Genomic DNA, 144179 nt, shown 5'->3' on the forward strand with positions numbered 1-144179 from the left:
ATGTATGGTTGAGCACTTGAATTGAGATTGCTATTCAGTTGAAAAGCCTGGGAGAATTTGGTCAAATATGTAAGTGATATTGTGGTAGTTAAGATAACTTGTAACCAATGGTACTTATAAATTTGTTATATTTACAAAAGTAATTTAAGTATGGGTAGGCTTTGTCAGACAAATGACAGAAAAATTGAACATTACATTTATAAATATAATTATAAATGTCTAAGGAAATTTAATTAAGTTTTCAAATGGCATGAAAAATTAATCAAAAGCTTTAAAGTGACTATAAATTTTGATATAGAGCAATTGGTAGATTTGTATATGGAGTAATAAGATTTTTTGGTAGAACTTTAAAAATGTAAAGTTTTGCAATTTGTAACCTTAATCAAATACTAATTATATAGGCAAAATCAGCATAAATTGTGTTTTCTGTGTACAGAGGCTGTTCTCATAAGGAAAAGATATCAGCAAAAGACAGCATTGTGATAGTTGACACTGATGGAATGTTTTAATTGGGAGGAAGGGGAGCCTGGAAATTTAGTGTCCACTCTGAATGAAGAAGTCAGCCCATTCCTACCTAAGGAGGAAAAGGGCTCTTGCCATAGCCCTCCCTGGCTCACCCAGGCATGGACTGGGGAAACACCACGTGGCCCGGGCTAGCTTGTTTCAGCCCTCACATCCCTTGCTTAAATGTGGTTTACCCTCCCCAAAATTCATGTTGAGGCATCACCGTTACTAACTGTGCTGTGCCGCATGCAGGACGTGCTGCGAAGTGTTTCAGCCTTCGTGGTTGGAGGGATGCTTGTCTCTTGCTAGCAAGTTCTTGTTCAAGTGGGACTGGATTCCTTATCACAAGAGCATCTGAAGCTATGAAGCAAAACAAGTAGGTGGTCTCAGTTATTTTACCATAGTCAAGGAATCTAACATGAGGGTACAGGCACAGGTTCCTCCTGATGTACCATGGTGATACTCAGAGTCTAAGTAAGAGACCCCAAACAGGGCATCCAAGTCTGTATGGAACTGCACGGCCATTTCTTTACATCTTCCATGTCTGCATATGGGAGAACGTTTCTGTAGTCTGGGGAGAAAAGCCTCCTTTTTCTCTTGCTTTTAACCAAGAAATGTTGTCTGTCCCCAGTCTCGCACACACTTCCTTTATGGGCTTAGCTTTGGGTCCCTGAGAGTCAGGACAGCTTGCAGTCTGGCCATTCCCACCACAACCTGGCTAAGGTGAGAAGCTTGCAGCTCACGCCGTGAATAGGAAGGAAGGAGGTATCGGGCTTGAGGCACTGGCCTACCACATCCGAATGACCCTAGATGGTGGGCTTTTTTGAGTATAAAAACTGTTCTCATAGGAAAAAGGAAATACCAACAAAAACACAATTCTGAGTATCTGGATTCCACCTTAAAAAAAAAAAAACACCACACCTGGGATACTGCTTAGAAGTCAGATGCATCAATACATGAAAGCTGAAGTGATCAAGATGCAGGGGAAGGCGAGAAAAGGATTCCCTGGGGGGCTGGGGGCACAGATGCTGTAGGATATAGAATGGCCATGTCCGTCCCAATCCCACATGGCCTGAGAGCCTGCCAAGAACAGGCTCTTGATGGGGCAACTTGAGTGACTGTAAGCTGGATGCTTAGTTCACACCCAGGGAACAGAGCTGAGGGTCCCAGAGAGTCAACTACCCAAGCCTAACTTGATGGCAATGGTTTGACAGTGTGTGCCCCTGTGTGATGGAGGGCCAGACCCTCCCCCACCTCAGAACCAAAGAGCTGTGGTGGTAGCAGTGTTATATAGGTGTAAATTATCCAAGGAGTCACAGATTGAAGGACCCAATCTTGGCGTTTTTATTAGAGCATTAGCAGTCTGCAGGCACAGTTGTTACAAAGGCCTGCAGCCCACACGTACTGTTAACACCATCAGGAAACAGGCCAGAGAGGGAACAAAGAACTAAAACCATACCAATAAACCAATTCAGCTCCAATGGAGAGCTGACTTGGGAAGCCATGGTGACCCGAGACGAGCCAGAAGACAGGACATAGGATATGAAGACAGAGACATGCGGCATGGTATAATGGCGCCTGAGCTGGCCTGACCCTAAATAGGGTCAGGTCAGGGGGCAGGGTCACAGGAAGCTCCAGTCCCAGGTACTTGACTGACAGGTTCAGTCACCTATAGGCCAAGGGCCCACCTCTGTCTCCAGGGATTCAGGAACACCCATCACCTGGAGATGGGACTTCCCTTCCTCTAGGAACCCAGGCACGCCCATGAAGACAAGATGCCAGGTAGCACAACTCGCCGTGTAGCCAGTGATGGCGCTGGCCAGATCTGACCTCTGTATTACAGCAGACAGGCTCCCAAATTCCTGCAAAGAATAGTTGGGTCGAGAAAGGAGCCCCAGTAAGGACTGACATTAGATATGTTCAGGGTGAGAGGATGGAGGGGCATATTGTAAGCAGGGATTTTCCCTATCAAAGGGGAACAGGGGGCAGAAGATTGAAGAGAAAGGATGTGAAGGATAGCTCCCTGGGGCTCTACACTCAGGCAAATGCAACTCAGGGACAGCCAGGGCCACCTCTAGGCCTCACACTTCCATTTCCAAAATGTGTTTCCAATGACCTGTCCGTCCAACCTTTCCTTACCAGAGGCAGAAGCAGAAAGCAGAAAGCCTCAGCCCCAACACAGCGATGAGTGGTTAGGAATGCCCACAAATGGATTTCAAATAACATTCTTCCACATGTGTGCTTTCTACAAGAAGAAAAGGAGTAGCATAGCTGGGTGCTGGTGGCTCATGCTTGAATTCCCAGCTATGTAGGAGGCTGAGGTCTGAGGTTCAGAGTTCAAGGCCAGCTGGAGCAGTCTGTGAGACTTTCATGCAATTAACCACCAGAAAACCAGAAGTCAGAAGTGGAGCTCAAGTAGTAGAACACTAGTCTCGAGCAAGAAAACTTAGGGCCAGCACCTGGGCCCTGAGTTCAAGCCCCATGATGGACAGAAAAATGAAGAAGAAAGGAAGGAAGAAAGGAAGGAAGGAAGGAAGGAAGGAAGGAAGGAAGAAAGAAAGAAAGAAAGGGAGGGAGGGAGGGAGGGAAGGAGGGAGGGAGGGAGAGAGAAATAAAGGAGGGAGGGAGGGAGGAAAAGAAGGAAGGAAGGAGAAAGGAAGAAAGAGAACAAACAAGTCAAGTACAAAGTCAAGTGCTAAAGAAACCAGTAAACACTTGGTTTGCAGAATAAGGGAAATAGTAAATGTAATAAGTAAATATTAAATGTAATAAGTAGATAAAAAATTAAAACAGAAATAAAAGAAACACCTTTCAATTCACACCAATAAAGCAGACTCCAACTCAATCTAAGTTCTCTTTCATGAGCTACTACAATTAAACCTAGATTACGCTGCCTGCTCTGGCTGTTTGGCTTTGTTCTTACATGTGCCAATGTTTAGGCCAGGCTACTTTCTTTACCCTAGAAATTCCACGAACAGTCTCAGAGCTGTTATAAGAGATGACCCAGCTCAGATCTCATCCTTACCCTGGCTAAGATTTTTTAAATCACAACTTTGGTCTGGAGTTATCTGGAAAAAAAAAAAAAAGATTTACTTCAATCCGTTATCCAAGCTGAGATCTAGCACACAAGTCTTCCTTGTGTGAAGCTTCACTTGGTGCATAACAGTAAATGTGTATGCCATAGAACACAATAGAGCAAATACATCCACCAAAACAGCATTTCCTATGTGTGAATATCAGTCTCTATATTGTTTCTTTTAGCTGCTTATTAGTTACTTATTTTATATCACCCAATAGAATAGCAAGTAACACATATACAATGTCTAAGAAAAATTTATGAAAGAATCATTTTAATTGAAAAAGTTCTGCACCCATTTTTTATTTTATTTTTTAACAGAAACTTGCTAGGTCCCATGGGCTGGCCTGGACCTCACTATTTTCCTGAGGGCTAGGGTTTTAAGGAACTGTTACTGAAGTGAAGATAATTAATCGGTTGCCATGCTAGCTTTCAACAACAAAGTATTGCTAATACTGTTCTGTATTGCTCCATGTAAAACTTTTCTGAAGCTGGCCCCTGCTGTGAAGTTATGTAGCTGTATTTACCCAACTTGCTTTAAAAGTTTTGCTCTGTATCGATCACACCTGTAACCCCGCCCTGGAGAGCTTCATCCTGTTTTACCACGTGGAGATTAAGCTGGCCATGACCTGTTGTGACTGAGCCCTCTCGGAAGGAACAAGCCCCTATTGTTCAGCTAAAGGGAAAATTCCTGTAGTTTGGGAGTATATAAGCAGCCTTCTGAGATGGCCCAGGACTGCATCTTGAGATCCTGAACTGCAGTCCTGGCTCAATAAAATATTTTTTTAATTTGAGTCTGCGTCTCATTGCCTGTCCATCCGTGGACCCCACAACAGTACCACGCCTTGCTTTCAATCAGCTTTGCTTTGTAGTAAATCTCTCAAGCCACTTCACCCCCTCACAAACTTCTCACAAATTCTGATGATCAGGATTGGAAACAAGCTTTTGAAAAGCCCATTTAGCCCTATGATTTATTGAGGGCCCTTAGCCATATTGATCTCTCTATGGTTCCTGTTTGTAGACTTTAAAACGTCATCAAGTCACAGCAAGAGGCTTCCCAATGCATATAATCCACTAGAGGGCAGAAACCTTCAAGAAATAATCCTCCTCCCAACCAGCGACTCTTTAAGGTGACTTCAATTTCATTACAGGTAGAATAACAATTCTGCTCCCAGCACTGTGCTAAGTGCAAATTGTTCCATTCTATTGATTTATTTCTAAAGAGCTCTACTTCTCAATCCAAATAATTGAACAAAGAGCAACAAGTTCATAGGAAACAATCCCCTGGATTTAAATGACTGGAAAATAGGCTCCAAATGAACTCTGAAGCTTCACTTTCTTTCAGAAATTGCCTACAATCTCTACATTGTCCTACACTAAATTGAAAGATAGGGTCATCTCCATGAAAGAAGCAAAGAGCCATCCATCTTCCCATTCATCATTCATTCATTCATTCTTCAAACTTCCATTGAATAATTATATATATACACCAGGCACTGTGCTATGCACTGTGGTGGATACAAAAAAAAGTCCACAATGCCAGTCTGCTTTTGTCCAAGCCTCTGTGAGTGAGAGCTGTCTTCATTCTAATACTGAATTATTTTCTAACTACATGTGTTTTATGATGGTTTGGATATGAAATGTACCCATAGAATCATGTGTATTGAACACTTGATCCCTATCTAGTGATGCTACTTTGAGAGGCTCTGAAACTTCAAGGGTGTTGTGGAAAGAAGTAGGCTACTGAGGGCCAACCTTTAAAGCTGATACCTAGCTCCTGGTCCTGGCTCTTTTGTTTTTCTGTCTTTGGTGATGTGAACGGGACCCTTCCTTATTTTTCTCAGGCACCAGCACCTGCACTTCTGCATTTCTGGTCTTCCTGTGTACAGAAGCCACTGTCTCCACCCAAGTAGCAGGCTGGAGGGCAGGTGAATCACAACACCTAGGAATGGCCTCCAGAGGGACTGAAGGGAACCGATGCTTTGGAGGTGGGAAGAGGAGGAAGGGGAGGGGACTGTCTGAGGACATCATAATCATATCTTGTTGCCCTGAGTGGAATTGCCTTACTCCCTATCCACTTTCTAGTGTGTATTTTCCTCCCAAATAAAGAAGGTCCATGTAAATCCTTATATCCCAGGATCAGAAGCAACTGACCCAGTCATATTTTACTTAATCCAGTGTTAGGGAATCTGAGATTTGAAAGGGTGTCCTGTGTATACACCACGCGTGTACACACACACACACACACACACACACACACACACAGCCTCGTGTATAGAAAATTACCAAGTTTTCTCCCAGCCAACTTTCTTCAGCTGTCTCCAGCTACACTTTCCTGCCTCTGCAAGAAAAGACTGGAGGACAATAAGTACAATGGAAACTAGAGGGAGTATGAGTACTGGTTGTCACTCATCTTTCTGACCCCACCCACCAATCACATCTGTGGTATTGAAGTGCCAGACTTTGAAGTCAGGCCCCACTTTACCATGTGAACCCCACTTTACCACGTGAACCTGAGATAAGCAGGCCCTGTGAGCAGACCCAGGATAAGCCCATTAGGGCCCAGTCGGTCTAGAACTCTAACCGCTGGGAATGCTTAACTCTGACCACCCCTGGGGTGCCTTGAACCCTGAGCCAATCAGATTTGTACCTGTGTCCTAATCTTGCTTGCTTGCTTGCTTGCAGTCTTCATTTTCCCTGTTCTGTGTGACAGAAAGTTCAAGCTCCCCAGAAATCAAAGATTTTTTTTTTATCTTTTATCACTAGTTTAAACATAATGTGATTAAGATATTTTTCCTTCTATCACTATTTAAACAATAAGGTGATTCAAGTGCTCTCTTGTTCACTTTCTTTGTTCTTGACACAGGAAACTGGTGAAATGCCTACAAACTTTTTACCTGATTGTTGTAACTTTGTTTTTTGGCCTTTATAAGCTCTGTATAATCACAGCTCGGGGCTTTTCCTCCTAACCTCCGCTGTGTCGGTGGGTAGGACAAGGCCCGGGCCACGGTCCTGCTTGAATAAAGTCTTGCCTTGCTATAGCATTTCGGAATGTCTGCGTCTCGGTGGTCTTCTTGGTGGTGGTCTTGCGACTTGGCACACCAGTATGTGCTCCGGGAACATCTGTTCTTCCACAAATAAGTGGCAGCAGGCAGCTCGTCCCTGCTCTGCACACCCTGCGTGACTTTCATAGGTACCCAGGAAGATGACCCCCCTCCCGCCTTCTGCACTTGGCAGCAAGGAAATGACACCTGGTTTCTTCTAACCTATTCTTCTGTGGGCTCAGGGGAATGTGCCAGGGACAGACTCTGGCAGCAGCCAGCCTGTGGAGAAGCACATTTCCATTTAGCAAGCGCAGATGTCACTCCTGCTGGAGGCTGGCTGGCTTAGCTAGGACTGCTAGTCTCACCATGTGCCACCTGCCCAGAGGGAAAATGTAATTTGCAGGAGCTTGGCTGCCCAATCCAACCTTTCTCTAAGGTCAATGAGCCTCCAAAGCCTCCCTGAGGATTATCATCTGCTTCATGGATCCTTCAAGAGATAGGGAATTCCATACACCAGAGGCAGGCAGACGGTCCTATTGTATATGTGTAGGGTAGGGGTGGCTTTAATTATTAGCTTATTATTCACAGTAAACATCACTCACTAAACCTCCTTGTGTGCCTGGCACACATTTAGACAGGAGAAAAACCTCATGAAATGGCTGCTCTCCTTATCACCCTTAGGCAGGAAGGGAAACTTAAGCACAGAGACGTTAATTACTAGCTCCCCAGGTCACACAGCTTCAAACCGAGGAGATCGCCCTCCTGAATCTTCAACCTCTGGAGGCAGACATCCTCCATTCCAAGAACTAACCCTGTGCACTGTGATGAGAACACAAGATCCTCTCCTTACTAATGTGCTCATGAATACACACATTGTGTATAAGTTCAGGGAACCCATCCACTCCAGCCTGTGAACCCCAGGTTAAGAATCATGGCTACCACAGAATAGCCTTGCTTTTGTATGTATCTGAAAGGTTTGAAAACATCTTTTTATAAATTTCCAGTCTTCATTTTCCCTGTTCTGTGTGACAGAAAGTTCAAGCTCCCCAGAAATCAAAGATTTTTTTTTATCTTTTATCACTAGTTTAAACATAATGTGATTAAGATATTTTTCCTTCTATCACTATTTAAACAATAAGGTGATTGAAGTGTTCTCTTGTTCACTTTCTTTGTTCTTGACACAGGAAACTGGTGAAATGCCTACAAACTTTTGACCTGAATTCCACTTCCAGAATTTACTCCAAAAAATGATTTAGATGAGACTAAAAATTATGGGTAGAAAGCCACAAATAGCACACATATCTTTAAGAGTTAAAACCAAACAAACAAAAAGTACATAAAAGTCCCACAAAACAATTGAAAGAGTAAAACTCCATTAACTTAATGGCGCTTATTGAAGGATGGAAAAGTCAGGGAGTGGGTTAGAACAAGGAAATTAACATCTTGATTGCTGTCAGTTGTGAGGAAATTAACATCTTGATTGCTGTCCTTTGTGAGGCCTTTGGGCTGGGAATGCCCCTGAGCTTTCAATTTGCTGGCTTTTTAGTGCTGCCCTCTCAAAGGCCAAGGATAATCAAAATGAAAGGAGCAACTCAGAGGAGGGAGAGAGGGAGAAATAATGACAGAGAGAGAAGACACACACACACACACACACACACACACACACACACACACACACATCATCATCCTCTGTGAAACAGGAAGAGATAATGCATCCATCCAAATATAAACAGAATAATCAGCAAAATAGTTCTTGCAGTTAGAATTACAAGAGCTGCAATAATAATTCTACAGAAACTCTGTAAAATAAAATAAAGGGGCTGGGAATAGGCCTAGTGGTAGAGTGCTTGCCTTGCATACATGAAGCCTGGGTTAGATCCCTCAGTACCACATATACAGAAAAGACAGGAAGTGGCACTGTGGCTCAAGTGGTAGAGTGCTAGCGTTGAGCAAAAAGAAGCTAGGGACAGTGCTCAGGCCCTGAGTTCAAGCCCCAGGACTGGCAAAAATAAATAAATAAATAAATAAATAAATAAATAAATAAATAAATAAAGGAAAGGAAATATCCAGAAAGTGGATCAAAACTTAAGAGAGGAAAACAACGGGAGAAAAGATGAGCAATCAAGTTTCATACCTACCAGGAGACATTCTCCAGGGTTTCACTGGAAAGGCATATTTCAAAGCCCTGGCTTGGTAAGGATCTTTAGTATCTTTGGTCATACAGGTATCACTTACCCCCTGTGGTCACTTACTTTGTACCCTATACAACTGTCACTATACCATCCAAAGTCTATATAGTTTATTATCACTGGTGTAACAAATTACCATTGATAGATTATTTGTACCTCACAGCTTCTGTTGGTCAGAAGTCCAATGTAGATCTCATGCTAAAATTAGGTGCTGGCTAAGCTGAGGTTGGTGTGGTGACTCAAGAAAGAAAACTCCCAGGTTCCTTCAGGTTGTTGGTAAGTTTTGTTCTTTGTGATGGAGCAACTGACGTCCCTATTTCCTTGCTGGATGTCAGCCATGGTCACACTTAGCTCCTTTGAGGCCTTTCTGGGGTTCTTGCTCTTCAGTCAATTGATTAGTATTCTTAATTCTACCTGTAAAGCCTCTGCCCAGTTAGGTTCTCTAACTTCCTGTTTGATTGTCCAACCAGGCAACAAGGAGAATTAGTAAGGAATTGTAATTCCACCTTTTCCTAGTACACAAGCCATAGTGTGAATACACCCACTGGAGCTGTGCAGTGCAGGTGTTCTGTGTGTGGAGGGAGACGTTGCTCTGCAGCTTGTAGTCACTGGACAGAAGATGTCCTTTCAAGGCCCTTGTCCCTCCCAAGTTGAAGCTTTGAAGTGCTGCTGGTATGGCTGTCCTGGAAAGGAGCTCATTCTGGTCTGAATCGTGACAGGTTGAGAATCTCTAGAGGGCAAGGTCTACCTGCCAGAATACACTGCCTTAGCCATTTCTTCTTTGGAATCCTGGGCTCTTTCTAGTTCACAGGTCCAGCCCCACTCACCTCAGGAACCTCCATCTCCACACTGACATGCCTTTCCTTCTTCCCTCCAAGGAGTCTATCTGTGTCTCCATAGAAAAGGCCCCTCTCCTCACAACCTCTGTCCAGACCCCAAGCACTTAAAGCTGGATATGAAGTCCCAATCATTGTGGATGTGGAGGGCAGCCCTCTCCTGGTCCTGCGTTCCATGCAAAGTCAGCAGTTTGGAAGCTGGAGGTGGGTCAGAGAGCTAAAGGTGCAGGTTTCAGACACATTTCCCTGCTACTCTCCTGATCTAGCAGGGTGTTTTATACACTCGGCATTGGGTCTCTCACAGGCTTTTATGCTTGGTGACTAAGTTGGAAAATAAGGGAGCTCTTAATGAGGCTAAATCTCCAATTTACGGGCAGCAGCTTAGGTGCGAGACAAAAAATCACAAATAACTGTGAGTTTTGCTCTATCTTGTCAATCTTGTTCAGAGCTACACTCAAATCCTCATCCTTCCCACACATATATATACACAGCACTGTGAGTGGTGTAGGGATAAGCTCCCCAGATTAGAGTCTGTCATACTCAAAATTCAGATTGGATTTCTTCTGAGAAGGAGCTTCAGGGAAAGCCAAGGTGCTCAGAGACTCCAAGGTGAGCTGTGCTTCTGTGATATCTCAAGCCTCAGGACAGAAAGGCAGTTTCCAGGAAGGCAGCCAGAAGGACCCCTGTTCCACAGTCCCATTCCTCCCTCCCCCCAAACTCAGAGAGGCCTTGGGATGCCCTCTCTGGAGTCTGATTGCTTCTGGGGATTCCTACATTTGCACTTTATTGTCACCTCTCCCCTTACCCCCAAGAGAGAAAGAGGGAAAGAGAAGCCCAGGTTTCTTTTCACTTCTGAGAAGCCACAAGGTAGGGTGTCTGCTATGATGAGAAAATCTAGCAGCTCAACTCCTGGCACCTGTCCAGGGACCTGGAGTAGTGTGTGCCTGGGCACAGTTTCCATGGCTGGCCTGACAACCAGCTGGCACGGCTAGAGCAAGGAGGGTCCTGAATCTGCTCAGTCTGCTGGCAACATCCCAGCTTCCTCCCACCCCCCTCTGCTCCATAAAACCATCTGGAAAAGGATAATAAGTCCTTCTGCTTCCTACCAAGCTCCAGGGACAGCGTGAGGGGCAGGGCCCCCCACATTCCTAGAGGAGGTTGTCCTGGAACAGGCCATTGTCTTGTTTCTTTAGCTCCAAATAGCAGAAGTAAGTCACTAATCAGTGCTCCATCCAGCTGCCCATGTCTGTCCTCCTCTCCCCCTCCCCTGAGTCCTGGGGCTTGAACGCTTGGTCTGGACTTTGTCCCTGCGCTTCTTTTGCCCAAAGCTAGCACTCTACCCCTTGAGCCACAACAGTACCACTTTTTTGAGTAGTTTACTGGAGTTTATTTGGTTGGCTTCAAACCACAATCCTCAGATCTCAGCCTCCTGAGTAGCTAGGATTATAGGCATGAACCATCAGTGCCCAGCTTGCCCTTGGGTTTCAGGAGCTGCTTCTGCCTCCTTCCTATTTGTCTGAGGGGAGGCTTCCCCAAGGGCTCCCAGCCCCTCTCTCCTGCCCAACCCATCTGGAATCAACCTCAAAGAAATGAGTTCTACCTTCAGCCATGCTGCACATTCAGTGGCTCTTGAAGCCCCGAATGTGTTAAAAAGCACACTGTGATTCCCCGGGTACAGGAGGTGATGTGGAGATTTGACATGCCTAACCTGCTCCCCAGATGGAAACATGCTAGATAAGATAGCATGAGGAAAACAGAGCCTTCAGTGCATTTGAGTAAAAACCTGCACTCCTGACCCTAGCAGTACAATGTTCTCCTAGGCTGCTCAGAACTTCCCCGAGTAGGATGAGGAAACCTGGTTGCACTGCAAGGTAGCACTGGGCATATGGCCCCAAAGTCAAGGTGGCATTTGACTGGGCTTTCAAGACACCAAGGAGACCATAGCAGAGGACAGCTCAATTTTGGAATGTACCTGAAAAGCAACACTCTGTGATGGGCTTTTCTGCACCTTCTTTCTCTCCAGCAGGGCCTGGCCAGGCCCCAGGATGAATTCCTTCTGGTTCGTTGCAATTTTCCTGGCAAGTCCTCCGGGCTCATGAATTCTATCTCTTGCCAGAGGCTAAGGGCCAGCTGGTTGCAGAGTCCAGACTACAACTAATGGGGTGCAAACATTTTTCAATGACATCTTTTTCCCCCTAATTATCTAAATTATACAATCCATATTAGGATATTTAGAAGGTGTTGAAAAGTATAACGAGAGAACTAATCCCACCAGTTAAAAATCAGTTTTAGCATTTTGGAAAAGGTCTTTCGAATCTTTTATGTGAACCATTGTGATTTGCATTCCACATTGGGGTCCTCAAGCCCAAAGTTAACATTAGAAATATTTGTCTGTGTTAATTCTTTGACAGCATGTTTTGAATAGTTTCATAACAGACCTATGGACTTAGCATAATTTACTTAACAACTGCCCTATTTGAAGGTATTTTTTCCTACTAGAAAAAATTTCATTGTAGCCTTCTTTCTATTGAAATCTCTACCCCCATGATTTCTCCCTACAGTAAATTTCTAGAATTGGAATATTGAAGCAAAGAATTAAAATACTCTGAAAATCCCTGATATTGTTTAAACTGATGCCAGAAAGCCTTAATGAATCTGACCCTCTGGAAAAATATGCACCCATATCAAAAAATGATCTGAATTTTGCATTATCTTTTTATTCTTTCCCAACTTGGTAAGTTCCGAATTGTCTTATCCAGTCTGTACTGATGAGCCCCAAGAGGGACCAATTTTTTTTCTCCTGATTTTAGTAGCAGTTCAGGTACCTTCTGAGAACAATCTACATGCAGCCTCAGTGGGTCTATTTTATGGAGAGAATGAGAGTCACCTTCTATCTATTGACATTATTACCCACGTCAGTTACCTTAATTGCCAGACTGCGAACTTCCATCCATACATATGCATCTCTCTGGGTAACTATGAGATAATGCACTGTTTCTAGTGTATTTTCTTCATTAACAATAAATTACTTGTCTTGGGTCCCATGTCCTCAGCCACCTCCTCTATATCAAGGTAAAGGAGTAGTAGACTCAAGCACATAAACGAAGTAAAACATTTTCACTTAATCAAAATGTTGTCCATGTAACTTACTGGGATCATGACTTGTACACAAACTTTTTCCAATGAGTGCAGTAGACACAAACATCAGTGCCATTTGTAGAAAAGAAAACTGTCTCTTGAAACTTGCGACTCTCCATAAACCAGGGGGAAGCAGAGGCAGAGTCCTTTGTCCCTCTCTTTGGTACTTACGAGGAAGGATGAAGCCACTACTCCTATGTTCAATTTTTCTCATATCCAATGTCCTTAAAAATGGCTCCCCACCCCAATGTGAGAATTTAACTGACCTAATTTTCAGCATTTGTCTTTTTTTTTTTTTTTCCTGTTCCTGGGGCTTAAACTCAGGGCCTGGACATTGTCCCTGAGCTTGTGCGCTCAAGGCTAGCATTCTATCCCTTTGAGCCACACCTCCATTTCTGTTTTGGTTTTGTTTTATAAGACTTTCACAGACTTTTCTACTTGTACCAGCTTTGAACTATGATCCCCAAATCTCAGCCTATTGGATTACAGGTGTGAACCACCAATGCCCGGCTTTCAACAGATATCTTATCATTAAAAGGGAGAGAAGACATTACTTGTTACACACATTAACAATGAGCAACTGGGCCTCACAGGAACCCCATGCTGAGGAAGGCTGTGACTGATGCATGCTGGCAGGGCGGAGTGGGACAGGAAGGCCCCAACTTGCTCTCCCAGTGTAGGCCTTTGGCCTCTAAGGCTCTCTCTCCCTCCTCCTTGGGTGAGATGCAGCCCATCTTCTCGCCACTGTAAAGCTAGTCATTCCTGGCAATTAGAGCCAGTGACATTCTCTTGCAATGAGGATGTTTTACTGAACCCAAACCTATAGTTTGGGGGTAAGGCATAGAAATTAAACTCTTGCCAGGCACCGGTGGCTCACACCTGCAATCCTAGCTACTTGGGAGGCTGAGATCTGAGGACTGCAGTTTAAAGCTAGCACAGGCAAGGAAGTCCCCATGTTATTCTTACCACCAATTAACTGCTGAAAAACTGGAAGCAGAGTTATGGCTCAAGAGGTAGAGTACTAGCCTTGAGCACAAAAAGGCTCAGGGACAGGACCCAGGCCTTGGGTTCAAGCCCCACAACTGACAAAAGAAAGAAATTAAAATCTAGCCTTGTATTCCTGCATTCAGGTAGTAGCAGAAACCCAGAAGATTTTGATATGGTGCTATACATAGAAATTATGAAGACAGTAGTGGAATTTTGCAAGTAAAAATGGATTGGGAAACTTCATTAATACTTCTCCAGTCCCTCTCCTCTATCTTTAAGCAATGTATAGAATTGTAACAGGACTTTGAATTACTAGAAAGTACTTAGTTGTCTTGTTGCTGATACTGTTATGATTTTATTTTGTTGTTACTCTATTTATGTGGAAGAAGAAAAGCTTGAGTTATATACAAATAAAATCCCTATATTATCAAAAAAAAATCTAGCCTGTGTCTCTTTCCTCTTACTGGAGTGAGACAGGCGTATCAGTCCAAATCACTATTAACCTTACCAGAGGCTTCAGTCCAAATTTCCTTCTCTGTGAAATGCAACGACACGTATCTCCATGCCTCTCCATGCCCATTCACCAGGGGTCTGTGGGTGAGGCAGAGAGTAGGAGCCAGTGCCCACCTGTGTTCGCCACTACAGGGGCAGAGGCTGAGCCAAAGAGCTTGAAGCTAGTAGCTTCCTGTGAAGAGAATGACCTAAATTTCTCCACTGGCCCTAAGATGGCCAGCGCTCATCTGACATCCCATCCCACACAGCCATGCGACAGGCTAGCTTTCTTCTGCAGGCTGATGTTGTGTACTAGAGGACTCAGACTCGTGGAGGCAATGGCTCCTCTGCAATGGTCCTCTGCAACTGTGGTGCTCTTCTGCACAATGGCTAAGCTTGTTCAGGAGAGCTCATAAGAGAAGACTATGGAATAAGACAGACCTGACTTCCAGTCCTTACTTGATCACTCATACAACTACAGATATGTGCATTATCTCCTTGAGCCTCAGTGTCCTCATTTGTAAAATAGATAAATTCTAATATCTCCCCCACAGAACTGGTGCTTCGGGTGAACAGTTAACCTAGGATTTCACATGTACTAAGTGCTCAATAGTGAGTGATGATGAGGATTTAAGTCTCACACAAAAAAGAGTAAGGGATATATACTGATAATTACCTAGGGCCCTCTGACTCCCCAAATTCAATGAGTCTCATGTTTTTTTTTGTTGTTTTTTTTTCCAGAGCTGAGGACCGAACTCTGGGCCTTGCACTTGCCAGGCAGGCACTTTTCCGCTGAGCTAAATCCCCAGCCCCATGTTTTTGTTTTTGAACAGTTTGTCAATATATCACATTTTGGCTTTGAAATACATGATTCCCTGGAGAGCATGTATTTGTTTCTTAATTATGTAAGGATAAGGATTGAACCCATGGCCTTGCTCATGTTAGGCAAGTACTCTACTGCTGAGCTAATGCTATATTTTATTTTTTTATTTTTTTGTGATGTGGGAAATAATTTTTCTGTTATAAATAAGCATAATTTTCCTGATGCTAGGATTAAAAATAATTAAAACATGTGGCTTATACTCCTTGCATTTACGTGTGTGTGTGTGTGTGTGTGTGTGTGTGTGTGTGTCTGTGTGTGTTGAGGCCATAAGCCTGAAATAAAGTATTGTCAGGGTAGTGATTTGAAAACAATCTATTTCTTGTCTTTCAGAGCTTTTAGTGGATGTTGGCGTCACTTCTCATGAGACTTCATCTCCTTAGTCTCTGTGTTCTCCTCTGTGTCTGTTTACACACACACACACACACACACACACACACACACACACACACACAGTGGGGGGGGTTAGAAAGATACTTATCACCCATTAGATAATACAGGATAATCTCCTCTCTTCAGGATCCTTAACTTCATTATACCTACAGAGTTGACACCTATAGGTTTAAGCCTTCCGATTATGGACATGTAACTGGCTGGCTTTCTCATTGCTGTGACAGAGAGAATACCTGACATGATCATGTAAGGGAGGAAGGATTTATTTTGGCTCATGGTTTTACTTCAGGGCGTCTGACATGATAGAAAACATGGCAGTGCAAGCATGTTCCAGAGGCTGTGCACCTCATGGTGGACAGGAAGTAGAAACACGGGAAAGTGACAAACACATGGTACCATCCAAAACCCACCCCCAGTGACCTACTTTTTTCCAGCTAAATCCCACTTCCTAAAATTTCCAGAACCTCTCAAAATAGCAGCACTGGCTGGGGAGCAAGGCCTTATCATATGAACTTTCAGAGGATACTTCATACCCAAAATGTGTCAGGATATATTCTGGGTTAGGGAAACAACTTGTCTTGGCCTGATCAGGCATCTAAAACAAAATACTAGAGAGTTATAAATAACAGAAATCAGCTGAGCACTGATTGTTTATATCCGTAGGCCTAGCTATTCAGGAGGTTGAGATATGAGGATTAAGGTTTGGAGCTAGCCCAGACTAACGAATCTGGGAGATGCTCATCTCCACTTAACTAGCAAAAAAGCTGAAAGTAGAGCCATGGCTTAAGTGGTAAAATGTGAGCCTTGAGCAAAAAGCTAAAGAAGGGGCTGGGACTGTGGCTTACTGGTAGAGTGCTTTTCTATCATGTATGAAGCCCTGGGTTCAATTCCTCAGCACCACATAATCAGAAAAAACTGAAGAGGAGCTGTGGCTCTAGTGGTAGAGTGCTAGCCTTGAGCAAAAAGCAGCTCAGGGACAGTGCCCAGGCACTGAGTTCAAGGCCCAAGCCTGGAAGAAAGCAAAAAAAAAAAAAAAAAAAAAAAAAGCTAAGGAAGAGTGTGAAGCCCTGTGTTCATGTTCCAGTACTGGCATGCATGGATCCTAGCTAGCTAGCTAGCTAGCAAATAGAAATCCATTGCTGACAAATTCTGGAGGCTGACAAGCAAAGATCATTGGACTGGTGGCAGATTCAGTATCTGGAGAAAGCCTACTTTCTATTTAATAAATTGTTATCTTTTCAGTGTGTACTGTCAAAAGGGTCAGGGATCTCCCTGGGGGTCTCTTTCATCAGAGCACTAATATCATTCATGAGCATGCCACCCTCATGACCTAAGCAGCTCATATATACCATTACTTTGGGAACTAGATCTGTTTCTTTTTCTTCCTTTCTTTTTTTCTTTCTTTCCCTTCCTCCCATCTTTTCTTTTCTTTCGTTTCAGTCTTGGGGCTTTAATTCCAGCCTGGGTGCTGTCCCTGAGCTTTTTTTGCTCAAGGATAACACTACCACTTGCGCTGTAGCTCCACTTCTGGCTTTCTGATAGTTAATTGAAGATAAAGAGTCTCAAGGACTTTCCTTCCCAGACTGGCTTAAAAACACTGCTATTCAGGGGCTGGGGATATAGCCTAATGGCAAGAGTGCTTGCCTCGTATACATGAGGCCCTGGGTTCAATTCCCCAGCACCACATATACAGAAAATGGCCAGAAGTGGCGCTGTGGCTCAAGTGGTAGAGTGCTAGCCTTGAGCGGGAAGAAGCCAGGGACAGTGCTCAGGCCCTGAGTCCAAGCCCCAGGAGTGGCCAAAAACAAACAAACAAACAAAAAAAAACACTGCTATTCAAAGATCTCAGGCTCCTGAGTAGCTAGGAGCACAGGCAAAAACTACTGAACCCCATTGGGAGTTAGACTCTCAATGTAAGAATTTGGAGGAGAGACAAATATTCAGATCATTGCTTCAGCAGAACATGGACTTGAGAACCAAAATAATCTAGATTCAAAACCTGCTCCACATACATACTCACGACACTAGTTGGGCCACTTTGATTATTTAACAGCTTTGAACCTCAGCTTCTAGAAAAAAGATCAGTAATGCTTAGTCCTCAATACTGCTTGTGAGAATATGTAAAAGGAACTCGATAAGCTATACTTATTACTACCGGTAGGTTTACTCTGCTAGGCTGCAAGATCCTATGAGCAAGCACCATTTCTCTTTGCTTCTCTACAACTACAATTCTCTGGTGTCTATCTTCAGTGAATACGGGATAATAAACTGGCTGAGTAATTGGCCTAAAACAGCTGCTATCACTTAGGGCATAAATTGTACCCTTCCTAGAAATTCCTCCCTGTGACATCATTCCTGGAGAAGGCAGGGTAGCTGCTCTGGATAAGAATTCTACTCTGATTTAATATATTTGTGTTGTTTTTGCTGGTTTGTGGGGCTTGAACTCAGAGCCCGTGTTCTGTCCCTAGGCCTCTTTATGCACTCTACCACTTGAGCCACAGTGCCACTTCTGGTTTTTGAGTAGTTCATTGGAGGTAAGTCTCATGGGGACTTTCTTGCCTAGGCTGGCTTCAAACCATGATCCTCAAATCTCAGCTCCTGAATAGCTAGGATTACAGGTGTGAGCCATCAGTAGCTGGCTTCTGATTTAATCTTGATAACTGTCTGAAGTAGAATTGGGATGGCAACATAAAAAGCTAGTTCATCAGTAAGACTGATACTGACCATAAAATCAGAAGTAAATGAAGAGTCAAACACAAAAATTTTACTATGACAATATCCAGTAACTTTCCTGCCAGTAAGAAATATAATCTTCTCTGGTGGCATAAGTCAGAATTTTATGATGTCAACTAAGTAACCACGAAAGAATGTATCTTGTAATGTAATGCAAGATGCCACTAAGCCTTTCCCTATCAATCCACTAAAATCCATCTTTTTTTGTACTTTTTTTCCCCATCCTAGGGCTTGAACTCTGGTTCTGGGCACTGTCCCTGAGCTCCTTTTGCTCAAGCCTAGCACTCTACCACTTTAGCCACAGTGCCACTTCCAGCTTTTCGAGATACTTTATTGGAGATAAGGAGTATCATGGACTTTCCTGCCTGGGCTGGCTTTGAATCTGGGTCCTTAGATCTCAGCCTCCTCAATAGCTAGGGTTAGAAGCATGAACCACTGTGGGTACCCAGTATCCTTGAAAGTATTTTTATTTCCTGGTAATAACAAGATATTCCAGTCCCATTTTGGTACGCCCTGCCTTTAAACAGGCAATGTGTTTTTCTTCCTGAGTCCAGCTCCTATCCCAGACATGAGCTGGAACTCAGGTGAGATATCTGCAAAAGAGCCCCTGGGGACAAGTGAGGGCAAAGCCAGAAATCCACAGTAATCTTTGACCTGAATTCCCTGAGCTGCGAAACCAACATTCTAAGAGTTTCACCTTTGTCACAACTGTTAGTCAACTACAATTACTTTTGGACACTGGATGTACAAATGCATAGGGAAAGAGGAAGCAATACATAGAGAAGGAAAGACCTGGGGGAAGGTCTGAGCAGGAGTAGAAAGAGTAGGCAGAGGTAGAAGAGGGGACTGGGAAATAAAGTTCCACAGCTAAGCAAATGTACTTGGCAAGAATTTTAGGCAAAATTTGCCTTTTATCCTCCTGTGTAAAATGGGATTAGAAAAGTAACATTCATAGGATTATTTGAGAATTATACCAGTTACACGTTTAAGTGTTCAACTAATAGCATCTATTATCATGACTTTATAAAGCTGGACCTTCAGAATGGACTATGAGAGGACATTATAGATCAATGATCATTATAGATCAATCCTTCCCTCTTTCACAATTGCTCTTCTGCATGTTTTCTGTTCTCTTCCTGTAGATTGGCTTCTAGGTCCCTGATGCCTAACACAATCACTAACACCTTTTAGGTTTCTCAATTCCTCTGTTCAAGGCAGCAGCCAGCCTAAATCTGTAGTCCCTGAGTTCCAAGCTCAAGTTTCCAGGGAGAGACCGAATTGCCCAGCTAAGATGCAATGCCTACTGCTGAGTTAATTAACTATCTGCAGGGATTACAGGAGAGTGAGGTGGTAAGGTCATGGGTGCTCTGCTAGAACCAAGGTGAGAGGCAGAACAAATAAATGAGAAGACAGAGAAATTAGACCATTTTTATTATTTTGAAAAAGTATCAAAAGGGCTAGATTCAGAAATCAGCGTCTGAAATGTCAGTTAAGTTCCCATCCCAACATGCCTCCTTTTAGATGTTAAGTTACAAGAAAAAGAGACATAGAAGCTCTGTTCATCTGACTTCTCCTTTGAAATAGTAAAAGGTTACAATTTGCAAGAATGGGTGAAGACAGAAAGAATGAGACAGGTCTGGCAAAAGCAAGTCCTGACAGTTTCTTCGATTCTGAATGAATCTCATCTATCTTAGCCACTAAGAACCATGACTTAAGAATTAGGAATTGATAGGCTGGCTAACCACATATAACCTCCCATATCAAAAGTATAAAGATCATAGGTAAGAACCATCATTTCTAGTCTCTAACTCCTATTTCCTGAGGAGTAAGAATTATTTCTGTCCTCCATTTCTCCCTACATTATCCTGTTGGACTAAAATCCTTGCTAAAGCTTTCACCTTGTGAAAATTCATTTTAATAAGATACCTGAAATGCTTTTCATGAGTTGATCTTAAAAGACCTGTGGCTTGGGCTGGGGATATGGCCTCGTGGTAGAGTGCTTGCCTTGCATACATGAAGCCTTGGGTTTGATTCCTCAGCACCACATATATAGAAAAGGCCAGAAGGGGTATTGTGGCTCAAGAGGTAGAGTGTTAGCCTTGAGCAAAAAGAAGCCAGGGACAGTGCTCAGGCCCTGAGTCCAAGGCCCAGGACTGACAACAAAACAAAACAAAAGACCTGTGGCTTTTTTTTGGAAATCAGAAAGCTGAGGGAAGCCCTCATCCATCCTCAGAAAACACTGGGACAGCTCCCAAATACAGAGGGAGGGAAGGCGGGGGGGGGGGGTACTTTGTGAAGACTGAAGATGGAGAGGGAATTCTCAGACTTTTTGGCCTGGGCTGTTTTCAAATTGTTTTTTGCAGATCTCAGCCTCCTACGTAGCTGGGATTAGAGGTGCAAGCCACCATTGCCCTGCTCGAAACTGTTTCATTAACTATGGATAATTTCTATGTAGGGATGTTCTAGATGGAATTTAATTATTTTTCTTTTATAAACACTGTAGGATAGTCTTATAAATAGTTGTAGTTATCTAGTATTAATTTCTTAGAGAAAAGTGTGCTATGTAAGAGACACACTCACACATTTAAAAAACAAAACAGGATCCTGACTCTTCCAGGCTGGCCTCTAATTCTCCAACCTCAGCTTCCTGAGTGCCGGGATTATGTAAGTGTATATCATCATGTCTGGCTGGTATGCTACTGTTTGTGCACCGGTCCTAGTACTTGAACTCTGTACTGGGCCTGAGCACTGTCCCTGAGCTTTTATGCTCAAGGCTAGCACTCTGCCATAAGCCACAGTTCCACTTCTGGCTTTTTTGGGTTGCTAATTAGAGCTAAGAGTCTCATGGACTTTCTTACCTGTGCTGGCTTCATACTGAGATTCTCAGATTTCAGCCCCCTGAATAGCTAGGATTACAATGCCCAGCTTGGTATGCTATTTTTAAGAAATCTCTGATATTGAACTACCGCAAAGGAAAACACCAGTTTCCTCAAAATCATCTTCAACATTTAGAAATTACTTAATAATTTGGTGAAATAAATCTTGATAACTAGTAAGGTGAACATTACTTTCATGCTAATCAATTGCATTTTCCAAGTAGAGGTTTTTAAAATTTATTTGTAAGGGCATATTGATTAGACATTATTAACCCACAGTAATATTGCTTATATTTTCCTGGCCTGTGATATAGTAAGTATAAGCATGTGCTTTTCCTATTGTACTATAGTTCCAAATCTTGATACACCTGAAGTTCAGACACTTAAATTCCTTCTTTCCAGCACTAAGTTTACATATGTCGTAAACATGCCATCCATTACATTAAGTATCACCCCATACCACATACCACTGCCAAATGAATAGCTTGGACACTCGATCAATATTGACAGCGCATCAAATCTCTTTAGCTTTGTCTTCCATGACTGCCACTATCATTCTCACTCATTTATTTATTCACTTATTCACTCCCTATTTGTTGGCACCTCTGCTATCTCTGACATGAAGAAGAGTTAATAGAAAAGCAGGCAGTCAGGGAATGTGGCCTATCGAACTTGCAGACAGCAGGATAAGCAGACCAGTCCAAATTTGCTTAACAATACTATGGGTGCAGAGGACTACAAAGGAATAATAAGGCCTAAAACTTTAGGACACTAAATCTTTGGTGTCAGAACCTCATAGGAAACAGAAGGAAGACCTACCAATCACAAAGCCATTTTCAAGGATTCTAATTCTATTTAACCCACAGCTAATCTTTGTGAGGAGGAAGACCATGTAAGAAGGCTGAGATAGGCCCTGCCCTCAGGGAGCTTGTGTTCTGCTGTGAGGAAAAACAAAGTGAATTAATAATAATAATGAGTGAGTATTTGAATATTACTGGAAACAATAAAGCCGGGAAGTAGAGCAGGAATCCTGAGAGGAGGAAATCCTAGAGTGACAGAAGAAGCCCATGGCAATCCAAGAGAGAAGCATTCCAATAAACAAAGAACACTGGGAAGATTCTAAGAGGGGACACATTTCATGAACTTGAACATCAATAAGGAAGCTCCTAATGCTGGAACAGAGCATGCAAGAGAGGAGATGAATAAAGGTGCAGAGATCATTGAGACAGGGATAGGCAATGGACCACGTAGGATTTTACTAGCCCCTGTAAAAATTATGACTTCTTGCCCAGGCCCTGAGTTCAAGCTCCAGGACTGGCAAAAATAAAAAAAGAATCTCACTTCTTTAAATGAGATAGGAAGCTATTCAGAGAGTAATTATGTTTCCCAACATAGGTGCTAAAATATATCTCACAAGATTTTACAAGATGACCTTAACACTCTCCTATGAAAAAGGCAGAATGGATAAAGGAAACATAACATATACACAATGGAATACTATCCAGCCTTTATAAAGTAGGACTCTACAATATGTAACAACTTTTATAGGAACCTAGAGGACAAGTAAATAAAATAAACCAAGCAGGCGTAGGTGGACAAATACTATGTAATCACACTTATATATGGAATCTTAAAAGTCAAAGTGGGGGTATGATTCAATGATACTGAACTTGCCTAGCATGCATGAAGCTCTAAATTCAATCCAGGAGGGAGGGAGGGAGCAAGCAAGAGTAGCTGTGGTTACTGGGTCTCCAAGATTTGGCTGATAAAAAGAAAAGAACACAAACATTCAGTTAGTTCAAGAGACCTACAGTAACACGTATGTGTGTGTGTGCATGCGTGTGTCCGTGTGTGTATATGTGTATGTATATGTGCAGGTCCTAGGACTTGAACTGTCGCCAAACTTTATTGCTCAAGGCTAGCTCTCTTCCACTTGAGCCATGACACCACATTTGGCTTGTTGGTACTAATTGGAGATATGAGTTGCCCAGTCTGGCTTCGAATCACTATACTCAGATCTCAGCCTCCCTAGCAGATAGGATTGAAGGTGTCAGCCACCTGTGCCCAGCTTAATAAAACATATTTAGAATTGCTGAGAGGGTAGATTTTAAGTGTTCTTCCCACCCATAAAAAGACAACATGCTATTTAGTTTGACTTAATCATTCTAAAATGTATACTATTTCAAGCCACCATAAAGATATATAATATTTATTTGTCAGTTAAAAAAATCAGCACAGACACTGCGATGCTTAAAAGAGACCCGATTAACATTTAAAGGCAAAATCTAGAAAACAGTAACTGGAGAGCACTGTATGTAACATAAAGGACAAAACATCATGGTTTTCAATTTTACATTTTATTAAAGTACAGAGTTAACAAGCTTTGAGTTTTCTACATAGGAAAAGACTGGTCAAGTTCAGGTGCTTATAGAAAATCTAGAATTCAAAAAAGAAATACGAATTCATAACTGGCTCTGTGGCTAAAGGAGGAAAAACTATTATAACAGTTAGCAAAATCTAACCATATCAGACACCTTTATAAACTTCTAGCAGTAGGTTTACCACACATACTACATCATCAAATTCTAATATAGCAAAATGTAACCATGAAATTTGGCTACAGCTAATTGTTTCTGAAAAAAAAATTAACAAAGTATGCTTATAAAATTTTGGTAGTTTTTCTTGAAAAGTAAAAAAAAATCTTAAATCTTTACTAAAGGAAAACAAAACAATCCGCTTAAATTTCTTATAAATAGCTCTCAAGACATATATTATGTATCTGCTGTAAGCTTTCTTTACCTGAGAGAACTTCCCGGAATCCCTTATCCCACAGGACCGTTGGGAAGACTTCTTCCATCATTCTACTCACACCAACACAATCCAATTTCTAGGGAAGTGGGTTGGGATATATGCATTATATATGCATTATGCTTTCCCCAATTAAGTTGTATCTGAAAAGATTTTGCCTTAAAACAAAAACCCAAATTACATCTTTGGTAAAAGTCAAGTGTTTCAAAATATTTCAAAATGAAGGGTTCTGTGAATGAATACAAAGGGGGAGGGGATCTAAGGTCTGTGAGCAACTCTACTTTCTTGTGAAGTCACAGGTCCAAAATTCGGCAACTCCTTATCAGCTGAATACAAAACTCAGTTAACTAGCAAGTTACAGGGAAATCCCACAGAGAGCTCTGCACTGGCCCTGATAGAAGACATTCGGGGTCTCAGTTCAAGGTGAGATCCCCTTCTTGACCATAGGCAAAATCCTCTATCCTTTCCAAGAGGTGTAGAAGATGAGGAGACACCAGAATGAGATACTATTTAGAAAGGCAATAAACGAAGGAAAAGAGCCCAGGAAATTTAAATACAGGCTCAGGAATTCCCTTTTCAGGGTTACGTGAAGCACCAATGGTGGTAAATCGTCTGGCAAACATAAAATACATACATCACTTTAAAAAGGCAGAGGGTAACAGTACGGGAGGCAGGGGAATGAACACTACGCTGAGGTCACTCATCATGAGGCCTCAGAGGAAGTAGAAGTACATGATTCCGGAAGTGGGGACCCCTCTGCAGGGAACAGAACCCCAAAGACCCAATACATCAACCTCTCCTTGTCAAGTCTACCTACTCTATTAAAAAGTTTCAAACACTTCTGGCAAACATATCCTTAGAGGATTTCCCGAGAAACGGTGAGGCTAAAACCAAAGCTAACCATCTATTATTACAAAAGCTTGACCCAGAAAGGGTGTGGTAGGTTTTCTGATGGATTATGATAGAAAATAGTGTCTAGTCTGGAGTCGGTAATGTTTCTAAGCACAACTATGCCCCTTTAGGATTCCCCTATCCCAGGTTTAAGTGTTATACTCATGAAAATGAGGGAAGAACTTCCCACAAACACAGAAAAAACATAACATACACATTTTTTTTTCTTAACTTCAGCTTCCATGGCTTAGGGAGTCTGACCAGCAGCTTTGGGGAATGCACTTTACAATTAGATACAAAGACTTGTGGAAAGCAAAGGTGTGTTATTAAAACACAAAAAAGGAGGGGAGTATGAGTGAGTTAATCATATTAACACTGTTGTCAGTCATCAAAACTCAAGGCAATTGGCACAAATTTTCCAGTTAAAGTTGCAAAAGCACAAAAGGTAGGTTTCTTAAACTTATGAATGCCGACTTATCACCTGAGTAGTGTTTCTTATGATTATAATCACCTTATGTACGTACTCTCAGCTCTCAGAGTAGACCTTGCCAGTGTTGTAGCGTGGAGTGACATGGAGAGCAAGTGTAACTCCTCCTCTTGTGCCTGATATTAGAAGGCACATAGGCCACAGACCAGAATTAAGTAGCTAGAAACCAAGGGTGGGCCGGCTGGCTGAGGAAAGGTAACAACGAGGAAAGGCAACTGTCTCGTTACTATTTCTCTGAACTTCTTTCTGCAGAGGAAAATGTGTGGCTTGGTCAGCTGGGCCTTGACCTGGACCAAGGGCCAGGCCTAAAGTTATCTCAGCTGGATGCCAGACAGCAAATCAGGGTTCTACCGCCCACACCACCCCCTGGGCTCTCCATCTGCTTCTTCTCATGGTGTTTCCTAAAGGTGACCTCAGCCCCCTCAACCTCCCCCCCAATCATTGCCCCAGGCCCCCCCAGGCCAGAGGGTAGCACACAGAGCCCCCATGTTCTGAATCTTGAGGAACTCACTCCCCGCCCGCTGCTTTCACCAGGGCTTCTCAGGGTTGGCAGGAGGCTACTCCTTTGAACTGTTGAGTACACAATTTTCCTTTGAACTTCTGGTCTATAAAAAGAACTTCGGTAAAGTGGACAAACAAAGCTTTCTTATGTGCACATGTAATCATACACACCTTTTTACAGAGTGAATCTCAAATACTGGCAAATAAGGCAAATTCCCAAAGGAATTTCCCCCAATTTCATTCCCTCTCACCTTTGGTATTCTTGGCAAGGAGAGCAAAGAAGTAGGAGGGAAGAATTTAACTAATTTTCCTCACCAGCATTTTTTGGCACATAGAAGCTAGGCTTAGGTGTGGCCCCATTCTGCCCAATGTGTACAGAAGAACACAGGAAAAATATCTGAGCCTGCCTCATCGCTCAGAAAGAATGTTTCCACCCTATACGTAACAGTAACATAAATGTCTCCAATCAACTTCCCATAGAACAAATCTCCTGCCTCACTGAAAGCATCAATACTAAAGATACATATCTTGTCTGTAGATGTGTATGGCTTAATTAAATGCCTTTGATCAGCTACCTTTTCTTCTAAGTATGCGTGGTCATGTCCACAGCCTGACTGACAGTGTATCTGACCAGTCCTATTGAGGAGCAGCCCCGGGATACGCCTCTCCACTCATCTACTCCAAGGAAAGCATGAGGACATCAATGCTAATATTGCAAGGTATTCTGCTCATTCAATTCCAACCAAGGCCTTGAGGTGGAAGAGAAAATGAGAGGCTGACCTTAACACCTGAAAAGAAGGTAGCAGGCTTCTGCCAAGGAGTAACTTCTTTTTCTTAAGGTCCTTCAAGTGTTATTAATAGCACAAACAAGCAAGAAGATAGCCCTCCACTGCTGAGGCAAAGATACCATGAGTATTGTTCCACAAGTGGGAACAACAGCATGAATAAGCACTTTGCTTATTGCAGTAATGGTGATCATGTAGTGATGATATGGTGAGAACCCCAAGAGAGTTGATGGTAAATTGTGCTTTTCGCATTATTTCAAAAAATGCTGAAACCCAAAAGGATGAGGGGACTTCTGGGTCCAATGAAGCAAGGAGTAAGGCTGTGATTCCCAGCATCACAACCGTAAACAGAAATGCTGGTGGGGGTGGGGGAGGGATACACACACAGGAAGTGGCACTGAGGGTGGATTTGAAGGCAGGTGCTTCCTCTTGTACCCTATAAATACCAGGAAGCTGTGGGCTGGGGTCCTCTGGAGACCAGGCTCCAGGAGGCAGAATAGAATAAAGGGGCAAGGGGGCCTGGATTCTCTCAGGGGATGCATATATTTTAATAATAAGGGTAAAAGTAATACAGTAATTTTTATCCCTAGGAAGACATGTTGTGTTCTAAGCTCTGTTTGGTATAAAACATATCCATGGAAAATACTAGTACAACTACTGCCTAATAACTAGGGAAAAGACATAAGAATGCATATACTACCCATAAATTTGAAATTTTCAAGTTCTTTAGGTCGTTTCATTTTGAATGCCAGAAAAATTAATCAAATTAATGAATCTCTTGTTTGAAAAAAAGTGAATCCAGAGACATTTCTTTTTCTGTTGTTTGTTTCCTGAAACCTTTTCAGACCCACTTTAGACAGCCAGGGAATTTCAGCTTCTCATCGGGCACCAGCTGGTGCTCAAACCCTAGTTACATTTGGTCACAGGACAGGGCTGTAGAGTGCAAGCCCACTGAACCACAGGCCTGCTGATGTCCTCACACAGAGAACTGGCGTGAAGGACAGCAGAGGGGAGCCACCAGTGTCCACAGGTACAGCAGAACACACATCCAGCAGGAGGCCATCTTGACCCAGAAGATGGACCAGCTCCCACTGAAGAAGGTCTCAATGCTGGCACTTTCATAGCTGTTGGAAACAAGACACACAACTGTGGTCAGAGCAGGAGGAGAAGGTAGAATGGGGGAACGTTCTCTCTGCCACCAATTGCCTCCCGGTCTCCTGCTCCTGCGCTCCTCCTTTCTTCTCTTTTCAACAACTCAATGGGGAGATAATTCATACTCTTCAAAAATGCAACTTGATGGCTTTTTAATATATGAATGGACTTGTGCAACCATCACCATCAATTTTAGAGTACTCTAATCTCCCCAGTCCTCTTGCATCCCTTGGCTGCCCTCCCATCCCCACCCCCACACTCTGCACTCATTAACCTACTTCCTGTCTGTGTGGATCTGCCTTTGTAGCAGGTTCATATGCATCCAATCGTGTGGCCTCTTATGACTGGCTTTTCTACTCAGCATTGTTTCCAAGTCTCTTCTATGTTGCCGGCAGAGTATCCCTTAACTGAAATGCTAGGGATAAGATGTAGTCCAGATTTTGACGTTTTTCTCATTTTAGAATATTTACATAGATGTTAAGAGCCAAGCAAGTCTAAAATCTGAAGTGCTCCGAAATTAGGAAAATTTTTGACTGCCATGTCAAGATTTCAGAGCAGTTTATATTTCCTTTATTCCATCTTATTGCTAAATATTATTTCATTGTGTAAGTATAGCATACCTCAGTTAGCCATTTATCAGCTGAAGAACATTTTTGGCTGTTAAGACTTATGCTGCCATAAGCATTTGCATACAATTTTTCTATGGACATATTTTTCTTTCTGTCTTGGGTATGTACTGGGACATACTGCAACCCTATGTTTAAATATTTAAGAGACTGCCAAACTTTTCCAAAATGGCATTCCTACCAGCAAAGTAAGAGAGTTCCAATTTCTATACATTTTTTACTGTCTGCTTTTAGAGTTACAGCTCCCTCCATCCTTTCTTATGAGCCAAAATTGCCTAGGAATTCTCGTCCTTCAGGAAGATGTAACATCTGCATTCCACACTGACACACTGCAATCAATTTGGATCCTACTCTGTCCCCCCGCTGGATTATCAACACTGTGTGGCACACAGAAGCCACCTACTGAATAAAAGCAATCCAATGAGCAGAACAATTGATGCTAAATTATTAATCTAACAACTGTGAAATAACTGAAACTTAGGATCTATACCAAAGTATGAACTTCCACAGAGAGATAAGGAAAGTCAGATTAACTATATACTTAAAACATGGGGAGGGGGGAAAATATACAACATCTGTAGTAGAAACAAAAAGGAATTTTTGCTCTTTCCCAAAAAAGGAGGGACTTTTTTCTTCAAATTTTCAGACTGCCATATGTAGTTAAGCTTTCCTTACCTATTTTATTTTGTTCCTAGGGTCTTTTTGTTTCTGGGTGTTTTATTTTATTCTGGGATTCAACACAGGGGATAGATCTTGAGTTCTTCACAACCAAGAATATGCTCTGCCACTGAGCTATACCACCAGCAATCGTCTGCTTTTTTAAAGCTGCAGTGAGCATCATTAATATTCAGGGTATGAAGGATGTCAATCCAGTGGTAAGAACTCTGAACTGTTTGTGAAGAAGGCTGCACATACAGTAAGGCCTGGAGAAGCGCTTAGCTGACTCTTAGGAAGATGGGCACAGTGGCTTGACTGTAATCCAAGCTATTCTGGCGGTAGAGTGTAGAAGAACTCTAGTTTGAGTTCAGCCAGAGGAATAAAGTTCACAAGATTCAGTTTCAAGTAATGAAAGCTGAGCACGGTGGTGAATGCCTGTCATTCCATCTACACAGAAATGTAAATGGGAGGATCGTGGCCCAGGTCACCTATTTGAAAACTAAAGCAAAAAGGGATGGGGACATGGCTCAAGGGGTAGAGCACCTGCCTAGCCAGTCAAGGTCCTAAGTTCAAGCCTCAGTATTGCAACAAGAGCAACAAAAAAAACTCCTGATTCCCCTTCCCAAACAGCACCTAATTTAATTCTTAAAATAATTAAATAGGCTACTCACTGGAACCAGTTGGTAACGGTCATCATTACATAGAGGGAAGCCAACAAGAACACGAAGTGGAAATAGGCATAGCTGTAGACAGTGCCTTTCTTCTCATCATAAATGACCCGAGGTCCCTCTTTCACATTCTGCTGCTCTTCAGTTTCTGCAAATCCAAGGAAAGCCAAGTGCAATGAGTGAACACACACACCTTTCCATTTTAACAATGACACACTTACCCACTGCAGTCCCAGGAGCTGCAGAGTAGACATCTATACCCTTGGGCAACCTCTATCTGTGTCCTGAGCACAAGACTGCTATGCCACCCCAGGACTCCTTAACCAGATGAATTACCAAGCACATTCATTTTAGCAGAGCAGAAGAAAGCAAGCCCTTAAGAACATAAGCACATTAGAAGCTTGGCAGAAGGTGGGAGTTCCCATAGAGTGTTCTCAAGTCCCCAATAGCTCTCTTCCAGGAAGAAAAGTTGAAGGAAAGGGACCTCAAAATGAGCCATTGGGACTACTTGGCCTTTTCTAAACCATTCCGTTAAAAGTATATAGATTTTTCACCGTATAATTTAATTTCAATATGAATACAGAGTGATTTTCCTGCCAGAAACCAACAAACCCAGCCACCTCTTGAAGAAGAATGTGAAAAGAATATAAAAAATAAGCCAGATTTAGAATGCCCCTTCCAGTCAAACTATTTATGTGTCAGAATTGCAACTGCCTACAGTGAGAAATACTAGTCTGCAAGGCCATGGAAAGATCTAGAATGAAAGTGCTCCACTTACCTTCTCCATAGGGACCGAAGCAAAAACAACACCGAGCTACCTGTGAGATCAAAGACAACTGAGTTAGATGCCTGGTTTTCTGTTTCCTGTCACCCTACTAGTAGAGTTTTTTGTTTTTTTTTTTTTTTTTTTTTATCGGAATGGAGAGCAATGAAACTGGAGCCCTAACCACAGATCTCCTGTCCCCTCAAAAGGTTTGTCTAAGCATTTGTTCTTTTTCTGGTATGCCGAGTACTAGTGACAGGGCAAGAGGATGTGCCACTCAAGCACCCGTCAAAGGGACGGGCACTCACTCCAGCTACTGTGATTGCTGGGAGCGGAGCCTCCAGGTGCAGGCTCCTTTAGGCCTCTTCCGCTACAGAGCTGCTCTAATCTACAGCAAGCCCTTCCTGGGCCTCCACTATCACATAATGAAGATGGCAGGTGTAAAAAGGCTCAGGCCTCAGGCTCTTTTTTTTTTTTGGTGGGGGGGGGGGCATTCCTGGGGCTTGGACTCAAGGCCTGAGCACTGTCCCTGGCTTCCTTTTGCTCAAGGCTAGCACTCCACCACTTGAGCCACAGCGCCACTTCTGGCCATTTTCTATATATGTGGTGCTGGGGAATTGAACCCAGGGCTTCATGTATATGAGGCAAGTGCTCTTGCCACTAGGCCATATCCCCAGCCCCTCAGGATCTCTTGGGAGATCACTATGCCTAATACAACCCCTGGGATTAGTGAGGCTTTGGTCAGCCTGAACCGCCCTTTCTGTTCACCCTCTCTGCCTTATCTTCCTCCTTCCACGGATATGCATCCTTCCTGATGCACTCTGCCTCAATTTCTACTTCTGCAAGATTCAACCTAAAATGCACAGTGGCAAGTACAAGGACCTGCTTTCTTCACACTTCCTTTTAGTACACTGCTTACCAGGCTGCTTCGAGGCTGGAATTAGTATCCAGTTCGCAATCCGAAAAATTGAGATCTCATGGGGTTAAAAAGCTCACCTGCAGTTCCCAAATCAGCCCAGTGACAGAGCGGGGACACCATATAGAATGGAGACCCTGAAGCCCATGACTCATGGTGAGTGACGTGACAACAGCAGGGAGGCAGGGAGTGCGGCAGAGTTTGGAAGCGCAGGCCTCCCACGTTTCCTAGACAGTCAGGCTGCTGGACTGGCTGCGGGCATGGCTGGATGGGACTGCTCGCCTCTGAAACATCTTTAGTGCCTTTTAAATTTCCTATCTTCTTTTTTACTTATTCAAAACAATACACTTAATGAAAAGAAATGAAGTTGTGAAAAACAACTACATGATTACATAAAGACTGATAGTCCAAGAAGCACTGGGTTCTTACTACTTAATAGTAGAAGATATTTGAATTACAAAAAAATGGAGCCAAGGCAGAGGATGTGGGATCCTGAGCCTTTGTTCCATTTGTGCCATTCAAGGCAAAGCCCTGGTTTCCTTCCTGCACAGCAAGGAAACTTGATTTAATAGAGGCATCGGCCTTGACAAAGTCTGGATCATGTGATGTGAATCAAGTGGGCTGAGGCCTTAGTTCTAAAACTTGAATTGCCACAAGAAAATATCAGCTCCCTCTTTTAAAGGAGTATCCTGTGAAATGTAAGAGCAGGAGAGCAAACCACTTGCTCAGAGGGAAACACTGGGTTTCCCTTCCAAATGAGAACAATATCCTCTCTTAAATCTAACCTACAGACTAGCTGTTCTTTGAGCTTGAACTCTGTATACAACAGAGACATTGAAACCATAATGGCCCAACCTCAGCAGGTGGCCATCTAGTCAGTGGGGAGAACAAACGCCTGCCTTCTAGAGCCCATTCTCTTCTGTATACAGGCCAGTGACCTATTCAAACCCATCCTTTAAGGGACTGAGTAAGCTGGTGAATGATGCTGGCAGAGACAAACCTTAATAATGGCCCACTATATCTGGGTCAGGTGCAGGAAAGACCATCCCCAGACATCCAGCTGCAGAATAAAGTCTGTCCTTTATCTGGACAGACACCAGGGTTCTTCCATCAGACAAAGCCATTAGAGTATAGCCAGTGGCTGGATGCCAGGCAAAGACTACAGCAAAGACCAGAGGATAGCAGTTGAGCCCCTGGGCGTCATGGTCAAGAACAGACTCTGGGGGCACACACACCCTGGCAAAAGGAAGCTGCAAGTATAAATCACGTGTCATTTTCAGTTGTCTCCTCTGTGCAGTGGATATTACAGCAACCATGATTCCATGAGGATTAAATGAAACCGCACATGTAATGCTGAGAATATACAATGCCTGGCACCTGGCTAGTGCTATACATGATAGTCTTCATGAGGATCCCTCAGACCTTGCCATTCTTGGGGTTGACTCTTTTTTCTAACTGCCTTCACCTGACTAGATCCTTCTGACTATGGTGTGTATCCATCAAGAACCGCAGAAAAAGACTTCTGTACAAAAAGAATATAACAGATACCCTGTCAACCGTAGGCAGCTGTGGACTACTCTGACTGCTTTGGACATTTGGGTAAATGGCTCACCAAGGTGCTTCTTGTTCTTAATGGCATGTGTGCCTGATGGAATTGATAGGAGTTAAGGGAGTCAGCAGCATCTGCACAGAGCACACACAGTGCCTTCCTCTTTCTGTCTCTCATCCTTCAGAACTGCTATTACAAAACATCCTAGACATGCTGCAGATGGAGGGCAAACCAAAAACTCTACTCATACTTTATGTCAGCCGAAGACAAGACCACGGTGGAGCCTGACAAGGTTACCTGAACTCTGGTTGGTGGAGGACGGGCAACAGGAGGCAATGACAGAGAGCAACGTTGTTGGAGGAAAGTCAAGAATTAGTTCATTCATTTTAACCCCACAATGTGTATGTGGAGCAATATTTCTTTTTCTATACAAAACACATATTCTTTTTCAAGCAAAAAGAACAGGATCATGGAGTGCCTATCAATAAATAAAGACAAATATAAAAAGGCTTCTCCTCTGAGAAGTGAGTTCTGTGTTGAAGAAGGACAGGAAAAGGAAATCAACTTACTTCCAGTTCGGGAGCTGCATATCGGCCCTGCAGAGCATCAGAGCTTGATCGTGTTGTTGACGTCAAGCTAAGAAACAAACAAAAAGTCAGCAGGGCACAGTCATATTTTATGTCACTTGGAACAAAGGAGAGAACTGGCTGGCCATGGCCCAGTGACCGGCTCACTGCACCTCTAGTCCAGGTCCTTACATGAAAACACATTGCCCTCCTTGTCCTTACCTGTGGATTAACAAACCTCAGATAAAAATCACCGAAGGGTACAGGGTGATTCTGTACCAAAGAGGTGCAGATACTTTTTCCTTGTCCCATTTTCTCTAAACAATGCAGTATAGCAACTATTTACATAGTACTCATATTGTGTCAGGTATATAAATCATCTGGAGACGATTTCAAGTATACATAATTTAAAGTATATATAATCATTTTATAAGGGACTGGAGTATCTGCAGATTTTGGAATATGAGGAGGATCCTCAATGGACATGAGGGCAACTGAAATTTCTTAGTTGCTTACTTTATTCCTACTGCCTGGCCAATTTGATAGCTTGTAACTTTTTCTGTGGATTACATTAAATCATCCTATGCAAAGACAAGTTTTCATTTAGAGAAAAGTGTGTCTTGGTCCTCTGTATTGGTTTTCACTATTGGCTTTTATAAATACCCACTCAAAAGCCAGGATAACTTTCTGATTTCATTTTTATCTTTCCCTCCCTTTCGCGCTTCTCAGAGAAGATTAAAAATAATGAAAAGAGTGGAGTGCAGGCACTTAGAACCTCCTCCTCAGTGTGTCCTGGGCTACATAGTAAGACTCTGTCCCCCGCAAACCAAAACTACATAGAAAACAACAAAAACAAAAGCATGAAGGCAAAAGTCTAAATCATTTCTGTGTTAGTCAGCAGATGGCAGAACAAAGTTTTCCAGTTAGAAATTTAACAGAGTAGCAGCCAGTGTGTCAAAAACTTCTTCCCAATGGTCAGAACTTGAACAAATAATGTTGAGCGAGACAAGCCTAGAACACAGAGAACAAAGGGGCATGATCTCCTTGATATATGACTGTTAGGGTGGGGAGGGGAGGCAGTAGAGACCAGGTCTGCGAAACAAAAAACTTCTTGTCAAATGGTATTTCCCACAGGTTTGGGTCAGCGACCTTACATTATGTAACTAAAACCAAACAACTACTAAACATAAAAAGGTCTAAAATAGACCTCTCAGTGGATCACAATAGCTCAAAAGCTATGTATGTATGATCATATAAGACAAGGATAAGTAAACTCTATTGTTGACGTTATATTTAAAGATCTAGGTGAATTTCCTTTGGCGTAAACCACGTGGCTACTGTATATGTTTTTGGTACACTGGGTATTGTATATATGCCTACCTGATCTAGGGAAAGGAAAGAAAAACAGGGAGTAAGATATCACAAGAAATGTACTCACTGCCCTATTATGTAACTGTAGCCCTTTTGCACAACACCTTGTCAACAAAATTTAATTAATAAAAAAAAAAGTCGGGGCTGGGGATATAGCCTAGTGGCAAGAGTGCCTGCCTCGGATACACGAGGCCCTAGGTTCGATTCCCCAGCACCACATATACAGAAAAAACGGCCAGAAGCGGTGCTGTGGCTCACGTGGCAGAGTGCTAGCCTTGAGCGGGAAGAAGCCAGGGACAGTGCTCAGGCCCTGAGTCCAAGGCCCAGGACTGGCCAAAAAAAGTCAAAAAAAAACCACAACCACTTCTTCCCAAGCAAGGTGCCAGTGTCTCATGCCTATAATCCTAGCTACACAGGAGGCTGAGATCTCAGGATCTTGGTTCAAAGTCAGTGCAGGCAATAAGGTCCATGAGACTCTTATCTCCAACCAACCATCAGACAGCCAGAAGTGGCACGGCACTGTGGCTCCACCGTAGAGCACTAGCTTTGAGCTGAAGAGCTCAGAGACAGCGACCAGCTGGAGTTCAAGCCCCATAACCACCATCAACAATAGCAAACAACACAAAACTTCTTCCCACCAATTTCCCCACCTTAAAAAAAAGAAAGGGGCTGGGGATATGGCCTAGTGGCAAGAGTGCTTGTACATGAGGCCCTGGGTTCAATTCCCCAGCACCACATATACAGAAAACGGCCAGAAGTGGCGCTGTGGTTCAAGTGGCAGAGTGCTAGCCTTGAGCAAAAAAGAAGCCAGGGATGGGCTGGGGATATGGCCTAGTGGCAAGAGTGCCTGCCTCATATACATGAGGCCCTGGGTTCGATTCCCCAGCACCACATATACAGAAAATGGCCAGAAGTGGTGCTGTGGCTCAAGTGGCAGGGTGCTAGCCTTGAGCAAAAAGAAGCCAGGGACAGTGCTCAGGCCACCCCAGGACTGGCCAAAAAAAAAAAAAAAAAAAAAAAAAGAAAATGTTACAAAATTTGGCTTGCAAGGTAAAAAAAAAAAAAAAAATTCCCTAAAATAAAAAAAAAACAGGAAGACATTTTAAACAAACAGAAACATAAATAACAGTATTCCAGCTAACCTTATAGGTTCATTTGATATTTACTAAAGGCTTCCTCTGTGCTCTAGGCCCTGATCTGAGTGGTGGGAACACACTTGCAGTTTCCAGTCTACTCCTGAGAAGGGCAATGAGCATTATTGCTAATCTGCTAGTGGAGAGACAAGAATTAGGAGTCATTTCCACATTTTAAACCTCATAAGGCAGCCTGGCCTTTTCTGCCCATTCTCATCCTCTTTCCCAATGACAGCAGAGATCAAAAAGCTGCACAGAAACAATAAAAAGCCTTATTTGCAAAGGAACCTTCTGGGATCGACGCACTGTTTTGCAGCTTACTCAAATCCAATGAGCATCACTTTCACATCTGTTTTGAGCAGATGCGTGCTGGTCAGGGTCCATTCCTCCTCCTTCCTGACTGGGAGCCCAGGCCCAGGGAGGTGGACTGTGCAAGGAACGCACACATCTGCTTTTAGGAAGGCCCTTTATTTTGTGCAGATGAATTATATTTCATTGTAGTATAAAGTTTCCATTGGGGAGGATGTAACTTCTAATTTCAGGATAAGATAAGCATCTGAAAGCTTCATATGGAAAAACATGAATATTCTTTCAAAGCCTTATAATAAAAACTCCATTTGATAAATTATTTGGAATAAGACATGGTTGTGGCAGTCCTAGGGCTTGAACTAAAGGCCTAGATGTTGACACTTTAGCCTTTTCTGTTCAAGGCTGGTATTCTATCACTTGAATCATACCTCCACTCTTGATTTTTTTCTTCTTTTCTGTTGGTGGTAAATTTGAGATCAAAGCCTCATGGACTTTCCTTCCCAGACTAGCTGTGAAACATAATCCTCAGATCTAGGTCTCCTAAGCAGCTAGAATTAGAGGCATGAGCTGAACCTAGCATTTTGGCTACTGCATTTTTACCATTGGAGCACATTTTTATTCTAAAAACATTATATCCAGTTCAGCATTAGTGGCATGTAACCTCTACAAGTAGATGTTATCATTATACAAAGCCTTTATTTAGTCACAGTTTCCCTATGAAACACTCTTCTTGATGGTATCAAGAAAATCCTATCCAGGCCCTAGGGGCTCATCAGTGATCCTAGCTACTCAGGAGGCTAACATTTGAGGATTCCAGTTCACAGCACAAGGATGGGGGTGGGGGGGAGGGAGGGAGGGAGGGAAAGGTGGGTCAGACCTAGTTTGAAAGCTTTTAGGCCAAAAGAAAAAAATCTTACTGTTGACCTTCAGGCTAAGACCAAGACCCACCTGGTTGACCCTGCACAAAATAGCTATAAAAAGCAATTCCCAGGTTATCTTAAAGGTCTCTTTCAGGGCTAAAGTATATGTAACTCTAGCCAGCCCTTCCTGCAGGGGAGCAGAACACCAGCATTTGGTTGAGGCTTCATCATACAGACAATATCTAATGCACCACAGGCAAGTACTCTGTCTGGGCTCCACGTTCCAAAGCCTCAGTGCCTTACTACCTGGAGACATTTCCCAAAATATGCTCCCCTCGTTCTCATTCCTCTAGACCCCACTGTGATATTAAACCTCCTCCACAGTGCAGAGAGAGGCTCAACGCAGAGGCTCCTCAGCCCTTCAGCTTGAGGTGATTCTAGAGCTGGTCAAAGTCTCCCATGTCACAAAAACCTCAAAGAACACATACAAACTTTTCTAATGGAGAGCACTGATCCTGCCCTTCTTGACTAATTTACAGGGCAGATCCTGGACACATCCCATGAGCACTCCTAGATTTTGCATGATGAAGTTCAATCACGTTCACATAGCACTATGGAATCAGTACTTCATGGCTACCAAAGGAGACTGGAATCATGTATGTGCTGGAGAAGTCATTTCACACTTAAGACACTAATGAATAGTTTTCATTAGCAGGTTAGTCAGTGGCAGGATTCCTGAAATAAAGCCACAATCTACCTTCTATCCCTCCTTCCCTATGGTCCTTCTTTCTTTTCCTCCCTCCCTCCCTCCCTCCCTCCCTCCCTCCCTCCCTCCCTCCCTCCCTCCCTCCCTCCCTCCCTCCCTCCCTCCCTCCCTCCCTCCCTCCCTCCCTCCCTCCCTCCCTCCCTCCCTCCCTCCCTCCCTCCCTCCCTCCCTCCCTTCCCTTTCCTGCTTACTTTTTCTTCTAGGGATTAAACCCAAGAACTCAACCTTACTAGGCAAGCGTTCTGCCATCTGAACCACAATACCAGCTCTTTTTGTTTTAGTTTGCAGCTAGGGCCTTGCACTAACTTTGCCCAGACTGGCATAAAGCTGGGAACCTCTTACCTCCACCTACTAAGCAGTTGGAATTATAGGCATGTACCATAACACTCACCCTGTCTTCCTTTTTCAATAGACATAGCAAGACCAGAACATACCAAAAGAATAAATATCCCTCCTCAATTTGTTTTCTTATTTTAAGCCAACTATGTATCTTGTGCTTACAGAAGGGTATCACTCGAAGTTGTGTGTGTGTGTGTGTGTGTGTGTGTGTGTGTGTGTGTGTGTATTTGGAGGAGTCTTCAATATCTCTCTTCAGAAACTCAAGAAAAAGAGATTCAAGGGAGGGTTTTCTGAAACTGAAGTTGAAAGCTACAGGAACTATATAGCTTGTTTGTACAAAAATGAGTGATCTTGGTCAACCCTAGGTCAGCCTCAGGGCTGGAGCTTGAAGCCAAAAGAGTAACAAACTCAATCAAATCCAGAGACCAAGGAGAAAGTTAAGAAACAACTGGTGGAGGCCAGGGCTTGTCACAGCAAGGATGCAGGCCTAACAGGCTGGGGGAGTGACCTACAGAAAGAGCCATCTTTCAAGCAGGCCAAGGTGAGCGCTTACCTGAGGCCTGGGCTGTGGCTCTTCCACAGCAATAACTCAGGCCAAAGAAGGGGCTGATGAAAAGCTGGATATGAGCAAGAAGCCAAAAAGTAAATTCTGGCTTAGTTCTTTCAGGTGAAACAATGCAAAATAAAATATATCCCCAGTGAAGAGTCCAACAGCAAGCCTTAGGATACAAAGAACCTCTAAATAGTTTAGCTCTGTGGGTAGGACAGGAAACCTTCAGAGAGGTAAGAGGTACTCAGGGGGCTGAGCCTTCTGTAACCTTACAGAAAGTCACACACACACACACACACACACGCACGCACGCATGCACGCACGCACTCAACATTGGTGATTATTTCTTTACTCTGCATACTACTCATGGACTTCTGGCCTCCTACAATTTCTATCAAGAATTCGAAATATTCCTGTAATCATACTCACATGAGTTTCTGCCCCAGCAATTTGGTCTCTTTTTTATAACATTATCCAACCTCTCATTCTTCTTAAGACAGGGGAAAAAAACAAAAAACAAACTCTAGGAAGTCAAGATCTGAAAAGCCCCTCATTGAGCTAAGGGTTTCCTTTCATCAGTGCCTCACTATGTCTAAACCCAGTTCCCTGTGATCTTGAAGCTAGTTTATTTATAATGTTCTCCAAGCTGACTTCTCATAGGGCTGCAGTGGGTAATGACAGCAAACATTAATCACCAGGCCTCTATGTGGAACTTCACTAACTCCTGCAGGAAAGAGAACTGCCTATCCTCTCCATAGTGTGTACGTTCCTGAGTGTTATAGAAATACATGACAGAAGTGGCTGGTTATTCTGCATCTTCGCTTTGGGTGAACTCCTTTTTCCCATCTTCTCATTCCATGGGCCAGTACAGTCTTGCAACTTAATTACCAGCCTTCAAAAACAACGCTGGTTGTTTGGAACGTAGACAGATTTTTAAATAGCAGCTATCAGCTTAGAAAACTGACATCTTTGGGGCATATCACATTAGCCTTTGCCAGACTTTACTACGATGCCTTAATTCTGAAACCACAACAACTTATTTACCATCTCTCATTCAAGGGTGGCTTAAAAAAAGTGATTTTTTTCCCCTTAGTACTGGGGATTGTACCCAGGGCTCCGCACCTGCTGGGCAGAGAGGGAGTAGTAGAGGAATGGAAATATGGGGGAAGGGGTGAATCTGTTCAAAGTACACTGTGTACATATATGAAAATAGTGCAATGAGACTGCCTCATATTACAAATGGATGCTGATCCAAAAATAAAATAAATTAAAAAAAATAAAACACAGGACAGAAATGGCTACCACAGCCTCTACTGATGCAACAAGGAAGCTGTCAGTTGATGATGTCACCGACTGAGGACCAGTGCTAGACAATCATTGCATTTACCACCTGGAACACAAACAAGCATTTTTAAAAACTGAGTAATAAATCTAAAGGTGTCTGTTCTTACTGGCCTCTTTTCCTAAGGCTGTAGAGTATAAAAGAAAGCCCCAATGTGCTTGGAAAGACACTATTTATATAAGCTGTCACTTTCAGAATTGTTTGGTTTCAGCAAAGGAAAGATTACAATGTGCCCATGACAACCTGAATTTTTTACACACTGTAACAAACACAACACAAAACTCACAAAGGGAAAAATAATCCATCAGTTGAAAGGTTACTGTCAGAAGGAGGCTTAATTATCAGTGAATGAGTAACTAACCATTTTGATCCTTGCCTTCTCTCTCTCTAGGAATTACTGAAATGTTTCAAAAGTACAGTAGCAGCCTGCACCACACACCTCTGAAAACACAGTCTGCTTGTGTATGTCTCACTGAGAAGCTCTGCCTCACCTATTTGCTGGCACTGTGGGCTTCAGCATTGAAGAAATGGGACATTTCCTGTCTTCCTTCGACTGTGCCAGAACGACTGTTTGCGTAGCGCTCTATCCTCTTCCCACCATCAGCAGAACAAATGCTGTTTACTTTGGGTGAGGAAGTTGCCAGAATATTCTGGCACATACTATCTCTTCCTCACTTTGTGCTCCCTTGCTCTTCAAGAATGCTGCAGCCACTAATATTCAACTGTCTTTTATGGTCATTAGGCAACAGTGCCCCAACAGAGCATGTATTTATTGTATTTGCCCAATATACATACAAGTAAGGTACACGGAGCTCAGAACCAGCCCATTACTTGTGGTTATTTTTCTACTTTCTTGTTTCGCTGCCCATGGCAGCTGAAACCTACTTAAATTCTTTCCCTCTAATTTTAAAGTCTGCAAATTGGCTCCAGGAAGTTCAGAAGACTTACCAAGAATACAAGATGCATGCGATCAGCAGGAAAGTGCCTAGCCCGGTCACCAAGTTTTTATCTCTATACAAGTCTTGACCAAAGTCAGGCACACAGATGGTAGCATTCTTCCCATGTTCATCTAGAACTTGTAAAGAAAATAATCACAATCACATTTGAAAGGATTACTGTTCATTCATAGCAGTGTTCACCTTGAAAAGATTCAGTAAATTGTGGTGTGACTCCTTAGAACACTTATTACTAGAAACTTCTATACTATAGCACCAATCAACTCAGATTAGATTTGTGCTATTTCAAAGCACCACTCTTTCCCATCAAGATACCAGTGAAACAAGACCCCCTGTGTAGTCGAAAAGCTCCTGGATTCCAGAATCTTGCTCTTTATCAGCATAATCTGAATAGTAGTAAAAAAATCAAAACAACACTAAACTAGAATTGGATGGATTCTTTACTGGATTAAGCAGCAACTGAAGAAAGGCATTCAGTGGCGGCTCCCTTGTCCACAGGTATACTGACCAGTCAAGACCACGTCTGTGAGCAGGGCAGCACCCTCCCACCCCCAGCCTCTAACCCAGAGAGGTGATTATATAAATAACATAGCTGTCAGAGCCTCGTTCAGTCTGTAATGTGGTGACCTCCTCAGGCGGTATGAATTTTAGAAAATTGTAGGCTACATATATAAAGATTTCTGTAATATTACCATGAGTGGTAATTTACATTTTGTCTAACACAGTGTCTTTTAATTTTGATCATTCGACCTAGGTCTAATTGCCAACTTGTCCCTAAAATAAGGAACATAAGCATAAAATAGAACAGTCTAGCAACATTCTACAAACATGCTCATTCTGTTTGAAGTCAGACTAAAATTACCAGTATTCTTAGTGGAAATACTAAGTAAAACCATCTATGGTTTAAAAAAAAGAAATTGCCAGGCGCCAGTGGCTCACTCCTGTAATCCTAACTACTCAGGAGAGTGAGATCTGAGGATTGTGGTTCGAAGCCCAGGAAAGTCCATGGGACTCTTATCTCCAATCCACTAATTAGAAAAAGGTGGAAGTGCCACTATGGCTCAAGAGGTAGAATGTGTACCTGAGCGTCTTTGTACTCAAGGGACAGCACACAGGCCCAGAGTTCAAGCTCCAGGACTGTCAAAAATAAAAACAAAAACACTTTATTCTCAGGCCAATGAAAAATAGTCTTAGAAAAGTGAGCAAAGCACAAGTAGCACCCTGGAAATTAAAAATAAATGTTTATTTTCAAGGGACACTTGCTATTTAAAAAAATCTGTAAGCTTAAACTCTACTAAGAACAGAGATTATTACATAAACAATCAAAATAGCAAACCTTGGGGCTCGAGGGGGCACAGCTCAAGTGGTAGAGCACCTGCCTAGCAAGCTCAAGGCCCTAAATTCAAATCTTAGTAATTACAAAAAAAGGGCGAGGAGGCATAAAGAAATTAGATTTATGTAAACTTACCGAATCAGAGTCAAGATGGGGATTTTTGTTTAAAAAAAAATCCAAAATAGACTATACTTATAAGAACTCCAGTGAACTATCTCCAGTAAAATAGGTTAAAAATTCTTTCCAAATAATTATGGCAACCATTGTACAATAGTAGCAGCTCTATGCATACACAGCACCTGCTCTGTGCCAGGCACTGCTCTAAATTTGATTGATGCAAAAAGCTAGAAAGATATTTTCCCTGAATTCTTAAAACCACTCTCTAGACCCAGGCTGTAAACCCAGGCAGTCTGGCTCCAATCCTATGCTCTGTGGTCTCTGTAAGATGAGCAATGTAAGATAACCCACTAGCAAGGAGAGGATCTGATTCAAACCCAGCCTCCTGCCTCCCTGTCCCTTAGGTTCTTTTCATTCCTTTTATTACATCCAGAGAAATAAGCTTCTCAAGGAAGGAAAGTAATAACCAACTTTAAAAGAAGCAAAAAAAGAAAAAAAATCCAAACTTCTCAACAACACCATCTTTTCATGAAAAAAATCTAGATCTTCATGCATTTTTGATTTATTAATCTGTGAAATTTCAACAACTCATTCCTCCATAAATAAAAAAAATTCATTCACCAATACGACCTTCTTCCTGGGGTTGGCTTACCTATTTCTGCGGGTTTGCTGGACAGAGCTGAGAAGGTGAGGTACGTAACATAGCAGCTGATGAGCCCGGACTGCAACAGCCCAGAGTGGGGCTGCCCTGCTAACCAAAACGGAAGACAATGTTACATTCCGGTGGTTAGGAGGCACATGTCTCCAAAACACAGATTCCACGCTTCCCACCAGAATAAAACTCCTTGGTCTTGAACACCTACCTTTAGTAGTGAAAAGAGCTGCCAACTGAATTTCTCAGATAAAGCTAACCTTGAGGAGGCAGATAAATACTGACCTAGATATTACTATTTTAGTGACATCAAGTTCTCCACCCAATACCTTACCAAAACTATAGCTCTACTTAAACGCAACACTCCGTCTCCTCCAGGGACATACGTGCAAGATGGATTAAAAAATAACAAAAACAAAAGAGAGTGGGAGGCATGGCTTAAGTGGTGGAGCACCTGAGCAACAACAAGTGCAAGGATTTAAACCCCAGTACTGTTTAAGAAAGAAAGAAGGGGTGGGAGGGAGGGAGGAAGGAAGGAGGAACAGAGGGGGGGGGGGAACCAGCCAATTTTCTTATCTGTAAATGCACAAACATTGGAGCATACTGTATAAGTACAAGAGCTGGTCCAGCCTAATGCCCTGGGGCTTGGCATTGCAAGAAGAGCTTTAAAGCGGCAACATTTAAATTAAGCTTAGATCATGTAGAGTAATTAATATTTGGTGACACGGGTGAAATTTTTAATTACCTGTTGCCATGAAAGGATTCAGTTCTTCGTATCAATTAAATTTGCTTAAAATTATTTCTTATTAAGTTATAACTATGTTTACTCTTTGTCATGGGAATGAGATTTACTTCCTTAGCAACTAATGCTATTAAATACTTCAAAACAGTATACCTATTCTTTTGTTGTTGTTGTTGTTTTTGTCAGTCCTGAGGCTTGAACTTGGCCTGGGCGCTGTCCCTGAGCTCTTCAGAGCCACAGTGCCACTTCCTATATCTAGTCTTAAAAAGTAGAATTTAATTCAAGGGAGATTCTCATCTAAAGGCCTGTAATTTAAGGGGGGGGGGGGAGTCGTTTTTGGCTTGAATTCAGGGCTTTCCTTGTACTCTGGTTTGGTTTTTTTACTAGTTCTCTACCACTTGAGCCATGCCTCCACTTTCTGCTCTTTGCTGGTTAGTTGGAGGTAAGAGTCTCCTGAATTTGCCTGCTTGGGTTGGCATTGAACCAAGATTCCCAGATCTCAGCCTCCTGAAAATGAAAAGCTAGGATTAAAGGTGTGAGTCAGTCATGGGGCCTGGCTATTTTAGTAATTCTTGGAAACAACAACAACAACAAAATCTGGGCAAATAATCACCTTAGTTTCAGTAACGGATTGGAAATTTTTACTACTGAAAAAGTTTCAGTCTTGCAAAATTAATTTGTTAGTCACCGTCTTGTTTTTCTTTTCTTTTTTTTTTGGTGACAGTCCTGGGGCTTGAACTCAGGGCCTGGGTGCTGTCCTTAAGCTTTAGTGTTCAAGGCTTCCACATTACCACCTTAAGCCACAGCTCCACTTCTGACTTTCTGGTGGCTAATTTGAAAGGATTCTCACATGCTTTCCTGCCAAGACTGGCTTTGAACCCTGATCCTCAGATCTCAGCCTCCTGAGTAGCTAGGATTACAGGCTTGAGCCACTGATCCCCAGTTATTCTCCATTATTTTAAATCACCAGTATTAGAAGGTTTTCCAAGGGGCTATAAATTTGTTGTCCATATTCTTTTCTTTCTACCTAGCCATCTGAATTGCATGTGCACATTAGTGCTCCATAGAATACATGCTTCCTGTAAGAAGCATCAGACCAGAGACAAAGGCCCAAAAAACATGGCCCAGAGAACACTGGCTCACATATCATAAGTCACTAATAAATGACAATTCACACTGCCACTTTCTGAAGCACTTTCACTCCCTACTGTCCCTTCCTTTCTGGCTTTGAAAATCATGAGCAAGGTCATGTTCACCAACTTCTTTGTGGAATAACCTAGATCTGATGAAAGTTAGCTCATGAAGACAGTAGCCAATGTGTTAAAATATCCCATTTCCTGACTCCTAGACCATGCTGTACTTGCTTTTTGGTTCACCCTTAAATAAAAGATAACCCTAGAAATACCTTCTTCCATTGTCCTATCACTCAAGTTTTACCCTGAGATCACAGGCAAAACTCATAAACACATTGCACAACATAGATTAATTTCACCACATTGCAGTTCACTGTCTACCTCCTCTGTCTTGGCTTCAGTAAGTCTGGTCTTTCCAGCCATGAGGCACCCTTGGAATACAAAAAGAGATGAGAGTCTTAACTTTCCTAGATGGGCCCACCATAACAGGCTAAAGAATGACTCAAGTTTTCAATCAACTGTTACTTTTCACATTTACAACAAATATTAAGTTCGAGAAAAGGAAAAAGCCTTGCTTACGATTCTGGACACAGGGTGAGATGGCGACCACTGTAACAAGTAAGCACAGGCCTCCATGCACTCCCAGGAGAATTTTGTTGTCCATGCAACCATCTTTCTTGGTGTAAAATACTGCCATCAAAATCAAGCCTCCAGTGGCAACAGAGTACATGATGAGTGTCACCAGGGACAGGGAGGCATACCACAGCTTGTTTGTGGCAGTGCCTGCAGTCCTATTTCTCCAGAAGCAGATGAGACAGAGGAGAGAAGACAAGTCAGTGAAGACTCCGTGTTGAACCATTTCCCATCCCTCAGGCACAGACTGATGCAAGAAGGTCCCACCAAGGCCACCCACTGTCCAGAAGACACGTTTTAGCAATGATTATTGATGTTGCATTATATCTGTACAGTTATCATAAATATGTAAGCTTCTTGGCTCAGGCCTAGAATCTTTTCTAAACACCGGAAGAATTTTCTTCTGACTCAAGTGTGCTCACCAACTAAAATAAATACCTACGGACTTTACCCTCGCTTCTCTATTCTGAATGTTAAACCCTGCAATACGTATTGGCAGCGTTATGGTATGAAGTCATTGTGGCTCTTCTCTGGAGTTCCAGTCCAGATTTCTCTCTAATGACAGAGCCTGGAGGTGCCACAATCTCTCACTCCAAGTGCTGCCAGTGGACCATCTTCTCTTTGTAGAAAAGCAAATAACTTGATTCAGAGCAAGTCTGGCCAGCCTCAGCTCTTCCCTCCCTATACTGAAAGGGAAGTTTACAGTAGTGTTGCTTCTCTAAATAATATCAAGAAATAGTAAAGGAGAAATGATACACACACACACACACACACGTGCCAGTGGCTCACACCTGTCAGGAGGCTTAGATCTGAGGATCATAGTTCAAAGCCAGTCCTGTAAGGAAAGTCCATGAGACTCATCTCTAATGAACCAGCAATAAGCTGAAAGTAGAGATGTAGCTCAAGTAGTAGAGCAAAACAGCCAAGCAAAAGCTTGAAGTCGGGCTGGGAATATGGCCTAATGGCAAGAGCGCTTGCCTCCTACACATGAAGCTCTTGGTTCAATTCCCCAGCACCACATATATGGAAAACGGCCAGAAGGGGCGCTGTGGCTCAGGTGGCAGAGTGCTAGCCTTGAGCGGGTAGAAGCCTGGGACAGTGCTCAGGCCCTGAGTCCAAGGCCCAGGACTGACCAAAAAAAAAAAAAAAAAAAAAAAAAAGCTTGAAGTCCCAAGTTCAAGCCCCAGTACTGGTGCACACACACTCACACAATCCCCAAGACCCAAAACAAGACAAAACCCCCACAAAAGCAGTGCATAAATCAGGCAAAGAAAAAATTATGCTGGGATGTGCCATAAAGAAATAAACAGAAGAGATCAGTGTACTTTCTAGTTCCTATAAATATTAATAAGGGGATGGGCAAAATACATAATGGTTAAAATCTATGGAAACTGTTCAGAACAAAGAGTGTTTATAAACGCTAAATGAAGAGGACTGAACAAAAGAATGGATTGAATCACTGTCATCTGCCTCATGATTCAGTTGCTCTCTATAACGACATTCTTCCAAATCTTCAGAGAAAGCAACTTGCTTAATGTTTTCACAAAACTGGAAAGCATTCAAGCAACCCAGCTGAAATGTTTTAATGATGGAAAAGTTACTGCTGCCAGAGACAAAGGAAAACAGGGAGGAAAGGCCAAAATGATAATGACCATCATATTCTTGAAACCAAGCCAGGCACATCAATAACCACAGAATTATCTAACGTAAAAGGCATACAAAGGAAATGAGAGAAAAATGAGGCTCAACACGAGGATCTAAGGACCCAATAACGATCATTGACAATATGTAAAAAGGTGGACATCGCTGGCTAGTGGGGAGGAAGGGTCTGTCCCATTTTGTCTCCTCTTTTCAGTTACATTGTTAGTACACCAAAGGCTTTTTTACAGTTACATTTATATTGCCAAAGTTAAATTTTTGACCTTAACCTCTTCCCTGAACTAGAGACTATTTCTCAATTGTCTCTACTTGGCAGTCTTACTGGCATTTGAAGCTTAGCTGCAGGCTGACTTCTCTATGCTCACACCTCCCTCTCCCAACCTCAGAGAACAAGTCTACTCTTCCCATTATTGAAAGACAGACATGAAAATAAAAACAAACAAAGAAAAAACAAGAGCTGCAGTTGCTCTGCACTTTTCCCTCCCCTGCTCCAGATCCATCTCTGCTTTTTTCAACTTTGAATCTACCAGGATGTGACCAATGCTGGCACCCACATCCAAACTACTCCTCTTCCAAGTGGATCACCTCACACTGGCCTCCTTGATATGTACCCGTGACTCACTTCTATCTACTCCCAACTTAAAACATAGATTCCATTATATTTTTTATTCCCCCAATATCTCACTAAAAACAAAACCCAAAGCTTTAAGGCATGGACATGTCTCTCAGTGGTAGAGCACTTGACTGTTATTGCAAGGTCTTAGGTTCTATCCTTAACACACATAAAAATAAGTGAGAACAAAAACCAAAGTCTTTACATTGGTTCAGGGCTACCCTTCTCCACTCTTCCTACACCATAAAGCCTTAGCCACAAATGCCCCTTTGCTCCTTAAATGAGCTCAGTAAGCTTAAAGCTAGCTTGAAGCTCTCTTTTGAGGCGTTCTGATTGAAGCTCTCTTCTGGAAGAGGGAACCTGCCCTGCTCTTCTGAACTCTCTTAGTCTTTAGTTTTTATCAAAGAACCTACCTACTACATATTTGCTTTATTCCATGTTAAGTATCTCTGTCCCTCTAAGAGAATGTCCTGCTCAACAGTTCAGGCTGTGTTCATGTGCTTGCCACCAGAAAATGACAGGTTCTCATTGAATACTAAGGCCAAGACTGTCATCTGTTAAAAAATAACTTTAGGTAACATTAGCAGAGGGTGTTGTTCTCATGCTTCAACATTTAGTCTCTGGATAGCATTTTATTTTTGGAAACAGACCAAATAATACTATGACTTATTTATCTTTTATAGTCTCCAAGCCTGCCGCATTGGCATATGTATTCCAGAATGCTGGCTGACTAAATGCTAAGTGAGATTCCATGGAAAAGAGAAAAGGCCCAGGCAACAGGGCAGAGGCTATAGACCCAAGAGTAATGGGCACCAGGCTGGGAATGTTCATGAAGCTCAAGTTTAGGGTTAGTATCAGGATTAAACAAAGTGAACTTCAAATCTAGTATGTTCGGAAAGTGAGATTTCATTCAAAACATCTGAACATAACTAGTTTTGTTGTTATTTCAGTTTTTATACAGAATTGGCAATTCATCCCCTAAGATTTGACCTAGAAAACCAAAAATCAACACGTTTTTAAAAAACAAAACAAAGTTCACAAGCTTTGTAGCGTAGAATGAAGATTAAAAGAGAATGACAATATTAATGAATATCATACCATAGTCCTAATTTTATGTTGACCAACTAACTATAAGTGTGTTGACAAAAAGGGTTTGTAGAGTTTTTGGTCTTAGAAGTCTGGACAATCACAACATCATTTGTTGCAAAGTTCACAAGCCATACTGAGTAGTTTCTATAAAGATTTTAAAGCAACCAAATTCTTTCAAAATATCTTTTAAAACTAGGCATAGTTATTTTGCCCGGGAAAATGGCTTCAAAATTAATCAAAGCAGGGCTGGGAATGAGACCTAGTAGTAGAGTGCTTTATAGCAGGCATGAAGTTCTAGGTTCAGTTCCTCAGTACCACATAAACAAACAAAAAAAAAGCCAAAAGTGGCACTGTGATAGAGTGCTAGCCTTGAGCAAAAGAAGCTCAGTGACGGTGCCCAGGCACTGAGTTCAAGCCCAGGACTGACAAAAAAGAAAAGAAAAGAATCAAAGCATTACAGTCAGAGTGAAGAAAACCTAAATATTCTTTTTGGGGGATCTGCTGTTTAATGGGCAAGTCAGAAATTTAGTATCTAAACTTTTAATGTTTTACCATGAAGTACCCTTGAAATGTATTTGTGAAAAATGTAGGGTGATATATTTATTTTAATACAGAAGACACAGCGAAGGTTTCTACATTAAGAATTATTGAGGCCAGGCATATTGGCTCATGCTTGTAATTCTTGCTTCTTGAGATGCTGAGAATTGCAGTTCATGGTCCTCATAGGCAAAAAGTTCATGAGATCCCCTTCTTATCTAATAAAAATTTGGGTATGGTGGTGCTCACTTGTCATTCTAGCTATGAAGGAAGCATATATAAGGGAATTAAAGTACAGGCCAGCTCAGGCACAAAATTTTAAATCTTATATGAAAAAAAAAGAAAACAAAAGTAAAAACAGCTGGGGAAGAAGGGCTCCAATGGCAGAACTAAACACCCAGAACACCTTGGCACAAAACCCTGTGTGAAAACCCCTGTACCATCAACAAATAAACAAAACATTCATCTTATACCCAGTTAATTATTTTAAAAGTATAGAAAGTAAGACAGCAACTTGGTGCTTTATCCAAAATCATGAACCTCAACTTGGACTTGAATCTCCAGAGCTAGAAGCCTGTCTGGTTGTCATTTCCTCAGCGCAGTTTACCAAGGAAAAACTAGCTATTAATAGTTGGGCATTTCCCCTCAGCCTGGGATGGGAATTCTATTTTCAAGACATTTAGAAAAAGTCAAATGTTTTTAAAAGGCAAAACTGGCTTTCGAAGGCAAAGCAAACATCTTCCTAATAAAGAGTATTTCCCTTCTTGGGAAGTTAAAATGATATAAAAATTTGTAAAAAGAATTGTATCTCATGTTCTTGAAGACAAGTCATCAGCTACAAAATATTTTTGGTGTTCTTTTTTTGTTCTGCTTTTAATCTCGTGAGGGGCTAGGAGCCTAGAATGCAACCTACCCAAGTTCAAGACACCATGAAGCCACAGAGCCAGGATGGGCAGGGACCAGCAATGGTTTATAGCACTGGCCAGGCAAAGCCCAAATAAGAAAGCCAAGGGAAAAGGAATATCAAAAAGGTGGAAAGAAAGTAAATGCAAGATGAAAAGGCAGAAATGACAGAGAATTAGTATAGGAGGAGTAAATGGACAAGTCCCAAAGCCAGGTGTAAAGGGAAAGTAATGCACCAATTGTCGTTGGTATACAGACTGCTCAGCCCCAGTAACAGAATTGAGTTGTTTTCACCAACAGACATTTTCTATGCATCAGTAAGTCAGTTTTCTTGAAGCATTCCATAAAAGCACACACCAGTTCTTGTTCCATTTATGTGCAAACTCCACAATGAGGAGGAGCTGGATCCCTATGAAGATGAAGCCTCCGACGGCTCCCACATAGCGCCAAGCTGCAACAGAAGATCGTCCAAGAGGATACGAAGTGAAGCTTCCGAAAATTTTATGTGTGTAATACATTCAATCCCCACAAAACAATATAAAGTAGGTAGTATTATAATACTCTCTAGTTAAAAACTGAGTGTCTCTGTGAGTTGACAAAGCTTCATACTCAATAAGAAGGGCAGTTGGGATTTGAACACAGGCAGGCTGATGCTGGCGCATGCAAGATTAGCCTCCATGCTAAATGACCAGGTGTAGTAATTGGAAAAATCCACAATGGCCCACAAGCTTAAAGGTAGGAACACACATGGCCAGAAAAATCGAGGGTTTACATCTTACTAAGCAATCACCATTGGTCCAGTGAGGAAATGAGGTTGGGCCTTGGAGAACAATAGCTCAAATCTGCTTTTAGCTCTGTCACCAAGAAGCTACAGCCCAGGATGAAGCACATCTTGAAGTCTATAAGTATCCATAAAGATCACAGAGTAGAGCTGAGGACTTCTAAGTCTCTTCTCATTCTAAAAATCTATCCTAAATATATACATCAAAGGATTTTGGTGAAGAACAGAAAACTGAATTAATAGTAATGGGTAAAAGTAAGACTTGATAAAACATAATTGTTTTTCTTTCCTTTTTTTTGGGTGGGGGGGCTTTATTATCTCAGACTAGCATGGAAATGATCCTCTGGCCTTCCTGAGTGTAAGAATTACAGGCATCCACCACCATATCTAGCTTGGATAAAATATTCTTAAGAAGTATATGAGAATATGATCAACATTACATAGAGAAATTATATGCATGTATGAAAATGTCACAATAAAGCCTACTACTTTGCGCGGTTAACATATGCTAATAAAAATAAAATGATTTTTAAAATAAGCTTATTGAAAAGCTAGGATCACACTAAAATTTTAGCTGGATCCTCATATGTAACTATGAGGGACCATGGCTGTTCCTTAGGACCTAGCAATGGGTTTGCACTATTCTAATTAGGAAAATAAGTCCTCTTTGAGTTGAATAGGACATTGTAAACTTCTGAAATCAGGTTCCGCTCTTGTCTGAGATCAAAGGAACAAAGAGGCCCTATTTCAGTTATGACTAAAGGCGTCATAGTAAATGAACCTTATGAGTTCTAGCACAAAAGAACAAAATTCAATGTTACAGTGCTTCACATAAAGAAAGTTTTGAAACATACTGAGAATAACCTGCTTATCTTATTTTCACTGCTAAAAAAAAAATAAATCTATGTGTTTCCTGTTCAGAAAGAACCAGGTCTCCCCTGGACTAGCTTTCAAGCAAATTTTAAGTTCATTTTCCCTTCAGGCCAATAACCTTAAAATTATCATTTCAATTCTTCAGCTAATAAGAGTAACCAAAGGAACTTTTTACAGACTACCTAAGCTAAGGGGGAGTGCAAGCAAGCAGGTCAGTGGGTTCTTTTAAGACTCAAGATAGTAAGCAATTCATAATATCAAAGTCACCCAGACTACAGCTCTGAACAGTTACACAAGATGGATAAAAACAAAATAAACAAGTATCCCCAAATACCCCATGTATATTTACCATTCAGAAAGGTCTCCTGATCTGGAATGAAGAATGCACCTGAGCACATGGCCCCCAGCAGCAGAAGCTTAAAGAACCAAAAGCTGAGAAAGGAAGGAGAGGAAAAAAACCAAAAGAGGAAATGTATTCAAATGATATTCAAATAAGAACAACAACAACAAAAAAGCCTTGCAGGGTGGCATGTCAATCCATGATGCTTCAATTGCTAGTGTGTTCTCCAAATGGAGGGGAAGTAATTAAATGACTGGAGAATGCTTTTTCCCACAATTAGGCACACTTGCCTCTGCCTCTAATTACACAAAACGCCAGTTCATTGCACAGGTGAAAATGACCCAAAGCAGGGAAGTGGGGAGAAGATCTTGGTAAAAGAAATAAACTTCTGGTCTCTGATAGATTTCCCCTTATGGTTCCAGGTGTTATAATAGTACTATAGTTTACAATTCAATGAATGTACCTCTCAGGCCCAATTCCACCTTTCCCTAAATCAGTAAGAACAATTTTAGCTGGAGTTGGGATTTGATGAGTGGAATGTAAGGAGGAGAAGGCAATCCTCATGAAACAGAAAAGATAACTTACCCATTGTGAATATGGGCTCTGCAGCCTTTGCTTGTATTGATATTCAGGGTGATTAGGCAGAAGACAAAGAAGAAACAAGCCATTCCAAAACAAACTCTATACACAGCAGAGTACCCCACCAGCTTCTCACAAGTGTCACCAGCTTTGATGCCTTTACAAAAATCTTCAAAGAAAGGAATCTGTGGAAAAAGAAAGCCAAAGGGGTGTCTGTTAGAACTGGATTAGAGACTAACTGTTAGAGTCTTCAGCCTGAAATCAGAATCTACCATGGAAACTCACTGTATGCACAATGAAACAGACTGAGAAGAAATCTATCTTCTAAAGATCTTTTTTCTTAATCTTTCTCTCAATCCCTTCTGTAAATTGTTATTATAAAGGCTATGTATAGAGGGATTACAGTTACTAGAATCAGGTAAAGAGTACATTTCTTTTTGGACAATGTTGCCCTTTCATTCTCTCCCAGTTTTTCCTCTCAGTCTTTATACAGACACATACAGGGGTTGGGAATATGGCCTAGTAGCAAGAGTGCTTGCCTCATATATGCGAAGCCCTAGGTTCAATTCCTCAGCACCACATATATAGAAAAGGCCAGAAGTGGTGCTGTGGCTCAAGTTGGCAGGGTGCTAACCTTGAGCAAAAAAAAAGAAGTTAGGGATAGTGCTCAAACTGCCCAAACACACGTGCGCGCGCGCGCGCACACACACACACACACGTACACAGACATACATACACATATATATATTCACATAATACTATACACATAGTAGATATATTACAAACAACTTTTTAAAGTAAAGGATTTGGGATGAGGAGTAGGGTGTTTACCTACCATGTATGAGTTTCTGGTATGTATGAATTTCTAAGCACAGAGAGAGAATTGGGGGGGGGGGGAAGGGGCGGGATATCTCATATTTTTAACACTTGAGGAATTTACTCCCTCTAGTAATATCTGAAATCGCCAACCTGAATATTCAATTTAAAGGCTGAAAACTAGAATCTTGCTTTGATGTACATATACGTTACTAGTAAAACATGATAGTATTGGGATAGGGAGTTTTGCAGATGGCAGACTAAGTGATAAATGAAAATAATAAAATGGGCTGTAAAAGAATGAGGAAATGAGGGAGCAAAAAATTTAGTATCCCTGGCTTAATATGGAAGCCCTTTTCAAAGACTCCAATTCGCCTTACATAAACCAAGGCCAATCTCTGTAATAAGGAAGATGATGCAAGATTTTTTTAGCTTAAAAAAATTAAATTTATTTTTAGTATTTTTTTTTCAGTGCTAGGATTCAAACCCAAAACTAGGCATCCTAGGAAAGTGCTCTACCTACTACGGAGCTCCATCCCCAGATCCTATCATCTTTAAAACTGGTGGCATCCCATAGAGAAGTTTTGATTTCTACAAATCCAGATAAATTGTTTGTGTTGAGCAATAAGCCTTTAGCAGATAAGGTAAGGCGCTGATGGCCTCCAGCTGGTAGGTTAGTTTTTGATGGTCCAGAGAGGCAAATGATCAGTTTCTACAGTCACAACATCAGACCTGTCATAGGTGTTAAAAGTACAGTCCAGTGTTCCAAAGCCAAGCTCACCATTTGTGAGGTTCCACTATAGACCCCACTTTTAGACCTGTTGTAGTAAAGCCAGCTTGCAAAGCTGTCCAACAGGACACACCAGTTGCCTTCCATCCCAGTGCCCACGTGCAACTTGTGCTTTCCAGATAGAAGCTTGCTCTTGGATTATTATGGTTGCCAAAGTGAGGAGTGAGTGATATAAGTGGCTTGGGACAGAGTATTCACAGATACCATGACCTGGTCAAATTGCCCAGCAAGGCCCCCAGTGTGATGATCACATCAGCCTGGAAGTCTTTTTCTTCTATCTTCTTTTGGAGCATTTGAAGGTACTTGGTAAAGTTAGTGTGGCCTTGATCAGGAGTTGAAATGAGCTCACAGCCCTTAAAGGTATACTATTCTCTGACTTCAGGTCTAATAGAATCAAAGTCCCCATTGATGAATTTGGGCAAAAAGCCCTTTTTTTTCCCTAATGGTGATGCAAACATTTGTCCAGAGGCTGATTAAGAATCACAATGGGGCCAGGGCTGGGATGTAGCTCAGTGGGCTTGCCCAGCAAGTGCAACGTCCTGGGTTCAATCCCCGCAGTACCAAAAAAAAGGGGGGGGGGAGAGAGAGAGAGAGAGAGAGAGAGAGAGAGAGAGAGAGAGAGAGAGAGAGCGAGAGATCACAAAGGAGTACTTCAAACTTGCAGCGGAAGCAAGAACTCCAATGGAGTAAAGGCATGCTCCATCCTGGGTTATACAAGTAGAACAGAAGCTGTGAGAGCCAAAAACACAGCTGCTCATCAGCACTTGCTAGATGCAAGGGCTGGGGCACGCAGTGAAGTCCTAGGACTTATTTTTCTATAATATCCATTCATTTCATTTCTTCTTGCTCTTCTCCCACCCTATGAGTCACACTAATTCCTGACCCCTCTCTGCACTATAATATTTGCACCTTGCCACCCCCCCCACACTTTTTTTACCTTATCCTCTTGTTCACCTCTATGCTCACATCGCTGCTCTCCATGTTCCCCCTACATACCAGCTTCTGTGCTGCCACTCCCAGGACTCCTCTCCCTTGTTTGCTCCAGTCCACCTCGACTGCGTCTGTGCCCAGACCCCTTAAGCTCATCAAAGGACAAGTATGTGGCATTGCACACTTCATCCAAATTAAAAGTGGGCAAATAACACCTTTCTCCCAATATGAATCAAGTGTCCTTTATGTGCTGTAGGTGACTTGGCACACTTAGCCTTCACTTAGTAAAGTGGTGAGTATTTTTAGGCAAAGAAAAAACAATCCTCCAAGTTGGACAAGCCAACATGACTTTAACAAGAGGAATTTGTTCTGATTAAATATTTGCTGTTCCAAACTCCAACTCGGTTTTGGAGAAAGAAAACATACATGAGAGACAGATTCCACACACCCGGGTGTTACCTCTTAAGTCTACCCTGGGCATGTGAGGACATGGCAGGCAAGCCAGGCTCACACACTGACTCTGTGTGGTTTCTTCTCAGCCTCTGAAAACTATTTTTCTCCTATCCTTCACAGTAACCAACTCCAAGCCACAAACCAAGTAAGAATAACTAGCTCACACAGACTTCCAATCCCAACTTCATTCCTCACTTGGGTAAGTCATATCTTCCCCTAGTCTCAATTTCTCCATCTATAAAACGAATGATCTTATAGAGTTTCCAGAAGAATGACATCAGATAAACCTCGTGACATGCTTATCCCAGTTTCCAAAACCCACAGTAGTCATTAACTTCCTTAACTCTAAGACATTATCTAATATGTAAAAAGAACCTTCAGGGTCTGGAGTCCAACTCATTGCCTAAATCACTGACTGATGGCTCCATTTCAGTCTAAATCTGGGAGGCAATCAAGCAGCTTAGAACACATTAGATGCTCTAGTCACTTTACCAACCAATTTCTACAAATTAACTTCAAATACGACAAACCCTTCCCTGGTACTCTCCACTAAGAACTGAGTTCCAGCCACGTATGGTAGTACAAGCTTGTATTACCAGCACTCGAGAGAGTGCAAGGCCAATCTGGACTATGTAATGAGGCCCTGTCTCAAAATACCAAGGGCTGCCCTTACCTAGGAAAAAAAAAAGGAGGGGATAATTGAGTTTCAATGCCCCACCCCCCATAACAGAATTTAAAAAAAAAAAACATGAAACAATACTCTTTCACAGTTACTTCATGAAACATTTCCAATCATGAACCCAAGTATTAAGCTCAAGGAGAAGGAAACTAGAAGAAGCTCTACATGACTATGCCAACAAAGGAGAGATACTAGCAATGACCCCTTTCCTGCCCCAACAACTTCATTCTGGGGCAAATACATATCAAGAAATATTAAGGGGGACAACTACAGAAAGGTCTTTTTATCTAACTGGCCAGAGGCCAGATGCTACCCACTTGGAAAAAAACAGATGATGCAAGTAGCCTTTAGAGAAATGGCAAGGAAGTTGATTGTGGTTCTGTGATATCTTGACTTGAGAGATGAAAACATGATATGAATAAAACAAACTAGTCTTACATTTCATTATATCAAGTTTCTAGAGCAGGGAATGAAATCAAGTTGCTGAGGAAGCTTTGGACAGCACAGCATGAGCAATAAATGAAACCCACAGAAACTAGAAGAACGAGCTTTGCAAATTATTAAATCATCTCTCACTTCAAAAGAATCTCTGGGGTAAGCCCCTCCCAGTCTCCTTTCTGATATTCTACTAGTTTCCAAATTTCCCCAAACAGTGTTTTCTCTGCGAAGTCATTCTAAGCTCTGTGACAGCAATGTCCACTTACCAGTGGGTAATAGCCACGACATGGGAAAAAGGAATCAACCTCCATCATTCCCTGGATAGAATGGACAAGCTGCTCTAGTTCCCAGTGAGTGAGCATCCTTGAAGCCTTTTGTGGGACCTGGAAGCTATTTTAAAATGGTAACAAGTACTCACTTCCCTTTTGTTTAGGTAGCTGGACATTTCTATGAGAAAAGTCTATATAATATCCATAGAAAGAGACCATACATAGGTGGCTCGTGCTTATAATCCTAACTACTCAGGAGGCTGAGAGCTGAGGATCATGGTTCAAAGCTAGCCAAGGGAGGAAAGCCCATGTGAGACACTTATCTCCAAGTAACCAGTAAAAATCCAAAAGTGGAGCTGTGGCTCAAGTGGTGGAGCACTAACCTTAAGGGACTTTGTCCAGAGTGTGAGTACTGGCACACATGTGAGTGCATGCACACCATACACAACACACACAAACACACACACACACACACACACACGGAATTAAAATTCCACAATCTGATTTCACCTGACCTTGCCACTGTTCAAACCAGGTATTTCTTGTCCCCCAAACGGTAAGTCTTTAGAACACCAAAAGTATGCAAAGACAGACAGACACTACAGTTCTCAGCATTAATATCTGTGTCTACCATGGCTAAACACTTAGAAAACAACTGGACTGGAACCAGCAAATGTACTGTCAGTCCAAACATTATCGTGGGAAGAAGGAACAGGATGGAGTCAGTGAATTTTACCTGACATTAAGAGAACTAGGTAAAACTAAAGGCTGAATATATATGCACATCATATCACTAGCTGATTTTGAAGGAGTATCAGGAAATAATTCCAGTGAAAAACTATGTAGCTCATGAATGAAGTAATAGCAATGAAAATGGGGACAGCATTAACAGACCTCTTACTAGACATGACTCATCCTGAAAATAAAGACAGACTTGAAGGAATCCTAGTTTCAAGGCCAGAGGGGCAAGTTGGTAAGGGAATGGCAGCATTCAGGGAGCAGGGAGTGGCAATAATTCACCTGACAGGCTATACTAAGAGAACTGAACTACAGATAAGCATTTAAGAATAGCTATCAAAGACACAGCAAAGGCAACCAGTGGGGAAGATCTACTCTCCTAAGGGCAATGCGAATGCCAGGAAGAAGATAGCAGTAAGTCAGTGCCAAGCACTGGGAAATACAAACACTTGGAAACTACTCAGTCTAAGTGAAAAAAACAAAAAACACTTAGCTAACTAAATCAGCTAACTTTCTTCTTAAGTGTGTGAAACTAGAGTACAGTGATGACATACTATATTCCAATACAACTATGTATGCTACTGCCTTTGTATAATTTTGAAAAAATACAGTGAAATTGAGTTTGCACTGTATTCTTCATTCTCTACTATACACTACATGATAGTTATATTCATGTTACAGCACAGAGTGTGACCTATTCCCATCTATTACCTACAGCTATTGTTTGAGGGATGAGAAATATAAGCAATAAACAGTTACAATTTATGCAAAGGTATTGAAGGCATAACTCAGTAATAACAGTGCTTGCTTAGCATGCACAAAGCATTTGGGTTAACCCTAGCACCACAAAATGAATGAATGGATGAATGAATGAGTGATCTATAATAACAAGGAGCTAACATCCTAGCAAATGCTATATAAATATGTATATATTGTGGCTATTTAAAGTACTGTCATGGTTAGTTTGAACTATTAATTGTCATCTTAGTTTCATGAAAAGAATCTGCTGTTCTCCAAAAGATAGGACTACAAACATATATACAACTTAGCAGTGTAAGAGGCTGACGAGAAACCAGCACAAGGCAAATAATTAGGTTTCTGGCCCCATCATCCCTCTCGTGTATGTCAGCACCACCACATCCTCATCCTCATCTTTTCTACTTTTTTTGTGTGTTGGTCCTGGGGCTTGAACTCGGGGCCCGGGCACTAGCCCTGAGCTCTTTTGCTCAAGGCTCTACCACTCAAGCTATAGCTCTACTTCCAGCTTTTTGCTAGTTAAATGGAGAGAAGAGTCTCATAGACTCTGCTGCCTAGGCTGGTTTCAAGCTGAAATTCTAATTTCTTAACCTCTTGCGTAGCTTAGGATTACAGGTGTAAGTCAACAACACACAGCTCTTACTACTTCTTGATCATCAAAATGCTTTGTTTGGATATATAAAAATACAAATGAATCTTACTTGTAAATTATTTCCCATTGCAAAATACCACACAAGATAACAGACACATGGGGTGTGTATTAAACGCATCACAACTAAATCTACTGCCACACTTTCCTTGCCTTGTCTAATCTAGCATGTGATTCACACAGCCCCTACTAGCAACTTAGGTTAGCACTCTGGTACCAGCATAAACTTTAGGTCAGTGAAGTTTCTCTTTTAGAAAGTAGGCAAAATAAGTGCATGTAACCCATATAGACCCACTGAGGGTCTAAGAGTCAGCATACTACAGCTGTAGGTTACATCCAGCAAGCCTCCTGTTCATGCAATAAAGTTTTATTGGAACAGAGCCATGCCCATTTGTTGCCATATTGTTTGGACTGCTTTTGTATTACAATGGCAGCCCAAAGCCTGCAGTGGTAACAAGCAGGCTCTTCACAGGAAATGCTAGCCCATCCTCACTCTACTAGAAAGGATAATTGAGTAGTAGAACTGTTCCTGCAGAAGTGCCAATTCACATTTCAAAGCAAGTAACAACTAGTGACAACTCAGCCCACCCCTCTGAAGCCAAAGGAGGAGCAGAGTGGAGTGGAGCAGCTCAGGGGTTGTCCCACCAGCCCATCTGCTTTCTTTGGGTGAGACTTCCTCCCTGGAGCTGTCTTCATTCAAATGGAACTTGACTCGGTAAATCAAACTGTCCATTTCCCACTTGTCATTTTGGAGTGGCAAAATATGCATCTTAACTTTACTTTTTGGACGGAGTAGAAGGGGCAGGGGACAAACACATCTGCAAGCGTCCAACACTGTTCTTTTGTGGCTCGGAAGCCCTCATCAGCGCTAACACAAGTCCTCACATCTGCTACACAAACACAGCCTGTGTGACCAAAAATAAAACCCACAGTGATGAAAGCCCGCATGTGGAAAGACTATTTTAGACTTATTTGAAGACTGTAGAAATAGTCTCAACTTAAAAAATATACACCCCCCAATACCCAATTCCTTATAATTATACCCCCCCCCCACCTCACACTGGCAAGGACAACATGGGTCGCTATTTCATGCTCATCTAGGTTCCAGACAAGCACAAGAGAAAAGCATTCCTGCATTCCCACATGACCCCAAAAGTCAACACAAGTAAGAGCTTGGCTAACTTCACCGTCTCCAGTATTCACAAATGGAATACCCAGATTCTAGCACTCCAACAAACGTGTGAATCCTAGCACCCTATGTATGGCTAGGTGCTCCTTCCTTCCTTGCTTCCTAAGCTGCTCTGTTGGTGCTGTTGTGACAGTGTCTCCCTATGTAATCCAGGCTGGCCTCAGACTTAAGACCTTCTGTCTTTCCCAGCTACCCAGCTGCTAGAATTACAGCCATGAACCACCATAGCTGACAGCCAAAATGTTCTTTTTCTCCAATCTAAGGTCCAGGTCACCCCCCTGGCACCCCAGTCAGAACTATCTTTTGTGTTTAAGAATTAATGATAGACAATGATTATCACTTCATAGTGGACAATGATTCAGTGGCTGATCCAAAGGATGAATGCACATCTTTGAAGCAAAGTCAATGAATTAGGGAAGTAGTTCAACTAAAGTAACCCTAGTAACGCTGAAAATATTTATGCAGCCAAAAGCCCCCCTCAGAGTAAGATCTCTACACCTGATAGCAGATGGCTTATCAGGGGATGACAATGAGTGGGTGGGAAGGAAAGTGCAGAGATGCACATCTGAAGTTCCACAGAAAAAAGTTTATAGTAGGAAAAGAGAAGAAGGAAAGGGAGAGGGAGACAAAGAGAATGAAGAAGGAAAAAGGAACAAAGAAGAGAAAGAGGAGAGGAAGAGGAACAGAATGTTTCTAGGAGGAGGAAACTGAAGAAAAAGCACCAGTGAAGAAATGCAAAAAAAATTATGGAAAATACTCAAAACTAACCAATATCAAAAATTATTTTGAAAAATTATTTTGAAAAAAAGTTGGGTGCTGGTGGCTCATACCTGTAATCCTACCTACTCAGGAGGCTGAGATCTGAGGATCATAGTTTGAAGCCATCCTGGACAGGAAAGTCCGTGATACTCATCTCCAAACAACCACTACAACTCCAGAAGTAGAGCTGTGGCTCAAGTGGTATAGATCGAGCCTGGAGCACAAAAAGCTCCTAATAGCCTAAGAGGCCTTGGGTTCAAGCCCTAGGATCGATACTAAAAACAAACAAGAAAAATGGGAAAAGAAACTCTTAAAATATTAAAAGACTTATCAGTTCTATAGAAGACATTAAAGCAAAAATGCAACCAAGTAAAAGATGATTTTCTCTTCGAAGCCGAAGTCACACCCATCAATTCTATGAAGGCCTGCTTGTGAGCGACTGGCAGGAAGACAGTCAAGACCTCCAGAAGTTTCTTTAAGCGAATCATTTAAACAGTTTGTTGAAGTTTTCTCTATTTCATATTTGTAAGAATTGGTATCTAGATATCCTTCTTGTAATGCAAAGCAAGAACTTCTTCTTACTATTTGGTAAGTGTTGCCTGGGTTCCATTGGCAAGAATGTGTTGTCCAAAATGCCTGCTGTTTTTAAAAATAGAACTCCAGCATTTTTATTTTTATGCTGTTACTGAGGCAAATTCAGAGTCTTGAGGTCTCACTCGGCTTACCACTCATAACCGGCACTCTGCCACTCGAGCTGTGTCACCAGTGCCAGCTATTCACTGGTTAATTGGAAGTCAGAGTCTTGAGGATTTGTCTCCCAGGGTAGCTTCAAACCTTATTCTCAGATCTCAGCTCCCTCAGAATGGTAAGTTTATGTGATAAGTATGAGCCACAGTGCCTGGCTAGAACTCTAAGATCTGCTTGATAACATAATATAATATAATATTTAAAAAAAAATAAAGGGATGGGCGAGAATAGGTGGTACAGCACTTGCCTTAGCGTGCACAAAGTTTCCTGAGTTCAAGTAGGAAGGTAGGTAGAAAGGAAAGAAGAAAGGAAGGGAGGGAGAAAGAGATGTAGGAATGGAGGGAGTGTGGGAAGGAGGGAGGGAAGGAGGAAGAAAGGAAGGGACATGTATCTGTAATCTCCAGAACTTGAGGGGAAGAGGTAGAAGGACTCTAATAAAAGTAAAAAGCAAATAAATACAAAAATAAAATAAGGGGGGCTGGGGATATGGCCTAGTAGCAAGAGAGCTTGCCTCGTATACATGAGGCTCTGGGTTCAATTCTCCAGCACCACATATACAGAAAATGGCCAGAAGTGGCGCTGTGGCTCAAGTGGCAGAGTGCTAGCCTTGAGCAAAAGGAAGCCAGGGACAGTGCTCAGGCCCTGAGTCCAAAAACAAAACAAAACAACAAAAATAAAATAAGGATTGCAGAATATAAGCACTGTCATATTGGGACAATATAATAAGATGGCCACAGAGTAACTAATGGGTGGGTTATATATATATACACACACACACATATATACATATATATCATAATATACATATATACATATACATAATACATATACATAATATACATATACATAATATACATATATACATATATATCATAATATACATATATCATAATATATATACAGTATAGATACACTGGATAAAGAGGTATGATTCATACCCTGGATGGGATAAATTAGGGGCTGTACAATTTAAAATTTATGAATTGTTTACATCTGGAAATTTCCAGTTAGATTTTTTGGACTTCAGTTAGCCCCAGATAACCAAAACTAAAGAAATCAAAACCTTGAATGAGCGGGGAGTTACTATATTACAATATATATATACACTGTTTCTGATCCTATCTTTTTGATGCTACTTCATCTTACTTCATTCTTTTGCTATGTCATTAGGCCCCTCTGGCTCCATATGTATAGCTGATGGTGTTCGTTTCCAACTGTAAGCTCTTGTCTGTTTACTTCTCTGCAGGTGTGCTGGGTCCCTCTGGTAGACAGATGGTTTTGACTGTTCTTAAAAAATGCCTTAGAAAAGGTCCATTCTCCCATCTTACTGCCAATCTTTAACAGACCCCAGTTCACATCTGGTGTACCCCAAAAGGGTTTTGGATAATGAGACCTTAAGATCAAGGACAGTAAGTATTGTTTCTTGCTTTCTGGCTCAGCAAGCTCAGTATTATTGGATACGGGTCAAGTCTCTTTGACCTTGGTTCAGACTTAAAAAAGAAATTAAAATGTCTCAGTAGGATATCCATCAGTTCAAAGTGCCGCCTCCAGTACAAAACAATTTCCCACCCATCAAGTTCCTCCGGCCTTCACTGAGTATGGGAGGATGAAGCCCCAGAGATGGGAGAAGCCAGGGACAGGAAGGAGCAGGCATTCTTGCTTTCTCCTCCACATGGTGTTATGTCTGGGTGGAATTTAAACCAAAAATAAAACTGGTGATAAACCTGTGTCCTCAGAGTCACTCCTACAGGGGAGAGAAAGAAAACATGGGAACCCAGAGGATTTAACAGTTGATACCTTACTATCACCTCCTTACAGGAAAACTCTGATGGTTCTTAATGTCCTACAATGGCCTTGAAATTTGACAGCTCAAATTCACTCTTAACCTTAAAAAAATAAAAAATAAAGATAAAAGCTGGGCACTGGTGGCTTATGCCTGTAATCCTAGCTACTTAGCGGGCTGAGATCTGAGATTCACAGTTCAAGGCCAGCCTAGGCAGGAAAGCCCATGAGACTCTCATCTCCAATTAGCCACCCGAAAACTGAAAATGGTGCTGTGGCTCAAAGTGGGTAGAGCAACAGCCTTGAGCAAGAGTTAGGAACAGTGCCTAGGCCCTGAGTTCAAGCACCATGACTGAAAAAAGGAAAAAAAACCAACAACCCTACTCTTGATACACTTGACTCTTGTAATACACAACAGCACATTGTTGGTCAAGATGGTATTGTCTGTTTTTGCTTTTTTATTTTTTTTTTTTGTCTTGCTCATTTATCCAGCTTTTGGAGGTAAGGAAGGGCACAGAAATGGAGGGACAATGGGTGAACAAATGCAGCAGTAGTCCTCAGTAAACACTATGTTGAAAATGAACTGTACAACTTGTGGTCAAAGGAGAAAAAAACAGAGAGAGAGAGAGAGAGAGAGAGAGAGAGAGAGAGAGAGAGAGAGAGAGAGAGAGAGAGAAGGGGTAATTGTCCAAAAAGAAATGTACCCATATTCTGACTTACATAACTGTAACCCCTTTGTACATCATCTTATAACAATTTTTTTTAAAGATACAACAACCCAAAGAACTCAGCAGCAGATTAGCAAGATAACTTTTAAAAAGTATTCCATCTCAGTTAGGTTAACATAAAACCCTCCAAATTCAAGCAGAGTTAAGCAACATTATTTTTAAATTTGTTATTATCCTAACTCAAAATGAGAAGGCAGCTGCTTAGAAAGAGAATTCTATCTGGGGCTTTAACATGCCTAAAACAAGTCGTTGGTATACCGTACTCTGAACATTCAACAGTCAAAGACCAAATTAAATACCCAAGCCAAACTTTTGAGCTTCAGCATGAATACCTGTCATCTGCAGCACGTCAAACTACAGGGTGCTTTGGATCAAAGTGGAATATTTTCCAGCAATGATGTTTGTTTTAAAAGGATGGTTAGACCAAACAAAACCTGTATATGATTCTTTACATGCAAAGCCACTGAACAAATAACCAGTAGGTTTGGGGCTGTCCTATTCTCTTGTCACACCAATTGTCCTCAAGGTCCCTAGAACTCTGCTTTTATCCAAAAGGACGGGAGGAGCCAGGTAGGAAGATGCGCTCAGGAGCTGCTCTTTCCAGCACGAGCATTTCTCCCTATCACTATGCCCAGGGACCACTTTGGAACCCCACAGAAGGTGACACTTGCTAAACCACTTTCCCTGTTACTTCAGTGCCTGTGCAGGCCTAGTGGCACCAGCAAAGTAACACTGACCAGGTGATCAACAGTCCTCAGTCTGAATGTCAACTGTACCTGCTGTCTCAGCTGTGGACAAGTCACTTCACTTCCTGAGCCATGGCCTTTGACTTGTGAAATAACTGGTTGGCTCAGGACTCTTCTACTTTAAAAAATTCAAATAAGTTTTATTTGTCAAACTATGAGTCACTTATCTCAATTACAGGATCCTTTTGCCAGGACCTTGATTCTAGTACTTTTGGATCTCTGGGACTAGCACAAGGAGGGCATCTCCCAAGCCACACTTACTATTAAGCTTCCATAATCCCTGTAATTCTTCAGGCTGAATATAAGAACAAACTCATCTACCAAATTACAGTGTTTCAAACATATGCCATACATGGCATAGCTGCTTTGGTAAAACAGGTAAGGCAGTTCCTCAAAAATTTATACAAGGTAATGCCATATAGTTCAGCAAATACAGACACCAAAGAAATGAAAACATGTGTCCACATAAAAAGTGTGTTGTACTTGAATATTCATTGTAGCATTTATCTATAAGAGTGAAAAGGTAAAACAATTTAAAAGTCTATCAAATGGCAAACAAATAAGATATTGTATAATCACAGATGGAATATTAATCAGACATACAAAAGAAGAAAGTACTCATGTATATGCTACATGAATGAACCTTGAAACAGTCTAAGTGAATGAAGTGAAGCAAAGAAAGGGATATATTATGTGCCAGCCTGTTTTCTCTTGCTAGATAACAAAATACATGATACCAGGTAATGCATAAGCAACTGAGGTGTCTTCAGCTCTTGGTTCTGAAAGTTGGGAAGACTAAGATCATGGTACTGACATCTAGTGAGGATGTTTTTGCTCTACATAAAACAGTGCAGGGTAGCACATGCCAAGACAGAATGGCATTCTCTTTGAGGTCCCTCTTCCTCTTCCTAAGACATTGGTATCATCAGAGGAGCCTGAACCTCCCTCCTTAATTTAAACAAGTGTTCCACATAAATTGGAGATAAGTTTCCAAGGTGTAAACTTTGGGGACCCACTCAAACTGTCACTGAATAGTTCCACTTATATTTAATGTCTTGAATAGACAAATCCATAAAGAAAGAAAATAAACTAGTGGTTTCCTAGGACTAGGAGAAATGGGAAGAAATGGGGACTTAATGCCAATGAATATAGTTTCTTTGGGAGTAAAAAAATGTTATAAAATTAGATTGTGGTGATGACTACATAGCTCTAAAACACTGAACTGTGTGCTTTAGATGAGCCAATTGTATGGAATATGAGTTATATATCAATAAAACTGTTCAAAATAAAAATCAGAAGCAATTATGTGATGCTAGAGATATGAATGTAGTTATATGAGGTGAGGAACTGATGTGTTAAGTATTGTTCAAAACACTTCTCATGGGTTAAATCACTGAAGTTGCACAAAACCCTACAGAGCATGTTACAGTTGACTGACTGATTTTGCAGTACTTGGGATCAACACAAAGCCTTGCATGTGCTAGACTAGTCTCTACCACTGAGCTACATTCCCAGCTTCACGATGAGTGTGCCAGTACTAGAACTTATTAAACTCAGGGCATAAGCACTGCCCCTTACCTTTTTTCACTCAAGGCTATGCTTCAGCCACAGCTCCATGTTTGGCTTTTTTGGTGGTTCACTGGAGATAAGAGTCTCACTGACTTTCTTGCCCAGACTAGCTTGGGATATTGATCCTCAGATCTTAGCCTCCTGAGTAGGTAAAATTACAGGTGTGAACCACCAGCCCATGGCTACAATACTACTTTTTAGGGGCTCAGTTGAATCCCATCCTTTAGACTCCTTTAGTTCACTTTCTCCTCTTTTCCATATAATATTCTCTCAATGCCACTAACACACATGAAATTCCCTTTAGCACCTCTTCTTTCATAAGGACACAGCAAATGTGAAAAGAACTGAGAAATACAAACCAAATATATCTATCTCACCCCAATGCAATGTATTCTAAAGCATTGTATTTTCTAGGTAAAGAAAAATCCTTTAAGCTCATCCTGCTAAGAGCAATGCATTTAACACCTCCCCCCCACACACATCCCAAGTGTATCCAGCATCTCAGGTTTGTACCTGTTTAAATTAAACAATGAATGACAAGAGCAGCCTGCAGTAAAATGAGTCCTCTGTTTTGTTTTTGTTTATTTTTGGTACTAGGGATTGAACCCAGGGCATTGTACTAACAAGGCAAGCGTTTTGCCACTAAACTACATCCCAGTCTCTAATTCCTGTTTTGAGATGGGGAAACTGCTCCAAGAAAAAGTAGCAACCATGCCCCATTCAACCTCTGCAGGAGAGCCTTCAGCTCATGGAGTTCTCATGGAAAAGAGAAGTTTCACTGGTGAGAAGCAGGAAGAAGTTGGCTTGGCATCTCCTTGTACTTCCCTCTCACTGAGATTCATGTTCAAGCCACATTTTGAAACCAAAGAAGAACTGAACAAGAACTGCCCTCGTGATCTCCACCCACACACTTTGGTGGACCAAGTGACTCTTATAGGGCTCATCCACTTGATAGAGGCGAGAATGTGGGGTGGGAAGCAATGACACATCCCACTTGGGCCATGACAAGCATCCAGCTCTTTTCCCTCTGTCTTTCTCCTCCTCAAGCATTTCCACAAGCCAACAAAAGGGGTGAGGACTCCCGCAGAAACCCAGTGTGTGCCCCACAAGGGGACCTTTCAGCACCCGCCCTCACGTACTGCCTGAGGATGAGGTCAGCCTCCTTCCAGGGCTATGAAACAAGCCGACTTTGTGGCCAGATGGCCCCCTGTGAGGGGAGAAGGATTGGTTTCACCCACAAAGACCTCATTCCCTATGCAGGAAGCCCAGCCAAACCTCTTTTAAATAGGTACATTCAGAGACAAGCATGGAAACATTTACAAAAGCCCCTCTGAGACATCAGTGTTGCCCCTTTCCTTCCTCTCCCTCCATCTGCTCTCTGACCCCAACTTACCCCCTAACACCCACCACCTTCTTAAATCTCTCCCTGTTTCCATGATGGTTCAGAAATTTATAATGGCTCCCCAACTGTCAACAGACTATGTTCAACACTTACTTCTCTTAGCACTAAAATTCCTGGGAGTTGTTTGACCCACCGCTACCTCTTCCATGTCCCTTACATACTTTGTCTTTGCCTTTTCTCCTACTCTAGTTATATCAGCCAATAGCTTGAGAACACATTTATCCCAGGTTCAAATCCTAACCCTACCACTTAGTTCTTAAGTACTACCTGGCACAAGGGACTGCAATGACTCGGTGCTTCCATTTCCTCATTTGTAGAGCAGGGATAATGACAGTGGTAATGAAGGAAGGAGACACAGGTAAAATACTTGATCATATTTATTGCTTATACAAGTCACTTCTTTGATGAATCCTTCCTTAGCAACACCAGTCAACATCTTTCTATTGCTTGAATGTTTGACCAGCAGTCAGAAAGCACATACGGGCTGGAGTTGTTAGGGACTATTTGCTAGAGCAGGTTATTCAGATGGTAATTAGTTATTTAAATGATGACATTCATGTTCTAAAACATATGGTTTTCAAATTATCTCTACCTCTAGTGGCAACGTTTTCACCTCCCAAAGATACCAAATGTTTGTATAGTTACAAATTTTGTCTTTTGGATCCAAGTCTTTGATTCTAGTAGGACTAAAAGCTTTCTGAAAAGCAGAAATCATGTCACAGATATCTAGGACACTGAGTTCCCACCACAGGACCTCAGGGAATCATCAAGCCATTGATTACTGAATGTGAGAAAAGAACATAAAGCCATTGCAAAATCAAAAGTAGTAAATGAAGAACTGAGAGTAGAGCTCAGTGAAGAAAACACTTGCCTAGCAGGTGTGAGGCTCTGATTTCCATCCCCAGCATTGCAAAACATATACCAAATATTCAAAATGGAAAACTAAGTAGACCTTTAGGGTAAGAGTTAAAAAAAATCTAACCTTTCAGCATTCTAACTCCTGGACTTCTTGCCCCAAATTCACTGGTTAAACCATGGTAAGAGGAAAGGAATGAGAATCCAACAATTGAACACAGAGCAAAGCTGGCAAAGGCTCCAGAATGACATTCATCCTTTTTGCTAGCACTAATAATTTCCACCTATTTTAGGCATCTGGAGCATACACAGGTCTTTTGAATAACTGTTCTACTAGATGCACTACAGTTCTGATTCTAGCACCTTCCTGAGTTTAAGTATTCAGAGAATCAAAGGTATTGACAGTAGTTTCCATGATATTCAAAACCCTTATAAATGTATTGCTCAGGAAAAAGCTTCATAGAGCCTACTGTAACTAATGGGCAAGGAATACACCACTCAATTCTAAGAAAATGCTTATCTGGGGCTGGGGATATAGCTTAGTAGTAGAGTGTTTGCTTAGCATTCATGAGAAAAAGAAAGGAATAAAAAAGGAAGGATGAAAGAAAGGAGGGAAGGAGGAAGCAAAAAGAAAAAGAAGAAAGAGGAGAGGAGAAGAAAGGAAAGGAGGAAGGAAAGAAGGAAGGAAGGAAGGAAGGAAGAAGAAATGGCTGTTTTGAGGCACCTGATTGTATTTAACACAGTCATAATGTCAGCAGCAGGTGGGAGAGATGGTCTGCAGCTCCTGGGCAGACCATCCTCACCAAGGGAAAGCACAAGGGGAAGTCATTAGAGCCTGCTCCTGGCTTCTCTCTATCTCCTCACTGCTTGGCCCTGGGAGGGTACAGGGCTGAGTGGTAATTCTCTAAGGAAGATGGGGCTTGAATAGCTAGGTTCTCCTCTCAAGTTCCCTGGAATGAGAGCTGTCTTTATCAATATGCTGCTGATGCTGCTCTCTTCCCCATCAATGGGTGCCCAGGAAGATAAGTCTACCCTTGCCCTGCTTTATGCTGACAGTGCCCAGTCTGGAAGTTGAGGAAGAGGAGGCCCACCTCACTGAAGATACAGCCACACCTGTCTCACATCACTTTATAAGGAATGGATGTAAGGTTTGTCATCTCCTTGCTCCCATTTTAGTCTCTATTCATAATGTAAAACAAAAAGAATGGCATTACCTATTGGACTTCTTCAAGACCTCCTCATACCCCTAATCTGATCAAGAGGAGTACCATAAATGAGAGGAAATTCCAAGAAAAGATTTTCTGTATGCCTCCATGAGTATCAGGTATATGTACACACTGCCCAAGAAATGGGTTAAAGTCTACCATTACCCCTGGAAATACCATCCTCCAACCGAGCTGTCTAGAAAGTTAAACATCACCCAACAGCCCCCTCCCTAATATCTAAGCTATATATACCATCTTTTCCATGAAGGACAAATTGTTTTTAATAGCTGCTACTTGAATACTGGCTGACATTCTTACGAGGAAGGAAAAGTGCACTGGTGTATACACAAAGTCTGTACAGTTCATCAGAACAACTACAAACACAGCAAAGAAAAAACCCACAACCCTCTGACACACACACATTTCTTACCAAAAGCATCAGGCTGCCTCCAGACCACCACTAAAGACAGAAATTTGAATGACTTACCTGCTTGGCCAAGAAGTAGTAGAGAGACTTCAGGAAATTTCAGAGTATCTCTCAAAGCATGGTGGTATGGAACTCTGTCCTTACTCACATTTCTCACACATTGTCACCGAACATCAGCAATAAGAAGAGCAGAGGAGAGGCAAACTTACGTGCTCCTTCACCTGCTTGGCCACAGTGGGTGACATCATCATGCAACAGAGGAAGACCACCAAGATGAAGTAGAGCGCATACATGAATCGGGTAGTCCTCGACTGTCGGACCTTGGGGCAGCAACCGCAGCAGAGGGAGCAGCCGGCAGTCCCACAGCAGCAGGCCAACTAGAAAAGGACAGACAGACGCTCAGAGTGTGATATTGTGATGTAGCAAGAAATGCTTATTTGGTCTTCATGCCAGGTTCCTAGCAGTTTCTAAAATCACTGGAATTTTCAGTGGAAAGAGGTATTTTGCATTTTTGTTATTTGTTGTTTATTATTTATTATTGTTATTATAAAGGTGATGTGCAAAGGGGTGACAGTAACATAAGTCAGATAAAGAGAACATTTCTTTTTGAACAGTGTCACCCCTTCCCTTGCTCTCTCCCAGTTTTTCCATCCCATCCCCGCTCACAAGCTGTACAGTTCATTTTTAACAGTGACCAGTGAGTACCATTGCTGTATTTGTTTGTCCTTTGTCCCTCTATTTTTGTGCCTCCCCTCATACTCCCAAAGGTTCTTGTGATTTGTAATGAACCCTTTTAAACCACATTTGAGTTTATGCTAATGATGCAATATGGGAATGAGTCACATGAGGATGAGGGCTGGTTTTCCCAGGAAATCAGCTGTGTGACTAGGAGGGTTAGGATGGTTAACCCCCTTCTCCCATCTCTGGGGAAAGAAATTGGAGCTTGAATCAATGATGATTTAGTCAGTCATGCCTACAGCATCTCTGTAAACCCGTCATCAGTGGATTCAGAGCTCCTAAGCTGCTGAACTATCCACATGTCCCCAAGAATGGATGCTCCTGGGCTTCGAACACTTCTGAGCCTTGCCCTGTGGACTTCTTCAACAAGCTGTTCATTTCTATCCTTTTGTATAGACAGGTAAATGTAAGTAAAAAATTTTCTTGAGTTTTGTGAGCTATGCCTACAAATTACTAAGCTCAAGGAAGGTATAGTGGGAACTCCCTGATTTATATCCACACAGACAGGACTGGAGAAGTCCAGATTAAAAATGGTATCTGAAGTTAGGGCACTGGGACCTTTACCTGTGTGGCCTTCATTAAATTTGGGTGGTGTTAAGGTTGCATTAAACTTTAGAAGAACAAGCTGACATCGTGTACTAAGCCATTACTTTATAGACATTCACCTAGGCACCCTGACCACTGGGCATATACAGAGGAGTTTAGAGGGTGATGACAGAGCTTTCCAGAATTGGCCTGGGTCTTTAATGATGAGCATTAATGGCTTGGAAGATGGCCAATAATAAACAGGAAAAGCACAATTCATCAGAAGTACTGCCATCATTGCTCTTCAGAAAAAAAAGAAAGAAAGATTTCTAGGATTGGCTAATAGGAAGAAAAGAAGCCAAGAACTTGCAAAGGACAAAATAAGGGAGGAAGAACAAGAAAAACAAGAAATTAGACCCAAGAATAGGACCTGATAAAATCTGGAGCCAAAACAACAACAATAACAACTGTATGAGCCTCAAAACATGCTAGAATGGCCAGGGCTGCATACACAGTTCTTCACCTTTAGAGGACACAATGGGAGTCTGAAACCTGAATATCAAAACACACACTATTTATCAAATCTTGTGTCTCTAAGGATAAGCTTCCTAGGCTGGTAAGTAGGGCATGGGCCCAGCAAAGGCACAGAACTGCTACACCACTATCAGTATACATACCTCTTATTTGGGAAAACTAGGTCTTATATACAGTATAACACAGTAGATCATAGGGATTAGCAGCTCAGGCTCAAGGCCACACTGTCAAGTCTTCACCCAAGCTTGCTCCGTACCAGGCAAGCAAGTTATTAATCCTTTTAAGTCTCTGTCAACTCATTTATAAAGCAGAGATTATAAAAGGTCTTAGGCTTATTGTCTCCTGGATGCTCTGCTTAGATGTTTTCCCTTGGTATACAAGCTGTCTGGGAAGGACCTATAGTAACCACTAAGGAATTCCACAAGGGACTATCCTGAGCTGTACATTACATCCAAATCTGTGTGGACTAACACTATATTCCACAGTAAACTGAAGTCATAACAACTCAATCTCTTGCTAAGGATTTGGATGAAAGTTAGGGCCTTTGCAAAGCTTCAAAACAAGCATTAATTAGAATGCTACATTATAAACATTGTGTGTAATGAGACTAGATCATCAGTTTACAGGTAGGACAGTGGAAGGGCTGACCTGAGAACCTGAGTAACTAAATATAAGTTTTAGTGTTAAAATTATAACAGCTTGGGGCTGGGAATATGGCCTAGTGGCAAGAGCGCTTGCCTCCTACACATGAAGCTCTCGGTTCGATTCCCCAGCACCACATATATGGAAAACGGCCAGAAGGGGTGCTGTGGCTCAGGTGGCAGAGTGCTAGCCTTGAGCAGGAAGAAGCCAGGGACATTGCTCAGGCCCTGAGTCCAAGGCCCAGGACTGGCCAAAAAAAAAAAAAAAAAAAAAAAAATTATAACAGCTTCTAAACACTGGTGATGACTCCATGCTAGAGGGCTGCACCCCCACCCATGAGACTAGTTTCTTGTAGTTTGACATTTAAAAATATAGGGATCCCTTGTTCCCCTCTGTACCTGGGCAGCTACCATGGTAATGGACATTAAAAAAAAAATATGATCATAATCATAGACTATAGAAATAACCATAATAGTAGTAGAAATGCCATGGTAACTGTTGGGTTGGTTTACTTATGATTGAGTACTGGATTGTTTTAGCCCACTCAAGCTTCCTTAGTGGTAATGGAAAAACATGGTAGCAATTGTAAAATAAAGATGGTACCAGGTCAGTCTGACCACAAAATTCTGCTTCTGTAAATGGCTTGCTTAACCCATTTGTGGGTCTGCTTCTGTAAATGGCTTGCTAAATACCATCCAATCAAGTATCTGCCAAGTTGGAAATACCCTGCCCCTGTTGTAATCACAATAAAAAAAAAAAAAAAAACCCTGCCCATCTGAGGGTCAGGGCTCTCAATCCAGATCCGCTGCGTCGGTGATGGTTAAGAGTCCAGGCTCAAGCTTGCAATAAAGACTCTCATGCATTTACATGAGAATCGGCGCCTTGGTGGTCTTGGTGGTCTTTGGGGACTCGAAATCTAGGTATAACAACAGCAAATTATAATTCTGTAAGGTTTAGAAACCTTGTCATTTCCGAAGCTGGGCTGTTCATTTCATAAAGCCAGTTTGAGCCCTTTGTCATTCAGGATTACTTTTCTACCTCATATTTTGCTGTCTTCCCAAGCCACTTTTTTTTTCTTGCAGTTTGAAATGAGGGCCTCAAACTTGCTAAGCAGGTGTCCTACCACCTGAACAACACTAGCCCTTCTTGCTTTTTTCCTTATATGTCCTGGGGCTTGAATTCAGGTTCTGGGCACAGTCCCTAAGCTTTTACTTTTACTTTGTTTGTTGTTGTTTTTCTCCTCAAGGCTAGGGTTCTACCACTTGAGCCAAAGCTTCCATTGAAGCTTTTTTTTTCCATTGAAGCTTTTTAATGGTTAATTCGAAATAAGAGTCTCATGTAGTTTCTTGCCCAGGTTGTCTTCAAACCACAAACTTCAGCTCTCAGACTCCTGAGTAGCTAGGATGACAGGTACGAGCCACCAGTCCCTGGTGTTTTAGTTATTTTTTGAGTAATGTCTTGTGTTTTTGCCTAGGGCAGCCTAAATCTGTGATTCTCCTATTTATGCTTCCCACATAGTTGGTATGACAGTCATAAGTCACTGTGCCCCACATTTTAAAATTTTTAGTTGATTTGAGATCGTGAAAACGTTTTGCCCAGGCTAGCCTCAAAGCATCCTCCACATCTTAGATGCTCCAACAGCTGCAATTACAGGCATGAGCCACTGAGCCTGGCTCAAAGGACACTTGCTGACTTCTAAGACTAGGCCACTGCTTTGTAAAGTAAGTTATTTTACTTAGGCTGAACCAAAGGACCACGCATATGGAATCCCAAACTACTGCTTATATTTGTATGGGCTAAAATTTTCCTTATAATTCATCCATCCATATTTTTAATCTCCAATTTTATTGATCCTTTTCCACTCACATGCCCAAATGTCTCTTTCACACACAAATCCTCCCTCACACACAAATTCTCCCCCAGCTGGCTTGACTCTTTGGGCTGTCCTTCTCCTTCAGCCACCTTAAACTTTTCCCAATTGTCTTTCTTCACTGTGTTTACTCTTGAGCCAAGATCACAGATTGCCTTTCTGACTATATTCCAATTTTAACTGTGATAACGTACTTGGAAATAGAAATGTTTAAGAAGCAGACCACTATAGCTTGGATCTTAAGTGTCCTCCCAAAGGTAAAGGCTTGGTCCGCAGTATGGGGCCACCACCGAAGGGTGGTGGAAACTTGACAAGGTGGAGCCCAGTGAGAGGTCTTCAAGTCAGTGGAGGGAACTGGCTCCCTTCTTGCTCTTTTTATTCTTCCCTATGCTCCTGTCATGATCATGATGTGCTGCTTCCTCACAGGCCCAAGTACCAGGGCCATCTAATTATGCCCTGGAAACTCCACAACAGTGAGCCAAAATAAGCTTTTTCTCTTTATAAGTTGCTTAGATCCAATATTTGTTACAGTGACAGAAAGCTAATGCCTTCCACAGTAACAGTTTCTCACAGAGGAATGAACACTTAAATGTCCTATCTCTACAGAAGAGAAAATGAGAAGATATAAACATTTAAAGGCAAATAAACAGTGAAGAAGGGATGTGATGATGGGAAATGTAAAAATAAAGACACAATAGTTGATCCTGCTCCTCATTAAAGCCTTATGTCGCTGTATGGATTACATTTGTCAAAGTTCAGTTTACCCTATATAGTGAAACAGTATTATCTGTCATATATATCAACATATATATGCATGTATATACATACATACACACATTTGCATATATTACGCTATGACTTGGGGGTAGGCAAAGTAGCTCGGGGTAGGCAAGGAAGTGGATGTGAAACCAGCATCACAAAAAATAAAAGATACATGTGTATTACCACTCAGTAATAACCTCTCTCTACTAGTTACTCCTCAAAGTAAACTGCAAATAACCAAGAGCATAAACACATTATCTTAAAGTAAATACTACTATATACCAGGTGGAAATTCAAAACAGTATCCACAAGGGAAATGTTTGTGTGAGCATTCCTGGAAAGTCTTCCAGTCATGCTGACTCACCATTTGGTTCTGGAAGAACAGAGCTTGCTTAGAGCTTGCTCACCCTCCAAAACCGGAAATCAATTGCTAGCTATCCTAAGTCTAGAACTATCACAGGCCTGAAGAGAACACATCAACTTGCTGTGCTTGGCTCCAGAGGAAATAAGACTCTTGCTGAACAAGTCAGCAAACAAATGCAGAAGGTACAGCACTAAAAGTAAACCCTGAAGTAAACTACAGGCTCTGGGAGATGAAGATGTGTCTGTGTGGGTTCACCCTGTAACAAATGTCCCACTCTGGTGGAAGCGTGATCATGGTGAAGGTTGTATGTGTCAGAGAAGAGCATATGGGACATCTTTGTATCGTCTGCTCATATTTCTGTGAACCTAAAACTACTCTTTTTTTAAAGTCAGTTTTTAAAATAATAATAAAACAAATGGAACAGTGCCTGCTCATCCTTACGGCAAATAAATGGAAACTGAATGAATAATGCATGGTAAAATAATGACAGCACCACTTCTCAAACAAAACACTGACAATCCCACCCCCCACCCCCCCCCCGGGCCAAGGTCACAGACTGCCAGCTGCACTCTGAATTGCTCACTAGCATTATGTCGCAGAGGATTAACGCTCCAAGTGCTCCAATTTGCACACTCCTTTCCTACAAGTTACTACTACTGCTTAGAAGTGTAGCTCAATGATAGAGCACTTGCCTACAAGCCCAAAGCCCTAGGTTCATCTCCAGAACTAGTCTCTCCTCCCCCAAAAAAGAGGTCAGATAATCTCTGGAGGGCAATGCTTTCAGTCATTCAAGAAGTTCATCCTTGAAGATACATTTCCACAAGGGCAGAGAAATTTAGGAACAAACATTGGGAAAAGCCTTATTTTCCATCTACACAAGGATAGAGGTTAAATGAGTTAGAGTTCTGGGCCATCTATACAATGAAATCTTTCTAAAAGGACAAAGTCTGCATTAATGAGCAGAATTCATGTCATATGTAACAGTAAGTCATAATTAACAAGCAATTTATATGTCAAAACACTAACCCTCAGCACCTCAGAATGTGACTACATAAGGAGACAGAGCATTTAAAGCAATGAATAAGGCTAAGGAACTGGGACAGTCCTTGTAGAAAGAGAAGATGAGGACACAGGCACCCTTATGTGAACACCATGGGGAAGGTAGCCAGCTATAAGCAAAGGGAAAGGCCTTGCAAGAAACTAACCCTGCCCACACCATGCTCTTGGACCTCTACCCTCCAAGTGAGAGACTCATCTTCCATTGTCTAAGCTGCACGGTTGTTGATAGTTGCCCTAGGCAACTCATATAGCTCCTGTGCCCCTATGTATTCTCTCTACACATGCCCATCATTACATAGGTGCTGTGGAGATAGACAAGGCTACTCACTGGCCACCTGTGACAGGGGGAGGGAGACATCTACTTCAGGTTTTTAACAATATTCATGTCTTATTCTTACAATAGAAATGAAGGAGACATCTGGCAGTGAGGGTTGGTATGGAGTGACATGACTTTCTTTCCTGCTAAAGAACTTTCCCGTGGGCTGGGGATATGGCCTAGTGGCAAGAGTGCCTGCCTCATATACATGAGGCCCTGGGTTCGATTCCCCAGCACCACATATGCAGAAAATGGCCAGAAGTGGCGCTGTGGCTCAAGTGGCAGAGTGCTAGCCTTGAGCAAAAAGAAGCCAGGGACAGTGCTCAGGCCCTGAGTCCAAGCCCCAGGACTGGCCAAAAAAAAAAAAAAAAAAAAAAATTTAAAGAACTTTCCCCTCCCCCAGATATACTATAAAGAAAAGTCTTTCCCCCAAAGAGCCTCCCTGTCTCCATGCTACACATACACACACACACACACACACACACACACACACACACACACTTTACCCCCATTGCACCTCTGCACTTGGTTTCAAACAGCAAGGGCACAAATGGCAAAGCCTTTCATAAATAAAAGGCCTTTGTCTTCACCTGTGCAGAGACAAAATGAAATTATAAGCCAGCTGCTCACTACTCCGGACTCCCCTCATTGTTCTTCCATTCTCCTGCCCCGCCACCCAAACACATTCCACAAAATGTCACTTCCCTGCCCTGGCTTCCCCCACAGACCTCCTTCCAAGGACTGATCAGGGCCTCTGAGAAAATGATCAGAGAGCCATTAGCTAAGGCTGCCATGACCACAGGGGATTTGGTTAAGTAAAAGGGAAGCGCACTATCTGCATTAGGCAGATCCCAGGGGACACCACCACCAAGTGGAAATGACCAGGCATCAGGAAAAAGCCCAATGGGTGTCACTAAATAAGCATGGGCACACACATGCCCTTTATTCCTAAGACTAATTTTCTCTCCAGGATTTGAAGCCTGCAGCAGGCAGGAGGGCCATACTAGTGGGGAAAACACTCTGGTCTGAGGACCAGAGAACCTGGGTTCTAATTCTGGGCAGCTCCTCATCCTGGCTTTCCTTTTGTAATTTGACGGAGCCCAGGCAGACAACGGATGATCGATCTCACATCCACCTGACATGGGTGGGTGGAGCTCTGAGTTTAGGAGGACTCTAAGGAGTCTTAGAGGGAACAGGCATTGATCAATAAGAGCTCTCTCCCAGAAGCACAGGTAGCATCTGGGTCACATGCTTGTGGTGATACACACCTGTAAGTAATCTTAGCATTCAGGAGGTTGAGATAGCACGAGCATGTGTTTGAGGCCATTCTGGGCTACATAGTGAGTTCAAAGACAGCCTCCGCTAGATAGTAGGATTCTATCTTAAAGAAAGAAGGGAGAAAAAGGTAAGCCATGAATTCTTAAATGCTGAAAAACATAGCAGCAGTCAAGCACACTGGGTCAATCCCAAAGCAAGGAGGAGAGAAAATGGATCCAAGAGAAATGCAAAGCTCACAGTGGAGCTGCTTAAAACACCCTCAGGTATCACCAGCAGCTATGAGCACGGCTGAGATGTTCTGTGCTTCTGTTCTGCATGATGTCCTGTCAACATGGTGGGGTGATAACCCACATGTGTAACAACAATCCCAGCAACACTTTCCTCCTATGAACTGAAGAAGGCAAAGGACTACAGAAGACACTCATCACAAGAACCCAAACACAGGTCCCGTTTTTCAGGTTCAAGGCTTGGGTTTGAGGTATGTAAAGGCCTCAGCAGTGTGGGAAACACCAATGCCAAAATTAATATTCTGAGGTTCCTGGCTAGCCAGTTCATTTGAATGTAAATTTAAATGAATTCTCAAAACAGGCCTGGAGGTGTGACTCAAATGGTAGAGCACCTTCGAGCAAGCTTAAAGCCCTGGATTCAAACCCCATTTCTACCAAAGAAATCTTCAAATCTGATAACACCCTTCTTCAGACCCTTTTCTCTAATTTCTAGCAGCATAGGAGCCTTAGCTAGCACAACCAACCTTTTACAGCTTAGCTTTTTAAGCGTGCCAAAGCTCAGAAACCACTTCCCAAGGGCAGAGTTCAGAGTAAGGGTGCTGCCACAGTGCTAGGCACCATCCTTTACCAATAGCCGAACAATGGAATGACAGGACTAAAAGGAGAGCATGAACAAAAGTGCCCTGCCAATAAAGAAGTGTCTTACAGCACAACCTAGTGCCTGCAGGTGGATCCTAAATCATAAAATGATTGTGTCCTAGAAATACACACACACACACACACACACACACACACACACACCCCACACACACCTAAGTTTGTTGGCAGGGTTTACAGTATATTTATGCCATATAAACAAATACAACTGGCTTTATAGTATTATTAGCTAACAATAGTTAACTCTTGGTAACTCTTATACTCTTCAAGTTTCGAGGAAAATTACTATCCATCATTATCATCTCGGTTTTAACAAAGATATGACCAGAGCACAGTCTAGGCAACTTTAGGTCACAAAGCTGGAGAATGGCAGAGCCCGGGTTTAAATCTGGCAGGCTGCCACTATGCTCTACTTTCTGTTGGTATGGTGGGGAAACAAGACTGATCACACTGCCTGAAACCAGCCTCAGATCTTGACTTTTGAGAGGGAGGGAGGGAGGGAGGGAGGGAGGGAGGGAGGGAGGGAGGGAGGGAGGGAGGGAGGGAGGGAGGGAGGGGGAGAGAGAGAGAGAGAGAGAGAGAGAGAGAGAGAGAGAGAGAGAGAGAGACTGTGCTAGAAGAAAGAAGAAAAGCAGGCTTTCTTCCCACCCTATGTGTACAAGCAGTTCGCATATCTGAAGATGCCATCTCCCTTCTGACTGCAGAGGACAGAGAAAATTCCTGAGCCTTGTGTCAAGCAGCTCAACCCTCAGGCACCAAGCTCCCTACCTTCCTACCAAGTCCTGTCTGATATTACAAGCCCAGCTCCTAAGGCCCTTCATTCACTTACTCAGCCAATATTTATTAATTTCCATATCTACTATGTGCAGCATTTGTTTCTGGGAATGCAGCAGTGAGCCAAGGACTTTGTTTCTATCTTCACTAAGCAAAAGCAAAAAGCAAAACAAAGTAACAAAAACTAGGTGATAGATAAACAAGAGTATATTAGACATCTGCATGTTATTTAAGAAGAGAAAGAAGGGTTAGAGGTAAGGCTCAAGTGGTACAGCACTTGTCTAGGAAAGTTGAGGCTCTCAGTTCAAACCCCAGTACCACAAAAAGAAGAGAAAAAGGAGGATAAAGGAAACCTAGTCACTCCATAAAAAGAGTATGCTACTTAAATTATGATATTCATTATATTCAATGTACATTATGGGAAAATTCAACTACATAACTTGAGGGTAGAGATGAGAGGGGGAACATGAGGGAGAACAATGGAAAGAGTGACATTGATCAAAATGTAGTATACTTATAACTTGACTTATTGAATTGTAACCTCTTTGTACAACTACTTAATAATTATTTTTAAATTAAAATAATATAAAATTGTAGATTTTTCTATAATTTCCATAAGAAAAAAAATATAATATACCCACTGAAGTGATTATTCCAGTTATACAGGGAAATGTAATGCATTGAGTGTTGTTCCCACAGTATTAACTGAAAATAGTTAATAACACAATAGCATAGAGTAAAGCAATCTTTGGGATAAAAAAATAACAAGACACTGATCAACAATAACAAAAAATCTAGAAAGATATAAATATGCCAAAGATAGTTAACAGCATCAAAGGAGTAGGAGTGATTATGCTGCTCTGTATTTTCTGAGCTCTACAACACACATATCTTATAATTAGAAAAATATTATCACAAGTTTCTGTTTGGGAAGGAAACAAAACAGCATTCTTGTTCCATCTCATTGGTGGCAAGCATTCAAATACTTGTTAAATGAATCAGACAGTACACAAATGAAGCCCTACCTCAGCTGTGATATTGGTAAAAACCAGTCAGCATCTTGTGTCATTGTACCTGAGGCCTAAGAAAAGTAAGAATTCTCACCATGCTGCCCACTTACATATGTTGAAGATCTACATTTTGTTACTGATTTCTTATCACAAACAAAAAGATTATTCCTTAAACCCTGCACTACTTTTAGAATTTACCTGATAGAAATAAATCTCTACTCAATAGAATCTGAAGTAATTAAAAATGAAATGATGGCTATAAATATATTGAGGGGTAGAACACTGGCCTAGCATGCCCAAGGCCCTGAGTTCAATCCCTAGCACCACAACTAAGTGGGGAGCAGGGACAAGCACTCAAAATTGAAAGGGAAGCTATAGCTATGTAACTATACAGCCCAGAAATCAATTCTCATATTTTTGTTTCTTACATTTTCTTCCTGAGATCACAAGATCCCCAAACCACAAGACCTTCACAGTGATTCCCACTGCTGATCAGAGGGATCCAAGAACACAAGGGCCGAGACAGGTGTTTTCCTGTAGGTGATTTCTCACAGAGCTTTCAATATTCTAGAATATGCTAGTTTCCACCCTCTACCATGTTTGCACAAAAAGTACAGTTTAGGCCATCAGAACCAAGTATGAATAGGCAAGAACGGGCTAGAAACACACCCACAGTCAGCAGCCTTTGGTTTAAAGGTGGCTCTATTCTTTTGGAGCTTTTTCTCACAAGGTTAGAGTTACTTCTAACACCAAAAGAATGGTTATCAAGTTTTTTGTTCTCAGACAGCAGTTGGATTCTTTCGATCATTCTATCGCAATGTTCTATTTGTACTCCTTCTAAAGCACTCCACACAAAACAGAAGTTTCTCTTTATGGTTCAATATAGCCTAAGACTAAAAACATTAAGTGAAAAATTCCAGAAATAAGCAAAATAAATAACCTTGATCATAGTATATTGTGAAATTGTTCTTAAAATAATAAAACTAATTATATTTATAATGAACATAATTTTATGATCATTGTTAATCTTTTACTGTGCCTAACTTACAAACTACACTTTATCATATATATGTATAAGGAAAAAAAAAACAGCACATACATTGGGCTTGGTACTCCCTGTGGTTTTAGGCATGCATTGTGGATCTTTGACATAGCTTGCATTGACTACTGCATGACTACTGTGCATGTTAGGACTACTGTGCATGTTAGTAGACTGACGAGAGAATCTATAGAATTTAAGGTCAAGTAACCCCACCCCTCTCTAGCAGTTCAACAGAAAACAAATATTCCTAGATCAAGAGCAACTTTCTCCAGCTCAGTCCTATGGATGGCTCTTCGCTGTGGGACTGTCCTGTGTGTGCTAGGAGGCCAGCAGCCTCCTCCTGCTAGGAGCCAGTAGCAACCTCCCTCTCTCTTCAACTGAGGACCGTCAGAAATGTCTCCAGTCAACTGCTCCCACCAGGAACCACTGACTTAAAGTTTAAGAGCAAAAGCTATGGATGGAATCCATCTGTCTAGGGTTTCTACTCTACAGTCTGGACCTAGATCTTAACTCAGGAGAATGTCTCAGCAAGGTAGAAAAAGCTGTTCTGTGTATATGAAAACCCTTGTCACATGCTCAAAATAAGGCTGTCTTTGTACCTTTATTACCACTAGGAGAAAACATGGCTGTGGGAACACTCATCTGCACCCACTTAAGTAATAAATACCTGCAGCAGAATCAGGCTGGCAAAGGGCAGACCAGAAGAAAGGGATATAATAAAACCATAAAATACAAAATGGAAAGGTGTTAGCAAATGAAAGAAAAGTATTCATGGAAATTAAGACATCTTTTAAAAGTTTTAAATATTCTCATCAAAATCTTGCTTGTTCTACATATTTATAAAAATACATAAATAAATAAATAACAGCTACTGAAACACTAAACCCCAAATCTGCCTCACTGTGTCATGGATATTATGCTACAGTATAGAAATCTGGCAAGCCCCTTCTAAGAGGTGCCATATGCCAGCCCAACAAACTCTGCCAAGCCACAGAGCACTTTCCAGACTGGTGACAGAGCCACAGAGATGAAGTATACGCTGAAGCAGGGAACAGAAACAAGTGCATTTCACTGCTCACAGAGAGCTCCACAAAGAGGAGCTGGGGAGGGGGGGAGAGAGGGCACGCTGGGAATGTGGCCTAGTGGTAGAGTGCTTGCCTAGCATACATGAAGCTCTGGGTTCCATTCCTTAGCACCACATACAAAGAAAAAGCCAGAAGTGGAGCTGTGGCTCAAGTGGTAGAGTGCTAGCCTTGAACAAAAGAAGTCAGGGACAGTGCTCAGGCCCTGAGTTCAAGCCCTAAGACTGGCACCAAAAAAGAAAAAGAAAAAAGAGAAGTTCAGTGCTCAGAAGGGCCACAATTTCATGGGCTTCCGAGGAAGTATAGTTAGTTTAGGACATCAGAACCAAAGAAAATTCCATGCAACATTCTGATATGTAAGACACATAGATGCACCATACTACTACAAACATAATTATATTTTCATACAACAAATATATATCTAGTGCTTCTGTTGTGGGGAGATCGAGGCTCAAACAGAGACACTGGGCTACTGTGGGGAGACAGGAACTGTGTTTTTTGCCAGCCATCTTAGGAGAGATAATTCTCCAAGTCCCGAACCACCTTTTTATAAGGCAGTTTGACCACCGCAGGGTCGGATCACATTTAATTGTGATTGGCTAAGGAAGCTGGCCGATGGTTTGAATTGGAGGCTGATGCAGAGGGAGAAGGGGCAAACAGAGGACAAGCAGGTAGGTCTTGGCAGGTATGGTATGGCACTGGAAACCTTTGTAATCACAGGCTTTGTTCCTGTCCCCGGTCACAGTTGTAGTTATCAGTGAAGTGTATTATATGCAGGACTAGTTAACACTTCAGGGTAAGTGATTTCTGACAAATTTCAGCAAAACAGTCAAACTGGTGGGGGGTTGGTTCTTCAAGGAGCTAGCTGTACAGTTCCCACCATCTTGAAGGCCATACTCTAGTAGATTTTTGTTGCTGTTGTTCTAGTCCTAAGGCTTGAACTCAGGTCCTAGGTGCTATTCCTGAGCTTTTTGCTTTTTTTGCTCAAGGCCAGCACTTTACCACTTGAGCTACAGTTCCACGTCCAGCTTTTCTGGTGCTTAATTAGAGGTAAGAGCTCCACAAACTTTTCTACCCAAGCTGGCTTTGAACCACAATACCCAGATCTCAGCCTCCTGAGTAGCTAGGACTACAGGCATGAGCCACTGGTACTGGCTTTCTAGTAGATTTTAATTAAACTCAGTAGCTAGGAAGTTCAATTCAACCTGGGGCAAATGTGAAAAGCCAGGTGGAATGCCTCAAATCTAGTACAGCCTTCTCATTTTCCTGGAGTGAGAACTGAGGCCCGGAAAAGTTAGGTGATTTGGCTCAAGGACAAATCTAGAGAGGGGCACCCGTGGATGAGCAAAAACCACACTCAGTCGCTGGATTCCACATTTCACTCAATTCAAAAGAGCTAACCTAATTCATGGCAAACAGATTTTAAACAACTGATGATCCTAGCAAGAAGGCAGTAATAACAGTGTCTACTGCACTTGGAAAAGTGTCCATCATAACACAGTTGAAATGAAAGTTGATGGACAAAAGCATCAACACCAGGGTAGCCACAAATCTGAGTGGTCTCAGGCAACTAAGGTTGTGCCAAGATCAGTGTCCCCTTCAGATGCACCTCCCTTCCCCCACCTTTTATAATACAGTAAACAGTAAGTTTCCCCCTACTCCTCCTCCCAAGTCTTCTCAAAACCCCAACTTACAGCTACTCTCACACACTGCAAAAGCAGGCACTGTTGCCCAAGGACAAGGTGTTTCTCTTTCGATGGTGGTCTAGCTTTGAGGGCTCTGTGAAAGGAGAAACCTATAGATACCTTACGTACCTAATACTGTCCATGCCAGTCAGAAATCCATATAATCTTACATTTTAGGGGCTACAAGATGTCCGATAAAAAGTAACATTTTCACATAAATGAATACATAAATTGAAGAAGTGTCAGATAAAAGGACTCTGGTTTTGAAGATCACTGCTACACACCTGCATGGAGCCAGTGCTCAAAGGCTCAAGAGCAGAGACTGTAGAAGGAGAAGAGGGGGGAAAGGCCCTCACAGCCTCCCACCAGGTCACCTTCATCCCTCCTAACACATTTCTGGATGAAAAGCCAGGCCAGTGGTGACAATGAAAGGCCTACTGGACAGCTTTCTTTTGGAGATGGAATAACAGCTACACTGGTTTTCAGCAGCTGAGAAAACTCAATCTCTTTTCCTTTCATTTTTGAAATTCATCTCCTCCCGCTTCTAGCTTGAAGAGAAAGAAACAGGTATAAGCTATTCCGCCCAGCTACTGCTGCAAGTTCCTCGACTTTTCCAGTTTCAGTACTGCCCAGTCACCCAGTGGATAGCATTCTCTACTCTCTTCTTGTTACAGAAAAATAGACTGGTGGGAGACCAAGTGAAACACTCAGAGAAGTAGGAAAACTCAAATTTACATAGGAAAATTCGAATTTATTACACGAGTGGGCCCAGAGGAGTTCCTATTCCAAAGTTCTTCAGTGCAGGATCACGTCTATACAGGGTTCCATGGGGGGGGGGGGGGCGCTACTAGGGCTATGCTGGTGGCTGATAGGTGAGTTTAAACTAGGGGAGGGGGCTGCTTAGGCAGGAATAGTGAAAGTGGAAAGAAAACTCATGGCCTGAGAGGTGTTAACAGGAGCAGAACCCAAGGGTATGGCTGTGTGTAAGAATTCTACAGCCATTCCATTGATTAAAGCTAGTGCAGTGAGGTCAATTGTCATCAGGGGCATTCTAGGCAAAATCTCACCCTGGAATGTACCCTGCTTGGGGGGGTCCTGTCACATTTCAGATTTAGGTGCTTAATGTCAGCCAAGCTCCTTGACATTCTGAACCAGGTCATCATACCAAGACAGGCAGGTACTCAACCCTAGGCACCCCACATAATGATGATCAACATTTGTGCCACCTCAACGATACCAGCTGGCAGAGAACTATCATACACATGGAATTCCCTGCTGTACCGCTAACTTGAGAAGCAGCCTGTTAATGTTCTTAAAATATACTTGCAAAAAATGCCAGACCCTGCTTGGGGGTGTGGCTCAGTGGTAGAGCATTTGCTTACCAGAGTAAGAGCCCCGGGTCCCCTCCCCAAAAGAACAGGGCCAGGAATCATGCTTCTAAGAGTATACCAACAAAAATGAAAATAACCTTAGATAGATAGTGATTGCAACAACTCTTATCACTAGCCACTGCCACCACATTCTACCTTTACTTTTCTATTTCGTATTCATCAAAAAACAAAACAAAACAAAAGAAGCACAAGAAAATGTGGGATCTAAGGAGAGGCATTCTTTTCCATGAAATGAGTCATTGCTCACATTGGGGGCCATGTTCCAGCCACTTTTTACAACGAAAAAGGTAGAACTCTTCCATCAGCCTTAGACTGTGAAGGCCAACACCCAGGCCTGGGACCTCAAAGCTGAGCTGTTGTGCACACTGAAGGAGCTGTTATTGGGCTGCAAGGTAAACAGGCCCAAGGGGGAGGCAGTACAGGAAACAGACCTTTAATTACTGTCATTTGAGTCAAACCTAGCATTTCTGCAGCCAGCCTGGTGGAACGATGGTGACTGAGCAAACAGGGCTCCTTTGAAGACTCTGGACCTGTCTTTACCCTCCCTTCCTTCCCCAGGGAACCCAAGGCCTTGGTGTTCAGGGAGCCCCAAGGTTAAGTCAAAGCAGTTGAATCATGGCTCTTGGGGGAGTCTGAAGCAGAGAGGGAGGAATCAGACAGCACTAGGCCTGACTTCCCAGAAATGGATGAAGGCAACCACGAGGGTCCTAATTTGGTGGGGAGGCCTGTGAAAACTGACAGGTTTGCTAGAGTCAACTGGCAGAGATGGGGCAGCAATGTGGACTCAGTGCATATCTATCAGTGAGGAGCTAGAATCCTGAGGAGCCCAGATGTGAGCAAGAAAGGACTGAGCCATCGATCAGCCATAGAAGAGCCCAGAACAGAAGAGAAGCAGGACTGTTTCATAGCCCTTGAAGCATCTTAGCTCATGGTATCCCAAGTGAGGCTCAGTGGTTAACTATGTGGACATCACTGAGAGCCACTGAGTCTCAACAGAAACCTGAACGGTAGGATGCTCCCAGGTGGACATCTGAAAGTAGTTCAGCAGCAAGTTCAGGTTTGTGTTAAAAACTGCACCTTTTAGAAGTCTGTGCTTAACTCATGACATTTGACACACTTACCTAACAGTCAGTTCCCCTAGCCGTTCACTTAAAAGGGCTCCTTCAGTGCTGGCAAATAATGAAAATGAGTTTCCAGTAAGAAAAAAAAAAACACTTCCATACAACAAGATAAGGAAAATATGACAGACTAGCATACAGTCCTTGAAGATGTCTTTAATTAGAATAATGCTAACAAACATGTCCCTGGGAAAGAAAAGTAAATATGCTGCCATATTAACTGTAGGATGTTAGCTGACCATTGCTTTTCCTTTCTTAGTCTAGTCATGTTTTCAACATTAAGGTTAAACTAGTCTTCTTATGATTAAAAAAAAGTTTAAAGGTTTAAAGTCAAAGCCTCACAATTATTCAGCCTTTTTTCTTGGCTTGTTCCCTCTACCACTTGAGCCATGCCTGCAGCCCAGCTTTGTGCTGGTTAATTAGAGATGGAGTCTGGAGGAATTTGTTTCCCAAGGCTGGCTTCAAAATATGATTCCATAAGTCTCAACCTCCTGAGTAGCTAGGATTACAGGTATGAGCCACTGGCACCCTGCTCAGATTTTTTTTTCCTTTTTAATGAGAAATTTATATAAAATGTTAATAGGTGAAGAATCAAAGAGTAAAAATTTCTGGTCCAGAAAAGAAATAAAAGACTATTTTATTACTACACTCCACAAAGATATGACTTGATGTGCTACCTATTTTACTTCTAAGATATATTCTACTGGTATATATGAAAGAGGAAGTCAACTTTGGCAAAACTTGTGTCCTGCAGAATACCACAAAGTAAGTTTCAAGAATGGCTTAACAAAAATAGTCCTAACGTTTTGTCCTTTTTTATTTTTTTGTTTTTTTCAGTCAGTCATGGGGCTTGAACTCAGGGCCTAGACACTAGCCCTGCGGTTTTTTGGTTTTTTTCGCTCAAGGCTAGTGCTCTACCACTTTGAGCCACAGCACTACTTCTGGTTTTCTAGAGATAAGAGTCTCACAGACTTTTCTGCTCTGGCTGGCTTCAAACTACAATCCTCAGATCTCAGCCTCCTGAGTAGCTAGGATTACAGATGTGAGCCACACTCAGCCTCAGGTCCTTTATTTTTTCCTACCAGTCCTAGGGCTTGAACTTGGGGGCTGGGCACCATACCTGAGCCTCTTTGTATTCAAGGCTAATGCTCTACTACTTGAGTCACAGCGCCACTTCCAGCTTTTTCTGAGTAGTTTATTGGCAATAAAGAGTCTCACAGACTTTCCTGCCTGGGCTAGCTTTGAACCCTGATGCTCAGATCTCAACCTCCTAAGTTGCTAGGATTTCAGGTGTGAGCCAGCAGCATATCTGGCCTCATGTCCTTTCAAGACACTACTTGACATGAGGGAACACTCTACAATGCTGTACTAAGGAAGCACCCACCAAGCATCAGTAGCTGGGGCACAGTGCCAAGATGACTAGTCAGTAGTGGGACAAAGCCTGGCTCAACTTCTGTCCTCAGTTACCTTCCATCAGCATGGGCAGGGTCAGCATCTGAAAGTTTTCCAGACAACAGTCCTGAATACAGTACTATTCTGTAAGGTCAAATCTGGACCACATGGGAATCAAAAATATTTTTAATTGCCTGATCAGCTCCAACCCAGGAGTTCTTACACCCAGCTCCTGATGCCATTCATGTCACATGCGGCACCAGAAGTCTATGCTGAAATTAAATCATTACTTTTTTCCTATTTCACAGGAACAAAATGTAACCCAATGAACAACTTTTCTTATTTTCTGTATTCTCAATGCTCTGTAACCTGAGGCTGCTCCTACCAGGGCCAGCTGTGAGTACAGCTTTCACTTGCAAACCAACCAAACCAGAACCTCAACCTGCCAACTACTCACTTACCTGGCTCTTCCACTCCGGAGACAATATTCCTCCGCCCCTATCAGGGTTCTGGAACACGCAAGCAGATCGGCCCTTACACACCAAGCTCACTGAAATTAGACATCCTCGCCAATCCTAAACCAGCTTGCCCAGCAGAGCTTTTCCCACAGAAACCACAAGAATGGCAAAGGCCAGCCTGCCCCAGTTCCCTCTGCCTCCTGAGTGACCCTGCTGCTACCCAGGATGTGAGGTGTCCCTTCCTCTAGGAAACTATCCTTTCATTGCAATTGTCCTAGGGCTGATGACTTTACCATACCTGAAAAATAGCAAAGCTTACATTTAAAAATACACACAAGACAGGCATATTTAATTACACTTGTAATCCTAGCTACTTAGGAGGCAAGGATCAAGGGGGTGGGGGCGTTCAAGGCCAACAATCCAAGCATAAAATTTGTGAGCTCTCTTTCTCAACATTGGCTGGGCAAGATGATCTGTGTCTGTTTCCCTAGGTATGGGGGAAACACAATGGCTAGAGCAGTGCCTGTCATCCTTGCAATGTAGGAGCAACACAGCCCAGGCTGGCCTGGGCATAAAGCAAGATCCGACCTCAAAAATAACCAACATAGAAAGAGGCTGGAGGTATGGCTCAAGTGATAGAGCATCTGACTAGGAAGTGAGGCACCAGCTTTAATACCTAGTTCTGCCAAATATATATACACATGCTCAGACATACACAAATGGCTTCATGTCCTTGTTTTGTTTGTTTGTGGCAATACTGGGGTTTGAACTTAAGATCTCACACTTGCTAGGCAGGCTCTCTACCACCATTTTTGCCTTAGTTATATTTCAAATAGACTCTCTCCTTTTTTCTTTTCTTTCTTTCTTTTTTTTTTTTTTTTTTTTTTGCCCAGGCTGAGACCATAATCCTCTCTTTAATATTCTCACTGTAGCTGGGATGATAGGCACTTGCTACCACAGCCAGCTTTTCCTGTTGAGGCAGAGTCTGGGGCTGGCATCAAACTACAGTCCCTTGCATGTCAACCTACTAAACATCTAGGATTACAGGGTGTGAGCCACTGCATACAGTTGAATTTATTTTTTTAATCCTATAAATTTTCCTTAAACATCACCACCTGTTCCCAATTACATATAGGCAGATGGCAAACAGAAAAACATGTAACACATATTAATGGAGAATAAGGAAGTAGAAGATGCTGATATTCAGCTTGCTTTTTAGTGAATAAATAATATGTGTACAACATATAATCATATTGTACTATAAACTTATATCTTATTCTTCTCTCTAACCTTCTCAAGGTACACAGCAAAGGGGTGTCATGTTCTATAACGACTGTCACATGTAGAGAACAAATTTCAGAGTCAATGTTCTAATTAGACAAAAATCAAACACAATTGTACAAACTAAATTCCAATTCCTTCTAGCATCTAGAATGAATTAAAGGAAATATTCTTGGGTGGTAGGGTTCATGGCCATCATCAGGTCAGAGAGGAATAAACATGCAAGGATACAGACTCTACTCTCTGGTGCCCATTGCAATATAAGTTACCTTCCATTCTTTCTTGATCATTTCCACTGCTCCCCACTATACCTAAGGCTCTCCACTTAAGTGCTCTCATTCTTTCATTTAGTCTTCACAAGAACCCTATAAGGTAAGCATCACAATTGCCATTTTTCAGACAAGGAAACATGAATCACTGAAAAGTTAAATAACATTACAGAGGATGTTTTGAGAAAGAACAAATTCCTGACCTCTGACTCCAAAGAGCATCTGGACTCAAAACTCAGTTTGACATCACTAGATTCCAGGATATTGGTATCACAGTTTTGAACTGTCCTCCATCTATGCCTTCCCCTAACACAGGAATATAAAATTAAGGAGACTGTACAACAAGTATACCCACTAGGCCACGAGGTGGTTAGAAGAACCCAGGGAATACTATACCTCCCTCACCTGCCCTGTACACGGGGCCAGGACTGACTCCCAGATGTGCCATTCCAAAGGCATATCTTTAAGAATACAACCACTGACTTAAACACCCTATTATTGTTTGTTAAAGTATTCTCTTTTCTTCTTGTGGCAGTAATGCAGTCTAAATTCAGGGCCTAAGCTTGCCAGGCACACGTTCTACCTATGTAGCCATACCCTGAGCCCTTTTTGATTTAATTTCATTTTCAGATAGGTTTCAAGCTATCTGCCTGGGACTCGGCCTCAGACTGTGATCCTCCTAACCTATACTTCCTCAGTAGCTGGAATGACAGGTGTGTGACACAACATCTGATTTGGAAAGGCATTCTTATAATGTATGGCAGTAATCCTGATTTTTTTCAAATAATAGAAAACTGTAAGGAATATTTTTAGGTGCCAAAGAGGGCCCTCAGTACTTGGCAAAGATGCACTTCACCCTTCCAACAACTACCACTGTCCCCAAGCCAGACAAGTCACAGGCCAGGTGACCATGGACTAAAATCACTAAACCCATAAACTATAATAAACCTAAGTTGCCTATCTCAGGTGTTTGTTACAGTATAGAAGAGTGACAACTCCACCAGGAAAACATTTATTGTCACTTTTCAAAAATAAGAAAATATTTGATTTTTTGGCATAATACGTGCTACTTTTATAATGAGAAAAATCTGTAATACATGCTGACTTTGAAAAGCAAGGGGAACACACAAAATAAGTAAACGGTAGAGTAATACCAGAGAGGAAAAGGGGGAAAGTCTAGGTAATTTTTCACAAAAGAGAAAACTGGAGAGGACATAAGTGAAGTAACTTTTATAAGATCTTGAGAAAGCAGCTCCAGTCACAGCAGGGATCCTCAAACTCTTCCCTGTTCACCTGGGGTATCATCTCTGGCATAGAGCAGCTACTACGAGCTGCTGACATATATTTCAGGTGAAATTATTTTTGACACCGGGTGACAATGCTTAAAGTTTCTAGTAATTTGTTCGGACTTGCCTTTATTATATAGATATTCAGCACCTTAGTGAAAACTATTTTAGATTTAGAACAAGCATAAAATTTAAACCGCAATCCACATCTCCTTGTAATCATCACTTTCCTCTTTCAGTTGTTAAATGATGAAAACGTTTCCATAAAAATACTTGTCTACATTCTTACTCACTATGATACCGAACAAAATTTCCATGTCTACTTATGTTCCACATTTTTCACATTTTCCCTCCTGATAACATTAGCAAAACACATACTCTTTCTTAAATAAATAGAAAGGCTATTCCAAGCTCTTTGCAGTTAACTGAAATAAGATGTAAACGCACAAGATGTAAAAGCTGGGGATGTAGCTCATTGGTATAGTGCTTGCCCAAAATGAGGATCTAGGTTCTATCACCAGCAAAAGACCAGGGTGGAGGGAGGGAGAAGGAGGAGAGGGAGAGGGAGAGGGAGAGGGAGAGGGAGAGGGAGAAGGACAGGGAGAGAGAAACAAATATTAAACTTAAACAGAAGTTACTGATATCTTTGGAAATTTCCTCTCCTTCTGAATACTAGTGTTTTATACACTTATACTTTTGGGGGGGAACTTACTATCTAGGAATGATCTCTTTTGAGAGACTGCATAAAACAAGTTAGTTTTGCAAACAATCTTTAAAGGTATTAATAAATAATAATGATCAATACTAAAAAGCAAAAAATTTCAACTGACACTAAACATTCAAATTTAAACCAACACTAGAAAAAGGTAAAAGAAAAGCAGAAAGTTGCTCTCTGCCATAGGAAGGAATCTCTTGTCTAGTGAAGCAACACAAAAACAGACTTGTTCACCGCACATCTCTAAGGACTACATCAAACTCAGCCATGTATTCACACTCAGCACAGGTGCTTGGCACATCATGAGCACTTTGTTCAACATTAGCTTGTACTCAATGTTCTTTTCACTCAGCTCAAAGTTACCCAACTGCTCTGTGCCTCCATTCCCTCATGCACAAAACAGAGACAACAGTCATTTCTACTTCTAGAAATATTAGCATTGACAATGTTTCCAAACCACTTAGGACACAACAATGCTAGCTACCAATATTATTCCTGGTGCCCTCTAAGAGGAAGTCCATAAGCTTTATAGGCTGGGCTCTGAACCCAGTGGAGCCAAAGCCCTAATGTTTCATTTCCTCAAACTTTACCAGTAGCTGACGCTCAGTCAGGGACTTACAGGTGGCCAGCTGTCTTCCCACTGCTCAAGGAAAGCCCAAGGGACAGACAAGAAACCCAAGGACTCTTCTTGTTGGCTTTCCAGGAACTTGCAGCAGCTTCATTACCCAAACGGACTAAAAAACAATTCTCTTTGTATTTCAGTCTGCCCACTGTCCATTTATTCTTTTCCAAAGGAGACTTCAAAATTTTAGACCCACTTAAAACAAGTAACAATGAACAACAAAGGAACCACTCGTGTATGCAGCAGTCACTGTGCTGTGACAGACGCTAAGACAAGAGGACCATTTCTCCCAGCCTGTGAGGTCATCACTATCATTACCTCCACTGCAGCAGAGGGACATCTGAGCTCTAGGAAATAAAATAAGTCACCCATGGTCATGGCTCCTCAGAGGTGAGGACAGGACTAAAACTAGGAGAAACTTCAAAGCCACTCTCCATTGGGAGGAAGTCAATCCTGAGGTTTGAACTCAGAGCCTCATGTTGGCTTCAGCTTGCTTGTTCTCGTGAACTTTTCTGCCCAGGCTGGCCTCCAGTTGCTATCCTCTAGATCTTAGCCTCCTGAACTGCGAGGATTGTAGGTGTGAGCTACCAGTGCCCATGTCCATCCTTAACTGCTCTGCTAAACTGAATGTGGAAAGAGAACAAAGGATTCAAACAACAAAAACTAAAAATCATAGGGGTGTCTGTCATCAGTCAAGATGCACTAAGTAATAAATTGACATGTTGAACGGAAACCCCTTTCTCCAAGTACTTAAAGATAACAAGATTAAAATAAATAAATAAATAAAGAGCAAGTGAAGTACTGCACATTCAAAAATCAATAAAGTATTTTTTAAAAACCAATCAAGAATCCATTTTCCAATTAAGTTATTGCTTAATAAATGAAAATATTGAATAAAAACCCGGAGATGCTCCTATGGCAAGGAAGAACTTTAGTCCTTACAGCTCCATTCCTCAGATCTGTGGAGGCTCCAGTGGCTGCTACCACAGTATATATATGTATGCTGTGCTTTCAGCAAACAGAATCATCTTTCATGCCTCTCACAGATCTGCTACAGGCCTGTATAATTTACAATTAAATCTCTGTAAATATTTAACTTCATGATCACAAAAAGAGATGAGTGAACCATCTAAGAATGACATCATCACCTCCTAAAACTTGATTTTCATCCCACTGACTGCCAGACCCACTGTGCATAAATCTCACATCAAAGTTCCTCCAGAATATACTCGATTTTAAAATTTAATAAAATTGAGGGCTCAGAAACAAAGTTTAATATTAATAATCAGTGAAGTTCACTGACAATTCAAGCAGGAATGAAATGGCCAGTTGAATAAATGGCACTAGAACTCAACAAATGTGAAAGAATGAAGTTGAGGCAGGATAAAACAGGGAAAAGACATGGGAAATAGGAGGCAGGAATCCAGAGACAAACGCTGTACTGATAAATACTTTGATTAAAAACACTATACAGACACCACTTTCTTTGCTTTAAGCCTTACAGTTGCTCAAGAAGCTGCAACATTTAGGCTTTACAGAAAGAAAAAGCAAGGAATCAAAGAAGGAATATATAGAGAGAGAAGAAATTAGTGAATAAAAAGGGGAAAAAAAGGAAAGGGAAAGAAAGCCTCTCCCTTTAACCTTGCCTCCTTGATTAAATAATGCACTGTGGAAACTAACAATATCTTAAATACAGATACTTGATTAAATAATGCAGATACTTGGGGTGGGGGTGGGTTCCTTGGGGAAATGGCTACTCTGGACTCTGGACATCAAAACATCAAAAAGTTTACCAAGGAAAATGCTTATCAACAGGATAGCTGCCTGTTTGAAAGGAGTATCTGACAGAACCTATCTTTTGTTGAAAGGGATGCTCAAACATCTATGGCATAATGACCCAAACCTAATGAATAGACCAATTTTTATATCTTTGGGCTCAATTGATAAGGCAGTTTAGCCACAATAATGAATAAATACTGTCAAGTCAAAAAGGAATACTTATCCCAGGACAAACTTGAATCAAGCCATCTTTTTTCACCATAAATACCTTTAAAATAGAGCAGTCATTTCCCCTGCTATTAGGTGTGCCCAATACATCTGTCTGGGTTGAGTGCTACTAGCCTTTCTTCGTTTTGTTTGACAGTAATACATTTTTCTGGTCTCTACCTTGATGTGTCCTTTTTCGTGTGTGACAATGTCTTAAACTCAGTACTCAAGTGCAGGCAGACACCTCCTCCTTTGAGACCTCCCCCACCATGTGTCACCAACTCTGGTAATGGAAGTTGTATAGCGTAGCATACACAAAAATGTACTCAAAATGGATCAAAGACCTCAAAGTAGGAGCTACGACTATGAAACTTAGTAAAAAAAATTTTAATAAATAAAAAGGAAAGGAAAGAATAATATAACTTAGTTTTCATGACCTTTAGTTTGGTAAATGTCTCTAAACCAAAGACCAATGAAAAAGTACATAAGTATACTTCATCAAAATTAAGAATTTTTGTGCAGCAAGCAACATCATCAAATAGGGAAGACAATTTACTGAATGAGAAGGTCTATTATGAGGTATATATTTGGAATCTAAAGTATATAAAGAACCCAAAAACTCAATAACAAAAAAGCCAACCCAATTTTGAAATAAATATGGCCTAGTGGTAAAGTGCTCGTCTTGTATACATGAAGCCCTGGGTTTGATTCCTCTGCATCACATATATGGGGGGAATGAGGGAGGAGGTAACAAACAGTACAAGAAATGTACCCAAGGCCTAACATATGAAACTGCAACCTCTCTGTACAGCACTTTGACAATAAATAAGAAAAAGAAAAAGAAAAGGATCCAAGTGCACATTTTTCCAAAGGGGAGGTACAAATAGACACTAAGTTTGTGGGAAAATGCTGTCATAAGTCATCAAGAAAAAGCAAATGAAAGACAAAAGGGGGTATCAATTCACACCTACTAGGATGCCTATTTTTAAAAATAATGCTGGGCATAGGTGGTACATAATTCTAGCTAGTCAGGAGAATGAGATTCATAACATAGTTCAAAGCCAATATGAATTTTAAAAAGTCTATGAGACTCCAACTCCAAAATAACAGGCGAAAAGCCAAGCTGAGCTAGGAGCCAGTGCCTCATGTCTGTAATCCTACCTACAGAGGTTATTTGGTTGGACATGTCTTCTTTGTGGAAAAGCAATAGCATAGGCATTTCTCCAAAATCTTGAAAACAGGGAGTGTTTTTGAACACCTGTTAATTTAAAGAAGAATGAAGTGCCCCCCAAAGGCAAATTCTCAGCACTTTAAGAGCTGAACTGTTTCATGTGTTTCTTAAGTTATTCGTCTGCTGTAAAAGGCTCTGTAAAGCTTACATAAAATATTTTATGGATCTTCAAGCATTTAGTTTTCATTAAAGAGTGCACATTGGAAATGGCTCAGCCTCAGCACCAGAGCTCTTGATTCTCTGACAATTTTCTTGTCTCATATCAAAGCAGCCCTTTTAAATAATACATTCTAGTAAGCCAAGACCAGCTGCAGAGCTCCAACAAAGACAGACTTTCACAGTTTAACTGTGATCTTGGCCCCCACTTTCATGGGTGATACCCTCCTCCCCTCTGCTTCTATTTACATGGGTATTGTAGCTAAGAGAAGAGAAACCAACATTTACATATGCAAACTACGGACACATGGAAAAAAATTCATTATACCACACACTCATACCAGATGTGCAAGCAAACTGGTAATCTGTTTGTGTTTTAATGCAAAAATAGATTAAATCTGTAATCTCCAAGCCCACTTCCTAAATACACCACATACAGCAACACCACATCAGTTAGCACTGCTCTACCACCATCATCACCATCATCACCTCCTCCTCCTCCTCAAGAGGCAGAAGAGTAAAACAATTCTAGAAAATGCATAGTGCATATGCAATATGGCATACTGAATTTTGTACATTTAGCTTTGTAATCCTAGCTACATGTGAGACTGACGATGAGAGGCCTGTGATTTGAGGCCCGCCTGGGGAGTTTCTGCAGTTCCATCTCAGGCAAGGGGACATGGTATGACATACCTGTTATCCCAGCTACGGTAGAAAGCCTAAAATAAACAGATCAGCAGGAAACCAGTGGTTCATACCTGTAATCCTAGCTACTCTGGAGGCTAAGCTCTGAGGGTTACAGTTCACGGCCAGCCCCAGTAGATTTTATATCTAGTCAAGCACCCCCAAAACACAGCTCAAAATGGAGCACTAGCACTAGTAGAGTGCTAGTCTTGGGCAAAAATAAATAAATAAATAAAAGCTCAGGGATAGTGCCCAGGACCTAAGTTCAAACCTTAGGATGGGCACAAAAGGAAAAAAAAAGGCCCAGGTTTGTACCTGGATAGAAAATGAGACCCTATCTCAAAAATAATGAGCACACAAAAGGGCTGGAGGCATGGCTCAAGTAGTAGAGTGCCTGTTTAGCAAGCATGAGGTATTGAGTTCAAACCAATGTACTGCCAAAAAAAAGAAAGAAAAATTTTAAAGAAATAAACAACACATGCTTACGATAAATCCAGATGGTCTGCCAAGCTGTCAAGTGAAACCAGTGTCCCCAACATTTCCTCCTACCCCCTCCAACCTCCTGTTCTTCTTCTACTCAAGAAACCACTGCTAAAAGTTTATGGTATACCTTAACAACTCATAAATCTTTATGCACACACAAGAATCAGCATACATAAACACATATGTGTCTCTCCTTTTTGAAAACCATATGCAGCAAATACATACATACTGCTCTTTAACTTTCCTTTTCAAAAGCATTACTTAACATCATATCTTAGCCATCTCTTCCTCTCTCTTTACACATACAAAGTTACCTCTTTTTAGAATTTTTGGTGGTACTGGGGCTTGAACTCAAGGCCTTGCACTCTTGGTTGGTTGGCTTGCTCAAAGCTGGTGTTCTACCACTTGAGCCATACCTCTTGTTTGGACATTTCTTCATGTGCTGGCTTTAAAACACAATCCTCCAGGTCTTAGCCTTCTAAGTAGCTAGGATTATAGGTGTGAGCTAATGGTGACTAGCTCCCATGTCGTTTTTTTTTTTAAATAGTGTTAAGCACTGAGCGTACCATCTTAACCATGTTTAAGTGTACAACAAAGAGTGATGAGTATACTCATACTGTTGATCAACAGGACCTTTAGAATTTGCATGCAATACTGAAAATCTGTACCTACCAAACCCTAGTTCTCCTTCCCTCCAGCCTCCTTTCTGCCATTTTATGATCTTTTACTGCCTTAGGTACTATATATAAATGGAATCATACAGTATCTGTCCCTTTATAACTGGCTTGTTTTGCTTAGCATAACTAATGTTCTTGAATTTTATTCACTTTGTAACATGGCAGGTTTTCCTTCTTTTAACAATGTTGCATTAGCCTACTACTCAGGAGGCTGAGATATAAGAATCTGGCTTTGAAAAGCCAATCTGTGAGACCCAAAAGGACTGAGAGAATAGAATACTTCTTCCGCTGAGTTTCCCAAAATGGTCAATTAGTCCTGGCTTGAAGGCAATTCAGATTTCTATCCCGGGTATAGGCTAATTCCACACCAAACTTTCTGGGAACTTAGGGATAGACAAAAATCTATGCCAACTATAAGTCATTTACTGCTCACACCTGCTTCTTAAGATAAAGAAGTTATTTATAACTTGAGTAAGAATACACCACATGATTGGTGTTTATGACTTCAAGAAAATTGTGACTCACTCTCTGCACATATGCCCCGGTGCCCTACTGTAGGAACTCTTACCACTGAGCCATGCCGCCAGCCCAGATTTTTGCTAATTATTCCTCAGATAGGGTCTTCCTTCCTGTCCAAGTGCATAGCCTCCCACATAGCAAGGCTTACAAAATTGAATAAGACCCTGTCTTGATCCTGATCTTTCGCCCTCTCCCCCCTCCTCTGTCCTTGTTCTTGTTCTTCCTCTCTCTCTCTCTCTCTCTCTCTCTCTCTCTCTCTCTCTCTCTCTCTCTCTCACACACACACACACACACACACACACACGAACTTGGTCCACCTAAGATTGTTTTTCTTAATATTTTATTTTGAAAGTGAGTAATCTTGCTATATAGCCCAGGCCATCCTTTAGTTCATCTTTCAGCCTTAGCCTCCAGATTACAACTTCTGGCGAACCCATTTTTAATCCATTAATTTAATGTGGCTAAATAGTGGATTCTACTGAAGAAGCAGAAGCAGAAGAAACATTTGGTCCCAGAAGCTCAAGACCAGCCTATGAAATACAAGGAGACTTTCTTAAAAACTAACTTACCAACCACATAAATAAATAAATAAATAAATAAATAAATAAATAAATAAATAAACAAATAAATAAATAAAGCCAACCACATAAATAAATCCTTTACTTAAAAATGATGTATTTTGAAGTAAAGAATTTAGATCAATGACAAAAGAAGCTCAACTTACAGTGTGGATACTAGTATCCCAAGGGAGGACAGCTCTCCCCATGACAACACAACTAACATTTAAGAATCTGCACTCTGGGCCAGCCATCGTTCTGAATGCAAAATCCTGTGAAGAAGATACTACTGGTTATCCATTTTGCACACACATATGCACACACACAATTTTAAGCTGGTCATACTTATTAATCAGCACTCAGGAGGAGGCAGGTAGACCTTAAGTTTAAGGGCAGTCTTGGCTATATACAGCAGAATATGTATGTGTTATACATATATATTTATGTATATAAAAATGTGTTAACATACATATATACTTATGTGTATATGCATAACATATAATTAACATAATTTTAACAGACTTAGTTTAAGCATCAAGCCTTGGGGTCATTTTTGAGATGAAAGTTTCCTTCTGTATCCAGGCTAGGCTCAAGTTTATTATCCTCCTGATTCTGCTTCTCACATGTTGGGATTGCAGGCATGTGCCCTTGCCTCTCAAGTATAGCTTTATATCTTATCAAGTCGTGTGTGTGTGTGTGTGTGTGTGTGTGTGTGTGTGTTATGTATGTGAAAGTGGTCACCTACTTGCTAACTTCTGTCCATTTAAAATGGATAGTTGTATACTACTAGAATCAGGGTTCGTCTGTTCTGCAGGAGTTCAAGCTGTATGAGGAAATCCCTCAGCTCACACCAGTCAGTGGCTCTTATCTAGGAAGTTGGAAGAACCATTGTATGCCCCAAGAGGCCCCACAAGAAAGAATGACAGTGTTTTCAAAGACTGCTAGACTGCTCCGCTACTGGCATCTAGGCCTTAGCAAGGATGTTAAACGTCACGTATTCACAGGACTTCCACAGAAGAAAAAAACTGCCCCCACCCAAAGTACCAGCATAAGTGTCACAGAGTAATAACCTAACAAGACACACACACACACACACACACACACACACACACACACACACACCCCACATTCTAAAATACAGTGGAATTTTTTTTGGCAGAGTGGTATGAGGTGGGTCTATGTTGCCCAGACCAACCTCCAACTCTTAATCTTTCTGACTCAGCCTCTGGAGATATTTTTTTATCAGGAGCTCTAGACTTTGTTTATACGTAGCTAAGTTTTATTAATTCCAAAGTCTTACAAATGTGAGGCAAAGGTAATAGTAGAAGGACAATGTTGAGTAGAAGGGGAAGGTCTTTCTAACAAGCCAATATGAGGTGCAAGTAGAAAGAGACCATCATCATTCCTTTCAAGCACTAAGCCGCTTTTTGCCACACCACTTCAGGAAAGAAAGGAGTCAGAGACAGCTCCAAAGGAGCTCAGGCTTCAAAGAGGCTTCAATTCCAAACTTCAAATCCCCTGCTCCTGTCCCCCCAACTGTCCCCTCAATCATAAGGAAATAATTTACTGCTCCATGCTTTTCAAAGCCAGCAGCCAGAAGCCACAGGAGGGGCAAAACGATTTGCATAAAGTACCTCATTGGTTAACCAGCTCCGTTTAAAAAGCCTAATATCCCTTACTCAGCAACCGGGACTGAACAGACATCTTAAAAACTGCTCTCTGTTAAATCCTATAACTGCTTTCTGTCAAATCATATGATCCCCACACCAAACAGAATTTTCTCAAAAACAACAGATCAGCTGCTGAAGAGTCAAAGACATGGGAGAAGGCAAGAGGTTTTAACTGATTTTATTACAAGAAAATACAGCATAAAACTGCCAACTTGAGATTTAAAACTACAAACGTGTGCTTCAAATCTATAACCCACGAACTTAAAACGAGCACTGGAGAAGCCCAGGATCTGCTTGCTGTCTTTACTAGGAGTACAGTAGATATGAGGAATGGGCCGGGTGATTAGAGTGGCTGACAGTTCCCCCCAGTTAGTTGAGGATCCCAGCTCCAGAAGTCGGAGTGATTTCAATGCCTCAGCAGCCGCTGAAAGCTGTAAGGCAGGACCAGAGGCCACGGGAAGACTCCTGTTAGAAACCTCAGCTGCAGTGCTGAGACTTTCTCTGGCTTACTGCCAACCAAGAACTTTCCTAGATAGTAGTTCTAACTTCACAATGCCAGACCATTATCCTTAAAATTCCTTTTGGGTATTCCCAAGGTTTAAATATTTTGGTTTCTGAGGGTCCCAATTCCCTCTTATCAGTATGTCTAATTTTTGGTATGATTTGGGTAGACACTGCAGATTCTCATGCCCAGGAACAAGAGCATCAACTCAATTGTGGGTTTCTGTGACCTCAAAGATAGAGACCAGGCCCACTTTCCATGTGACCATCTGTGACTCTAGTATACGAAAACTACTGTGTCCCTCTCTAGGACAGAGGTAAGCCATGTCAGCCTTGGGAGGAACAAATATACTAGTGCTCCCTAACAATGAAGTAGAACTGCCTCTGAAAATAGGAAGTTCCTGTTTCTGGAATTGTTTGCTTAGTACAGTACAAGAAGGGAAACACAAGTAGGTCAGAAGAGCAGAGATCCTTCCAGAAACAGCTTTCTGGGAGTAGATCCAAAGGAAGCCTGAAGACACAGTTTCCAAACCTCAGAGTGAACCCAAGTGTGATTTGGTTAAGCTTTCCCGAACAAAATCTACAAGTCCAGGGCTTCAGAGCTATTCATTTTATATTTGCTTTGAAAACATAACATTTGTTCCAACAGGAGTAATGCACAGCCTGAACATAACAGAAGGTATAATTCTGCAGGTGGAAAACACTAGCTGAAGGCAGAAAACTGCCCCTAGTTGAAATGAACTGCACACAACTCAGAGAGGGCCTCCTGAGTCACTAAACACCTCGCATCCAATCTCAAATGCCCTCCCTCCTACCACCTCACAACAGAAAAGGTCTAACTTCCCAAACTCCTTTCTAGTCTTTTCCAAAGAAGTACCAAATTTATCATAGCTTGTGTGTGTGTGTGTGTGTGTGTGTGTGTGTGTGTGTGTGTGGTACTGAGGCTTGAACTCAAGGACAAGGCACCATCTGTCCCTAAGCTCATCTACTCGAATCTGGTACTCGACCACTTGAGTCACGGCTTCTCTTCGACTTTTTATTGGTTAATTGGCCCTAAGAGTCTCATAAACTTTCCTGCCTGGGCTGGCTTCAGACCATAATCCTCAGATCTCAGCCTCTTGAGCAGCTTGGATCACAGGTGTGACGCCCAGCAGTATTTACATATTTAACATTACAAAATTTTGTGAATGTTTCTCGTAGAACTGATGAGGTTGGGATTAGTAAAACAGGGTCCTTCCTGCTATGCAGCTGGACTAACAGGCTAGCCTGGGCCAGGCATGAGCTCACTCTGTAGCACCAGCTGGGTCATCTGGCTTCAGCCTCCCAAGGGCTAGGATTATAGGCACATATACCTCGCCGGGCAAAACGAATGGCTTTTATTGTACAATTTTGCATAATATGGTAACTTTTTTAATATATACATCATGTTGTGTTATAGCAAGACTATTTCTAGGCCTTTCACCTAGTATAGGAGACAGCATTGCTTTTGTCATTGTTTTAATGCACTAAATGTCTACAAAGAAAATAGTGAAATAAAATGGGGTTCATTCTTTGTGGGATTATGAATGGTATCTGTTTTCTTCTTTACACATTATGACCCATAATTTTTCACATAACCATGTATTATTTTATAAAGAAAAATAATATTTTAAGTGTAACTAGTGTATATAGTCATTTTCATCACTTCTAGAGACGGTCCCTTTGGACCTGGGTGCAGCTCCGCGGCAGAGGGCTTGCCTAGTGGGTACAAGTCCCTGAGCCTGGAGTTACACCCTCAGCACACACACACACAAAAAGGCAGTATCTGCACCAAAAAGGAAACAAATGTTTATATTAGCTAACTACATAACTACATGCTACTTTCAATTACTTTACTCGGCCCTGTAAATGCCTAACAGGTACCTGAAAACAAAATAAAACTTGGTATGTCTGCCTTCATTTTCCGTCTGTCTCTTTTTGCTACCTTCAATGTGGGGCATCAGATTCCCAATTAATTGGGTGGGTAGATAAGCTAGTCATTTAAGGAGAACGTGGCCTTCAGCTGGTATGCCTCCCTCTTCTAAGTGGAGGCACTGAGATCAGAGCAACCAAGGTATTTTCAAGGTGTGCAGGGATATCATAATCAACAGGCTGTCGACTGCCCATTTTTGCAATGTCCTGTTCCACAGCATTGGTGTGGAGTCAACAAGTCTGCAAGTGTAAGTTCTGAGGATTCAGTTGTTGTCCTAAATAACCATCTTGCCTTTCTGACTTATTCCACTGCAGTCTCTTCGGACTCCAAGATCTCAGGTCTGTTAGATAAAGATCTCTGTGATGGAGATTAAAGCTACCCCTAGGCAGCAGCAACTTTCTTAGTACTGACTCGTCTCAGCTAGTCATTCCTGACCAGACATGGCTTAACCAAGATGGCTTCACTGCTTCTCCTTGTCCACTCCCACCCACTACTTATCCCCTTACTATATAGCCACAAAGCTCTCATTAGCTCCTTGAAGATCTTTGTCATTATTTGGAAATTAATGACATACTTCTCTTTTTATTTTCCTTTTTTTATTTTTTTGGCCTGTCCTGGGGTTTGAACTCAGAACCTGGGCACTGACCCTGAGTCTCTTTGTGCTCAAGGCTGGCACTCTGTCACTTGAGCCACAGTGCCAACTTTTTCTGAGTAGTTTATTGGAGATAAGTGTCTCACAGACTTTCCTGCCCAGTCTGGCTTCCAAATGCAATCCTCAGATCTCAGCCTCCTGGGTAGCTAGGATTACAGACAGGCATAAGCCACTGGCACCCAGCAACACACTTCCCCAAAAAATCCATAATTCAAAGGAGAAATGTATAAAACGTAGATCCTAATAATGAAAACAAAAAATATTATACGAAAATGTGTAGGCTGCAATTTGTAATTCTGAATGCTTATTTTGATAAAAAAGGATCTAAACAAACAACAAATTAAACAAAGTGAAAAATTAAGTTAATAATAAAGAGAAGAACCAATAACTAGAAAATTAATGACTGCAGCTGTGTGTGGTGGTACACACCTGTAATGCCAGCAATCAGCAGACATGGGCAGGAGAATGAGTTCAAGACTGACCTAGACTTTATACTAAGGACTTACCTCAAAAAGAAAGAGGTCTGGAAAGGTAGCTCAGTGGTAAAGCACTTATCTAATATGTGTGCAAGGCCCTGGTTTCCATCTATAGCACTGCAAAAACTAATAACAATAACTAACAATAACAAAATTGGTAAATACCCTAGTTAGATTCATTAAAGAAAATGAGGAACAAAACTGACCAAGTACAGGTAAGATTGAAATATCACTACATATACATATTAATAACTTTGACATTCAGAATAATTTAACTTGATAGAAACCCAGAACAATAGATTCTTAAGATGGGTTTGCACTTAGAAAACTTGAAAAAAAATCAGGCAGAGGATAGCATGATTTAATTGAAATGTCAATCTACTGGCTGTGTGGGAAGGAAAACCAGTAAGGAAGGAGCTGACCACTCAGTTTAGGTGATAAATGCTGTCTGGTTTTGCCATCTCATCACTACTTCCTCCTCCTCAGCCTCCTCAGCCCTGGCCTTTTGCCTTTGTCATGGAGAAGCCAACACTAGCCACAAGCACAGTGCTCTCTTGGAGTTAGGATGTGTTATATCAAGGGCTAGTAGTTTGTGGTCATCTCACTCTATTCCCATGCCCCTCTTTCTTTTATAGAATCTGAACAATTATACCACATTTCCTACATTTGGCCGTTAAGTCTTAACAATGAACAGCACTGAGAATATGTGGAAGGTGACAAAGAAGTACAAGTTATCTTCGTACTGTGGCATCTGCCATCAGGCAAGGTCCTAGATAGGACAGGCAGTTACAGCTGCAGGATTCCGAGCCTCGAGCTGTATGGTGACTGGCAGCATCTGTCCCTGATCTCTGGATCACATCTTTCAAAGGTAAGAGTTCCCAAGGCAGCCTCCTGATTGGTTCTGTTTCCTCTAGTTCTTCCAATTACTTTTTAAATACTTAATTCCCTACGGTAAATCTGCTGTTTAAATCACTGAGAGTGGTCAGAGTTTCTTGCACAGAACCCTGCCATGATGTGTCACCACTTGGAAGATAACAAAGTTTTGTACATGTCTTGTAAGGACTGCAGGGGATTGTAAGACAGACTCTCCCTCACTTGATGAGGAAGGAAACCAAAGCATACAGAGGTGAAGAACAAAGAACAGCAGTATGCCCCTTGGAGAGGCTCAAAAATCAGGCAGACAAGCCAAGTGTGTGTGGCTCCCACCTGTAATCCTAATTACTCAGGAGGCTGAGACCTGAGGATCATAGTTCAAAGCCAGCTGAGGCAGAAAAGTCCATGAGACTCTTATCTCTAGTAAACTACTCTTATCTCCAGTAAAGCACTCAGAAAAGGCCAGAAGTGGCATTGTGGCTCAAGTCAAAAGATCAGGCAGATAAAAAAAACCTTATCACTACAAAACTAGACTTACCTGTCCAGAATTTTCCAAAGAACAGAATCTTAGTTAATAATATCCTGTATCTAGAAAACTTGAGGTGAGGAGATGATTTAATTAATGTGCCACTTGATGAAAAATATAACATTCTGCAAACTTAGAAGAGGGAATGGGGAAGTGGCAAGAAATTAGACAAGTAGACAGGAAGTTACAATTAGACAGGAAGACTAAAGACTGGTATTTTATTGCACAGTAGAATGGCAATGTTAACAATAACATGCTATATATTGAAAAATAGCTAGGAGGATTTTGAATGCTCTTATCACAAAAAAGATCAATGTTTGAAGTGATAGATATGCTTTATTCTGATTTGATCATTATATGATGTATATGTGTACAGAATATCACAGCATATCACATATATATGCACCATTATGCCATTATTAAAACAATAAATCAGTAGCAGGAAAGGGGGGCTAGGGCCAATGGGACAGGGGTAGACAAATGAAGTGGGGAAAGGAGAACACAGACAAGAATTCACCATACATACCACAAAAGAGCTTAGAGTAATGAAATTTGAGCATCTTCCAGTAGTAAGTGTCCAGGCCTCTACCCACCCCATCAATCTTCAAGAGCTTGCCTCTTTTTATCTTTTTTTTTTTTTTTTTTTTTTTTGTCAGTCATGGGGCTGAAACTTAGGCACTGGGCACTGTCCCTAAGCCCTTTTGCTCAAGGCTGGTGTTCTACCACTTTAAGCCACAACACAACTTCCGGTTTTCTGGTGGTTAACTGGAGATAAGTCTCATGGACTTCCTGCTCTGGCTGGCTTTGAACTACAATCCTCAGATCTCAGCCTCCTGAGTAGCTAGGATTACAGGAGTGAGCCACCAGTGTCTTTTTATCTTAAAAAATAATAATCTTTGCTCCCAGCTCCCCCAGGGCTCAATACCAGTAGTCTACCTCCTGTTGCTAAGACACTATGACTGCCAAAATCCTGAGCACTGGTCTTTTTGTCACTTGATTCCTGGGTGTCACTGGACTAGACCAATAGCTCCAGAGCTGCCCCTAATCCTCCACACTCTTTCTAGGCAGGCTCTACCCTCACTAAAATTATCTTTCTTTCCTCACATGCCAAAGGGAATATATGTCTGCTTTTGAAATGTGTATTTCTAGATTGCATGGTTATCTCTCCTTGTCATTCCACAGCCTGTGAGAAGGTGAGACCCTCTTCCTAGAAAAGTGTTCACAGTACACAGACACAATTCTACGTAACTGCAGAATACCTAGAGCTCACTCAAGAGAACTGTCACCACACCCAGGGTCTCCTCAGTGGTTCCCTGGGAGCAACAGTCCAAACTGAGGTGCACAAACTATCAATAATGGAGAAATTCTGCCCTGGGGGCCATCTTGCACTGCCAAGTAAACCAGCATCATGGTGCAGAAGTAAAGCTAGTTACTGCCTTCGAATTATATTCTTCTGGATACTCGGTGAATATTTATCGGCTGACACACTATTTTAGGAATTGTTAAAGAAAAAAAACAATAAGTAAAATAAGTCAGTAACGTCTTGGAGCCCTTAGGGATAAAACACTAGCAAAGCTGAAGCAAGTTCATAGACAAAGAGTCCTATTACAGAGAACAGTTTTCATTACAAAATACTGTCACTGTTTTGGAGAACACCACTGGAAATAAAAGAGCATGCAGTCAAGAACAAAAGCCTGACTTCCTCCCCCATGTTGGCAAACCCCTCCACAAATTACTGACATGGAATTCAAACACAAAACAAAACAAAAAACTGGAAAAGAAATGCCACAAAAGATCTCACAAGCATTACTTCTAAACACAATTAGCCAGTTTATAAAAATGCTCCATGAACCAACACTAGATTTTCTTTGTCCCCTCTTCATGTTTTCCTATATAAGTTTAAGAAGTGTGGATGTGTTCTTTTTTCCTTCTTTTGTTTTGACTAGATAGTTTTCACGGGAAGGGGGGAAAAAACAGCAAAAACGCTGTCTAATCACTATATACTGCAAACCCACAAAGTGTTTCAAAACTTGTTTTGCGATTTAAACTCAATCTAAGTTTTTTCATAGCAGCTGCTTTCTATATAACATCAGCAACTTTATTTTCACAAGGCAAGCTACAGAAGAAAAGCCATGTCCTTTAAAATTCAAACCAATGTTTTATATACCCAAAGCAATCCACTATTTGAATTTCCTACATATTATGCTGACTATAAGATTATATTCTAAGATCTTTTAAAAAGTCATTAATATGCAAGCTAGGAGATAATGGAAAGGTTTTAAGATACACAGTAAGTAGGATATCAGAGCATTACAGTCAAGTTTTGCTTTTTAAAACGCAGTCCCTGTGAGGATAATGATGGTTCGTAGCGGCATCACTGTTTGTACTGCTCTCAAAATCCAATCAGAACACTAAATTCAATAGACACCAACAATATAGAATGCAAACTCACTAACAAAGCTGCTTGGGTCAAGGCACGGAGAAATAACTTCTTTATTAGGCAGGTATTGCTACCTTTTCAAAATGCTGAAAATAGCTAGATGACAAAATGAGATGGAAATTGCATGCTACTTCTGCAGGCACCAGTTTCTATAAAGTCTTCCTTTGTAATTCAAGTTACCACAGATGAAATGGTCTAGTTGCTGCTCCCCCATACAAGCAGTCAGTGCCACCAAGATCATTGCTCTATATTCTTGAAGTTCCTCAGTGGTGACTACCTACAATGAAAACACCTGGGAAACTGACAAGTGAAGTCGGAGGCTGCAGGCCAATTCCCAGACATGCAAGATTTGTGGGAAATCTCCTGGTGATATTTACCCACAGAGTAGAAGAGAGCGATGAGGCAGTTGTTCCCCTTATCTCTACAGCGCAGAGATGACTCAGAGACCGCCTTCTACTCCCTCAGCCTAGATTGGCTTCTCCATGGCTCTTGGCACAGTCATCCCCCAAAGCTACTTGTCAATTTGCCCAGGGCTGCTACTAAGCAGCCACCACCTCCTACAAAAAAAAAAAACAAATCTGAAGGAATGACCTTCATGCCAGCTCTCCAACACACACAGCAACCTTCACTCCCCTACTGTTCAAGGTAAAGGAAAGAGACTTATCTTCCAGACAACAGAACTTGGCTGCAGCACATATCCCCAAGGTCATCCTGAGCATCCTGGATGAACAGTTTGACATCAGCATGGTGGAGAAAGTAAGCAGCCATCTTACTGCATTCTGTCCTCATTGTAAAAAAATGTCTAGAAAGATAAGAGTGCCCCATACTAGTGGCAAGAAGCACAAGACCTAGGCCGGGTGTGGTAACTGATACCTGTAACCCCCAGCTGCTCAGAGGCAGAGATTGGAAAGATTGTGTTTGGGGGCTAGCCTGGACAAAAACTTAGTGAGAGGGGCTGGGGATATGGCCTAGTGGCAAGAGCGCTTGCCTCGTATACATGAGGCCCTGGGTTCAATTCCCCAGCACCACATATACAGAAAATGGCCAGAAGTGGCGCTGTGGCTCAAGTGGCAGAGTGCTAGCCTTGAGCAAAAAGAAGCCAGGGACAGTGCTCAGGCCCTGAGTCCAAGCCCCAGTACTGGCAAAAAAAAAAAAAAACAACTTAGTGAGATTCCATCCCAACAAACAAGCTGTGGGGCATGGCTGTCATTGCAGGTAAGCAAGAGACATCAGTAAGAAGATCACAATCAAGATCTGGCCCCAAGCAAAACTGTAAAACCTTACTGAAAACTCAGGGTTACAGCTCAAGTAGTAGAGAATCTGCCTAGCAAGCACAAGACCCTGGAATTCAAATTCTGGTACTGACCAAAAAAAAAAAAAAAAGAGAGAAGGAAGGAAGGCAGAAAGGTAGGAAGGCTTATAGCATCCGGAATAGGCACTATCAAACACACACACACACACACACACACACACACACACAAGGAAACACACACACACACCAGGAAAACAGTGATTCAAATACTTATGGACACGTGCTGTCTGTAAATAAAAAGATCCAAATTAAAGTTGTAAACAATTAGAATATATTATCAATGATGACATCTAGAGGAGTCGAATTAGTCTTTTTCCTCATTATTTTTAGCCTTTTAGGATTAGAAAAACATTCACGCCGACTAACACATTATTAATCAATTGACTGAGTTTCACACATTCAACTTTGACACATGTAGAAAAATGAAGTACAGCACTATCTGTACTTGAATATAAATGCAGAAAATATTTAGGCTATAAATTAGTGGCTGAGTGTATTACAAAAAAAATTTTGGTCACCCCATAATCCATCAAAAAGAGTAGGATCAAATACAACACAACACAATCCCAATTTTGTAAAGTAAAATCACACAGATTCTATGTGACTGGATATAAAACCTCCAAATATTGTTCTCTCTGGGTAATATGTGATTTTTCCCATGTTCCACAAATCTACCTCTATTGTTCAAACGATTATCTATATCAGTCATGGAAAGAATGACTTTTCACACCCGGATTCCTTCCAAGGGTGGAAGAATTTGTGAGGGGAAAAAAAAAGATCATCAAAGATATCCAAACACTATTAACAAAGAGTAGTAGAAAAACAATGATTTTGAAAACAAAAGTGCTCCTCATAGGGTTCCAGGATGTCATGCTCTGTGTTCTGCCTAAAAGACAGACAGACAGACAGACAGACAGACACACACACACACACACACACACACACACACACACACACGGCATTCCTCAGTAGCCAGGGTAGGCCCATGACCACAACCAGGTGGTGTGTGGGCGTTCTGCTACCAGAAGCCTTCGGCTCCTTCTAAGTCCCAGTGTACAAAAGCTCAAGGCTATCAAAAGAATCCATTGCTGGTTCTGGCCACAAGGCCCTGTTCCTGGTTCCTGGTTGCCCTCTCTGAAAGCACTGGGATGGATGTGTTCAGTGAACATCCATGGAATCAACCAACCAAGGATCGAAGATGTCGAAGAAAAAGAAAATAAGTTTGTGCTGAACATGTACAGACTATTCTCACCATTATTCCCTAAACAATGCAACATAACAAGTACTGGCATAGCATTTCATTGTGTTAAGTAGGCATTAAAAGTAATATAGAAATGATTTAAAGTATGTGCATGGGAAATACACAAATACAAAGTAATTTTACATAAAGGACTTGCGCAGCTGCAGATTTCACATAGAGAGGTCCTGAGAACAATCCCCCTACCTAGGGGCAGAGACAATAAGGTAGGAGTATTCATCTCTAGGGCCTAAAAGCCAATCCTTTTACAATATAATTAACCAGCATAGGACTCCTTTCTCCCAGGCTCAGTGGGAGGAGCAAAGCCTAACCCTGATCAGAGCCAGCCAACAGGCACAGCTGACTTCATGACTCTTACACCCTTCTGTTACCTTGAACTTCCAGGACACTACCTGAGCCACCAGGCACATCAGTCTCCTTTCAAAGACCCACTTATTTCTGCACAAGATAGAATGGAGCCTATTTCTCTCCCATCCACAGCTACTGAGTGAAACCTTTTTATATCCCTCTTTATTTACCTTTGACAATGGACAATACTTAGTGGCATTCCAGGCTTTGTTAACTATTATGAGACAATCCAAGTGGGTTTTCACTGAGGAAAATCTTAGTAATCAAGAAATCTTATCTGGCTGTACACGTGGGCCTGGGCATTCCTGCCCTTGGTGAGCTGGCTGGAAGGATGCACTGTGTCTTCTTTCTATGAATGACAACCATGAGCTTGTGACAGCTACAGGGTCCTGCTGGTGTGGCACTGTTGATTGCCTGCGCCCAACCAGAAAGTTAAGTCAAGCCTTTCCCATTAGAATGCTGTCCCATCTTCCCTATGTGAACTTTTTGTGTAAGACACCTGCTTGCCATAGCACCAAGATCAAAGAGCTAGATAACTTCACAGAATCTCAGAACAGGCTACACAACTATTTTGTACGTACTTACTAATAAACATCTGCATGTGTGGCAGAACTAAATGTGCAACTTTGGTGTTTATAACTTGGACCAGGTATAAAGAAGAAACGAATCCACATGCACCCATATCAACTGACAGCCAACAATATCTATCAAAACCCCTGAATTGGGCTGGGAATATGGCCTAGTGGCAAGAGTGCTTGCCTCCTACACATGAAGCTCTCGGTTCGATTCCCCAGCACCACATATATGGAAAACGGCCAGAAGGGGCGCTGTGGCTCAGGTGGCAGAGTGCTAGCCTTGAGTGGGAAGAAGCCAGGGACAGTGCTCAGGCCCTGAGTCCAAGGCCCAGGACTGGCCAAGAAAAAAAACAAACAAACAAAAAAAGAAAACCCTGAATTGTTGTGTTCAACACTGTCTTCCCTTCATAAGTTATTGATCCATACTCTATTAAGAAGAATACAAAGGAATAGCAGTCTAGCCCAAAGGTCATGCAGCTTAAGCCAAGTGTCAACACCATGTGACATCCCTCAGAGAATCTCCAGCTCTAGGCTCCAGCTGCCTCCTCTGTAAAAGCAGACCACAGAGAAGAGAACCTCACTCACTATGGCAATGAATGATGTATTTGTAAAACTACACTGTGCTGAAATAAATTTCAGTTATCATCATCAATGCTGAAAGCTGCCTGCAATAAATCTTGCTAGACTTTATTCTCTGATTGTCTGGAAAGAGTTATTTAGGTTTGTGAAGTACACACCTGACCTCACCTCTCACAGTATGTACTGTCATTTCGTACAAGCTTCCCCCACATAAGTTAGGAGAGCAAGGAAGCGCTATCATTCTTTTTTTTTGCCAGTCCTGGGCCTTGGACTCAGGGCCTGAGCACTGTCCCTGGCTTCTTTTTGCTCAAGGCTAGCACTCTGCCACTTGAGCCACAGAGTCACTTCTGGCCATTTTCTTTTTTTTTTTTTAATTGAACATAAATTTTTTTACAAGGTGTTATGCAAAAAGGGTGCAGTTACATAGTAGGGCAGTGTGTACATTTCTTGTGATATCTTACGTCCTGTTTTTCTATCCCTTGTCTAGGTCAGGTAGACATATATACAGTATTCACAGACTTGGTCTCTACTGTCTGTCTCCCTTTGTTAACAGTCATATATCAGGGAGATCATGCCCCTTTGTTTTCTGTGTTCTAGGCTTGTCTCACTCAACATTATTTGTTCAAGTTCTGACCATTTCCCTGCGAATAACAATATTTCATCTGGCCATTTTCTATATACATGGTTGGTACTGGGAAAATCAAAACCAGGGCTTCATGTATACGAGGCAAGCACTCTTGCCACTAGGCCATATTCCCAGCCCGGAAGCTCTATCATTCTTATCTGTAGGGATCCAGTATAGTGCTCTATGCCCAGGTGTTGAGTGACCACTCTAATCTCTGCCACCAGTAGCCAACAACCCAACCAAAAGCTAAGAATACTAAAGTACAAAAAGAAAAGAAGATGACCTGGCCACTGTGCTGATGCTGGTGGTCATGACCTCTAAGATTTGGGGTATCACCAACTCTTGTAATTTTATATTAATATATGTTATCTTCATAATCACCCAACCAGTGTTATCATACCCACTCTGTAGTAGAGGATGACTTATTCACGGGCACAACATCTGGCTTATCTCCTCTCAAACCTCTCCCTTCACTAGATACTTGCTAGTTTTGTTTTCTTTTTTTTTTTTTTTCTTTTTCTTTTTTCCTGCCAGTCCTTGGCCTTGGACTCAGGGCCTGAGCACTGTCTTTTTGCTCAAGGCTAGCACTCTGCCACTTGAGCCATAGCGCCACTTCTGGCCGTTTTCTATATATGTGGTGCTTGGGAATCCAACCCAGGGCTTCATGTATATGAGGCAAGCACTCTTGCCACTAGGCCATATTCCCAGCCCCTAGTTTTGTTTTCTGTTGTTATACCTGAATATCTGAGACCAAGTCATTTAAAAAGAAAAGAAATCCTTCTTAAATATTCTGGAGGCGGGGCAGCCCGGGAGTGAGCCACTAGCATTTGTTTAGCATCAAGCGAGGGTCTTCTTGCTACATCACAATGGGGTAGAGGGCAGCAAACGGTAAAAAGCAAGTATGCCACAGACAACTCCGTTTTATACCAAAGCTACTTCCTGGATAACCCATGAATCCATTAATTCATGAATGCATCTAACCACCTCCCCCAGGGTGCCTTCTACTCCTCCCACACCCTGGAAGATTCTTTACTCAGACTTGCTCTTTTTCTTCATTAATCAGTCTCAATTCTAGATGCATCTTCTCAAGATAGGCTCCTTTGAAAACACTCCTAAGGCTGTTCTACCCACTGCTTTGTTACACAACTAGTGAATTTATTATTCTGTTATTTGGAATGTCATATCCCTTTCCCCCCACTACCACACACACACACACACACACACACACACACACACACACACACGGCACTATTAACAGCAGAGATGTTTGCCTAGCTTCTTACTATATATCCACTTCCTGGCACAAAGTAAGTATTCAAATAATAAAAACCACAACTGGTACACTTAGATTTTTTTTCTTTATTGTCAAAATGAGGTACAGAGGGGTTACAGTTTCATATGTAAGGCAGTGAGTACATTTCTTGTTCAACTTTGTTACCTCCTCCCTCATTTTCCCCCACCTCCCCCCGCTTTCCCTCTCCGCCCATGAGTTGTACAGTTGTACACTTAAGATTCTGATGATGATGCTGTGAAGTTTGCTGGCGTTCTTTCGACATGATGCTGGGGACTGAACTCAACTCAAGCCTAGCACATACTAGGCAAGCAATACATATTCTACCATTGAGTTACACCCCCAGCCCTTCACATAAACTCCTTAACAGCCCCAGATAAAACCACCATGCACAGTCCTTCACTGCACTGAAATCTACCACAATGAGACTGAAGCAGCACTGAGAAAGCAGAAGTCACTGTCCTGTGATGGAACAGCCAAGATTTGGTTCTTTCCAAAGTCCAAGAGGGGGATTTTAGAAACAAGTCATTCAAGGTAACAATCATGCCAGTAATTGTTTTACAAAACTCATCTGAGTGAGTACTGGTAATCTTCAGAGCATGAAATTAGGCACTTAAAAAAAAAACACAAAAGCTTTAAAGGGACCAGGACTGATGCCCTCCCCAATATATTTAATTACTCCAGTTAGCCCTCCCCAATACATTTAATTACTCCAGTTATGGAGAAATTACCTCAAAACAACAACAGCTGGGCACCAGCTGGGCTTACACTTATAATCCTAGTTATTCAGGAGGATGAGATCTGAGGATCGTGGTAGAAAGCCAGACTGGGCGGTAAAGTCCGTGAGACTTATATCTCCAATTAGCCACCAAAAAGCTGGAAGTGGAGCTGTGGCGCAAGTGGCAGAGTTCTAGCCTTGAATGTAAAAAGTTGATGGGCAGCACTCAGGCCCTGAATTCAATCCCCAGGGGACTGGAGGTGTAGTTAAATAGTTGAGCACTTGCCTATCATACCTGCACATGAGGCCTTGGGTTCAATCCCTAGCTTCCCTAATAATAATAATAACGATGATGATCATTGTAGTTTACTGGAAAACAACCTCTCTGGCGGGTCTTGGTCCCTCAAACACCCTGGTAAGATGATGAGCCTTTCTGTGCCCTCTCTTCCCTTGCCAGAAGGGAAGAATGCATTGTACCTAGAGCAATTTCCTCATGTCTACAAATACCAACTTGAATGTTTGCCAAGCACAGTATTAGACCTCAGAAACCAAAATAACCCCACAAGGCCACCCCCAAAGAGAACAGTCTGGTAAAGAGACCGCAGCTTTAACCCCTGCCACGCTCACAGCACTTACAGATTCTCCAAAGACTGACGGAAAGCAAGAACAACCTGTACCTGAATGCCCTCACAATCGCTTTTAGAAAAATACACCATTAAAAACTACAGGGACACGCAGGAAGAGTGAGGTCGGCGCCCAGAAATCTCTAACCCATTTCGTGGTTTGTTCTAACCGCGTAGTATGAAGTCCAATTAGCATAAAGGGGATTAGCAAAAGAAAACAAAAAAATACCCTACTGATTCCACCCCGATGCCTGCTAACTGGGTGGGAGATGGCTAGCACCCACGGACATCTGTGATTTGAGCTATTGTAAATGCAATACGCGAGATTACAGAACAGGTTCGGGCAAAGCTCAGTTGCAGAGGGATGTTCATGCCTGCGCCCTACCCAGGCAATGGGGCGCTAGTGCCCAGCCCAGCAAGGCTGGATTGGTTGGGTAAACTCAGGAAGCAAGGCAAAGCCCAAGAGGCTGGAAGTGGAGCTTCAAGACCTCCTCCACCTTACTTACACGGCCCATCTTCTAGACTGTGAGGGGCCAAATGCAACCCGCCCGGGCACTTCCCTTCCAGTTCTGGTCCGGGTAGCAGGGTTGTCCCAACCCACGTCCTATCCTGCATTCACCTGACGGGCGGTGGTGCCACGACGGCTCGGCGACTCTCACCCGTGAGCCCTGCACGCGCGGCCTCTCGCCGACGTCCGGAGGCCGCACGAGGAGACCTCGGGGTCGCCCACCGGGCTTCCCCACGTCCCTTCGCGCCCGCCCACCCGCGCCGTGCAAGGTTCCCCCCGCAGGCTGAACGCCGAGCGGCGGCCAGAAGCGTTCCCCTGCCGGGAGGCGCCCGCCAGCCTCGAACGACCCGCCACCAGCCCGACCTGACACCCCGCACGGCGCCCCGCCGGACTCACCTGGCCGGCACAACACTGCGCGGACATCGCGGCGGCCCGCGACCACCGTGCGCTCCCCCGCTCGCTCCGCGCGCCCCTCCGGCTCTCCGGGCTCCTCGCTCCGCGCGCGCCTCTCGCCCCGGCTGATCCCGCCTCCCCGCCGTGCAGCAGCCCCAGCTGAGCGCCAGGCAACGCCGCCCGGGTGAAAACAACTGCCTCCAAGCCCCGCCCCGCGCCGCCAGGCCCCGCCCCGCGCCGCCAGCCCCGCCCCGGCCCCGCCCCCGGCCGCCAGCCACGCCCCACGCCCGCCCGGCCCGGCCGGGACGCCGGAGCGGGCTCGCCCCCGACCCGCACTTCCGCTGGCGTCAGGGTGCTGGACCGCTGCGGTCACTTCCCGGAGAGGCGCCGCTCGTGCCACGCGTCCGAGTTGGCGCGTGTGCCAACCTGCTGTCGGCCTCCAGCAGAGCGGGGCGCGAACATCCCGCGCCCCAGAGCCGGGGAGCTAGAGTCAAATTTGTAGTGTCGTGCACTGATGAGCCCCGTGAGTACCCGAGGACTGCGCTTCCTCCAGCTCCTCCCTCCTGAAATCCCTGTAACCCCCTCCCCAGCTGCCTAGAGAACATTTGCATTTTCGAGTTCTCCCGTCTGCCCAGACTTCCTCAAACCTCGAGGCAAGCGGCTGTCCTGCCCCTAAGGAACTTGGGGGCACTCTTTCAGCATTCTCTGGATGGTTTGGGCTTGTTTTCATATTTATTTTGCCAGTACTAGGGTTTGAATTTAGGCCCAGAACTTGCTCCGCTAGCATTCTTGCCACTTGAACCACACCTCCAGCTTGGTTTTCTGGCTGGTTATTTTAAAGACTGAGACTCTTGAGCTTTTCTGCACCCCTGCCGGGCCAGCCGGCAGGGGAACAGAAATCCTGACTGAGGGGCGGCAGGGATACGGAAAAGGAAAAATAAGGCAAGAGAAAAAAGACAAGAGACAAAGATGGGGTACGGGAGGTCTACAGCCGTAAGGTTGAACCTCAAGACTGCAGCAACAGTTTATTCTCAACTCCCAGCTTATATGCAGTTTTGGAACCAGGTAATAGCATAGGGTTGTTAAAATTCCAGAACACAAAGAGGCTTTGAAGTTTACAACATTTGATTACAGTAAACACAAGGTAACAAAGCAATTCCGGACAGTGGCTGTGAACAAATGTCCTTGCCTTTAGCATATCCTGGCGGTAACAGCACATCCTAGGTGCAGGTTTGGCTCCCGACATCTTGGCGACATCGGCACAGCCAGAGGTCAGGATGAGCTTAGCTGCTAGCTTGGCTCCCGACATGCACCTGCTGGCTTGGTACTTTCATCTTCCAGATCTCAGCCTCCTGAGTAGTTAGGATTACAGGTGCCTGCCACCTGTACCTGAACCCCTCTGATTCCTCCAATTTTCCAGTTTCTCCTCTTCTGGCTTGAGAGTCTAGGAAGCCAGTATGTACATGTCCTTGCTTCCTCTCACCTGACCTCTCTGAGGATTCCCTGTTTTACTTGTTGCCTTTAAAAAGCAGAGAATGCTGCTCCTAGTTTTTCTCTATTCAGATCTTACAAGTACTTCAGCAAGAGTATTGTTTCTAGTCATGTAACTTTCATAAAAAAAAAACCTTGCTCATCCAAAGAAAACACTGTATTTGAGAAACACATTGGGTGAAGACCAGACATGTCAAACAACTTGCTCAAAGTCTCATGCAGTGAATAAATAAGGCTGAAATTGGAATCTGTACATCTGTTCCTCTTGCACACTCATGTCTTGACCTACACTGGACAGAGCCTTTGTCTAAGGAATGTCTTGTTTATTAGTTTAGGAATTGGAGTCTTAGAGAAATGTCTTATGTTTATGAATAGCCCACAATCTTCCAACATCTGAGATCCAGGCATTTGATGAGAGAGAGATAATGGAGCAGGAGCTACTTAGAACCAGGAAAAGTAATAAGAGTTGCCTGTACCTCAGAACAAAAACAAAAATGGGGTAGATCAAATCAGACTAGACCAGCAACCTGCTGGGTGGCAGTTTATGACTCCTTAGAAATTAGGACCTCACTGGGGCCCTACAGAAAGCTTCATTGTTTGCTTTAGGCAAGGTCAATTCATTTAAAACTGTATCCAGGCTCCAAATATAGGCGGCTGGGCACCTACAATTTCTATAAAGTACCTCAGTGGCTGTGGACATGGTGGTAGGGCATGAAATCTAGCAATATTTGTACTTGCTCAGTGATAGAACATTTGCCTAACATACATGAGGTACTAGGTTCACTCCCCAGCTCAACAAACATAAAAGTAAAAATAATTTGTGAACTTGTAGGATGTACCCCAAGGTACCAAAAAAGATAATGAAAGGGTGCCCTTTCAAAAAGTCAGTATGTTGCAAATTCTAATCACAAAGAACTAGTTGGGTAACCTGAGCCTGTTTCCTCTTCTATAAACCACATTAAAAGAACATTCTCCAAGAAGTAGGTTAACTCACATGTACAGATATGCAATACAGACCTTGCCTCTGGAAGCACAGATTAAAATGGAGAGCCAGCTTGCATTAATAAGCACATTGAGATTATACAAAAACTTTAAAAAAAACAAACAAACAACCATCTCTGACTTTATTATAGACTTTCTCTGTGGGAACCTGTAAGTGCAGAGCCATGAGGCCTGCCAAAGAGAATTGGAATGCCATTCCTGTGACTCTCAGAAGGCTGGCTGCTGCCTGCGGAAGATCTCATACCCTTAGCATTACAAAAGCCACAGATTCTCCCCTAGGTGTAAACTACCATCCCCAGACCTTGGAGCCTAGCAGCAGCCAAACCAAATTGTGTTTGTTTACTGCTCACCTTTACCTCCTATTTTCAGGAAGGCAGCAATCCTAGGATTGTTCCCCCCTATTCTGGGTAACTTCAAAGAGACTGCTACCTTGTTTTCTGCACGTACTCCCCTATTTGATATTTAATAAAAGCCCTGTTCACAGACCCCTCTGGATTTGTTGCTGGCAGCAGGCAGCAGGTCCCCTGGTACCTCAAAACCGGTTCCACAGTTCAGTCTTCATCAGTATTTTGCTCCTGGCCCTGGCAGGACAAGGCACATGCAGTGATTTGCAACATTTCTTAGCCAGTTCAAGAGCCATGAGCTATGGTACAAACATGGTTAGTTAGCCTGGTAGTCATATTATAAACAACCAGTTCTGCAAATGGCACAGAAATGGTATCAGCTACAGGCTGGATTGGAGCTTGGTGGTAGAGGGTTTGCCTGACATGCTTGAAGCCCCGGATTTTATCACTCATAGGAAGTGGGGGGAAGCGGGAGAGAGAAAGGGAGAAAAGAGAGAGAAAGAGAAAGGAAAAAATGGGAGGAAAGAGAAGAGGAGGACAGAAGGAAAGGGAGAGAGAAGAGAGGAAAACAGAAAAGAAGATCTTTGCCAGCTGTATGTCAGACAATGACCTAATATCCAGAATATACAAATTGCTCATGAAACTAAACCTTCAAAGTATCAATAATTAACTGATAATCAACTGGCAAATGGGCAAAAGAGGCATCTCAAAAGAAGTAAAACTGACCAAAAGACCGTGAAGAAATGTTCAACATCCCTGACCATAAAGGAAATGCAAATCAAAGCAACACTGAGATTCCATCTCACCCTAATGTTTTACATTGGCCATTACCAAGAGTACAAACAACAGATGGAAGAAAGGGAACCTATTGCACAATTGGTGAAAATGTAATCTGATAGAACCACTATGAAAAGCAGTTTGGAGATTCCTCATACAACTGAACATAAAGCTTAGTGTCAGTGAAGGATTGACCCCCACCCTATTGCCTCAAGCCCATACAGACACCAAGTGGAACCTCAGCTTGGGAACCTGCCTTGATATGCAGGCAGGATATTTCACCTAGGCCCAGCTGTAAACACCCCCTTGTGGGCCAAAGAAAAAGCCCCAACTTATGGGAACCTGCTTTGATCTGCACCTAGGCCCAGCTGTAAACAACCCTTTGTGAGCCAGATGGAAAAGTGGCTCTTTCATTAACCTCTACCTCCTTGCTCAGACCCCACATAAGCCTGGTCCCAAATTCACCCCCTCCCACAAACCCTAAGCCCACAGGAAGATCTGTGCCCCTCAGTGTTCCTCAATAAACAGTTCTTGCCTCTTGACTATCGAGTCCAGCCTATTCCTTTTCCATTTTACTCCATTTTCCTAACAGTCAGTGGCTCACATCTGTAATCCTAGCTACTCAGGAGCCCTAGCAGGGGAGTCCATGAGACTCTTATCTCCAATTAGGCCCAAAGTGGAGCTGTGGCTCAAGTAGTAGAGCTCTAGCCTTGAGCACAAAAGCTCAGGGACAGCACTCAAGCCCAAGAACTGGTACAAAAATAAATACATAAATATGGAACTGCCCTATGATCCAGCCATATATTCCTGTGTGTGTTTATCCAAAAGATTACAAGGAAGGATACAATAAAACCACTTGCATAACATGTTCACTGTTGCACTATTCACCACAGCTGAGTTATAGAAACAGCCTAGGTGCCCTTCAGTGGATGAATAGATCAAGGAAATGTGCAATAAGTGTGGGGGGGTGTCCATCTGTGTATGCACACACACATGCGTGTGTATGAATGTTACTCATTCATCAGAAAAAAAATGGTATTACATCATTTTTAAAGAAATAGATGTACCTGGAAAAAATTATATTAAGTGAAGTATATCAGGGCCAGAGAGACAAAGGATGCATTTTCTCTAAAATGTGGAAGTTAAATCCAACATACATTATATATATATTTTTTTATTTATAAATATATGCAAGGATAAATGTATACATTCACAAATGTGTTCCCTACAGTATGGTATATGCAGGTGGGGAATCCCAATGGTGTAAGGCCTTTGAACAATTTATAGTCTAACATGATTAATACCAGGAAGGCGGAACTGGAGATGTCATTAGGATAGGTTGTTGTAGAGCTGACTCCATCTTGTTAGGGAAACATGGTAGGAAATGTTGGGGGGTGTTGGGGTTCAGCTTTGGCCTTGAGGGGGAAGGGCAGAGGAGAGCACTCCCGAGATGCTGCCCTTCCCCCAGCCCTGGGGGAATGCGGAAGCAAGCCACAATTCTCTGGGTCCAGAACCAGAAGAACTGGCTTTGCGACCAGCCCCCCAACTTTCTCACCAGCCCATGTGCTCCCCATTCTCCCGGGCCCCTGGGGTGGTGCTAAGCAAGTGACATTAGCTCATGAGGGGGTCCTATGACAAGCTTGCCAGCCTATCACCAGCTCTTTGGTTGATCACCCCTTTTCTCGTCACCCCCTACTATATCAACTGCTAGCCACTCCCTTATTAAATCAGATTTGCTCTTGAAGCATCTCCGAGATCCGCTTACGCCTGGCTTTCTTTAAGGGTAAGGAGGGAGGAAGAGCGATCTCGTAAGGCCGCGTGCACCTGAGGTCTTTCCTGAGCCCCCCACTCCACTCTGGCCTTACCTGCGGGTCGGGTGACCAGGGGAGAGGGTGAGAAAGGGAGCGATTAGAGTAGAGTAGAGCCTGACCCCGTGCCAGGGGAGGCGACCCGAGCCTGGCAGGGGGGAATAGAGCTGACTCCATCTTGATTATTAGGTCAACCTGACCCTAAAATTCTGCTTCTGTAAATGGCTTGCTTGTTATTTGCTCCACCCTCTGTCAACCTCCTACATCTGTGCCACAGTTGCTCATTTGTTGCTTACTCTACCCCCTGCGTGAAGCCCCTATGTCTGTGCTACGTAAAACCTTTACAAACCCTGCTAACTGAAGGGTCAAGGCTCTCAATTCAGATCCTCTGTGTCGGTGACAATCGTGAGCCCAGACTTGAGCTTGCAATAAAGACTCTCATGCGTTTGCATCGGAATCGGCTCCTTGATGGTTTGGGGGGACCCTAAACCTGGGCATAACAAGGTAAAGGGAAGGAGGATAGATGAATTAAGAGAGGGAGGGTAGGAGAATGCAGGCATAATCAATGTATCTATGTGAAGATGAAACTAGGAAAATTTGGGGAAGGTGGAAGAGATGGGGAGAATGATGAAAGGGGTAACATTGATCAAGGTGCATTGTATTCATAAACATGTTGAATTGAAACCCTTTTGTACAATGACATAAGACAATAAATAAAACAAAATGAACTGAAAAAAAAAATAGAGAAAGCTAAAGAACATGTAGGCCAGTTATGCCAAAGCCATCTATGTTATGTCTGTGAAGGCTATCAAGGCCCTCCTAAAGCTCAAGAATGTCAACTAAAGATCCTAAAGCTTGCCAAGGAGACTTGCCTACCTCACCCATTCCAAGCTCAAAGAGTATGTTCATGCGCACACAGCCAAGACTAGCTCAGCAAACTGAGGTCTAAAGCCAAGCCTCCAGCAGCCTAAGCTGTAGCTATGGTTCCCGCTCTAGTTTGGGGTTCAGTTCTGGTTCTAGTTCAAACTCCTCAAAGTGTCCAAATACCTACAAAGTCTCCTGAGTTTGTAGGAAATCTCCTCTAAAGAATAACTCGGTTTCTAACATGTACTTAGGAATCATTTTTACTAAAAGACCATGGAGTCCTTATTTGGAGCCATGAATTAAGTAAAAGCAAGAGAAAGGTTGGCATTCCTGCCTCCATTTATTTCTTAATGTCTCCTTTATTCTGAGTTCCTAGAGTTCCAAAGATAGTGTTGATTGATAACATCTTCATGGCAAAGAAACAAAACTATTCCCAAGGAAAATATCATCAGAGCCTTGGAGGGTAGACCACCCAGAAATGAAAATTACTTCTAACGATGGGCCTGCACCTTGTAGCAGGAGAAATCATCGCACAGGATACAGATGGACCCTTCAAGTGCTGACAATAACTTCTTTAGAACGACTTGCAGAACCAGACTGAAGAAACAAAACAATAATCTATGCAGATGTACTTTTCAGGGCCCAAAGGTCTTCAAGGTGTCATAGCCACAGGAAGAGCTGGAGGTGTCCCCTCCTTCCTTCGGTCTGGGAACTCTGCAGTTCCTCTCTTTAGGTCTGCTTAAAAGCATCCTTTGCATCTGTGGTTGGTTAACAGAAAGTAGAAGTGGTGTTCACAGAGGATAGAGAAAACAGTTGCGCCTCAATTTTTAAGAACTCCGCAGACTTCCTAAGAAGACGTGGTGTTCCTCACACAAATATGGTTGTATAGTCAAGGTCTTTGATGTGGATTTTTCAGGAACAAGCAGTAACAAGTCTATTTTAGTAAGACTAGCTCTTGGCAGGCCATGTAGAATCTTTTCTCCACAAAAATGCTCTTAAATTAACTGAATTAGCTCATGTTATACAATATAATTTTATAAGAATATATAGCTTATTATAAATAGCCAGTTTATAATTTGCTTTCCTCCCTCTTGAATTTGAAGGAGCTTTTAGTAAAGGTCAACGTTGATTTAGAAAACATCACATATTTAACTGAAAGTAGTTGTCCACACATGTTATTAATGAAAAAAGTATGATCATAGACACCGTCCCTTTTCTACCAGCAATAAATTTAGAAAACTTAAGTTCTTTTGGTGCCTATCCTGAGGCTTGAACTCAGGGCCTAGACGCTGTCCCTGAGCTATTGTGCTCAAGTCTACCACTTGAACCACAGCTCCACTTCCAACTTTGATGGTTAATTGGAGATAAGAGTCTTACAGATTTTCCTACCCAGGCTGGCTTTGAATGGTCATCCTCAGATCTCAGCCTCCTGAGTAGCTAGGATTATAGGAATGAGCCACTGGTGAGCTGGCTAGAAAAGGTTACATAAATTCTACCTCTAATCCAAAAATGGCTTAAAAGCCAATATAATTGAATATTCTAAATTCCCTAGAACTTTTTTAACAGCTCTGGAAAAACATCTAGTGAAGCTTTAGTTACATTGTTTCATCACCAGGAAGAGTTTTTGAAACAAGGACAAATCTCTGAGGGGAGAGGGACTTCTCTACTCAATGTTCCAATCACACTCCAGAACTAAGGTCTTTGAACTTCATGAGGAAAAGCATTTCAAAGGGTTTCACAAAAAGGAAAACTCACAAGATAGCGAGTGATTTATTTGGCAAGGAACAAAGTAGGGAAAAAGAGAGAAGAGAAAGAGCACAGGGATATTCTCCTAACTTCTGAACTAGAAAGTATCTCTTGTTTCTTTGTCCTACTTTTCAAGCTACTTCTCAAAGGCAACAAAATTCAGTTATACCAGTTCTTCCTTATGTACCTCCATATTTCAAATAATATTCTTGTATTGGTTTTCCCTAACACGTTGGCTGTAGTATTGCTGCATAGCATCCTCTGTACTCCAAGGGGGCTGAAATCTTAACTAAGAACTTCCACATGCTGCCTTGCCAATTTCCTAAGAATGGCAAACATCATCTACATAATTATGAATATGAAAAATAGCCACTGAATAGCCAGTGAAAAAGATGCTGTTTCTTATCAACTCCTCTCCCTTCATAACAACTTTCTTATTTATTTGTTAATCTCATCTCCATTTTGTAGACAATAGCCTTACTCTAGGACTTCCTTGTAGTCTATTCTTACATATTGAACCCAGGTCCTGAGCTTGCCAGGCAGCTGTTCTATCATTTGAACCACACACCCAGCTGTATTCTTACAGTATAATCTGATGGTCAAGGGTAGGGACCCCGGGGCTGGGGATATGGCCTAGTGGCAAAAGAGCTTGCCTCCTATACACAAGGCCCTGGGTTCGATTCCCCAGCACCACATATACAGAAAATGGCCAGAAGTGGCGCTGTAGCTCAAGTGGCAGAGTGCTAGCCTTGAGCAAAACGAAGCCAGGGACAGTGCTCAGGCCCTGAGTCCAAGGACCAGGACTGGCCAGAAAAAAAAGAAAAAAAAAAGGGTAGGGACCCAGCTACTAGACCTCAGATCTTTGCTTTGCCCCATGCTAGATCTGTGATTCTGAGAAAATGGCTTAATTTCTCTGTACCTGTCTTCCTCTATAAAATAATGAAGATTATGAAATTATCCATTAAAATCCTTAGGGTAGTACCTAGTTGGTCATACACACTTATATTTGGTTTAACTTGCATTGTTTTCTTTGTAATAGTCTACCATAATTTTTATTTCCTAGATGATCAACCAAGTGGATTCCATTTTCCCTGATGCTCTTCTCTTCTTTCTGGAGTTCTCCATGCTGTTCCAATCTAGATTTCTACATAGCTATCATCATGGGCTCTTTGCTACTCTCTATTGTTGTTCATCTAGCTGTTGAGTGGCCATGTCCTGTGTTTTAGCTAATTCTCTGGTTTGATGAAGCACATACGCAAGCTTTTCTACTCAGGAATAGCAGGGCCCCATTATTTAGATACTCCTTGAGCCACCTTCTTCCTCTTCCCCTCCTCCTCCTCCTCCTCCTCCTCCTCCTCCTCCTCCTCCTCCTCCTCCTCCTCCTCCTTTCTCTTTTCTTTTTTTTTGGTGCCAGTTTTAAAATTTTGTTTGTTTTGTATATGCATTCTACCTCTTAGCCACATCCTCGGGTCTTAGACCTCTTTTTGAACCCCAATCCTCTCATTGTGCCCTTTAATTCCAGTACTTCCCATATCTTCCACTTTCTGATTTCTAAGCTTTACATCAGCCCTTCCTTTCTATTGAATCACTCTGTAGTGTCTATAAACATGATCAGATGTTTCCTAAATTAAACAATAACTGAAAACCATACTTTAGTTCAGCAGTCACCTTGTCCATCACTTCCTCCACACCCCATCCCCCCCACCCCTTTTTTGTTTCACTTCTAGGAAGCAGCTGGGTACCAGAGTGTCACAACTATAATCCTAGTTACTCAGGAAGCTGAAATCTGAGGATCATGGTTCAAAAGCCAGCCCAGGAAGGAAAGCCCATGAAACTTGTATATCCAAGTAACCACCAAAAAGGTGGAAATGGAACTGCAGCTCGAGTGCAAGCCTTGTGCAAAAAGCTCAGGACAGTGCCCAGGCCCTAAATTCAAGCCCCACAAATTATATATATATGTATATATATATATATATATATATATATATATTTGATGTCTCAAACTCTAGAACCTTCTCTGGATTGGCTTCCACTCCTCCACATAATAGGACCTACTCCCCAAGACCATTGGTGCCCCCTGTAGCCTCTTGCTTCAGTTTGATGCAATATTTATTTTAACTCTTCATCCAAAGGTGAAGAAAATTGAAACTCCACTATTTCTTATTGGTAGAATTTTTTTTTTTTTGGTTGGTTATGAGGCTTGAACCTCAAGGTCCAGGTCTGGGCCTGGAACTTGTCCCTGAGCTCTTCAGCTCAAAGCTAGCACTCTACCATTTGAGCCACAGTCCCACTTCGGGTTTCTTGGTGGTTAATTGGAGCTAAGAGTCTCATGGACTTTCCTACCTGGGCTGGCTTTGAACCTCGAACTTCAGAGCTCAGCCTCCTTAGTAGTTAGGATTACAGGCATTAGCCACTGGCGCCCAGTAGAATTTTTTTTAACTTAAAATAATGATTACAAATAAGGCTATGAAGGTATTAGGTTATGACTTTGAGAGAAAATAATTTAGGGGACAAGCTAAATTTTAGTACAACTAATCAGTTCTTTTCTAAACATGGACCACTAATGATCTTCAGGCCTAGGAGAGGTTTAAAAGTTTTGTCTCAATAGTCTTTTAAATTTTCCCTTTAAATCCTTTCACATTATGAATGTGCTTGGCAAATCCTTTGAGTATAGATAGTACAAAGGCAAATACTTTTAAATCACTCCAGGGAATTCAAATTGCACATTAATGAAGAGCTATAGTGTTGCTCAACAGGTTTTGCAGCCCTGCTCAACCCTTCTGGGAACATAATCATTTTAATTTTCTTTCTTTCTTTTTTTTTTTAATCCTCTTAAATTAGAGGACTAACCTTGATGTCAACAGAAGGAAGATATATTCACCATCTCTAGATTATACCAGGTACACTAAGATTTTCAGTTAGTTCTTTTGGAGTGAGATATAATTATTAACCTAACTTTATTGTTTTTCTCTGACCTGTCCTTTACTGAGCTGCTCCTTCCTCTGTTTAATCTTCCTTTCCTGGACCCCAGGTCTGGTTGGTAAACATCCAGGAAAAGCAAGTCACCCTCCTGAGAAGGTGCAAGTTTTTTTTGACAACTCTGCCTTTGTTGGTGCTGCCCTACGTTTATTCTCTGTGTGTTTCTCTCTGTCTCTCTTTCCGTCAGACTTACTAAGCAGGTGCTCAAACTCTGAGCCATCATCTCCAGCCCAGCCTCTCATATTATATCAAGGCTGCTATGGATGTCCCAAGACCATACTTAGGCCTATCTTCTATTGTAGCCATGCTGAATGAAGTTTTCTGTTTCACCATCAACTTCCCTGCCTGTCTCTCTTTTGGATAAATAGCCAGATTTAGTCTTGAGATCCCCTAGTACAGGCCTCTGTACTAGGACTCCAATTTTTATTAAGAAAACAAAAAGTATAGCAAACTTTTACCTCTTTGACTTAGATAATTGTTGCCAGGCACCAGTGGCTCAAGCCTGTAATCCTAGCTCCTCAGGAGGCTGAGAACTGAGGATCACAGTTCCAAGACTGCCCAGGCAGCAAAAGTCCATGAGACTCTTATCTCCAATAAACTACTCAGAAAATGTCAGAAGTGGAGCTATAGCTCAAGTGATAGAAGGCTAGCTTTGAGCAAAAGAAGCTCAGGGACAGAGCCTAGACCCAGAGTTCAAGGCCCAGGACCACCCCCCCCCCCCAAAAAAAAAGTCATTGTCTTCAAGTGGTATTTCTGTACAAGTGGTGCTGAGAATTGAACTCAAGACCTCATACATGCTAGGCAAAGCCTTTACCACTGAACTAAATCTGTATCCCTAAGTAGTTATTGTTTGTTTGTTTGCTTGTTTTTGCCAGTCCTGGGACTTGAACTCAGGGCCTGGGCACTGTCCCTGAGCTTTTGCTCAAGTCTAGCCCTCTACTACTTGAACAGTGCCACTTCTGGTTTTTTCTGTGTATGTGGTACTGAGAAATCAAACCCAGGGCTTCATGCATGCAAGGCAAGCACTCTACCACTAAGCCACATTCCCAGCCTCTAAGTCGAATTTTTTTTAATCTTCATTTTCTTCACGTAGACACAGATATATGAGTGGATCAGGAAAATAATCATACAGTCACTTTTAACCTTTATTAGATAATTTTAAAAACATTTTAAAGACAACTCATTTCTGTTGTTTTGTATTTTAAGGTAAGCTATTCTTTAGTTTTAAAGTTCAACCCCAAAATGTTATCCTGATTTCAGGTAGACACAGTTCCTGTGTTTGAGGTGATGAAGGGGTTGGAGGGGGGAGACCAAGAGAAGACCCCCACACATACACACACACACACACACAACACACACTTTAGAGTTTCCTGGACAATCCATTTTAATTAAATTCCTAGAGGAATCAAAATCCTAGAGGAATTAGAGGAGTGAAAGAGGTGATCTCAGTTCTTTAAATAAGGGCATTTTATAAAGGCTAGTCTCTTCAATTGCCTGAATGGGAGGCATCTTTGAAGTGAGCTCTCTTTGGAAAGTGAGTAGTTTTAACCAACTCTAGCCAGTTAACTGCTGTGTAATGGTATAGCTTCATGAAATCAATACAAGGCCTTCACTAAGGATTTCTCTTGAAAGATGTTTATATTGTTCTGCCAGGGACAAAAGACAGAAAGAGCTTCCTGAGATTTCACAGGAAGACAGTCCAACCTATTTATTTATAATGGGATTTCAGTTACAGAAGAATGTTTTAGAGTCAACAGAGAATTTTAAACCACTGAAAAAGACTACTGAAAAAAGACAAGCTTATTTTCTTTCTCTTTTTTCTTTTTAGGGCCATTTCACCATTTCACTTTTGTTTTTCTAATACAAAAAGAAGAGGCAAATATAAAACAAATATTCATTAAGAAGTTTAGAAACAGGTGTCTTAAAAGGTGGGGGATATACATTTATTGAACTGATTTTAATCAGTTGGTAAATTTGGGTCCTTCCTTCCTTCCTTCCTTCCTTAATTCCTTCCTTCCTTTTTGACAGGGTCACCTTATGCAATGTGAGCTAACCTCAAACTCATAATCCTTATGTCTCAGCCTCCTAAGTCTTGGGATTACAGACATGTTCTACTGACATGGAATTTTGACAAGAGGTTAGGAAAATTTGATGGCTGAAAATAACAGCTTGAAAAAAAAAAAGAAAATAACAGCTTGAATGATGATAAGGACTGCTAATGATAACCAAATGAGTGACCTTTCACACACTCCAATAAACGAAGGAGGTCTTGAATCTACCTGGGGTAGTGGGAGCTGATGCAAGAGCATCTACCAGCACAGCACCTCTTTAAGGCTGTTGACTCCCCTGTATTGCTGAGTTTTCACTGTGCTTTTGCTAATAGAACCTCTCCTAAAGTCTCCTTTATGCCCATCCTTGAATTCTTTCTCTGTTGCCATCTAGAACTTTATGACTTCCAGACTGAGTAATACTATCATGTCTGGCCCAGCAAATTTTCTTGTTGTTAAGGGGTAGATATTTAACAACTTATTGATGTTTTTCTTTCTTTTTAATTATTTTTATTGTGGCTTTCTTTTCAATTCTAGAATTAGATACTAACTCATTCCATAAAAATAGCATGAGTATTCCAAGGAGCTAAGAAAAGGAATTTAGTTTTATAGTCAGACTATAGCAAGTTATGTTTAGTGAGGTAAGCCAAGCTCAAAGAGACAAATGGCACATGTATTTTCTCATATGGAAGTTAGAACTAAAATATAAGTGGGCATGATAACCAAAGTAGCTCTGTGGAAATTCACACATAGTCAGACCAAAGAAAGATACCAGGAAAAGAGAAAACTAAAGGTGTAACTCTCCTGAACATGTAAAATACTGTTTATCTGAATGAATTCCAGGAAAGGGAAACATGGGTTATTTAAGTTCTTGTTGCTGAGGGTGTGTGTGTGTGTGTGTGTGTGTGTGTGTGTGTGTGTGTGTTTTCTTTTTCTGCCTCTTGGAGGGAAAGGAGAAGCACAGAAAGGGAGGGAGAAAGGATGAACAAATGAAATTATGGTTCAGTATGCACTGTGGAAAATGAACTGTACAGCTTATGAGCAAAGATGGGAGGGGAAACAAGAAAAGCAAAGAAGGGGTGACATTGTCTGAAAGAGCAATGTGTTCATTACCTGTATTGTGAAATGGTAACCCTTTGTACAACACCTTAATAATAACAATCAACTCAGTAAACAGCTGTTTTATATACTAGAGTCACTCAGCCAGGCATAGCTTGAAAACTACTGATCCATAAGCATAGCACAGCCTGATCTTCACAAAAAGCTAAACCAAAACAAATAAAAGCACATAGGTCATTTCAAAACTGCTTTCCTTGTTAAGGTAAGGCCAGGGAGCCAAAACAATAGAAAATTACATTGGTTAACATCAAGTTACTTCAAATCACCATTTTTGTGTGTGTAAGGAAATATTTCAAGCCCCAGGATAATGACTAAAGAAAAGAGCAGAAGGTGGGCACCGGTGGCTCATGCCTATAATCATAGCTACTTGGGAGGCTGAGATCTGAGGATCACAGTTCAAAGCCAGCCTGGGCAGGAAAGTCTGTGAAACCCTTATCTCCAATTAACCACCAGAAAACAGAAGTGGTGCTGTGGCTTAAGTAGTAGAGCACTAACCTTGAGCTGAAGAGCCCAGGGACCTTGCCCAGGCCCACAGTTCAAGCCCCATGACTGACCAAAAAAGAAAGGCAAACTCGACAGACCAACACGTTTTATTGGGCTGAAAATCTGAGAAGAGCAACCAAGTTTCCTCCAGCTGGTCTGAAGAGAAAAAGTAGCATGCCTTCCTTACAAGTAAGGACTCTTTTTTATTAGGCAGAGTCAGGTGGGGCAGGGGGCAGGAGTAGCTTGTGGCACATGGGGAGAAGGGCAATATGGGAACAGGGGAAGGGGCTGTTTGTGCAGAGATGGAGGTGGGGTGGAAGAGCAATCTTACCTTTAGTTACATGAAAGTTGTGTTTGTTTCTTTTTTCTTACAACATCTGTTTTAGCAGACTTGTCCACAAATGATGTGGCTCTCAGTTCATAGGTTCTCTCCTTTACAGCCACAAAGTGTAAGAGGCAGCAAGGGCAGTTGTGGCATTTTTCAGGCTGTGGCTGTCAAGGGGAGAGATGACTGTTTCCAGTTGAAGTCATTTTCTATCAATAAGGATTAAGGCACAGTTAATTACAGACAATTAAAACTGAGCAATTTGGGGACTAGAGATATAGCCTGTGTACTACAGGGTCTGGAGATCATGGGTTCCACCTCCAGTACTATAAACGGGAAAAAAACAGAATAAAAGAAAAAAATATATTTATTAACTGTACTCTGGGGATTTGGGTTATTTCTGACCCTGATTTCTTTTTTTTTTTTAATTTTTATATTATCCTTAAGTACTTGTACAAAAGAGTGGGCATTCAACAAAGCATTTTATGAATACATGTCTTGATGAACATCACCGCTTTCAATTCACTCCTCCAACCCACCCTTTCCCCCACTTTTAATTTTGTAGAAAAGGCATCGAATTAATCCTGATTTCTTAAAAAGTCAATTAGCCATTTTAGTTTTCCTTGATCATATAGAACTTTAACATACATGACTCCGTTTTGATTTTCAACCTGATCTGTTTGGATGTAGTGCAAAAGTGTCAACCAAAACAATGGCATCTTGTAATTTTTATTTATCTGTGTTTTTTTCCCCTTCATATTCTGTAGCAGAGGCTCCTTGAAAATGGAACCATTTAAAAACACATCTGCTACCCTGCTTAACTGGTCTTTATGTCTCCATCTCAGCTTCCCACATGCAGTTTAGCTAGCTCATGCTGAGAAGGAAGCAGAATAGAAACTGCCCCCAAAGCCTTAGCAGCCAAACCAGAGGAAACAGAATTATAATCCCATGATGCCTGATGAATATGCATATTTCTGGGATCTGCTTTTGTTCTATTTAATATTGAAAATGCTGCAGATTGAGGAAAGACAGATATGTACTCATTGGCCAAATTGTGAATAATTTCATACTTCACTATACTTCTCTCCCTTCCCTTCTCTTCTCTCCTGTCCTCTCCTTCCTGACACAAGGTTTCACTAGGTAGCGCAAGCTGTCCTTGAACTCATGATCATCCTGACTGAGCCTCTCAGGTGCTGAGATTATAGATGTGTTCCACCATGCCAAGATGAAAAAGATTTCTTTTTTTCATTACTTTAAGAAAGAAAGTATAAAATATTAACAGAACAAGTATGGGGGTGTTCACTGTGATAGTTCTAAACATGTATACAGTATATTTTGAACAAGTTCACTTCCTCTGTTATCTTTCCTCTCCAACTCTTCCCTCTGATTACATACCATCAGTCCCCACTTACAACCATGCCCCATTATCATCATCATCATTATCAATCACCATCATCATTTTAGGTCTAGATTCTTCATATAAGTGAAAACATGGTGGTTTTTGTGGGAAGGGGGGTTGGCTTTTCCAGCCTGGCTTATCTTGTTCAAAATGATGATCACCAGTTCCATCCATTTTCCTTCCAAGTGATATAAAGGCATTCTCCTTTATGATAAGAGTAATGGCATGTAACAAATTTTGATTCATTCACTCCTGTAATCCTCAGGAAAGCCTATGAGACTCTTATCTACAATTAACCACCAAAAGTCAGAAGTATAACTGTGGCTCAAGTGCAAGTATGTTATCATTGAGTAAAAAAGCTCAGAGACAATGCCCAGGCCCTGAGTTCAAGCCCATGTACGTGCACAAAACAACAACAACAAAGCAAATCATTTGTTTTTCAAAATGTATTGTGTTGAGAATCAAATCATTATACTGCTTAGATTCCATTGAATACATTTAAAAGAAGATGTAGCAGTTAATTCTTTAACAAAATTTTAATATGTAATAATTATATCTGTGGACCAAAAAGGAATTTGATAAAAATATTAGATGTTGGGCTGGGGAGATAGCCTAGTGGCAAGAGTGCCTGCCTCGGATACACGAGGCCCCTAGGTTCGATTCCCCAGCACCACATATACAGAAAAACGGCCAGAAGCGGCGCTGTGGCTCAAGTGGCGGAGTGCTAGCCTTGAGCGGGAAGAAGCCAGGGACAGAGCTCAGGCCCTGAGTCCAAGGCCCAGGACTGGCCAAAAAAACAAACAAACAAACAAACAAAAATATTAGATGTTCAACTAGAAATATGTGAAATATACCATTTTTCTTTTTTTATTTTTTAATTTATCAAATTTTTTTTTGACAAGGTGTTGTACAAATGGGGTACAGTTACATAATAGGGCAGTGTGTACATTTCCTGTGATATCTTACACCCTGTTTTTCTTTCCCTTCCCTAGAACAGGTAGACATATATATAATACACAGTGTACCAAAAACATATACAGTAGCCACGTGGCATACGCCAAAGGAAGTTCACCTAGGACTTTAAATATAATGTCAACAATAGAGTTTGCTTATCCTTGTCATATATAATCCTCCATACATAGCTTTTGAGCTATTGTGATCCACTGAGAGGTCTATTTTTGACTTTTCTATGCTTAGTAGTTGTTTGGTTTTAGTTACATAATGTAAGGTCGCTGACCCAAACCTGTGGGATATACCATTTGACAAGAAGTTTTTGGTTTTGCAGACCTGGTCTCTACTGCCTCCCCCTCCCCCCACCTTAACAGTCATATATCAAGGAGATCATGCCCCTTTGTTCTCTGTGTTCTAGGCTTGTCTCGCTCAACATTATTTGTTCAAGTTCTGACTATTTCCCTGCGAATACCAATATTTCATAATTTCTAATCACTATGTAGTATTGTGTATAGGTACCATATTTTTTGGATCCATTCATCTGTAGAGGGGCATCTGGGTTGTTTCCATATTTTGGCTATTGTGAATTGTGCAGCAATAAACATGGAAGTGCAGATGTCTTTTGGATATCTTGAGGTCTGTTGTTCAGGATAGATGCCTAGGACTGGTATGGCTGGGTCATAGGGTAGGTCTATGTTGAGCTTTTTGAGGAACCTCCATACTGTTCTCCAAAGTGGTTGTACTAATTTGCACTCCCACCAACAATGGAGAAGGGTTCCTCTTTCCCCGCACCCACTCCACCATTTGTTGTTGCCTGAGTTCAGAGTATAGGCCATTCTAACTGGAGTGAGGTGGTAACTCAGGGTTGTTTTTATTTGCATTTCCTTTACTGCCAGGGATGTTGAACATTTCCTCATATGTTTCTTTGCCATTTTTATCTCTTCTCTTGTGAAGTCTCTCTTTAGCTCCTTTGCCTATTTCATAATTGGTTTACTGGGCTTGGAGGGGGTTAGTTTTTGAGTTTTCTGTAGATGACGGATATTAGGCCTTTGTCTGTTGCTGTGCTGGTGAAGATCCTTTCCCATATGGTTGGCTGTCTTTCTATTTTGGTGGCTATGTCCTTAGCTGTGCAGAAACTTTTTATTTTGTAGTACTCCCATTTGTTGAGTCTCTCCCCTATCTGTTGTGCCCCTGGGTGAAATATACCATTTTTCAAAACTGTAATGTACTCTATATTAACAAAAAATTCAAAGAGCATTAATATAGAATGTTTACAAACAAAAGATTCAATCCAGGAATAAGAAAAGGGGGAGGGTCTTTTTTAATCTGTGCAACCAAATGGAGCTGAGAGGTTTCATAAATATTGAATCCTCCCATCAGCAATTGTATCTCACATGCACAACTTGTTAGCCAGTTCCAGCTCAGGCTAGAAGTGGCACAGTGGCTTTGAAGACAGTGGCCTTGAGGCCAGGGCTATTAGAAAAGCAAGACTGCCTTGCTTAAAGAAGATACTGATTTTGGTGGTAATATGAGATGTCTCTGAGGAGCACAGAGGAAGGAGGTTTGGACCCCGGAGAAGAAGAATGTGGAAGACCAGATTTCAGTTGATTTCAGGCCCAATTGAAATAAGACCCTTGGCAACCACATCCAAGAATATAGATCACATAAGAAATATTTAAGTTATATTAGATCTCTCTAATGAAGAGGAAGAAGGGTAGAGGGAGAGGTTAGAAGGCAAAAGGAGAAGAGAGGGAAAGAGATGAGGAAAGGAGAGAGGAGTGGGAAGAGAGGGGAAAAGAGGAAAGGAAGCAAGAAACAAGATAGTGAGAGAGAGAGAGAGAGGGATGAGATACAGATCCTGTTCTCTGTAAGTAGTTCAACTAAAAACTCTTTCCACTTCTAGACCACAAAATGTTCCAAATTATTTTTAATAAAGATGAAAATATTTTTTTTCTTATCCTCTCCATTCCATCTCTAATTATGGCTTCTTTTCAAGGCATCCAACTTAAAGCAAATTCAGGTTTGGGCATTTTGTTTGAGATCCTAAATGAAGTCACTTTATATCTGTCCTTTCAAAAGTAATACAGTCAGGGTATCGAGACACAGAAGCTTGTCCAACTAATGTCCATTCCTGTCTAACTTTTAACTAGACAGGAATTTACATCCTCCAATCCCGCCTTAGTCCAGCATACTCTCCCCTACAGAAGTAGCTGGGGACCTTTTCTACCAACTCCAGAACAGCCCCAAATGCATCAGATAAGAACTAGCCGAACTAGCTGTCATTCAATTTTTAATTTTCTGCCCTGACGTTCCTTTTGCCTTTTGTGTGCTCTCTTAAAATTTTTTTAATTGTCCAGCCCCTGCCTCATGAGACTTCTTCCAGACTTCATTCAAGGACTGGCGTCTACCACCAAGGGTCCGCTGCTGCTTACCTTCTCCTGGAGGGGCCACATTCCCACCTTTTACTCCTAATGTCGATGCCCCTTGCCAGAGAGAATCTTTGTCCTTTTTCATAATTATTAAAAGGCTGGAATGTAAGGTCCCCCCCGGGAGGGCTCCATGCAGATGCCCCTGCCTGTCTAAAGTCTCCGTGCAGTAGCTGCCTTACCTAGGTAAACTGGCATACCTGGTGGCAGCCACCTCCCCCACACACACACACCCCGGCCTCGATAAGGCATGGTCAGGTGGTGGGTCGGCCCTTCTCTCCGGGCATGCATCACCTCGGCCACAGGCCAGCAATTCGGGAATAAACTTTTCTTTCCTGCCTGAATACTGCGTGGTGTTCTTCATCGGCTACCTACTTTAACAGACCTTACAGTTTGTTTCATAGTACTGGGGATAGATGCTAGAGCCTTGCACATGCTAGGTAAATGCTTTACTAAGTTACATTTTTAGCCAAGGGTCTTCTTTAAACAATTAAAATCCCTCTTGCTCATGTACCAACTCGATTTCTGTGACACTGCAGTCTACACCTCCTCTTCTTGTACTACTAAGGCAGAGACTGCAGCTACCTACTTTAATATCTTCTCCCTCCCTAAAACCCCTCAAACCACACAAAACACAAGAAAGGAATATTAAACATTTCATTTATATACCTACTGAGACAATCTTAAATGGAGTATAGGAACCACTTCCATTCATATCCATGAACATGTAGTCATATGACCACTTCTAGTTACAAAGGAGGAAATGTACTGTGGGAAGCTTTATGCGCAAATAAAAATTGATTTTACATGTTCAAGGAAGTTATTTCCCTCCTTCTAGTCAGAAATAAGATGCAGTTAAGAAAGATTTTTAGTATCCCCTATTTGTGCATTTCTTTCTAGTTTGCTGTTACACACTGGGTGTAGCCTCTTGCAACCCTAGCTTTATAAGGAAATATTCTAGTAGAATCTGAATTGGACTTTGTCAAGTATCCTCAGCTACAAAAACTATGATTCAAGTTTATTAGGCTTGGGGCTGGGAATATGGCCTAGTAGCAAGAGTGCTTGCCTAGTATACATGAAGCCCTGGGTTTGATTCCTCAGCACCACATATAAAGAAAATGACCAGAAGTGGCTCTGGGACTCAAGTGGTAAAGTGCTAGCCTTGAGCAAATAGAAGCTCAGGCCCTGAGTCCAAGGCCCAGGACTGGCAAATACCTAGAGGGAAGAATCTGGCTTCTTGCTTACTCCTTTCCCTTGTGGTGGTTTTTTGGTGTTTTTTTTTCTTGGCCAGATGAGCAATACAGAGTTATAAAACTTGAAAAAAATATGCCCTCCAGCATATTCAGTTGCTTTATTGAGAGATTTGTCCTGGGTGTCTTCATAGTGAGGCTCTGGATAAAGTAGGGAAAATGGGGTGTGGTAAGCAGCTGTCAGGAATTGAAAAAACTTAAAGCAAATACAGGAGATATTGATCCATTGACTTCCCTTAAGATGAAGGGACCAAAGTCATTTTAGGAGAAAATGAGGCAGGATACACTAGGGAAAATGAGGCCTGGTGAAGACAAGTCAAAAACAAGGTTCAAAGCTAGCCCAGGCAGGAAAGTCCCCAAGACTTTTATCTCCAATTAACCACCAGAAAATCAGAAGTGGTGCTATGGTGGAAAGTGGTCAAGCACTAGCCTTGAGCAAAAGAGCCCAGGGACAATGCCCAGACCCTGAGTTCACCACCCCCCTAAAAAAGAAGAAAAGTCAATTTCTTTTATATACATAGACTTGTGATTGATTTTTTTTCTATTTTCTTTTTTAATTCCCCGTCCTGTATTGATGAAGGCTTGCACTCAGAGCCTTGAGCTTTCCCATAGCTTTTACCTCCCATTTTGTTTATTTAGGCTTTTTGGCTGATTATTTAGAGATAACAGTCTTGGGGATTTGTCTGCCAGAGCTGGCTTCAAATTGAGACCCTCAGTTTCCCGGGTAGGATTATAGATGTGGTAACTGGTGCTCAGTTTAGGACTAGATTTTTCAATGAAATGAGTCAATAAAGTCTTTTGAGCTTAAACACACACACACACACACACACACACACACACACACACAAATAAAAACATTGTTCATAAACATAATAGAAAAATCCTAAGGACATCAAGCATATCCAATCCAATGAAAATTTTTTTTAATAACATGACTGCAAAATAATTCAATGATAGATACTATGTATGCTTAAGGTTGACAACATATTGCCATTGGGAATACATAGATAGTAACATTGTTTCCATAGTAAAGCGAAGCAAAATAGCTATCTTACATGATAATCATTTCTTCTTTTTTGAAGGGAAGGTGACAATAACAGATAAAATTTATTTATGTAACAAAAATCCCCAATATAATCAATTTATTAGCTCCAGTCTTGTGCTATATGTAAATCTTAGTACATTAGATCTCTAGTCTTCTTCTTTTTTTTTTTTTCCAGAGCTGAGGACTGAACTCGGTGCCTTGTGCTCGCCAGGTAGGCGCTTTTCCACTGAGCCAGATCCCCAGCCCATCTAGTCTTATTCTATTTACACGTATACTATTTTGTATCGGTTGACCTGTACCTCCTTCCTCACTTCATGATGGTTCAATATATGAAAATCTAGCTGGGTGCCAGCAGCTCATGCCTGTAATCCTAGATACTCAGGAGGCTGAGATCTGAGGATCATGGTTCAAAGTCCTGAGTCTTTTACCTCCAACTACTCAGAAAAAGCCAGAAGTGGCACTGTGGCTCAAAGGTAGTGTGCTAGCTTTGAGTAACAGGAGCTCAGGGACAGTGCCCAGGCCCTGAGTTCAAGCCCCAAGACTGGAAAAAGAAGAAAGAAAAGAAAATATATCCATGTATGACAACATGGCAGCTCAGAACTGTAATCTCAGCTACGCTGAAGGCAAACAAAATGTTAGTTTCCCATCTCAACTAACAAGCTTGGTATGCTGACAAGGACCTATCATTTCAGCCATTTGAAAGTCATGAGCATGGGTCTAGGTTGGCCTGGGGGAAAATCACCATACCCTTTTTGAGAAAAAAAAAATAAAGCAAAAAAAGATTTTGGGGTTTGACTGCAGTGATAGAGTACCAGCCTTGCAAGCATGAGGCCCCAGTACTGAGAAAAAAAAATCTACATATATAATGTTCCATATTAACATTTTAAGAGAAAGTTATATGATTCTTTCGATACAGAAAATACATTAGAGTCAACATTCATCTATGATCAACTAGAAATCGAAGGAAACTTCCTTAACTAATAATGTACTCTATCTAAGACCTCATTCCTCTGTGGGCTGCCAAAGATCTGCATAATTGAAGGTCGAGCTGGCCCTGACTTGAGTGTGCAAACTACAAGAAAGAGATAGCTGTTTTTCCAGGTCTAGTCTGTCATGATTCAGCTCCCTCAAATGAGCCACTGCCCCGCCCCCCACGACCATGCCTCCCACTCATGTTTGTCATTGTTCCTTCAAAGTTTGGTTACTAAGCATCCACCAGCCCTCATGATCATCTAGTTCAATCCATGTATCCTAACCCCTGACATCTCTGAAGCCCCGAGTAAAATGCCATCACTTGCTCAGATCTATTGACTAGCTCCTTGGCCATGGGTATGGGCCTCTGACACACAGATGCTGTTCTTACACTTTCCTCCCATGACCAAAAATAAGGCTCTTTTCCCCCATCCTCGCCCTTCTCATTTTGAAATAGAGTCTCACTATGCAGTACAGTTGGGCCTTGAGCTCTCAATCCTCCTTGCCTCAGCCTCCCAAGTGCTGGGGTTCAGGTTGTGTGCCCTTGATTCTTCTCAATCTTTTAGGCAGTTTATCTATCCCTTTTCAATATTTTGGGCTTGTATAGAGATCTCAGAGACATACCTTCAATCTTGAGTGGCTACACTGAGGAGGGGTGAAATTGGGCTTGTATAGAGATCTCAGAGACATACCTTCAATCTTGAGTGGCTACACTGAGGAGGGGTGAAGGAACTGGAAAGCAGGTTGGCTGAAGTCAACTAAGGACTCACCCAGAAGTAACGCATTGCTTGTATTCGGATCAATTTATGGTAGGATGTTAGAGAAGCACAAGAAGATTGGGGGAGAGAGTGAGACACACTGTAGGGGATGTGAGAGTCAGACCATTGTGCACAATTGTGCAAGTTGTGAGTGGCACTGATCTTAGGAGCACCACTCCCACCATATTCATTGTAGATCAGTGGGTTTCATACTACAATCTTGGAGCAGATGACAGCAAAGCATCCTGGGAAAAGCACATTGCAGAAATGTCCTCCTGTACTGCTGTACCACTGAGAAAAGGGCTGGCTATAGCACAATTGGAACAGGATCTGGACATGGAATGTTGGCTGCCAAGCTGTGGTGGTACATACCTATAATCCTAGCTATTCTAGAGGCTAAGGCAGAAGAATTGGGTTGGGGGCTAGCCTGGACAACATAGTAAAACATTGTCTCAGAAACCAAAACAAAGCCAAGAAGACTTGGCTATCTTACAAGGATGAAGGGTTTTTTTTAATTTTTTTTTAAAGCCTACAGCACCCAATAATCCCAGGAAGTCTCCCATGCAAGTACTAACCAGGCCCAACCCTGCTTAGCTTCCAAGATCAGACGAGATTGGGCGTGTCCACAGTGGTATGGCCATAGACAAGGATGAAGGTCTTAAGAACTGTTTTAGAGGAAAGTCCAGGAACTAAACTTGGCTCTTAGTTTCTCAGAAAAAGAATTTCAAACAGAGGGTAAAACTAACACATCTTCAGCAAGTGAAGCAGAAAGTAGAGCTGCACCTCAAAGGCAAGGCACAGGTGTACAAGAAGACATGCTGAGCTCTTTCAGTTGGAGAGAGAACAATAGGGGATTTCTCACACTTTTCATAGGACAAATGGTCACCTTTTGGGACAAATGGTCCCCTTTTGTGCCACTTTATCCCAGTCTGTCCTACTGTGGTAGTGTTTTTGTTAGTCACTTTGGCCTGGAGATGTTAAATCTGATTAAATTGTTTAATTCCCCTCCCTTGCAACATGGACTTGTTTCTTCTGGCTTTTTGTTTTGTTTTGTTTTTTCAGTATTGGGTTTGAACTCAGGACCCCAAGTTTTCTAGGCAGACTTTTAATGATTTGAACCAACCCCACCCTTCCTTTAATGAACATATTTCAGATCAAGAGACAGGTATATTCTGGAAAGCTATCTTGAAAATGTCCATGCTTAGCTGGGTGATGGTGGCACTCAGGAGGCTGAGATCTGAGGATTACCGTTTGAAACCTGCCTGGGCAGGACAGTCCTTCAGACTCTTATTTCCAATGAATCACCAAAAAGCTAAAGTAGAGCTATAGCACTACTATAGCACGGGTAGAGCACTAGCCTTGAGCAAAAAAAATCTCAGGGACAACACCCAGGCCTTCAGTTCAAGCCCCAGGACCAACACACACACACACACAGAAAAAAAAAGTGCATGCTTGATCCCTAGGACATAATAACTTGTGAAGTAAGGACAAGAATAAAATCTTTTTATTTTTTATTTTCTGCTTCTTATTGCTCAGTGAATGAGCATGAAGCTTAAAATAATGCTGTTTGCACACTTCTTAGTCAAGTTACACATTAACACCAGCTTTATTTCCCAGTTCCCTGTCTACCCTGCCTCAGCTGCGGGAGCCATCCACTATCCAGAAGGGATTCCTGGGGAGCACAGTAGATTACAACTTCCAGCTAGTCCTTCTCTGGCTCATTTTCTCAGCAGACTCTGCCAGAATCAGAGTGCATTGCTTGCTTGTTTCTGGGCCCAGGCTTTCATTGTAGCTCCCTGCTGCTTCCACCTCTCTTCTCTATCATGTCACTAATCTTGCTCTGCTCTCCATGCTGTGATGTTTAATAAGCCTTGGGAAATTATAACTGCCTTACCAGGAAGTAATTACCTTGGCATTTATTTTTTCCTGGCAGAATGCTTGGCCTGTGGGAAAATATGATATGAAATGACTGGTAGGACCCTGTGCAGAAATTTGAAAACTTCTTGAGGGTAAAAAAAAAATGTCATTTCTTAGAAAGTTGTCAGATTGTCACAGATCATCAGAGATACAGAAAAAATATTTTGTGGACCTCAAGACACAAATAAGATAGAAAGACTGTCTGAAGAAATGGGTATATACAGGTACTCAAAAGGCTTGAAGGAATACCTGAAACACGGTGGTAAATCTACTGTTACTCAGGCCCTAGTGAGGACCAAGAATGTAAAGAAATAAGATAAACAGTTAGAAAGCAATGATTTAGCAAAGTTAGTAGTAGTTTTCACAATTTGTATAACCTGCAAAGGTGAAAGCATTTTTAATACAATGGTATTTTTTACCGGTCCTGGGGCTTGAACTCAGAGCCTGGGCTTTGTCCCTGAGCCTCTCTGTGCTCAAGGCAAGTACTCTACCACTTGAACCACAGCCCACTTCTGGCCTTTTCTGTTTATGTCGTACTAAGGAATCGAACCCAGGGCTTCATGAATGCTAGGCAAGCACTCTACCACTAAGCCACCTTGTCAGTCCCACTGTTGTTGTTTTTTAGTTTGTTTGTTTTTTAAGATTCTGGTACTGGGGCTTCTTGAATTCAAACTACATTACAAAGCCTTTATAATCACAACAGTATGGTACA

General features: G+C 42.0%; 1 protein-coding gene and 2 pseudogenes across 1 annotated transcript; all 3 read right to left on the reverse strand.

Moving 5' to 3' along the window:
- Window positions 1–25796: 25796 nt before the first annotated feature.
- On the reverse strand, window positions 25797–117934 carry Serinc5 (serine incorporator 5). The gene is made up of 12 exons (XM_048331067.1): window positions 117767–117934; window positions 71264–71431; window positions 53134–53312; window positions 52558–52640; window positions 50912–51005; window positions 45700–45911; window positions 43246–43341; window positions 41136–41262; window positions 33521–33587; window positions 30502–30541; window positions 29727–29871; window positions 25797–27744 (listed from the first exon to the last, which is right to left on the reverse strand). The coding sequence occupies exons 1-12, from the start codon at window positions 117791–117793 to the stop codon at window positions 27597–27599; spliced, it is 1386 nt and encodes a 461-aa protein (XP_048187024.1). The 5' UTR covers window positions 117794–117934; the 3' UTR covers window positions 25797–27596.
- On the reverse strand, window positions 54240–55163 carry LOC125339811 (annotated as a pseudogene).
- Window positions 117935–142076: 24142 nt separating the features above from the next.
- On the reverse strand, window positions 142077–142195 carry LOC125340215 (annotated as a pseudogene).
- Window positions 142196–144179: the final 1984 nt, after the last annotated feature.

This window comes from Perognathus longimembris, chromosome 22, assembly GCF_023159225.1.
Source record: "Perognathus longimembris pacificus isolate PPM17 chromosome 22, ASM2315922v1, whole genome shotgun sequence".
Taxonomy (NCBI): Eukaryota; Metazoa; Chordata; class Mammalia; order Rodentia; family Heteromyidae; genus Perognathus; species Perognathus longimembris.

Coding starts and splice junctions, on each gene's coding strand:
- Serinc5 (XM_048331067.1), bottom strand. CDS start 117,793: ATGTCCGCGCAGTGTTGTGCCGGCCAG. Junction 41,263..43,245: donor CAGCAAACCCGCAGAAATAG/GTAAGCCAACCC, acceptor TTTCTTTACAAG/TTCTAGATGAACATGGGAAG. Junction 29,872..30,501: donor CTTCGGTCCCTATGGAGAAG/GTAAGTGGAGCA, acceptor TTGGATTTGCAG/AAACTGAAGAGCAGCAGAAT.